The sequence below is a fragment of the Spermophilus citellus genome, assembly GCF_964194105.1.
Source record: "Spermophilus citellus genome assembly, chromosome: 3".
Taxonomy (NCBI): domain Eukaryota; kingdom Metazoa; phylum Chordata; class Mammalia; order Rodentia; family Sciuridae; genus Spermophilus; species Spermophilus citellus.
The window spans coordinates 93,096,698-93,240,876 of record NC_138184.1 but is presented as its reverse complement, the minus strand read 5'-3'; the positions used below and the strand labels follow the sequence as shown (position 1 = coordinate 93,240,876).

The 144,179-nt window shown below is 48.1% G+C and overlaps 1 pseudogene across 1 annotated transcript; it reads right to left on the bottom strand.

The window, feature by feature from the left end:
• Positions 1-51,431: 51,431 nt before the first annotated feature.
• Positions 51,432-124,786, bottom strand: LOC308645766 (transmembrane protein 132B-like; annotated as a pseudogene). Its single transcript has 5 exons — positions 124,734-124,786; positions 59,134-59,339; positions 55,432-55,702; positions 53,453-53,644; positions 51,432-52,576 (listed from the first exon to the last, which is right to left on the bottom strand). The product of its transcript is annotated as a transmembrane protein 132B-like (transcript).
• Between the last annotated feature and the right edge of the window lie 19,393 nt (positions 124,787-144,179).

The window sequence follows — 144,179 nt, the reverse complement described above, 5'->3', positions numbered from 1 at the left end:
CTTGCCCATGATGTGGTGAGCACCCGTGATGGGGCCCACTCAGCTTCCCACACTTGCTCACTCCTTTTCTCCATCTTGATCATCCTGCCCACCTTGGAGGCCACGTGGTGAACCTGTGAAAGCCACAGGCAGAAGGGCCTGAACCCCTGTACTCACTGCTCAGAAGAGAGCCATCCCACGCCCTGAACCAGCACGTGAGACCTGTTGAAGCCAGGACCCGTCTTTAGTCATGGTGTCACCTGCGTGTGCTCAGGAGTTTGTTGCAACAGCCGTCATTGTGCTAAGTGATGTGTGCATGCATCTGTGCACACGCAGACACACACACCACATCCCTGTATTCTACACAACAGTTAAGTCTACTAGTGCACATACTGGCATCCACCCCTTCCCCCAACAAACGCTTCTGTTCTTCCATCTGAGTGTGGGCAAGGCACTTGCTAGGAGCTGTGGATGAACTAGAGCATGGGACAGGCTCTGACCTAGAACTTGCAGTGTGAAAGACACATCGATACGCTCCCTTGTATCTCTGGGGAACGTGCACCAAGTCGTTGGACCCCCAGGATGTGCCTGGAATCCGTGTGGGCCCCTCCATCCATTTCCAGGCACAAGGCCAAGGGCCAGCAGGTTAGTGCACGTGGTCCGCAAAGTGCTAAGAGGACACTGCGGTGGGGCTGAGGCCGCCACTGCCCTCACTGCCCACCCGCAGGTCTCATGGCACAGGAGGCACTGCGCATCCAAGAGTCCGGAACCTCCCACCCTCAGAGAAGGAGTTGGGAAGGACGGGTCGCCGTCACCCTGGACCTTAGCTCTGTATCTCATCTATTCTGTTTCACAGCTGCTCCTCGTTCTCACTTCTGCAGAGTCATTTTATGTTCACTATCTGCCGAGACCCTGTAGATGTGAAATATATTTATTAAGCTATTATTTTCTTTTCCAAAGACTTTCTTCACCATGAATAGGGTTTCTAGCTGACGCCCCGAGCATCCGGCTGAATTTGAATTTCAGATAAAGCAGGAATGTTTCTATAAGTTCACCCCAGGTATCCCGGAGGAGAGCGCTGCACTAGCCCTTTTCATATCTACCCGAGTTCCAGATTTAACCGGGGTCCTGCATTTCTATTTGGCAAATCTGATGGCCCTACCACAGCACCCCTCCCCTCTTTCTTCTGTGAAGTGCATGTACAGTGTGTGCAGAGCCGTCCCCGTCTCACTTTGTTCCCACTTTGTCACCTCGGGGAGTCTCAACTGACAATGAGCATGTCGCAGGGCAATATGTTAAATAATTCACTTTTCCGTTGATCACAGCTCCTCACGTCACAAAGAAAAACCCTCAAACAATAAAGTCAGTGCACAGTCCAAATGCCATGGCCAAACCACACGCCTGGCCCTTAATAAAGGCCAGGTTTGAAAATTAGAATTTATGAGGTGGTAAGACATTTTTAAAGACTCTAATAATCATATGCAGGGTTTTATATTTCCAGTCTCAAGAAATGAAATGCTGATAGAGAAAGACAAAAGGGAGACTCCTTTTGTGGAGATGTAGACTTGGAAGCATTTGAGGAGGAGGCAGGTGCCGTACTCGCTAGGCTGTTGGAAAGAACAAAGGTTGTGGAAGGCAAGGGAACCTCTGAGGAACAGTCAGGCTCTGGTTAGTCTTAAAAGGTTTCTAGAACAGCAACGTTCCCATTCAACCAGAGAAATAATTAGACATATTAAGCAAAAATATTTTCTAAATGGCCTCATTAGCAATGGAAATGAAGTAGTTTGTATCATTAAAGTCAAGGTGTGGATTATAGGAAAAATTCCATCATAATATTAAGAATATAACACGTGGGTTGGTTTGTTTTCTTTTTTTTTTAACAAAATGGGCAGAATTAAAAATTTTACCCAACAAATTCCTCCTCAAAATATGAAAGAGAAAGCAGCGCTACATGGGTTCTTCAAGCGAATCCCCCACGTGAGAACATCCTCATCTGCCAACTGCCCGAGAGACGCAAGTGGGCTGTAGATTTGGAGAGATTTGCATGATGCCACCACGTGTCAGGACGGTGCTCACAGAATTCCAAGACAGGAGAAGTAAGAAGGTCAAAGAAACAGAAGCCCAGAGAGAAGCGGCTATGGCTTGCTCCAGAGCCTGTGGCCCTGGCCTGGCATACAACAGAACTCAGGGAAGGACCCAACTTGGGATGTCTCAGGAGGAGGCCTCCTGCAACCCCCAGAACTCAGGGTTGTTGGGGGAGGAAGCAGTGTTCCTCAGAAGATCCAGCCATGAACACACCATGGGAACCCCACCATTCTTCACATCCCCAAAAACAAGCTCCTGATTAGAAGACGACACATTCCATGCTTGTGAATTCTACCAACATGGATTCTCCTGTCATATATGACTAAAGAATGGAGGAGGAGGAAGAGGACGAAGAAGAGAAGAAGAGGAAGAGGGGGAGGATGGAGGAGGAAGAAAATGAGGAGGAAGAGGTGGGAGAATGAGGAGGAGGAAAAGGGAGGAGGAGAAGGAGGACATTCAGTGAGAAGAGATGGACCACTCTATGCAATAGAATGACTAAAAGCTGTTTTTTCAAAACCTAGAAGCCAGAACAGACTTACCAGGCCTGAGGATTCACTCTCACACACTTTGGATAAAACAAAACAAGCAGTCCTTTAAGCCTTAGAACCAATTTTTACTTCTGTGGACACACTGACAAGTGCAAATTGCTTGATTATTCGCCAGCTTGACAGTGGATGCCAGTCACAGAGCCAGGTGAGCAGAGCCTTCTCCCCTGGCGGAGCTTCTGGCCCCTCCAGGAATCAGGGCTCCTCACCTGTGCCACTCAGTACTGCGGGGGGGGGGGGGCACTGGTGCAAATGAGGGACAGATTTTTAATTTTCATTAATTTGTATTTAAAGGCCACAGGTGGCTGTGACTACTCGGGCACACAGCTTACATAGTTTCTCAGGCAGAGGTTTGCTTCTACCTTCCCCAGGAAGCTACCTGAGGCACTGTCCCAGCAGAAGCCCCTCCATGAGCATAGAGAGTAGAAACCGTGAAGGGGGAGATCTGTAACAATGGAAAAAGGAGCTTTCAAAAGACTTGCTCACAGGAGGCCAGATACTTAGAAAGGCAGCCATGGATGTGTCCAGTACTTTCACAGTAAAATCACCAGTGACCACTGAACGCCCCCCACACACACACACACGAGTACGCACGGTGTTCTGCTCAGATGAGGCAGGTTTATAAAAGATTCCTGTTAAACATGACTTAAGTTTCGATACTTAAATATGGGAGCTCTATGTCGGCCAGAGGAACTAGGTTTCAATAAACCTGCATGAACCCTCTGCTACCACCCACCTTTCTTCTCAGTCCCTGAGCTGTGCATGCCCTCAGAGGCAGCACAGGGAGGTTTACACCGCATTTTGCCCCGACAAATGGTGCCGAAGCCCTGCTGGCTGGGCAAACTAACCGGAGGGTGACGAGGAACTTGTGTAGATTGATACAGCAGGAGTGGGAGCCATATATTGAAGGACAGGATGGGTATATATACATTACACACAGCTTATCTTAATTAACAAACTATATACAGCAGTCAACCAATAAGGAATCTCCACACTTAATGGCTCGCTGGCGTTATTTCACAAACTACGCCCTCTGGCAAAATGCCAGGCGCCATCTTGACTTGTTTACAGACCCTAACATCATGGAATCCACCATTCCCACCCACACATCACCCTTCCTCTGAGGTCAGAGGAAGATGCATTTGGAAGCATCCTCTCCCTAAAATTGTACCGAAGCTCTCATGACCTTTGCAGCCAAGGGATCTGTTTGGAAACTAAGATCACTATATTTCTAAGAATGAATCATTGCTTTACAGCATGAAATCTTTATTTATAAAAGAAAAACTATCAGCCTAGAGTTAAATGTCAACATTTAAAGTCCATGAATGAGTTCTGGGCCTAAGACCCACGGACAGTGATGGAGCAGGACAAGACCCACCACCACGATTTACACCACACCATCACCACGGAGCTTCCTCAACATCTCCTGCTCCTAAAAATCATGGAGTGAGAGGGAATGAGGTCTCCTCCAAGCACATTTCAGCGAGAGGCCCACGGGGTGGGTCTGCACCTCACCACCCGAAACAGCGAGGGTGCTGACCAACACCCTGGAGACAGGGGCCAGTGGGGCTGTTTCTGGCCCCTACATTCTGGAGGCTGAGAGGGTCTCACAGGCCACCCAAGCTCTGCAGCCTGGCAGTCACTCTCTGTTCTCAATCTCATTACCTAAATCCTTCATCTTTTCTTAGAAATCTGGTGATCTCCTTCATCCCTTTGTCTTTATGGACAATCACTGTAAAAGGAGGAAAAAGTTTGACTTTCCAGTAAAACACAAAATGTGAATTTTTAAAAAATGGAGTTTAGGTTATTAACAGTAGGAAGAGGTTCAAGTGGAGACTTCAACGCTCTGCACAACCCAAAAGGGTTAAAATACAGGAGGTGGAGGTAGCCCAGGGGTGCCTGCAACTCAAGGGTGAGGGACCCACACTCAGAGCTTCAGTTTCTCTGTTCTCTTCCTCCTCCTTCCTCCTCTCTCTCATTACCAAAGAGCACAAATTTGGAAGTGTATGCTAAACCAGGCAAGTGAGAACTACTTTATGAAAATAGTTTCATCTCAATTTTGTAAATAGAAAGGATATAATCCTTTAGAATGAATTGATTTAGTCTTTGAATTGCAAATTGCACCCCAAATCCCACCTAGTTGCAGAGAATCTATCATTTTCTAGGCAGTGACTGTCAGCTAATCTGATCATCATTGTAATAAAGATCAAATGCAAAGAGAATTTAGGCACAGAGTAATCATTTGAGTTGTCAATGTAAAAAGATCCTTGTATTCACTGGTCAGGCTAAACAGGAGGCTTCTTCTATTATTTCCCTCCTGGGTTGACTTTATAGGAAAATAAAAATGCAAGTAATGCCTATTGCTCATCGGGGTCATTAACTATGGTGTCATGAATCTAAAACCTGGAATGGTCATCAATATTTGTGGCTCAGAAATCCATTGGTTCAATACAGGTCGCTTTAAAAGGGAAACAAACTTACAAATATGTTGGCACCTTTGCCTGCTCCCCAGGGTACCAGGGTGTGCACCAGCCTTGAGCTTCTATTTGTTTTGCTCTGTTAATTTGAAATATTGAATGGCCAAAAGCAGCAAATGAAGAAGCACCAGACAGTTCCTTGCTGTCTTGCTTGCTTTCTCCACCCTTCTGATTCCACAAGGTACTTAGCTTTCCCTCAAACTAGAATAACATGGGGGGAGGGGGACGTCTGTCTTTACAATTCACATTTCTTTGCCTGAAGTAATGAGAGGCATCAAAAGACAGAGAATAACTGAAGGAGTGAAGCAAAACTCTAAATTTAATCCATTAGCGCCCAAGTTTAGATTTCATCCAAGATTCTGATATTATCTATATAAAATGGAAGTTTTCAAAGGAACATTTGAAAATTTAGTGAATCTTTATCTGTTAATTTCACAGGTTGCTCAGAAGCAGGGACTTTGACTCCTTCCTAAGACAGAGTTAACAAAGCACAAATCCATCCAGCACTCAGGAGACCCACCGAGGACAGGAACTTCTGGACGCAGAGTTGCAGTAGACCAAGAGGGGTGACCACCAGCCACCCAGCTGCAAAATCAGGAACCGTCAAAGGCCCAGGAAAGCTCTGCACTCCGTCCCTCCCAGAATGAGAATGGCAGAAGTATGGCACATTATATCACAGGAGCCTAAGGAGACTCGGCTCCTACTAGAACGTAAAGGCACACAGTGGGAAAAGCAATTCCAAATAAATCTGTCATTCAGTCACTATTAGCGCACCTCGATGAATTTCTTCGACTATTGTTCTCTGGTTTTATAAGATGCTAACATAGCAAGCTGTGTGTGGGATGTATGGGAACATGGCAACTCTTCCAGAATTCTAAAGTCATCTCAATTTTATTTTTAAACGCAAGTTGGTACTGATATTTTTGCCACTTTTTCTCCACAATATACAGATTCCTCATTTCCAAAATATAAAATGCCCTCCTAACACTGAAACAGTAGCTCCTCCCCACCACACTGTCTCCTTGTAGCTCAGTTTATCTTTATGCAACAACTACCATGCTCCTGGTGTAAAGCTGGCCTGAGATGTTTACAGAAGTATGAAGGCGTGGTCTGTGCCCTTGCAGAACTCACAGGCTAGCTACACAGCCAACGACACAATGACCAGGGAATTCCATTCTCCATTCTAGTAAGTTACCTAGCGAGAATTCCTTCACTTTCCAATGTTACTGATAATGGGATTCGTCGTGCATTTGATGGGGTCTCAAAATTGCAATTGGCATCATTCTTTCTCAGTGGTGCAAGGTAACAGTGGTGCATTGTTCATTGAGGGGCTTTTAGCTTCCATGGAGAGGGGAATGGAAGGCTGAATTAGTCCATCCCTATCCCTGGGAGCACAAAGGGAGAGGCTCCTTGAGGGGTGGGACTTGGGCCAGTGCCTCCTTGGTTCTGGGACAGAGGAGCACATTCATCCCCCCCCCCCCCCTCACTCCACAGCCATGGCGCCTAATCTGTTCTCTGCCACCTCTTCCTTCCTAGATACCCTGCGCTGTCTGGCTGAGCTCATCCAGCCCTTTCTGCCCAGTCTATTCTCCACCCTGTGACCCTCATATTCTGCATTTTTGTCCATATTGAGTATGAAGGACAAATAGAAACCACATCCTAGAAGTTTCCACTGTGGAATGATTTCTGTGATCAAACTAATTAGCATACCCAACACTTCCTCTTTTCTGAGGGGTGGTGAGAGTACTTGGGAACTACTCAGTTTATTTCAGACAAACAGGGACAATATCAATGCTACAGCCACATTGCTGGACATGAGGTCCCCAGTACGTGTTTATCTTATACCTGGTCAGTATATTTCTTAATTATGAAGCTAATGACATCACTCACAGGTTAAAACACTCCAGTGTCACCTTATCACCCTGAGGTTAAATTGGAAACTCCATGGAAACAAGACACCATGATCTGGAATCTGGCCAATTCTCCAGTCCTACCAGGTGCCGTGTCAATCCTGCCCAAACCCATGTCCCATCCCCTCACTGCACCCACAATGCACCAGGATCTCCCCCTTTGAAGATTTCCAGGAGCCTGCCTAGATTTGTCTAACCCCTTCCCTGTGCTCTCCTCTGAGTAAAAGCTCAGCCAGCCCCTTGGACTTTTAACCCACAATATGTGGCAGAAAGGACTTCCCACAGGCCCATTCCCCACCCTGGGGCACATGGCTCCCCACCGCCAGGCTCCACCATGCACTGGTTCTCTCATGCGTGCAAGTGAGTGAAGGAGTGGACAGTTGTCCGTGCCCTGGCCTGGGTGACTGGGGATCCAGGCGCCTTCCTGTGCTTCCTGCTCTTTTGGTTGGATGCCAAGGGCTCCCAGGGACCAGGAAAGAGCCAGACCCTGGCACCACAAAAAAATAAGTCTGCTGACACTAATTACCTTGTGCTACTCTTGAGATCTGGGATTTCTTCATGACAATAGCTACCATTACCTTAACAGCGAGATAATGTATAATCTTATGATATCTTCAAGATAATTAGTCTCAATTTGGAATTCAAAATTACATTGACTAGACATGATAAATCAATGTAAGGCAGTCTCCTGGATGGGATCCCAGAACAGAAAAAGGGCATTAGGTAAAACCTAAGGAAACCTGAATAGATTATGTACTTTAGCTAACAATAATATGTCAATATTGGTCCGTTACTTGTATCAAATGCACCACAGCCAAGCAAAATGTTAATAACGGGGGAAATTGCAGGGGAAGTGACTCTTTTGGAATGGTGGAGTCGGCTCCCTTTTTCCATAAATCCAAAACTGCTATAAAAATAAAGCCTACTAATGTACAAAGTTTCAGCTAACTTAGATGGCCAAGTTCTAGAGATCCACCCCACAGGATCATGCCTGCAGTTAACAACAGGGGATCATTCACTTAGAAACTGTCAGGAGCATTCCTCTCCTGTCGAGTACCCTTCAACACCCACACCTGCGTAGGTGCGCTGCCCGCACAAGTGCTGGAGATGCGTCTGTTGCTTGGAGGTAGGGATGGCATCAACAGGTGCTTGGCACACCCAAACTCCCCAAACTGTGTGTATTCAACATGTGCAACTCTTTATATATAAATTTTACCTCAGTAAAGCTACTTTTAAAAACAAGTTTAAACAACTGCCAACATCCTAAATATTCACATTGATTTGATGCGCAGTCCGCCTTTCGCACCTGAGGACCTGATGGGGCTGGCCATCCTCATGGGCTCTGAAAGGGGTCAGACTCTAAATCCTCTGTCCCCCACCTTGAGCAGTTTTCCCCCATTCCTAGTGTCCTGACCCCAGGGCAGTCAGGGAAGCAGTGGGTCTCACCTGATCGGCACTGATGTTCGATGGCTCATGGCTCGCTCTTGGAGGGCCTGACAGGTATGCAAAGGTGGCTCTCTAGTGGACATTTCAGTGACCATCCAAACAGCACAGCCTTGCTCAGAGAAGGCCACCTCTCCTGCTTCCTGCTCCAATTCCCTTGGCATCTGTCCCTGCAGAAGAGCAGGACCTCACACTACTCAGGTCTTCTTGCTCGGTCAGCTCCCCATCCAGGCCAACAAGTCCCCTGTGGGTGCAGTGGTGGGATGCCTCATTCCACTACCCTTCCAGCACAGCTGCCCACTGTGCGGCCACCAAGGCCTCCCTGTCTGCAGGGTGAATCCAGGCCAGCAGCCCTGTGGCCACGCCCACCTAATGGGCAGATTCACCTGGAGCTCTGCGGGTGGCCCTGGCAGGTCACATCCTCTTCCCTACACTTGCCCTTTGTGTGGAGGGGGATGGAGCTCACAACACAGCTCTGCAGAAACACCCCCTGGGCTGTCCCCACCATCCCCAAAGTACCTAAGGCTCTGATCCATGCCTATGCCCAGTGGGGGTGTCTTGGAGAAAACAGTTTGTGGTAAAAAGAGAGATCTCCATAGCGAAGATACAAATGAAAAGGAAACCCACCACAATCAACTTTCTAGCCCTCTTCATGAGAAAGAGAGTCATGCTATAGTCACAGAGACTCAGGAGGCTGAGGCAGGATCACAATTTCAAAGTGAGCCTCAGCAATTTAGGGAGGCCCTAAGCAACTTAGCAAGACCCTGTCTCAAAATAAAAAAAAGTAAAAAGGTCCAGGGATGTGGCTCAGGGGTTAAGCACCCCTGGGCTCAATCCCCAGTACCGCCCCCCCAAAAAAAAAAACCCAGGGGATTTGTTACTAATCTACTTATCATAAAAACAAGTTGAGCAGAGCAAAGAGGAGAGCCACCAGCCCTCCTTGCACCTTATATTGGGCCTGAGGGGCAGGGCAGGTGGGACCTTGTTCCCAGCTCTCACCATGTGGCCAGAGGTCTCTGTGCCCATGCACAGCACATCTCCCACAGCTGCAGGCCGTGTAGGACCCGGGCAGGTGGAAAGGCTCTGGCCTGAGCAGCTGAGTCCACTTAAGAGCTCAGGCCCAAGCCATGCCTCCTGGCCCTCGGAAAAGCCACCTGCACTGCCACTTCATGACCCCTGCCTTCATGGCTGGACTCCCTCCCAGGTGCAGTAGTCTCTGGAACACAGCCTTTCCCCCTAGCTGCGAGGCACAATTGAAGCAAATAATTGCTTTTATCTAAAGTGGGCTGGCCACTGCACACACCTGGAACACCCTGGCCCCCCTCACTGCCTCCTACCAGTCACTTGGGCTCCCCTGTGTGCTTTGCTTTGTTTTACAAAAATACTTAACCAGAGAAAGCTGTCCTCTTAACATGATTTAAAGGGCAAAATACCACATTCCTCACTACAGGCAGTTAGGGTACAGATCTCCAGGTCTCACTCACCTGGCATACACGTGCCCATGTAGCTTTGACCAACACCTATTCCTCGCCCCTCACCCCTGGTGACCACTGTTTATTCTCAGCCTCTGTAAATTCATGCTTTTAGATTGCCCATGTAAGTGAGGTCGTGCCGGATTTTTCTGTGCCTGGCTTATGGAATTCAGCACAACGTCCTCTAGGTTCATCCAAGTTGTTGCAAGTGCCGGGATATCCTTCCTTTTCAGGGTTAATAATATTCCACAGTACACCTGCCAATTTGCTTAGGCATACATCCATCCATCCATCCATCCATCCACAGGACATTAAGACGGATTCCGTCCATCCCTTGGCTGTTGTGAAGGGTGCTGCAGCAAACCCATGAGTCCAGATGTCTCTTCCACATGCTGATTTCATTTCTTTTGAATATACACAGAAGAGGGCTTGCTGGGCCATATGGTTGCTCTATTTTTATTCTTCCAAGGAACCTCCACACTGCTCTCCATGGTGTCTGCACACATTTGCACATTTGCAAATCCTCAGTGAGTAATGCTTCATGGGAATCCAGGAGGGGGAAGGCTTCTGAGTCAGCCACACCCTTCCAACTAGAGGAGTTGTTAGGGGAATGGGCGTGCGACCTTGGAGCCCACAGAAAATAAGCTCAGTGGCCTGGGAGAGTGACACTGCCATGTCCAAGTCCTATGGAAGGTGAGGCTCACGGCAGGAGCACACAGCACATGTGCTTCGGGAGACAAGACGTGAGGCTGGGGGTCTGGTGCTGGCTCTGCCCGTCGCCCGAGGGTCTGTGAATGAGGCTTCACCCTGTTCCTGTTCTCCCCAGTGCTGTCAGTCTAAAGCCCTGAAATGGTTTCCTGTGACATTTGAAAAACCTGCCGTCAGCTGGACACAGCGCCTCCTCCCCCCACCCGCTGCTTCCCAGGCTGGCAGGGACAGCCTGCCCGTGTCCACGAGTACTGCACTGGACCTGCTGGCCGCCTGCAGCTGTGTGCACTGCCGTTTCTGCAGATCAAGGCCTAAGAGGGACTGAGTCCAGAAGATCCAGGCCCCTCCACTTCTACCCAGGTTGTGATTAGAACACATCCAGGGCTTGAGGACTCCCTGAGGACAGTTCTGTTCTTCTGGCTCTAAACCCAGAGTGATCTGAGGCTGGAGCCACTTCCGTGAGGGAAGAGCCTGTCTAACCATGGGACACACATGGCAGAAGGCAAAAATGAAATAAGATGGACTGTACCTGATGAACCCCTGGATGCTACTGCACCTGCAGTCCACTCTTCCCCTGAATACTTCAGCTTGTTTGTTTAAACCTGTTTTAATTGGATACTCTGTGATTTGCAAAAGGAAGATAACAAACTGATACATTTCTTAAACTCAGGACCATTTTCATTGCAATGTTTGGTTTTTCTACTATGTAGAATAGCATCTCTCTCCCTGAAGAAAAGAAGGAAGGAAGGGAGGAAGAAGAAGGGAGAGTGAGTATCGGATGGAAGGTTCTAGCTGAGCACTCAGCCTGAGAGGGGAAGGACAGACATCGATGGTCTCACCGTGCCACAAAGAATGGCCGCCTGCTCTCCAGGTGGGATCACTCATGAAATACAGTGGGCTATTAGGCTCATCTGTCTCTCCACGGCCCTCTAATTAAATAACCACCTTTAAAAATCTTACTATTTTGAAAGACAGTAATTTAAATCATTTAGTTAGAGGGGAAATTACACGGACCAGTGGTCTTTGATAAACCAGGCTGTTCCAAACTGCTTCGCTGGAAACCCCTTTCTAGAACACCTAACACGCCACCTGTGGTCCAGGACGGAGGGCTGCCACCCAGCATGGGGACTCTCCAGCCATGAGGAGACCAAGTCTGAAGGCAAGGGGCGTGGCCACGACTTACCCCTGAGAACTGGGCTTTTCGAGGGTTTGGACACACAGAAAAGCCACTGTAGGGCCTTTGTCAGATCCTGCTTCTCCCGGGAAATGTATAGCAGCTGCAGGTGCAGAGACAAACCCAAAGCTCTGGCCCCTCAGGTCCACAGAGGATGCCCTGGTGGCCCTGGAGGACCGCGACCTTCTGACCACAGAGGAGAGAGCAGAGAGCGCACAGAACGGGAGGGCGGAACTCTTTAAAAAAAAAATCTTAAATGTTTGAGCATCCTTTGCCTTTGAAAAGGCCAATATTCAGAAATACAGATGTGGGAAGGAGATGAAGAAAGCGATTTCTAAATATGAGCATGTGCCGCTTCCTATTAAAGGTTGAAACAAAGTATAAATAAACAGACAGAAGAGAAGCAAGGAGGGGCGGGGTGGGAGGAGGGAGGAGGGGGAGGCTGGGGGCCTGAGGTGGAGCAATTTATCTTCCTTGCTTGTGGGATTATTGCAAAACGAAGCCCACTATAGTGTTTAACTCTGATTCACTAATAAAGAAAAAATTTAAAAAGCAAAATTCAAACTTCAAAGTAAAACCCAAAGCAGAGCATCTCTTCCTTGATTTCCACCTGCATCGCTCACGGGGATCTGCAGACCTGGAAGTGCCACAGCCACTGTGGTGGGCACCAGGGGATTCCTCAATAGCCAACCTGTGCGGCCGAGGTGTGCAGGCAAAGGAACCCCGAGAACATGGCTGTGGATTGCCCTTGAAACTGCTGAGCTAAACACTCAGCCAGGCAGAGGTCCTGCATGCCAAAGGGACAGGCAGGGAAGACAAAGGACAAGGCCACAGTGCTTAGCGCCTGGGGACCTCAGTATGACCCTCCACTCCTGCCTCCATATCCAGGCTCTTCTCAGTCACCGCTGCGCCACTCAGTGGGGCTGGCTGGGGGCGGTTTTCATGAAAGCCTCAGGTCATCGGTTCAGAATCCTAGCAGCTCCCATGTTCCCATAGGTGATTTTCTTGCAGGGAATCCTTGGGATCCAACCCCGGGTGGCCATACCTCCACCTTTGGCCAGCCTGGGCACTGCAAATGGCCACGCTGGCAGCCTCTGCTTCCTGTGGCTGCTGGAGCAAAGCTGGACACCCTGGGTGACTTAAAAACCCATCCTTTGTGACCTAGAGGCCAAAAGACTAAGCCAAGTGCCCAGGCCATGCTCTGGGACCCCTCCAGGCACCTTCCTGTGCCCTCCCAGCTCCAATGGCGCCCACAGACCCGGAAACCTTTCCCTCCCAGCCGCCTGGCTCCAGCCTCCTCCTCTATCCTCAGAGGGCCCCGTGTGTCCTTCCTCACCCACCAGCCCCTCGTAAGGACATGGTCACCCTGCATCAGGGCACTCCCTGCTGTACTGTGACCTCACCTTGACTAACGAACTCTGCAAAAACCCGATTCCAAATCAGCTCATGTCCTGTCCTCGGGGGCAGGATGTCAACTTACCTTTGGGCAAAGACACGGCCATCGCAGAGCTCCACCCAGGCCCCAGAATGCATGTCCCTTCCAGCCCCACATCCGGGCCCACCCCCCTCAGAGTGTCCATTCGCTCCAGCTCTGGGAGCTTCATCTGAGCCAGCACTGAGTGGGACATGGGTGAATCTCCTCCCTTCTGTGACTTATGCACCTGGTCAGCACACCACCTGGCAAGCTGCAGGCCCTGTTATGGCAGCCTGAGCTCTGGACGCCTTCCAGCTCTGCCACCTCAGAGCCCTCACACTCCCCTGCGGACCCCCTCGCAAGGAGCAAGGGAAGGGCCACCTCATCAGAAGGGGACATGCATCTCTTCTGCCCTCACCTCAGGTGCAAGAGGCAATCCCTGGTCCTAGTGGGCGGCTGCGAAGGGGCCAAGCAGGTTCCCTAGGAAGAGGAGGGAATGGATAATGGCTGAGCATTAGAAAACCCCACTGCAGGGTCAAAGGTGACCCATCAGCACTGACCTCTGGCCCTGCAAGCCCAGCTGAGGGCTCCGGGTCCCTGGGAAAGGGCAGGGCCTTAAAATGGAAGGAACTTGGTCCCTGTGAAGCTGCCTGCTGCCCAGCCTCTCCCAGACAGCTGACTGCCCCAGTCCCCAAGGAGCTGCCTCCTGCCCAGCCTGTCCCAGCTGACTGGCTGCCCCTGGTTTAAGTGAGAAACTGCACTATGACTCACTTCCATTGGCCACGGCCACCGAGACTGGACATCATCCTTGGCTCCAGCCAGGGGGTTTTACCTGAGACTCCCAGGCACCTGGCCTCCAGAAGCAACATGCTCTATACAAAATGCTGCTTTTGGCTACAAAAAGAAAAGGAAAAATATTTAAGAGAAAAACCCTGGAATCATGAAAAGGCTCACCATCCCCACCTCAGGTCATTAGGTATCTACAGTTATGGTGTCTCATCTCAGCCACAACATCCTCTAATATCTGTAAGAATGTTGGTGCTAATTCATGAGAGTCCTCAGGGAAACAGGCCCCAGAGGCAAGAGAAGAAACTACTAAACACCAGCACTAACCCAAATTCTTACAAAAGTCTCGTGAACACTCAGTCAAGATATGCATCAAATCCATTTCTTCACCTTCCCTATTAACTATCAAAATGTTTGCATATTTAAACACTTTCTTGTTGAAGAAAACCTTTCCTTCTTCTTTATGGGCCATTTACTTTATTTTGTATTAAGCCAACAAGAGGAAAATTGATCTGACATTGATTCTAATATGTGATTGAATGTGCATGTGTGTGAGTCTAGAGAGTTCCTCTACCCCTGCAGCAGAGTGCTTTCCTCCCACGGCTGCAGGAAAGGTAGTTAAAATGGCTTTATAATGGATCCTTCCTGTGGATAAAATTCCTAATTTAATTCTCATTTTAATCCAGAGTTTAATCTCCTACCACTTCCTCCAATGGCATTAACTGAAAGAAATATATTGAAAGATTGAAATATTGGCCACAAAAAAAATTTAAAGAAAAATTGGTCACACCACTGATGGAGTTAATATTGTCACTTATAAGAATGGGTCCCAGCTAACCCGGAAGCCACTACATCTGACTTTCTTGAACTCTGCTCACTGACCCTCCCTATCAAGGGTTTCTGTACACCGCTGTTGAGGTGCTGCATAAGTGGACTGCGTACTGTGGTGTCACCATCCTGAAATCCCACCTTCCAGCTGAAGAGAGGCTGCCCCTCTGGGGCTGACCAGTTCTCAGAGGAAGCGCTTCAGCCTGTGAAATGCAGACTGACCCCCAGAGCTGGGCCTGCTGCCTCTGACGGCCAAAAGGCCAGTCCTCGCCACAGTGATGTGACCTCCCCTGAGCACCCTTGAGCCTGGAGGAGACAGTGCAAGGACAGCACTTGGCTCTGCGTCTGGCCTGTGGCATGATGGGTATGCGAATTAGATGGGAAAACACTCTCAGGTGCCCACCGTTATTGTCATTCTGTCATTATCTTGGGAACCTGTGTGTGAGCCCCTGTCTGTAATTCAGAGCCAAAAGTGGGGTGAAATTCCTCTTCCCGATAAGAAACCAGGTACAAAACTGGAGACCCGGATAAGAAACTCTATTATGTGAAAAGCTCTGAACACACAAAGGAGCTTCCTGTTTCCCACAGCTGCTGACCAGCCCTGTGGGGTCTGGTCCCTTGTGTGTGGAGGGAGCACACAAAGCATTCGACTCCGAGGCCTCAGGGACTCTGGAGGGAAAAGAACATCCATCCCCTCGTTCAGCTCTCAAAGGAGGAGAAGGCAATAAAGAGGTTATGAACGTCCAGAGCTATTGGCAGAAACAGATTTGAAAATATTTTGATTGATCAGCTTTGATCTGCAACCTTCATTGCAGTGGATGGCGGCTATTGGATAAAGACGCTGAGCACGGCGGCCGAGCGGTGGCCCTGGTGCTCTTAACCAGTTTGGCTGGTTAAGCTTTCATGGATTAAAAGCCTTTTAATAATGTCTGCTGAGAAGTTTCCCTCTCCCAGAGAAATGCAGGAACAGAAATCATTGTACAGCCATTATCCGAAGGCTACTACAGAAAGATAATGGCCTCAGCTTTCTAAAGTTGGATGCAAGTGATAGATCACGCCCCAAATAGATGACGGTACAGTGTTGTTCAGTGACCAGCAGAAGTCCCTGAGTCCACCTGGGTGCCAGGACCCACAGGCACATACTGTGGCCCACCAGCTCACGCAGGAGCAGGTTTATCTCTGTGACATTCAGCAAGTCTCCAAGGAACACAGCCAGGGGACTGAACAGAAGGCAGCCAAGGCAGAGGAGGTGAGAGGGTTTCCCTGGTCCCGTGGGAAGCAGAGGTGTCAGCCTCCAGGTAAACGAGAACCACTGCCCCCACGCAGGTGCTGCTTTGCATTCTCCCAGGATCTGAACCTGTGCTGGGAACCTGCCAGAAATACCCAGCCCTCTCTGCAGACGGACCCCTCAGCATGGCCACAGCGTACCTCAGCCGCACTCGCCTCCCTCCCACCGTCCCTTCTCAGCCTCCCAGGCTGAGTTTGTCCCTCTCTCCTGTGCTCAGCCTCGGTTCCCTTTCTGTCTCACTGTTAGGTATCAAACTCTGAATCAGAGGTCTATTGAAAGTCGCAAAGATGGTGCAAGTGTGTGCCCAGGCCTGGGACCATCTGCACTTTGCTCCCCACCCCAGAAGCTACCCGCTGCGTCTGGAGTGCACACGACCAGCCAAGCCAGGGACCTCTTCTCTATCACATTGGTGCCTATAAGGGGGTGCTTGTGGGTCCCCCACAGGAGAAGAACCTGACATCATGGCAGAGACACAGGACAGTCTTCTGTCCCCCACACTCTTTCACAGGTGGGGACAGTGTGATGACATGAGGAATGCCATGCCATTGTGGAGGGTGGCATGGGAGTGGCAGAAAAGAAAAGAGCATCACATGACTAATGTGCAGGTGCAGGGACAGTGACTAAAAGGTGTCATTTGACCCTGACTCTTCTGAGGTTTGAGATAGGACCCATGATCCTGGGAGGCCCTGGGCACAGTCAGGATGTCTAAATCTTGGACAGCTCCTGTCCCCACTCTGATGACAGCTGTTGACTTCAAGACTGGAAGCAACATTTCATGCATGGTGTCATCTTCACACAACCAGCAAAACACCGCCATGGCTCAGCTTTCCAGCCCGGGCCTGCTCCAGGCAAGGTCGTCAGTGCAAAGGTGGACATTGCAGGAAATCGCCTTCCATCTGCCGTGCAGAGGTGGCCCGAGGTGGTATGGCCATGACCACTGGAGGGGGGATGAGAGGCACAGAGAAAGACACCTCCTGGCCCCATGTCTGCCGAGGGCCTCGCTTCTCACACAGGCACAGCTCCCCCCTGCAGCCCAGCAGACAAGCCTGCTCCTTTGATAGACATGCAGCTCAGTTAAGCTGACTCAGGGTCACTTCTGTGACTTTAAACCAGAGACCCCTACTTCATATAAATTTCCCATGGTCCTGAAACCAGATTCATCCAGTCAACGAGGCTGAGACCAACGAAGCTGAAATGGTCCTGATCCTGTCACAGGCAGGAGCTTGGGGGTTACCTGTCCCCTAGGGTCCCTGTGTTGAAAGCTCAGCTCTCAGGACGTCCCTGGGGAACTGCGACACAGAGGCATGTCCTCACGGGGGCTCTGCAGGTGATGGAGGCCCAGGTTTGTCCCTAACTGAACACGGCCCATACAAAGAAACTGCCCTGTATACAGAAAACACCTTTATAAAGAAAACCCACTGAATAAAACCCTGGACCGTAATTCCACTGTCTCACACACACAGCCACATGGAGGTTTTGGAGGGTAATAAGCAGAGGGAAGGGAGGGGTCACAATTCAGCCCACAGCAGTGACTTGTCATCACTGTGTCCCAGAATCCAGCACAAAACCAGGTGGTGTAGGCAGGTAGCCAACATGCTTGAGTGCCTCATCACTCATCCATGCTCTGTGGACAAAAATAATGACAGTCACTAACTCTTAGAATTATCAAGGGAATTTAAAAAATGTTTGTGTTTGAAAAGCCCTTAGAAAGGTGCCTTTGCCCGGTGAGGACCGGTGGCCCTTAGTAATTCCTGCCTGTCTCAGCCTCTGGCATTGCCTCTCCAGGGCCAGGGCCGTGTCTGGCTCAGTGACCCAGGTGGCTAAGCAGCAGCATGGCGCCAGCTCATGGAGAAGCTCAATTTATACCTGTCGGGTAAAGGAAGGGCAGCCCGGGCGAGTCGAGCAGAGCGTCTACAAGACTAAAATGCAAAGATGTCCACGGGAAACGGAAAGAACTGCAGATCTTCTCCCTCAGCACAAATTTTCTAAGACCAAATTTTGCCTTCTTCTGTCCATTTTCCTAGAGCAGTGGCAACCATTTCTGGTTTGTTTTGCTCCCTCCCCCCCTTTTTTTTAACCTTGTTACTAACTTATTTAAAAAAAAAAATCTGCCTACTGGGTAAATGCACAACCAGGAAGAGGCAGATGTCTCTCATTAGTACCCGATGGCTTCAATCTTTCACACAACTTTAATTTCATTTTCCTGTTTAATGCTCATCGATACATCCCATGGAATAAAGGCTTCAGGCAAATAATGTCAGCTTATGAGTTTGCACTTGAGAGACTCCACGGGGTGTGGGCGGGGGACACCCTGGGGTGGTTTCCAGCTTGTTCTGGTGGCGGAGAAGCAAGTGGTCTCTGGGCACAGCTGGGGCTCACGGGGGTGCTTGCCTATTTTTCTTGACTCTACATGTCATGTCATTGTGTCCACTCCTCTCTCACTTTAGACCACCACGTGGTGGCTCTTCATGTCTTTATCTGCTAAAATTCCCATTTAGCCAAGTTCTGCAATCCCTCTGCAGGCTGCGGGCCCATCCTGCTGCAGCGGCCAATGCCAGATCTCAAGTGCTGTGGAGAGATCTGGAGGCTCGGAAAACAGCCTCAAAATGCACCCCAGGCAGCCACCTGCACTCCTCTAATGAGGATTTAAAAAGGATTTAAGAAGCTGGGGTTCATGTAAGTTGGGGGACCGTACCGGGCAGACCAAGGAGCTGCTGATCCTCAAGACGAGCTCAACATCCAGGGCTCATGACAGCGAGGCGTCTCAGAGGGCACGCTTTATGTGGCTCCATTACATAACATATTTACCCACTGACATAGCTTGGAGGGGTGGGGACAGATCGGGCTACCAGGGATCCAGGTAGGTGGAGAGGGGCTGAGACTCTAGGGGGTGACTCAAAGGAACGTCAGACAGGTCAGACACCTTGGTGTGGCCGCCACAGCAAGATCCACAGGGACATCCAAATGGACTGTGAAGCTAAGTTAAGCACACGCAGCATGCACACCCAACTGGTGACAGGGAACGAGCTGCCAGATGACATTGACGTTGACCGCCTGGTTGGTGTTCTGCACGGTCATTCCAGATGCCAGCTCTGGGAGGCTGAGCCAAGTGTCCACAGGACCATGATTCCTTGCAACTTCCAGGGAATTGAGGACTATTTCAAATCAAGTGTGTAGGAAGAACTGTGGATGGTGTGGCTGGCACTGAGGCCTGAGTGGCACTGGCTTCAGTCACGGATTCCCGTGGTATCTCTGGAACACTCCCTGTCCCTCAGCCAGAAACACACCCACCTCAGTCCATCAAGGGCCACCTATGTCTGTGACCTCTGCAGATGAACCAGGAAGTTGTAGCTCCTTTCTCTCTTTCTCTTCCCAGCCCCCCCCCATGCCTGCCTCCATGGTGCGCTGGAGCCGTGAACTAACATCTAATTCCACTGGTAGGGTCGCTCTCCATCCTGGGGTCACTCTCTGTCCCAGGGTCGCTCTCCATCCTGAGCTCGCCCTGTTTCCCTTGCAACACTGGAAGTCGGGGCTCCTGTGGGGCTGATGTGCAGTTAGGCCTGCAGAACCCCATCCCCTCCAGCAGGATAAGAGGAGCCCTCCCTGCACAGAGCCTCCCCACACGCCTGAGCACAGAGCCAGCATCACAGGTTTGCACTGGGCTCTGTTGAGAGCCCAGTAAGTGACCCAGCCACGAATTCTGGGCAGTTTTTATTCAGGACATATTTGTCTTCAGTATGTTTCCCTCTCTAATTCTGTGTATCATTAATCTTTTAAAATGAGAGATTTTAAGAGGCCAACCCCATGATGTTAAAATCTCTACAGTGTGTGTGCTGCATTCAAACACAAGTCTCTGCAGCAAAGTCAGTAAACTGAGCAGGATAACCATCCTAGAAAACATGGAGATCCTGGCATGGTGCTCACCTCCTCCATGAGCATGTGGAGAAGAGCTGGGCACATGCAGCTCTTCACTCTCATCCTCTAAACCAGAATGGAAACCCTAATCAACAAGGCATTTGCTCCTGGAAAATAACCAAGTACTGTACCAAAATATGTGAGGCAGCTACTTTATTTTTAAAAACAGAGTTTTTTATTTAGCTTGCAGTTTGGAGGCTGGAAGTCCCACCAGCATGGCTCAAGCACTTCCAAGGGCCCTGTGGCTGCACATGGTCATGGCAGGAGCTTGCTTGCATCCCTGGGTCTGTGGCCTACCCCCTACTTATACAGCCACTAGCATCCAATCATGGGGACTCCACCCTGATGACCTATCTAATGCAGTCATTTTTCAAAGGTCCCACCTCTAGACACCACAGCTAGATCCAGTCTCTACCTCTCCTTACCACTGATATAAGAATTTTGAGGTTAAACTGTATGATTTGGGGCAACACATCATATTTAAGCCATAGCAACTTGTTTGCTGGGTCACTTTGCTAATTAGCAGTGGGAAGTGACACCCAAATAGAAAAGAAAAATTCTCAGAAGAGGCTATCCCTTCCCCTGCACAAGACCACCCATCATAACAGGTCCATAACCACCTGATCCTGGTACCATCTTAAGGAGGCATCATTGACGCAAGAGGACTTGGTGCCACTGAGGTCTAATTTCCAGGAAAGGGGCAGCAGGCTGGGCTGAGCTAACAGAGATGAGGAGAGAGGGGACATCCATTTCCTTCCTTTCTGTCATTTCATTCTGTCCAAGACTCCACTTGGCGCCGACGGTATTTCCCATACGAAGAGCGTGAAGCACCAACCAGAGAGCCCAGGCTTCATGTTCCAGAGAGCAAGTGACCTTAGGCAGCAAAGCATCACTGAGCAGAATTAAACACCACTGAAAGATGAAAACAAGGGAGCCGTCCCTCCAGATTGGGATTGCAAAGTGCCTGGTACTTAGCAGGTGATCATTAAATATTTAACAGACGAATAAAGAAAAAAGGAAGGAAAAGTCACCTAAAATTTATTTTGTTTTCCCTCTTTTTGGTCCATCCCCCTCCTCCATGTTGTGATGGCTCTGGCACCTGCTTCGCTTACTCTATATCTCCCTCAAGAAGATTGCAGCCCTCAAGAGCCCCTGACAGCAGCATCTTGGAGCTAAGTTGTAATGAGGCCAATCGTGGGTTAAACCAATTGTGATCCATGCCCCGGACTGATGGTTGGGCAAAATTCGGCTGCTTAATATCTGAGCAAATCCAGAATTGGCCACTGAACACAGATCCAATGTCAGCCACAAATTGTGCAGCACATCACCCGGTGACAAAAGATAGAATTTTAGGTGACAGTCCAGATGGTTTCGGTGTCATTTAACTAGGTTGTAAATACCATTGCATGGTGCAGGGAGGGGAGTTTCCCTGAGCACATCTCTTGCAGACTTTCTGATACTTTAAGGGGAGTCTCAGCTCGAAAGGACCTTCAGCCCCTTCCCCACCCACACCAACATCCCTCAGGATGGACCTGGTGGCATCAGGCCTTCCCTGGTGTGATGCTCCCTGGTAGCAGTTATCTTCTACTGAAAGGAAATTATACTGTTTTGCATTCCTAGTGTCCAAGTGGTTCCCATTGTAAACATGGATTTAAGCAGTGTATTTTAAAGAAAAACATTAAATAATCAACAAATGCTGTGGCCACAGAGGGGTGTTGCACCAAAGACTGAGAACTTGGAAATTCAAGGGGAGTGTTAAGAGAGAAGATTTGGGACTTTTAAAAGCCTCCAGGACAACCCAGATCCTAGCAGTGAAGCCTGAGAATGGCGACACCAGCGTAAGGCAAAGTCACACAAAAACATCCTGTTTCCCAAGAAACACCCTCAGCTTATTTCATATTTGGAAATCAGGCCTATTTCCCTCTGCATCCTGCCTACACCCCCAGACAATCCCTGCACGTTCCCAGGCATGTGCACTGACATGTGGACAGTGAGTGATGAGATGACCCCACGTCTGCCCGTGCTCCAGTGCCACGTCAGCATGTCACATTTATCGCTGCCACCGTCCCTGCTGGTTCTGAAAGCCAGCTGAAGTATGCAAGGTCATGATTCAAGGCACATCAATTTTTGTCTTGAAATATAGAATTATAATGACAGAGAAAGCCATAAGCTAATACATTTATGTCTGTGACGTGATTCATCTTGAGATGTTTGTTAAGGAAAAGCGGTAAATTGAGTAAAAGACAAATGCTAACTTATAAAAAGTCAGTGTAAGATGCTGTATATTTAGAAAACTGTGGGCCCTGGGTGATTGGCCCCCGGGCCCAGTTCTGGTGCACGTCAGGCCTCGCCGCAGGGCCATGCATCTGTCTGCACAGCTCCAGGGACAAGGAGACCTATGTGAGTGGCCCTCTGCGTTCCTCCACTATGGAGGAGAACTTCCTTGGTGTTTGAAGGCCACAGAGATCTGAATGTTCGTGCCCGTAATATTAAGATTTTGAAATCTTCATTCCTCTGATGGTGTCATCAGGAGGAGGAACTCTGGGAGGTGACCCAAATCAGGAGGGTAGAGCCCTCACAAACGGGAGTCGTGCCTTATGAAAGAGGCTCCAGAGCACTTGTCCAGCCTCCCACTGAGTGAGGATACAGGGAGCGGGCACCATCCATGAGCTGTCCGTGGCTCTCACCTGACACCAAATCTGCCATGGCCTTGACCTCGGACTTCCAGCCTCCAAAGCTCTGAGAAACACACTTCTGTTGTTTCTGAATCCTGAAGGATTATGGCAGCCCGAAGGACAAAGACAGAGGCCCCAGGTACGGCCATGGGTATCCAGGGAGAAATGGACTCACGATGTGCATCCGAAGCTGAGCCCAGGACCAGCAAGAGCACAGGACAGGCAACAGCACAAGTCTGCCCCTCAGGCTGGGCATGCCTCCTGGTCCTCTCCATCTCAAACCCAAGGCTCCGAGCCAAAGGAGGAGGATAGAGTCTTCCAGAAGAGTCGGCAGGTCTCGAGAGAGCCACATGAGACAGGCGCCCACTGAAGAGACAACCTCCAGTTTCCTTTTTTGGTGGTGATTTCCCTTCTGCCCACCTCCATGGTTGTTAAGCAGACTGAGGTGCTGGAGGTGGTAAAATCCATACAGAGCATTGCTGCCGGACTCACACAGAGGCCATCTAAGCACAGGACAAACACCAAGCCTCAGCTGTGAACTCAGCGACTGTCTCTCTCTGTCAGGCCGAGTCACTCTTCCTCCTGAAGGGCTGGCAGCAGCTGCCCACTGGTCCCGTTTGTGACGTTCACTTGGGCACTCCTTCTTGGGTCACAAATATTTTCTTAATCAACTCTCATCTTGCCCCATCTCAACCATAATGACTTTCAAAATCAGGACAAGTGAACTGCTGGGGTTTGTGGGATTCTGTGTTGACAGGAAATTGTGGGAAAAGAATGTCCCTTGTTGTTAGAGAGATGTTGAGCCAGCAGGCTATCATGACCACGCTGTGCTGGGACCTTCTGGACACTGGCTTGTGGTCACTACAGGTGGCACCACCAGGCCCCTCCACAATGGCCACCCCTGGCCAGGAGATACTGGATGCCCCTCACTCTCCAGCCACATGCCGACCCCTAGCCTTGGCCCTCCAGAGCAGACCTGCCGGGGGCACCCGGATTCCCACCCGGTGGCAAGAGGCAGAGTAGTCTTCTCCTCTGTCCCATCACCAGGCTTCCCAGCAGGGACTCTGAAAGGAGTCACACAGACACTTAATGAAGACCCAACTGCACTTCCGTGTTGCCCACAGAGGCCTTCAGACTGCACCCCTGCATCCCCTCTGACCCCAGCTGGACAATCTGTGAGAAGCAGTTGGCTGCCCTCTGCTGGGGGACACCCAAGCCTGCAGTCCTGCTGCCATGAGGAACTTGTCCCCAGCCCCTCCTCTACCCTCAGGGCCCTACCATCCCCCACCTTGCTCCAGCCACCTGGACCTGCTCACTGGGCCCAGCCTATTAGTTGGGAGAGGCCATGCCTAAGGCCCACAAAAACTCAGATCCAGTTGCCCTACATGGCTTTGAAAAATAGCTGAAGTCCCCACAGCTCAGTCCCCTCATCTATGTTATGGGGATACTGGCAGATGCAGCCGGTCACTGTCCCTATAGCAGCTCTTCCCTTCTTCCTAATGACAACACCTGAGTTCTGCTCAAGCTGGTGGCACAGACCCCTCCAGTCTTTCTTGCAGTTAAGAATAGTTAAGAACAGACATGTCCTGCAGTCCCCAGGGATGAGAAGTGGACAGAGGCCACTGGGCATGGTGTCCTAGCATGGTCACAGAAACAGAGAAGTTATCTGGCATCTCCTCTTCACCTCTGCCCTCACCTCTAAAATAGGTGGCAGTAGAGATGGCATTAAAGCACCACCCCGGGACGGACTGAGGTCAAGTCATCCGGGAGGTTAAACAGACCAGGTTTTAGCAGCTCTCGTGTCACAGCAGTGAGTCACCATGGACAGGAAGAGCTGAAGGCCACTCGGCCATTCTTCACCGGAGTAGCCAACAACTACGCAGTGTTCCTGTTACAGTGTCCCATACAATAATGGGAGCTAAAAATAACATTCTTGCTGCCCCTTCCCCCACAGACCCTGCTGCCACCCTGCAGGAGGAGCCATGTGCTCATGGCCGAGCAGCTCGAGGATAAAATAAATAGCAAGTACTCGCCATTCAAGTGGAATTGGGATTAATTCAGAACTCGTTCCCAAACCTCCCAAGAAGCCTCATGGTATCATGTTCTGGGGCCCTTCTTCCTCCAGCTTGTGGTGTCCTGCTAAGGGGACTGTCTAAGGGCACTGCTGGGGGACATCTGTGTGTGCTGGACCCTGCCCTGCCTGGGAGTCTGCTGGTCTCCACTCCCGCTCCAGCCCTCCAGCCCTGGGGCCTCTCCTCCTCCCCCTGTGGCTGGGGGTGAAGCCGAGGGTGCTGGTGGCTTTTACAAGAACTTTCAGTATGAGGCCCTGGTGTCACACAGGGGAGGCTCTGGGCTTCTTTAATTTACATACACGAACCCTCCCCCAGCTAAAGCACCTCAGAATGACACAGAAGGAGCAGCTGAATCCCCCCTCCTTGCCCCGAGCCTCCAGCCTGGCGCTCCTGCACCCAGGGCAGAGGGGTCCCTGTCCTCCTGAGCCCTAAAGGAGCAGCATGTCCCTGGGGTGCAAGCTCATGCTGCTGCACAGCCGTCACCTTCTGGGACCCCCACCTGGGAAACACAGGCAAGGGCATCTCCCCAGCTGCTGCCCAGCTGCTGCCCAGGGCCCTGCAAAGAGTGACAGCAGGGAGGGAGAAAGTGCTCTCAGAGACACCCGCGCCTGAGGCCACCCGACCCTCCTACCCACCCCCGTGGCCACCACAGTGGAAGGGTACAGAGAAGACAGCCCAGCTCAGCACAGCCGCAGCCTCACGGGCACTAGGCACTGAGGCAGATGTGATCGAGGACAAAACCCTGGCCTCAACTCTGCGACTGTGCCTCAGTCACAGCAGAGCACCTCGTCTTCCCCATTTCCACAGGTGTGTGACACGCAGCACATACGACTCTCCTGTCCCTCTGGCCTTCAATAATTGGACATCTCCCTCCTGTTTGCCTGAAATCTCCAGTGGATCCTCTGGCCTTCCCATGCACTGTTAAGTAATGCACTTCCCCAAGGTCACCTGCCCACCTCCTCATCAGTGACATTCCACCGCCAGGCGTCCCAGCCACCCGAGATCAAAGTCCACACACCTGTGGCCCTTCTTTGTCCTGTGTTGGGCGTCCTGGCAGCCTGAGCATTTGAAATCATCTGCTGGGCTTCGTGCACAGGGCAGGAGCCCCTTCCGCAGGGACACTGTGCCAAGGACAGGAATGGGAGCTTCCTTAAGGGGAAAGCCCTGAGGCCTGTCCACTCTGCTCTGCTCTGCTGTTGGGTCTGGGGTGGTGTCCGGGCTCAGAGAATTTAAAAAGACAACATAAAGTGGAAATAAGGATTGGAAAGGTGGTGATGCAGGTATTTAAACAATATATGGTGAAGTTTCTTTTTTTGAGGAGGCGGGTGCTGGGGAATTGAACCCAGGGCCTTGTCATGCAAGGCAGGCACCCTTCCAAGGGAACTAATCCCCAGACCAGGGTGAATTCTTTACCATTTAGGAAAAGGTAAAATATTCTCTATCAGACTCCACAGGCAGTAAGACGAAAAGACTGACAACTACACAAAATTTAAGGATAATTAAAATTTCCTCTGAAACTAAGATAATCAGAAATGCAAACTGAGAGAAGACACAACTTTCACCAGAGAAGAGGGTTCATCCCAGCACATAAAGAATTTCTAAAAGAAGAGGAGAAAGATACCAAGGCCCACGTGGGAAAATGGGCAAGAGTTATGCACAAGAACTGACCAAAAAATAAATGGATGTTACATGTGCAAGATGCTCCCTCCCGGCAGCTGACACTACACCCAGGGGCTTCCCTAGCAGGGTGCTCCAGGGCCAGGCTGTGGGGAAACACGGGGCTCCCTGGTGTCCCTGATGGGAGGAAGAGCTGGGAAAGGGGATTCTTGAGATGCCTTTGGGAAAATTGCAGTGCCGACTGCTTGTTGAGAGTACAGGTACATCTGAGCAGTTAAATGATCTTTGACAATATGTAGAAAATTTCCAAGGCTTACGTAAGTATTTACAAACAAAGCCATACAATGTCTATACTTTCCTTCACACAATCGAGCAAGAGGTGGGGAGAGGGCAGAACGAGTAGAAAGGAAACGGGCTGCGGGGTCATGGTTGCAGAACCCAGGCTGTGTGACATGGATTTCACTGGGCCAGTCTCTCTGCCCTAAAGAAGAAAGCAGAAATGGAGAATTGCAAAAGATATTCAGCTCATGATCACGATTCACCTCTTGTTTGGACTGACTGCTCCTTTCAGAGGTTATGAAACCAAAGCACAGAGAGGTCCTTGACCTGCCCAATGTCACAGAGCAAGCAGCAGTAGCGCTCAAGGGGGAGGGGGGTCATTCTGCTTCCTGTACCCTGTGGAGATGGAAGATGGTCATTAGGAAACCCGAAGAAACACTCGGCACATCTTCAGGGTCATGGCTGGCCCTGGGACCCCTGAATAAAATGCTCCTTATTATTATTCTGGCTATTTACTGGCAGACACCGCAGTCGGAGCCAAACACTGGGATTGCTACTGTGCTCATCATTAAATGCCTCATTACAGGAGAGCATTCCCGAATGGTGCAGAGAGGTGAATGCCAGTCCACACAGCGTCGGGCCGCACCAGCTAAAATCGGGACAGGCAGACTGGAATACGTGCTCCTCACACCAAGCCCACAGTTTTCAAGAGCAACTGGAGGAAAACAAAATGTCCCCAGATGCAAACACTGAAGAAGACCCTGGGCTCCCAGACATGCTGGCCATGCAATCTGCTGCGGGACCCAGCTCAGCAGCTCAATGTGGCGAAGGAGCTGTCACTTAATCAACTGTCCCTGCCATCGCCGTGGGCTTCCTGGGCTCACTCCCTGCTATGGGTCCCCAGGAGCCCTGGGTTACTGTCCCCTGTTTAGAGTGCTGCCCTCTGCTTGCCCATCTGCAGTGCCAGCTGCCCCCGGTTGGAAGACTCAGCCTCTCGGCTCACTCAGGGGCGTGAGAAAATGGGGGCAGGGGCCGATGTCTCCCCACAGTGCTACAGAGCTCCCCGGGGCCAGTCAGGGCTGCCCTGAGCAGGTAGACGGAGCCACCTGCAGGGGCCCACACTCTTTAGTCTCACGGGACGGGAGGAGGGCAAAGGCAGCACCATCAGCAAAAGGCGATGGTGTGGCCTATGGCAAAGAGGTCTTTGTGGTGGTGGCCTCTCCTTGGGTCGCTCTCCTTCTTTCCTTCCTTCCCTCCATCAGTCTCTCTCTGTCCAACCACAAGCACCAAAACAAACAACAGACCCTGGATGGAGAAGTTGGGGAGAATTTACTAAAGGGGCTGCTTCTCCCCGGTACCCCGTCCTACTTGCTCATGGCTCCCACACCCTCAGATGGGTGAATCCAGAGGCAAGCTGGCCCTGCCTGGGGTCCCCAGGAGTGACCTTCAGCTCAGCGTCCTGTGGCTCCAGGGTGGGCTCTGCGTAGGACAGAGGTCTCTGCATGGCTTTGGCGCTGCCGTGAGTGCCAGTGTCTATCCTTAGACGAAGCTGGAAGGTTGCCCTTTCTCTTGCTTCTCAGGGGTCCCCAAGTGGCTGCCGGTGTGCACTGAGGCAGGGGTGGGTGCCACCTAGGGTCTGAGTGCCTCTGCAGCTCAGGCTCCATCCTGGGGACACTGCTCCCATCTTTCAAAGGATGCTGCCAGGCCACCTCACCTATGACTTGGGGCATGCAAGAGAACCCCACTGGTGAGGGACAGCGCCAAAAGCATGGTCACTGGTCACTGTGTCACACCTTCCACCTGTGCAGGGCTCATCGACCTGCCTGAAGCATTCCTTCAGAGACATGTGACTCCCCGCTGGAGCAGCATGGCTCTAGCTGTGGCAGTTCCTCTTGGCGGGGGTGTGAGGGTTCACAGAGGTGCTGAGCGTGATGCTCACGTCCAGACTCGGGGCAGAGGACAGTGGGTCAGGACACAGCATTTGGACAGCGAGCACCCACACACTGTTCTGGTGTGCCGTTGCTGCTCATGAAAAAAAAAGGTGCACTTTTCATTGAACCAAATAATGGCTTTGCACCGCTAATCAGCCTGAACTTGATTCTGCTATTTGGTGGCAATTAGATCTGGCTGTTGACCTAATTATCCAGGTCTAGAATTAGACTCTACCACTGAGCTAGGGAGAGCTGCTCCCAGCTGCTCCAACAACTTACCTGGTGGTAAAGGGACACCTTTACCTGTAGTCAAAGATTTGCCCCAATCAGCCTCAAGGATCCCATGAGCTAAAGCTACAGGTAGTGAAGAAAATCTCATTTTCCTTAAGTCCTCACTAATTACAGCATGTCATCACAGGCTGATGAGTGTTTACACAACAGAAGGAAACAATGTGCTGATTCCCAATCCAGCCACAAGCTTAACTGCCATTTAAACAGAACATGATATTTAAAATATTAATTTCATTATCTTCTAGAATCTTATAATTATAACTCCAACGTATTGCTCAGCATATATTTGCATGTGTAAAGAATCCATCACTGTTATTCTTCATGGCACAAATGGCTGTTGGTTTGACTTCTGACCTGAGCTGGCATCTAGCTACTGGGAAAGAGACGACATGTTTTCTGCACTGAAGCCTCCCAATGCGGAGGAAAGAATGGAAGGGCAGCCATGCAAGAGGAGCACCATGTCCCTCACCTGGGAGGCAGGCTCCACCTCAGAGGGGTTCAGTGATGCTCACCCTTTCTGCTGCCAAGCCAGCCAACAGACTGAAAGTCACTTCAACACTCCTCAAAGTCCCCCATCATTGGGGGGGGGAGCTCTGGAGGTCACTATATAGCTGCAAAGTGCTCAGACTTCAATGTCTACATTAGTTCTCTAGGATAATGTTCTCCAGGGAGTCTTGATGTACACTTTTATCAATAAGTACTCACACACACATCCATAAAGTAATTACTCCAGTAGCTGTCGGTCCTACCTGCCGAACACTCCAGTTTACATCTCACCAGAAATACCACAGGATTGTAACTAAAGAGCCGCTCAGCTTAATAAATCAGATGATTGACCCTGAGCAGAAGTGGCAGGTGCTATAAGGAAGGGACACCCATGGTGGGCAGATATACTCAGAATGGCCAGTGTCATCTGCAGCCCTCCCAAGCCACCATGGCTGCCATGGCTGACCAAGAGCCCCTGCCTGGAGTTCCTGGCCTCCTCACTCATGACTGTCCCCCTTGGTCAGCTTGCTATGTCCCTCAGGGCCCTTGCCATTCCTCTTCTCCCTCTCTAGAACCTTCCCTTCCCCACTTACCCCATGGACTGCCCACTCACTCCTCCTGGGTCCTGCTTGGACCAGCTGCTCAATAGTCTGGTGGTTTCCCCCTCCCAGCCCTGGCTCCACCGGGCACTCCTGTGACCACACATTGCCCTTTACCCCTCTTGGCCTACCCTATATTTACTTACTCCCCCCTCAAAATTACAAGCTCCATGTACATTCTATGCCCAATGCCTAGAACAGAGATTCTCAATAAATGCTTGTTGGGACAAATCCTGAATCAACATCTAGCACAGGAACTCAGCACACGTCATCCAGTGACACAGACCCTCCCTCCACTCAAACCTGTTTCTGGAGAGCTGAGATGCGAGGGTATGTTTCCAACAGAAACCACGGGTATAAGTGGAGTCCCCTCATGCCTCCCAAAGAATCCTCTGTCTGTCCACTCTCCTCCCACTGGTGAAACAGGTCACATGACCAAGGCTGAGGGCCACAGAATCGAGGCTGGACTCTGCCCAATGAGAGAGAGCAAATGACCTCCCCCGTCTCAGCTGCTGACACTCATCATCACCACATGGTCATCATCATCATCATCATGCCATCATCCTAATCGCCATCATGTCATTATCATTGTACAAACCACACCATCACTGCATTCTTACCATGGAAATTTCTTGTGCCACCTTTGCTTTTGAGCTTGATGGAAGGCACTGACCTGTACCTCCAGGAAAGACGGAGAGAAGCTCCTGGGTGGGGGCACGTGAGGGCCTCGTGAGCTCCTCATGATAAAGCCTGAGCGTGACCTGCTGCGCCTGCTGTGGCAGGTATCTTCCTCACACAGAAACCAACCAGCCTGAGGCAGATCAAAGCACATTACAGATAAAACACAAACGTGTGATTGTTAAGAGCAGCGCAGTAACAAATCTAGTGTGAGGCAGTGAACGTCACTCTGTTATTCACTCCAGTTTGAAGAAAAACATAACATATAATTAACAAGGTTGCATGTTTCCTAAGAATGTTTTTAACCTGATATTCTGGAATAATGACCGTGTTTTCTATTTCAAAACTTACCAGGTAATCCATATGGACTGCCCTTGTTTCAAGGGGAAAGAAATTCATCAGTTTGCTAAAGTCAATAAGGGCCATCTGTTTTATTTATACTTGTAGTTTCTTCACTAATTTATTGCTTTGGTCTTTTTGGTGTCTCACATTTTCTCATGGGGATGAGTTATTGCCCACAAGTAGCTGGCTTGGAGGAGATGCCCAGTAGTGAGTCAGGGGGGTGGGTGGTCAGGAGAAGGGATAATGGGACATCAGATGTCTGTGGACCCAAAGCAGAATTGGACTCACTGTACAAAACAGAGGTGCTCCTCAAAGGTGAAGCCCAGAGAATCCCCCAAATGGGCCATAGTCTGAGGAGAGATCATTCATGACTTTCAAGTTGCTGCCCTTCATCTCTCCTTGGCCTCCAGTGGGAAGAGGCCCCTACCAAGTCAGCATGAAGTGCATCCTCTCCCTGTTGTCAGGAAGTTGGCTTTGCACCCCTGAATCTGCAGAAAGGGACATCATGTGAAATGCTTTGTGAGACCACCACACGTCACTCCACCCTCTGATACACTCTGCAATAAGTAGACATTCCGGAAACCAAGGGGAACATGGTGACATAGTGACACGGGGCAAGGAGAGTGGCTGCATGTTGTTTATGGGCTCAAATCCTGACTATCTTGCCACCTGGCCTTTACGTTTTGTTCTAGTGTCCAGGCCTCACTCTCCTCAGGTCAAAATGAGGAGAAGAGGACCCGACAGCCAGGATGGTGCCTTCGAGGCTGGCAGCGCAGCTTTTCCAGGACAATTTATCTTGCGTGTTCAGATGTTCAAAGCTAAAAATGCCTGCCGAGGTGTGGCAGTGCGAGACACAGGTCCTCAGGTGAAGTTGAAGGCATAAAGTTGGTCCATGGCTCTGCAGCATTGAGGCCCTGGGTCTCAAGCATGTGGTCAGCCAGGATGCCACCGGTGGCAGGTGGACTTAACTTGACCTGCCTAAGGACCCTGCTTCAAGTCCCTGTCTTGGCTGACACTGAGCCCAGGACCAAGAAGGACCAGCTCATCTCGCCACCGCCTGGTCCCGCCTCATTCCGCTCTCAGCTGCAGCTGCACAGTCTGACCTGCTCTCTCCAGATACAGATGGAAACAGGAGTCCAAGAGGTAAGTCCCCTCCCCCCAAAGGCAGCACCAAGTAAGGACCAAGTCTGGATTGAGAATCCTGCTTCTACCCACAGTCCACGGAATGTCAAAGATGCCTCCCTCGCCTTTTCCAGGAGGGTGCAGATGAGCACTGGTTTGGTGACCCTCCCAACAGGTCTCTGCCCCCTGAGTCCCCACACAGCCTCCCTCCAGTCCTGTGAACTGTGTCCATGAAATCCCAGCAGCCTTCCGTCCTCTGACTCTGGGAAGATAGTGCCAGCCTCACAGGTACCCGAGATCCCGTGCCCAGAGGGTCCCCCAGTTGTTCCGCTGCGCTGCGCTCACCATCTTGAAATCCTTGGACCTGTGCTCTGGAAGCGCAGTCTGGGGGCAGAGGGCAGTGCAGGAGCACAGAGTGCCACAGCAGGTGTGGCCGCCCTCCTGGCTTCCTGTCACCTGCAGGGCCTGCAGCACACCCAGTAGGCTGGCAGGGTGCCTCGGGGGCCAGCAGGATGGGTAGTGAGTACTGCAGGTGCATCCCAGGAGGGGATGCTTCAGCTGCCCCAATAGGCGCTGACACCTAATCGCAGCTGCTTTGAATGCAAAAAGAAGGCAGCAGCATCCTAGGAGCCATGACAGCCAAAGAGCTGCCTGGCCCGTTCCTGCCTCGGGCTCTCCTGGAGCATCAGCCACCGATCAGGCTGCCATGAGGCCATGGAGGAGACGGGGAGGATGATGCCCAGGTGCTTCTCTGGACAGCCCCCCTTGCTCACTGGCAGGCTGGGGCCGAGCTGGCCAGCAGGTGGCGTCACACCAGGAAGTGAAAGAAATGGGGAAGTCCATTTGTGCAGTGCTGACACCATTCCAGTGAGAACAGAGGACACGGGCCTTCCCAGCTAGGAATCGGGGACTTTCAGACATGGGGGTTCTGCACCCAGGCTCCTGTGTGGGCGCTGCGTTTAAAACTGGCATCAACTGCTTCAAGACGACTGCAAGATTCATGCCAATAACTTGGAGATTTTGAGTTTTCTTGACTCAGAAAAATACTAAACAGCAAGCTAAAAAAAACACCATGAAAAATTGAGAGGCCACAGGAGAAAGGCACTGCTTCTCCTTCCACACCTAAGGTCTTCTCATCCCTTTGAACAGGGGCTGCACAAGCTTTGCTGTGCCCTGCTATGGGGGGGTCTCAACCATGCTCATGATTTCCACCCTGTTTTAATGACATCCTCCTTGGATGTAAAGCTGGTACCTTACAGATTGCTGCACCCCCTGGTCACCACAAGGATCAAGCCCCCCCCGGGGGGGGGCATTCCAGGGGGAGGAGTAGGAGTTCCCACCAGTGTGATGAAAGACATTAAGAAGGAAGTTAATCAAGCTGCTGATGAAAATAACAATAAAAATTTGTTTGCACTTCTCATATTTTTCTTCCTTACAAATTAATGTACTCTTTAAAATCCTCTCAGCTGTACATAAAAACAGGCTCATTAGTCTCAGTTTGAAATTTTTCAATGTCTAATAATAGAAAACTGGAATCAAAATGGCTTTAAAAACTAAAGGCAATTTATTGCTTCACTTAAAGAATCAACATTTTGTCCCAGTTTGACAGAACTTCCACAGACCTTGTGTGTTTGTTTCTTTTCTTCTTCTCCTTTGCAGTGACTATATCCCAAGCATGCCTCATGATCACAAGATGGCTGCCAGAAACTCCCAGGCACACAAGCTTCCTCATTCATCTCTTTTTCCAGGTATGTGTGCTTATGAGCTAACAGACTGTAAGTCTAAATCAACTTGTATCTTTTATGTGCTACCATGTGCACAAAGGTTATCTGAAAAATGAAGTCAATGCAGAGGATAACATATCTCAGGCACAGAGAAAGTGCAAGAGAATGGCTAAAAGTATTGTCTAAACAGCTGGATCAAACTATAACTGAAATTACAACCCTTACTTTTTTTGGGGGGGTGGGTACCAAGGATTGAACTCAGGGGCACTTGACCACCGAGCAATCTCCTCAGCTATATTTTGTATTTTATTTAGAGAAAGGGAATCACTGAGGTGCTTTGTACCCCACTAAGCTGCTGAGGCTGGTTTAAACTTGGGATCCTCCTGCCTCAGCCTCTTGAGCCGCTCAAAGTATAGGCGTGCACCATCGTCCCCTGCACAATCCTGACTTTTCTATTACAAGTTATCCATAAATGCTGGTTTTTTGCTTGTTGATGGATTTCAGTTATTGTCAATAAAAATAAAGGACAATAAAAAGAGCTCTTCAGCACCAGACACTCACTGCCTTGGTTTCTTGAAGCTCCCAACCCAGAGAGAGAGGAGAGGACACTAAGCAACCACCTGGAAGTACTAACCTCATGCTCCTGAGAGTCTAGACACGATATGAACTCCTTGGACAGTAGCCATGCCACCCTCCTGTGAGTGTCAATTTCTGGAAACCTGGTTTTAGAGAGAGGGCAGCAGTATACTTCAACACAGATGGTCGCCATGTTCTTAAAGTGTTAGTTTCCCTACTGCCAAACCCAACCTTGAATTTTTACAAAAGAAAGAAGATCATATATCTACAGATTATTTTCCTGAAAGATAACATCTTTCCACTGAATGTGAGCAATGGAAGAACAGACCCAGCAGTCAACATGCTGAGTTTTCCTCGTTGTCTCTCCCTCCTCTTTCATTGTGTGTGAATATACGAGGGATGCCCTGGTCCCCTGCCTGGCCTCTGCTGAGCCCTGTACTGGCAACAGCAGGGGCATAAGTGGCTTTGATGAAAGCTCAGATTTAAGCCACTCACTCACCTCCAGTGTGTGTGTTTGCTCACCCATGTCACACAGCTCCTGACCGCATGGAGCCGCGGGCCCGCCCCAACCGCCTCTTTCCTCTTAGAGGACCTGGCTTTGCGAAGAGGGACTCCTCCATTCCTAAGACCTCTGCACCTGCTGGAGGTGGGGATGCAATGCCAGGTTCGTGGGACCCCAATAGACCTCCAGGAGCTGAATCCGATACAATCACACAAGAGTCTTTATTGCAAGCTCGAGCCTGGACTCACAACTGTTCCTGACACAGTGGTCCCAGGGAGTGAGCCCCGGTCCTTTGTTCAGTGAGATTTTATAGGTTTGGGGGGGATACTCTATGAGTCACAACATCACACAGCAAATCATCACAGACCATGGGAAAGTCAAACAACAACTCTGAACATTGATTAGCACATTCACTGGCGGGAACTAGTTGGGTAGGGGTGATTGGTTAGTACAAGAGGGGGATTCGTTTGAACTGATTGGTTTAGGCCACGAGGAGTGTACATGCTGAACTACATGGTTTCCCAACACGTTATCAACCACCATAAACTACTGGGGGGTCATCTGGCATCCCAGGTATTTTCCCTGTCTCATGCTAATTGGTGGTTGCTAGGGGGTTGCTATGGGTCCTCTCCTAGCTTGACTGAGTCAGGGACACCTGGCATGGCAGATCTCTCCTGTTATTTGCAGAAAAACAACTCAGCAGGGTGGGTATGTGCCTAGGAGTGCTCTGTGGGTTTTTCCAAGGACAAGGGTCACACCCACTTCCTTGGACAGGCTTTGCTCTGAGGTAGAGGCTGGTTTCTCAAAAATGGAGTCACATCAGTTTCTCAGGAACTGATGTTTTCATGTACATGCAAGGTTCATCTGTATCCCCAAATGGTGCACCTCCCCGTGCACTCTCCCAGGGAGCTTCACCAAGTGCTGTCCCTGCACTTCCTGCTCCTTTTCCTCAGCTGGTTTCAATGCTCATCTTGCCCTGCATCTTCTGACTACAGAGAGGCAAGCCCAGCTGGGAGAGTTTGGGTCACTGAGTGCTTCCTTCATCGGATTTTCTACAGGAAACCCCTCAGCCTGGCTGTCACTTCCATTCCTATGAAGAAGCTTTTCCATGTGGCCCAGGTGGTCTCCATTTCTGGACTCATTTCTGTCCAACTCCCAGTTGTCACCCTCTGGGGACCTTCCCCAAGGAGGGCAGGTGACGTCTTCAGCAGAGTCCCTAGTAGAAGCTGGGCAGACCCATCTTCTATTCACCCAGATCCTCTCCTTCTCCCCCTCGGCTCCTGTGAAAGCAGGCCAGTGTCCCCTAACACCCTCCAGGGCTCTGAGGCCCCTTTGGGCTTGAACACCTTAGGGTTGGGGGCTTTTGTTTCTTGGGATGACAGCCATCCTCAAATGAGCCATCAACAGTTAAAATGAAAGGTGCGGCATTCTCTTATTTGGAGAAGGTCTGCTTTATTCTCAGAGATGGACTTTTTCAGATTTGTATTACTTTCCATCAAACACAGAGTCTCTGGCTAGCTGAGAGTGGTGACTTCGGTGGAGGGAGACTTAGTCTCTACAAGCTCTGCAAGCAGGTGACGCTGGTCTTGAATTTCATGAAATCTTTTAACTCATGCACAAATCACTGGGCTACCATTTTTGCCACCTTAAAATGAATGTTTACTGTAGAGACCATGACAGCAGGCCCTGCCACCCTCTGCAGAGCAACACTGGCCTGGTCACAAGCTTCAGGCACCACCAGGAGCACCTGCCCAACTCTCCAGGAGCTGGAAGTGATGGGGTAGCAGCCAGCACTGAGGGGCCCTGTGGATCTGCCTCTGCTTGTCAGTACCCTGCTGGGGCCACATGGAACCCTGTGGATTGTGCTGCTTGGAATCTGACCAAGGGGACCAGGGGAGCATTGTCAGCGGACTGAGAGAAGGAGGCAGGTTCAATAAGGAGGTGTCACCTATTGTCCAACCTCTTCTATGTGAAGAGCATGAGGTACAAATGGGTAAGGATGCTTAAGGGCAGAGGTGAAAAGCTGGAACTGGCAATTTGGACCCCAGAGGATGGAAGCTAAGCCAGTCACCCACATTCTGCACCCATGGTCCAGGGCAAGAAGGTCGGGGTGTCTGGAGGGGGGCGTGTGTGTCTTGTCACTGCCTGTGGCTCCTCTGCTTCTCCACGTAGACTCTTCCTGCAGTAGCCCAGCAGCAGACCTCTGGCCTAAGGTCACAGGAACCTCCCCTCAGAGTCTTCCTGTTGATTGCTTAGTGTCCTTGGGGGCAGGCAGGGGGAGCTGATCCTCCAGGACTCCGCCCCAAGTGCAGGGAGAGAAACCGGATGGGTCTTCCAGGGTATCTTCCAGGTACCTTCCAGGATTGTTTTCCTTGTGACATAACTTATGCTGAGTGCAATTTTCAGTGGATGGACACATCTTAAGGGCACAGCTCTGGGGACTTTTAAAAAGCCTTCACCATCACAGTGAGTCCCAGGTCTAGATGAAGGCACCTTTCCTGGTCAGCATAGGCCCTGGTGGAGGCAGGCATGCTCGCTGTCCATTCTTGGAGACTGGTTTGCCCACAGCTGCCTGTCAAGCCATGAAAACTACCAGGGCCACCCACCCTCCTGCAGTTCACGAAGCTGCATGGGCCAGCTTCCTTCTGAAGAGCACCCACCTCTCACCACTTGAGGATGGCTCCTGTCTGTCATTCTCCTAATGCCATCTGGGTGGCTCCTTCCTTTTCTGTCCACTATGAATAAAGCTTCTGGGAACACGTTGCTCACGTCTCCATCGTGGTTTTATTGCCCTGACTGAAAGCCAAAGAGTGTTGTCCTAGGTAACATGGTATCTGTTTAACTGAGCCAGGAAGTGACAGCACCTTTCCCAGATGGCGACAATACTGTGCAGCCTCCCACAGTGCCTCAGTGCTGGTCCCCCAGGCCCTGGCCAGTGTTGGGTGTTATGCACAATAGAGGTGTGTGGCGAGACTTTGCCAGGGCTTTAATTTCCATACCCTGATGACAAAGACAGTGGGACACTTTTTCTTTCTTTATTCGTTTGGGAACTTTCTATTCAACTCTTCTGTCACTTTTCAAAGTGCTGCTTGCCTTTTTATTGAAATGCAGTAGTTCTTTCATTCCAGGTAACAGTATTGAATTAATAATAGTTTCTCCCCTTCTATGGATTGCCCATGTGTTTTCTTAAGGATGTTTTAAATCATAGATTTTTAATTTGTGAAGTCTAATTTATTAATTTTTATTTATGCTAATTGACTTTGTCTTAAGAAACTTTTTCTTGCCCCATGATTAAAAAATATGCATTCTCCTATGTTGTCTTCAAAAGGTTATAAATCTCATTTGACATTTAAGTCTGTGATTCATTATGACATGATGTATGGTGGGACTTAAGGGTGAAATTTCATTTTTCTCCACATGCATATCAACTTTTTCAGTATCATTTCATAAAAAAGCTTCCTTAACACCCATGGAATTCCCAAGACTCCTGTATTCCAAAATCAAACAATCATAAAAGAGTGGATCTATTTCAAGACACTGTCCTGTTCTAATGACTGGCAGATATTTACTTTCTTATATTTATTCTAGAGTATTTTTTTGGTTTTGAATGATATAGTAAATGATATTCATTAAATTTCTTTTCCAATTTTTATTTCTAGAATATGGAAATTGCTTCATTATGCATTAGTCTTGTATCTCATTGCTTATATTATATGGTCTGGTTCAGATATTAGCATTAAGACTGGCTTCCTAACTGTAGCGGACTGTTTTCTCCTCCTCTGCATTTTCACAGCATGTCTTTAAGGATAATAGTTTTCCATTTTGTTTTGTTTTTTTAAGTGCTGGGAATGAATGCCAGGTCCTCCTGCGTGCTAGGCAAGTGTTTTACTAGTTAGCAACACTCCCAACCCTAAGAAGACTATTACTTCCTTACATATTTGACAGAATTCATGAGTGAAGCTATCAAGCCCTTAAGTTTCTTTGTGAGCAATATGTTATTTAATTGACTGGGTCCATGCAGACCTTAATTTTTCTTGTCTCAGTTTTGACAAGTTTGACGCTAAGTTGCATCTTTCAATGAATCTGTCCATTTTATCTGAATTGCACATTTTATTGCATAAAGCTACTCATAAAATTTTCTTATTAATGCTTATAGAGCTGTAGTAATTTCTTCTTGTAATGCAATTCATAATGTGCATTTTATTTCATTGGTCTTACGAGGTATTTGTTGATTTTATGACTTCTTTTGGGGAAATAAACTTTGGCCATGTGTACCCACTCATTATCTATGCCTTATCTTCACCCAATTCAGTATTAATTTGCTCTTCTACACACTCCTTAGGTGATGGCTTAGATCAAGATCAAACCCTGTTTCTAAAAAAGGCCCAATAATAAATATTTTAGATTTTGTGGACAACACAATCTCTAAGGCAATGACTCACCTCTGCCATTGTATGCAAAAACAGACATGAACATTATATAATGTGTGACAATGGTTCTGTGTCAATAAAACATTATTGGCAAAAACAGGCATCTGGCAGGTTTGTCTTGTGAGCTATAGTTTACTGTTTCCTATATAGATTATCAGCTTTAATAAGCTTTTCATTTATAATTAATGAAAATATGTCATGAATATTTAGCCATCTTACAAAGTTTGATATACTCTGATTTTTCACTTTGATTCAGTACAAAAAGTTTTCTAAAGATTCTTTTGATTCTCCTTTTTGACCCATGGGTTCCATAGAATTGTGCAGATTAATTTCTAATATTTGGAAATTTGCTAAATAGCTTTCTTATTCAGTTTTTGTTGTTGTTGAATCAGGGATTGAACCCAGAGTCACTTAACAACTGAGCCACATCCCCAGTCCTTTTTACTTTTTGAGACTGTGTCTCATTAAGTTGCTTAGGGCCTCACTAAATTGCTGAGGCTGGCTTTGAACTGGTGATCCTCCTACCTCAGCCTCCCAAGCCACTGGATCAGTCATGTGCCACCGCACCCGTCTTATTCAGTTGATTTCTAATCTACTTTTATTGGGATCAGAGAACAGATGCCAGGGGAATTTAACCCTCTGATGTTATATTGAGACTGATTTCATGCCCCAATGTATTTTCTATCTTGGAGAATTTTGTTCTATGGGTGCTTCTGTGTTCAGTTATTGAATACAGTCTTATATATTTTAATTTAAATGATTGGCACAGTTCCACTTAACTATATTTTTATTTTTTCATATTCTTATCAGTTCTGAGATAAGAGTGTTGAAATCTCCAAACAGATAAATAGATAGATTTCTCAAATTTCCCTTCAGTTCTGCTATTTTTGCTTCATTTAATTTGAAGTTCTATTTTTAGTGCATGTCCACTTAGGATTTTCATATCAATAAGCTGACCATGTTGTTGTGGTGGTGATAGTGAAGAAGGAGGAGGAGGACGATGACGAGGAGGAGGGGAGGAAGGAAAAGATTATGATGATGATGGTATCCATCTGAGGTAATGACCCTTCTTTTTTAAAGTCTATTTTATCTGATATATGCCTAGTCACACTGGAAAACTTATTTTTGTTGAATATTATATCTTCTTTCAAACAAACTTTGTTTCTTCACATTTAAAGTATGTCTCTTCAAACCCACATATACACAGCTATCTCATGCTAGACAAAGGTGCCAGAAACATACATTGGAGAAAAGATAGACTCTTCAACAAATGGTGCTGGGAAAACTGGAAATCCATATGTAGCAAAATGAAATTAAACCCCTCTCTCTTACCCTGCACAAAACTCAACTCAAAGTGGATAAAGGACCTAGGCATTGGACCAGAGACCCTGCACCTAGTAGAAGAGAATGCAGGCCCAACGCTCCATCATGTCAGCATGGGAACTGACTTCCTCAACAAGACTCCTAAAGCACAAGAAGTAAAATCAAAAATCAATAAATGGGATGGTATCAAACTAAAAAGCTTCTTCACAGCAAAGGAAATAATCAATAATGTGAAAAGAGAGTCTAAAGAATGGGAAAAAAATCTTTGCCACCTAATTCTCAGCTAGAACATTAATCTCCAAATATACAAAGAACTCAAAAACTTAACACCAAAAACCAAATAAATGGGCAAAGGAACTGAACAGGCATTTTACAAAAGAAGAAATATGAAAGGTCAACAAATATATAAAAAAATGTTCAACATCACTAGCAAGTAAAGAAATTCAAATTAAAACTACACTGAGATTCTATCTTACTCCAGGCAGAATGGCAATTATCAAGAAAACGGGCAACAATAAATGTTGGTGAGAAAGCGGGGGGAAAAGGTACTCTCATCCATAGCTGGTGGGGCTGCAAATTGGTGCAACCAGTTGGGAAAGCAGTATGAAGATTTCTCAGAAAACTTGGAATGGAACCACCATTGTGCCCAGTCATCTCACTCCTCAGTATATACCCAAAGGATTTAAAATCAGCATACTACAGTGATGCAGCCACACCGATGCTTTAGCAGTTCAATTCACAATAGCTGAGCTATGGAACCATCCTAGGTACCCTTCAACAGATGAGTGGATAAATAAAATTGGTATATACACACAATGGAATATTATTCAGCCTTTAAGAAGAAATTATGACATTTGCTGGTACATAAATGGAACTAGAGATTATCATGCTAAGTGAAATAAACCAATCCAAAAAAGCCAAAGGCCAAATTTTCTCTCTGCTATGTAAATGTAAATGCTAACACAATAAGGGCAGGGGAAATAGAAGTTCATTGGATTAGACAAAGGGGAATGAAGGGAAGGGAGGGGGAATGGGATTAGGAAAGACAGTAGAATGAATCAGACATGACTTTCCTATGTTCATATATGAATACACGACCAGTGAAATTCTACATCATGTACAACACACAAGAATGAGATCCTAATTAGGGTTATATTCATAAATGTATAATATGTCAAAATACACTTGATTGTCATGTATACCTAAAAAGAACAAATGTTAAAAATAAAGTATGTCTCTTATGAACTTCAGATGGCTCTCTTCCTATTAATCCTGACTTGCTGATAGAGTGGGCCTCAGTCATTTGATTTCTAGTTGTCACCTCTTCTTTTTTTCCCTTTCTGTCAAATAACTCTTCATATTAATCAAGTATTATTTGGCGTTCCAATTTTTCTCTTCTATGACCTTATTCAATATACCTTGCTGCATTTTCAGTCTTATCCTAGATCACTATTTATCACCTTATAGCACAGATATAGAGCACTTCATGTATAATGCAGAACTGTTAGAAGTGTCCCTTCATTTAACCCTCCTTGTGCTGCTATTCATATCACTCATTCTACATGGAGATATATATATGAAACAGGCCCAACCACAGGATGAAATTGGCAGAAGACAGACTCAGTGAAAAAGATATATTGATAGAGATTATGTAATCAAAAAAAAAAAAAAACAAGGAACACAGAGGAAAAAAGAATAGAGAAAAAGAAAGCCTCTGAGGCTTGTATGAAACCATTAAATACACCAATATACAAAGAGTATAGGCAGAAAAGGGAAAAGTTTTAAGAGAACAACAGTTGAAAACTTCCCAAATTTAATAGAAAACATTCATTTATACCCCTGATAAGCTCAAAACACTTCAGATAGGGTAAATGCAAAGAGATCCACACTCTGACATAATAATAAAAATGTTATCAAGAGAAGAATGACTCCTCATATACCAGGGAACAACAACAAGGTCACGCTCTATTGCATCAGAAACTGTGGAGGCCAAGAGGGAGTGGAATGGTGTGTAAACTAATGAGAAAAACTATCACCTCAAAATGCCACATCTAGAAAAAATATCAAGAAGGAAAACTAAATAAAGCCAGCCCAGGAAACTAACGCTGAGAGCATTTGTTGCTGGAGATTTTCCTTATTAGAAATACTAAGGAAGGTCCTTCAGGATGAAAGCAGATGGTGACAGGTGACAGGTGGCATTGGGAAAGGTGATCAGGTGCTTGTAAACATAGTATAAATGCATAACTCTTCTCCATTTTTAACTGCTTTAAAAATCAATTGTATAAAGCCACATGAGTGTTCTGCACCTGGGCCAGTTACATATTTAAATGAAGCAGACCTGACAAAGATGCCACATTGTCAGCAGCAGGGACCTGTGTGACCCTGATGCCAAGCAGAGTGCTCACGGGCAGTTCAGGACCCCAGGGACACTCACCTGCACATTACCCTTGCTCCAAAGTGGCACCAAACTTCTTGAAGATGTTGCCTTCTTAAGTTTTTTCACCTCTACGAAGGAGAGCTGGGCCCAGAGCATGCGTACGCTGGCCAGCCCTTCTCGGTGCTGGAAGTTACTGTCCTTGGCACGACGACACAGGTGTTCGGTAAATTCCTCTCTAACAGTAGAGTACTGCTCATCACGCTGCTGTTGACAAGTGCTATAGAACCTGCGAGCATCACAGTGAGCCGGGGAACATGCGCAGAGCTCATGTTCATGCCACAGCTGCCTGACATCAACCTTACCCTGCTGTGGAGGGTATTTCTAAAACTGAATGAATTCTCACACGGTTGGTCCTCTTTATAGACTCCAGCTCAGGCAACAGACATTGGAACCAACTGTCAATACAGGGCAGGAGTGTGGCACAGCAGGGTGCCTTCCCTGGCTACATGTGTAGAGCCCTGGAGGCAGGATGTACAGAAGTATTTTAGTTGTTCCCGAGTTAAATGCAATTGGTGCCTGCGTGAGTTTTCCTGTGTCTCCAGTTTTATACATAGAACTAACAGCCCCTGTCTGGCAGGGACACATTTGAATAAAGTTTTTTCTCTCATTAAAATTCAACTTTGTAAACTTTATGGAAATAGGGACTTTTCTTGGCCTTCTCCTGGAACTGAATTTGCCTGTCTTAGCTATAGACACTCAGGGCCACTTGGGAATGTCAGTAATGAGCAAGACTTGGACTCAACAAGTTCCTGAGACTTTCCCTGGAGCTCAAGGGCAGCCTGTTTCTCCTGGAATCTTTCTCTCAGACTTAAATAAGTCATTATTTTCTCTAACTCTTAGGGTCTCAGACAATAGATGTCCATGACAATGACAGCTATGACAATGTAGTTATGGCCACCTCTATGTACAACTTGAGGATTTCTCAGTATCTTCCTTGGAATGTCTTTTTGAAGAGATCCTTTCCTGGAACCTACCAATTAATTGTCTTACTATAACAAGAAATCATCCAACATGTTTTATTTCTTCTTTTTAAAATGTTTGGAAGTGCCTTTACAGGTATGGTGAGGTACACTGTGGAACATACACAACAGGTTGTACTGAAAGCCATGGGCATTGAAATGGATAAATACATTACACAACCAAGAGTCAGAGAAGCACAGGGTGATGACAGCGTGCTCTGTTCATAATATCTGGCATGAAGAATCCAATTTCAGAAAAGTGAAAAGTAAGGGATAACACCCTTTTCTTCCAAATACCAGATAAAAATTATTTCTTCTATTTGCTGCCTGGAAACCACCCAGAATGTACAGTTGCCTGGGCCCAGTGTGTCTGGCCACTATGATCTACAGCCAAGGGTCCATCTGTACAAGAGGCATCTGAGGCTGGGCCTGACAAGGGGGACACAGGTTTAAATCTCTAGGTAACATCATGCTCTCTAGACATCCATCACAGAGAAGCAGCACTGTAAAAATGATTGGCCACAGAAGACATGTGGCTGTCCCCTGCGAGCGTGGCCCTGCAGGGTGGTGCTCAGCATGTGGGTGTGCTGCTTCTCACTGGGTCTCACTTCTTTTCCTCAGAGCTCAAGTATTTCTTTCCTTAGTTCTCCACTCTCAGATCCTGCCTTTCAGTTTTGATGTTTGCTTAAACCAACAACGATGTGTGGAGAAGGCCTAGAATATCTCTTAATGGAGCCCTGGACAATGGGTTTGTTCTCAGAATCCACTCTGAATTCTGAATTGTCGCCCTTGCTGTAGGTCCAAAGCAAGGCTCCAGAGAAGGACAACTAAGGAAGGAAGCCACTGGATCTGTGCTAAGAGGAGGGACATCTGCCAGTCCTGGCATCTTCTGGTGTCTGAACTGGTGGCTGATGAACACTTCACTGCACAGGAGAACTGGGATGGTGGAAGGTCTACTGCACGTTTCCAGATGTGTCCCGTGGAGATTGGCAATATGGATGCTGAGTGCAGGAGTGGTGTGCTTCCTATCAGCCCACGATGTTCATGGAATGGAAATGCTTGTACCATTTAGGAATATACACGGGAAAAATGGAGACCCCAAGTGATTGTGATCAGGAGAAAAGACACATTCTCTAAGGAAGCATCTTGGAGTGAAGTGAATACAACATAAGCTATTTCATTCAGTGAGTCAGATTCCTACAGGAGAGGTAACAGTAAAGTAGTAGGTCTTTCAGCTCCAACCTTAGAATGGAAAGCAGAAAACCCCATGTGCTCTTTTGGTAGAAGGAAGTGAAAAAGAAGTGCCAAGACAAAAGTGAGTTCTGCCATCCTGAAGAAGTGCAATGGCCCTCCATATCCACAACTTCTACATCCACTGATTCAACCCAGATCAACCTATTCAGAAAAAAATACATCTGTACTAAACATGAATACTTATTCGTGGTAATTATTCCCTAAACAGTACAGTATAACAACTATTTACATAGCATTGACATTGTGTTAGGAATCATAAGTAATCTAGAAATCATTTCAACTCTACAGGACAGTTGTATAGGTTCTAGGCAAATCCTACTATACCTTTTTTACATAAAGAACTTGAGCATCCTCAGATTTTTGTAACTTCGAGGGGACCTGGAATCAAGTACTACAGATATGAAGAAGGGACCATAATATTTTCAAACAGGTAAAAAAATTCAGCATCACACAGACCCCAATTCCAAAGCAGCATTCAACTCTAAAGTGTATCACTGCAGAGGGTGGTGGAGATGTATGAAAAAGCCATTGTCTTCTCAGTTTCTGCAGCATCTTAATGAGATTCAGTCTTTAACATACAATGACAATGTTTCATCTGAACAACTGACCAAGAGGAGCAATTAAAGCCAAAGAAATTTTGAAGACGTTTCATAGAACATGAAGATTGTTCAGCGTTGACAACATTATTGCTTCCTTAAACTGGGAAGATAATGTCCCTGAATGAACTTGAATTTCCACCTGGAAAGCATTGGTGTCCTACTTGTTTGAACCATGGAACAGTCTGTAAACACTGTAACCCAGGTTAGATGTCTCTACTTTTATACTTTTAGAAATTTCTAAAAGCAAACAACAAAAACACTCCATTACCTATCCAAATTGTATAAAGACATAATGAAACTAACAAGTATTAAGGACTTTAATATTTTAAAAAACTGAAATACAGTTTTTGCATTTTGTGCTCATATGCACAAAAAATTAAATATAAAGTGATCCCTGTATTACATATCTCATTTCAAACTTTCTTTTTTGTTCCTTCTCTTTTTGAAATATAAACTGTGAACAGACACACTGAGATCTAGGACAAGATATCTGGGTTCTGTGGCTCAGTCTTCCCATGTTTCAAGGAGAAAGAGGCTTTGAAAGCTGTTAGTGGGTAACAATTACCCAAGTGCTGAAAAGTAATCCTGATGGGGGTAGGTTTGCACACCTAGCAAAGTTTTTTGGCTCATTTGCTGCCAAATGAGCCAAACATTTTATAAATAAGCAAGAAAGCCTGCTACCTCACAGCATAGATTTCACAAGCCAGCTACCTCACAGCCTACATTTCACAAGCCTGCATTTACAGGGGTCTGAAGGGTCTGATGAGAGACCAGGTGTGGCATGAAACATTTACGACATGCCAAGTTATTGCCTGAGACACTCAAATGCACCCTGAGAACAATGGGTAGTATTTGCCAAAGTGCCAAAGATAACACTGGCAGTTTCAAGAAATGAACTTGCAGCCTTAGGTACTTGGCCAACACACCCGCCAGTCCCTCAAATGAACCAGCTACCTCATCTTGGAAGCAGAGGCCCCCCGCTGTCCTATGTCTCATTTGCATCTCTAGAGCTTCTGTCTGGATCCTCAGCACCCAGGCTCAGCCCCATGCAAAGCTACTGCCCAAATGCATCCATAAAACCAAGTCACTGACCAGGGAAAGCCAGAGGGTGGCCAGTTATCACACTACCAAACACCCACTGCACCTTGCACTTTAGCCCGGATTTCAAGGTGGTCTGACCCTCAACAGAGACATGAGAAATGAGTCCTTTTTGTAAGACATCTGGAAAGTTTCCCCAGCCTGTCAGGAAAACAAATGGGAAAATTTTTAAATCTCAAAGTCATCTTTGACTTTTAGGGAATATTTCCTTTTGGTGTCCATTTATTATGTCACCAAGGATGTTACAATCTCTGGCTGAAAAGAAAAATATATGTATCTATAAATATAGCCAATCATATAGAAGTTGAAATTAGAAAAGGAACATGTAGGTAAAATAATGAAACAATTGAAGAATGTTTAAATGTTTATTTTCATGTTAAAAACGATGAATTACCCTGTGGTTAGAACATACCATTATGCTGGAAAAGTGAAGTCACTTTATTTCTGAAATATTTCCAGGAAAAAAGGAAAGATCCAAAAGTAATGAAGAGTAAAATCAAAATATTCCAGCAAGTTTCATCAACATTGCCAACATGAGCCACATCCTTTCCAGGCCAGAATTCCTAACTCAATGCATTTCACGATGTCAGGTCCTAATGTTTTTCCCATCATCAGTTGAGATATTTTTGAGTTGGAGGTCTGTACATTTAAATGCTACAGTTTTGCGTGCTTTTATTTTAAAATGTGTTTATTCTGATACATCTCTCAGAGTTTCAGTGTAATGTCTATATTACATACAAAAATATCTGATATCCACATTTCAGCATAGCTTTTCCACCATCCAACCTGTCCCTTTACATACAGGTGATGTACATCACAGAACACATATGTAATTTTAATTGAGAGGAAGGTTACAAAGTTTATAAACCATCTGAGGTGTCATTTACAGAGACCAGAATGGAGAATTAAGATAGTTTTTAAGATGATTAGAGTAGAAAGCCCAATGGTGCCAGTAGCATGAAGGATTCAGATGAAGCCACCCTCAGTGGACTGAATGGATCTTTGCTGACAAAACTTTTACTATGGTCTCAATTTGCCAATATTAGAAAGATCCCTTTCTAAAAAGCTGATCAATTTACACAAAGGTGGAATTCTTAAAACTTAAAAATCAGCAAGTACATATCTCCAGATATGGCGATGGAACAGAATCACCAATCCATGTTTTCACTGCATTCATGTGCATAAATCGAAACTTTCTGTGTAGATATGGAGGATTATTGTAGGCTGGGAATTTACCCTGGCCAGTGTGTGCACCAGCTAGGAAGGTGATGTTCCTTCTCTTGGTACACAGAGTATTCTGGGGTTTGCTGGATCTTTTTCTTTCTCTTCTTGCTCTCTCAAATGCAGCACACCTATGTTTAAAAGCAGGCTTTTTGGTCTGGCAGCTGCTTCTTGTTCCCTGTACTCTGGACTTGAAAGAGGAACACCGGGACCTGGAGACAGTGGCTGCACATCTTCAACTGCTCCAAGCCACGTAGTCCTCAGCTCACATCTCAAGCTCCCTGCCTGTGACCAATGTCCACAGCCTGCAGGTTTCTCCCTCAGGAGGAGTCTGAGCATGCCACTCTATGGGGAAAAAGGGAACATGGCAGCCCTTGACAACCTGGGGCTAGGTTATTCCTTGAGCCCCAGGATCTGAATACCTCAACCATGAAAACCCAGAGAATGAAGACAGGTGAAACATGGTGACTGGAAACTGGAGTTCAAGGCTTAATAGTTTATGTTGTTCCCCTTTGGGTTTAGGTATCTTGAGGTGTAGTGCTTAATAGCTGTGGCCGACTAACTGGAAAACAAGGTGATCTAACCCATGGTTTATACTCTGCAGTAAATAGGAGCATAAAATACTTCAGTGAAAGATGTTCATGCCACATCTGAAAACAACTGTCACTCTTGAGTCCCACTAAATGGTCTACATTTGACTCTTCAGCTTCAAGCACACACACATGTACATATGTTTTTGTGAGTGGATATTATATGGTAAAAGGGACCCTTTCCCATGACCTTCCATTTGACTTCCTCCATGTTGAACTAACTGAACTCTAATGTGAAGGAGCACAGGTGACTATATGGGCGCTGATTCATGCTGGGTGAGTCTGTGTTGTCCACCAGAAGATTCTTCAGGATCATGGTCAGCTTCCAGCTCCATTTAGGCTGATCTGGCACAACCCAATACTCCCTGTTTGCTCTCTGTCCCTGCCCCATGTTCCCACCTCAGGAAAGGTTCCGATTTGTATGTTCCTTAGTGATGCTCCCCACGACAATGGCAATTCCTCCCAAACTATGCCCCCACCAAAGTCTCGATGTGCCAGTGGTTGGGAGGCAGCCTGCTGAGTAAACTCCTCCCCTTCAATTCACACTCCTCACTTTCAGAAAGGACCTCCATTATTCTTTGATATTGAAGCTCCAAAAGAAGATGGAACTGAAAACATCTCCTAGAAGGAGCCAGACTTCCTGGATAGCTTGGCTGTGCATCCATCCGGCATGAACTCTCTTCTGTCCTCACAGTTGTTCTGTGCTACTTTCCCACTAAGCCCTCGGAAAGGCCACTGGCTAACCAGGGAGCTCTTCCTAAAAGGCGCCAGCTGTCCTGCAAACTCCTTTTGCAGTTAAGGCCTAGGTATTCTGCTTCATTCTCCAGTTAAGTTGAAGCTCTCTGCAGTCCCTGGCTTCAGCTCCTAAGCGCCATTTTAAATACTTATAAAACCAATCCAATACCAGCCTCTGAGGTCACCGCTATACCACCTGCAATTTCAGCCCTGTCTGTGGCATGCAAGAGATATAGGAGAAATTTCTGGCTGCTGCTTCATGGCTAGAAGAGGCTGAGTTGTCAAGTTGCCATCCATGAGAATCTAAAATAAGAGAGCAATTGAATGAAAACAATTCTCTTTTGAATAGCTCAGTTGTCAGCCACTGGGAGTAAGGGTGACTTGCTGCAGGTGCCTCCTACTTTGGGCCTTTCAAATTCCATTTCTTAGGGATGCAAATGGCTCAGATAACTCATAATGAGACAGATTAGTCCAGTGTCTGCTTTTCCACCTATAGCATCTTAATAAATAAAAGTGTCACATTTTGCTAATCTGAAATTCTTGCTTTGAGATAATGACTCATGATGATTCTAAATATTTTTATTTAAAAATTATACAAGAATCACTTTTTTCCTCTTAGCACTTTGATTTTTCAATAGTTTGTTCATAATAGCTTCTTCTTGGGCCCTGGAATAATCATTTATTTTTGTGAATTCTGGGGGGAACCCATTGCTTTTCCCACAAATGCACACCTATGAAGATAGTTATTGTATGGATAATTTATATGTATTGCTAACTTGAAACATCATTTAATTTTCTTTTTTTCTGGTAAAATGGAAAGTTTAATTGGAAGCTATTTCCTGGGCAATTTCCCTTCAGCGCAGATGTAGATGGATTCTGCCTTTAGATTCAGTTTGGATGGTACATTGTGTTGACTACAAAGAACCTGCATAATCACTGCTCCCTGGGGGCTTTCTGCCCTCAGCAGTGTACTCCAGGAGCTCCCCAGGATTCTTAGCAAACAGAGGACAAAAATAAATGTGTGTGTTCACAACTTTCCTCCAAGTTGTTTTAAACTTCACATAGAAAAATGTAAAGAGATGACCCTCCCTCACTGGATATCAACATTTTAAGCAAAACCCCTGCCCCAGTCATACACAAGAAAGTTCAACAGAAAAAGGTAGGAAAAAGAAAGTGAGAATAAGCTTCTTAGATGCTGTCACTAAAGAAAGAAGTGCTCAAAACTTGAAAAACCTGACATCCTGTATGGAGACCCAGGAAATGACATGACGCAGCAAATCCCAGGGAATAAAACACATTTGTAAATCACACAGATCTCAAAGGCTGAAATTTCTTCTCTTCATGTTTCAAAAAAAATTCCAGAGGTCAAAGGAACAGGTGCAGGTGGAAATGTATATAAAAATACTGAGCAGCGCTCCTAACAAATAAGGATAGCTACATTCAGTCACCTCTCATGTGTGTCCAAACCCAGGCCACGGGCTGTACCTGCCCACTGTGCTTTAAAAGGTCTAGGAACAGGAAAATCACCATCCAAATCTCTCCTCGCTACACAGCCATTCGCCATGAGATGACTAACAATGTCTGTGGGGTTGGGTTTACTCTACCTGCACTGAGCTGGTACCAGGCTGTAGGCAAAACTGTTGTCTTAGAATTCCTCCAGTCCCTACATGTAGCTGTTTTAGAGGCATTTCCCAGCTTAAAACCCAGCTGATGTAACTCTCCAGGCCTCTGAAACATGCTTAGAAAGGGCTCCCTCCATACCTCCAGGAACTCAGCTTTGTGAAGTCACCCTATTGCTGATCAGACTCACTGCTCCACCATTCAGAAAACAGAAGGCATAAAGGTGAATACAACATAAGAAAGGAGTTTACATCTGGTCCTGCAGTCTTTCCATATAGTCTCTGAAGTCCTGTGAGTCCCCCAGCCCCATGTCCTGGCAGACCCACTTGATGTTGTCATCACTGTCAAACAGGATGGAGTTGGTGTACGGGCCCCCATCCTCAGGGAGGATGGTGGTGTAGGAAGTAAATTTGACCCTCTTCCTCTTCGGGCCAGAAGAGTTTACAGGTTCATTTTTCATCTCTTTCTCATAGACATAGTCAGAAGGTCTGAGCAGCTGACTGGAAAAGCTTCTGGGAACCTCCGTTCAGCAGGAAGTTCCTCTCCTCGAACTGCAGCCCCCTGTCTATCATGGTTGTGCACTCCTCGGAGGGGAGCGTGATGTCCACTGGGTTCTCCAAAAGCTCCACCTCATTCCCAAGCCAGACCCAGTCGTGGGAGTGGGGGATGTTGCCCTGCTCGCTCACCGCAAGCCTTTTGTGTCTGTACTTCCAGGCAAACGCCACGCAGTTGATCAGGAAGACCAGGATGGCCAGGCAGAAGACGCAGAGCAGGGCGTACATGCCGATCTCCAAGTCCATCAAGCCCCTCGAGGCCACTGTAAGGTCACTAGGGTTACTGGATTCTGGAAACTTCCCCTGGGTGGGGAAGCTGGTGAAGGCGTCTGCACCACCACTCTTGAGCAGCTCCTTGTCCTTCCCCTCCCCAGGCAGCGGCAGGGTTGTGCTCCTGTTGGTCCTGTCCTCTGGGCCAGCAGGGCCCCCACGCTGGAGCCACTCCTGGACTGCTCGCTCCTGGCTCCCTTCCCGCTCCATGGAGTTGCTCAGGTGATCTTTGTATTCCCGGTTCACGCCCTCAATGTCATTGCTGCCTGTGCTCCTCCTCGATGCCTGGTGCAAACCTGACCTTGACGCTTCCTTTACCCACAGCAAGAACACTCTTCCTCTTGGTCTTCTGGCAAGGCTCGCTGATCATCATCTCCAACTTTATCAGGGGCCCTTGTCCTTCGCCCTCTGCAACCACAACCGGCCACTGGGACTGCAAGTTTGGCTGGACAGATACCACCATTTCATCCAATGATAAGACAGTTATGGAAAAATCCTTGGGATCATAAATGTCTAAAGGTGTCACGGAGCCATCACTGAACAAAATCCAAGAACTGACTATGGCTTCCTGAGGGAAACGAAATCAAAGCATGATCAGCTCCCTTCAAATTTACAACATAAGCAAGATTTCGTATATAAACGCTTTTAAGTATATGTAGAAAAAAATCTTCCGTTTTATAATCTTTACCAGTTCTTGTCATGCCTTGAACTGGCATCAATAATCTGCAGGAGCTCCACTGGTATGAGAAATAAATAATAAGCTTTCATGAATGCACTAAAGTGTAAATTAATTTACTGCATGCCATATCAAAGAATTTGACTTTGACCTTTCTAAAAACACTTTGAAAGATCAGGCAATTTATCTGAATCAATTTTAGGCGCAACTAATCAGGCTACTGCTAAAGATAATATCACTTTGAACCTTCTTTATTAGGAAGCCAATGCTGATGAAGCAAAACGCACTCTGGTAAATTTCTTGGTAAACGATGGATTATGAAGTTGGACTGCTTGAGCGGCCCAGTGCCTCGGTTATCTTTATAAATGATTTGCAACAGCCAGGCACAGTGATGCACACCTGTAATCCTATCCAACCAGGAGGTTGATGCAGGAGGATCATGAGTTCAGGGCCAGTCTCAGCAACTTAGCAAGATGCAGTATCAAAAATTACCCATTTGGTTTGGCCAAGGTAAAAAAAACATGGCCCTCAGCTCACAGTCCAACAGCAGACTGTGCCTATCACAGGTTATCCTGCTGGAGAACAAATGGCAGAGGAAATGAGCCTCCGTCTCTACACGCTTTCCTAGACCCAATGTGCTGGGGGAGATGCATGGAGCAGCTCCAAGAACAGCAAGGGGCTGCAAGACCCAGCTGACCCTCTGTGTAGGACAAAACGACCTGGAGAGGAGCTGACCATGGACCAGGGCACAGGCCTCCAGGCTCTCACCTCCTGTGGGGCCTGGAGGACATCCTGGGCAGCCACTGTAGAGACGATGACCCTTCGGTCCACCCTGTGAGGCTGCAGGGAGAGGAACAAGCCAGCTACCAGCTGCATGCCCAGCTCCACGATGGTGATGCGGTCATCCAGGACAATCACTGTCTTCTCAGCCAGGATGGAGTCAGAGAGAGGTGAGAGGACCTGGGGAGTAAGTGAGAAAGCGCGGTCTCTGCCCACGTGACATTTCAAGTCCTGGAGCTGGTGGGGCCTCGGGAGACTCTGCAGTGCTCTACAGAGCGCACACAGGAAGACTGCTTACGTAGGTATCCTGCCATTGTCCAATTAAACTTAGCACTTGAAGGAGTTTTATAAAGGTCACCTTAATCTACTTCCTTTCTTGGGATTCATGCCATGATAACAACAGTGTATTTTCTGAGATAAGCTTGTTTTAAGTTAGAAGCAATGACTCAAATTTCCTGCCTTGGTACTCAGCACTCAAAGAGTAGCACTTTCCCAACAACCAACATTCAGGCTTTGAAAGCACTGGCCTGTGGTCAACTCTTTTGAAGGAAATGGTGCTCAGTCCTCTTCTCCTGCTCACATCCCTTCCAATGGGCAGGTTAGATGCCTATCATGGGACAATATGATCACTGTGTGGACCACTGTGGGATAACTGGATGAACAGTTAAAGTGGGGCAGGGAATAGTCATGTCCTAGGAGCCGTTCCTACCACTTTACTATCTAATGTGCAACCATGGGAGACTGAAACCCGGACAGGAATATGTCAAAGGCACAATTTCTAGAACAGTCCCCCTAAATGTTGACCTTAACCTTCAAACACAATGAGAAAGCACTCTACAATCACACTGTTATATGGCATAGCTGGCTCTAAAACAAGGGTCTCCCGAATTATACAGGAACCCTTAACAGCAGAGTGCATTCCCCAGATGGTAGCAGGAGAATTCAGACTCTAAGTGTGAGAAGGACTAAATCCAGCCATTACTGATGAGAGAGGGACCATGTGAGAAGGAATGGAGGGGTCCTCTTAGAGGACAGGGCAACACCTGGCCTACAGTAAGGAAACTGTGACCTCAGTGCTGTAACTATAAGAGAGCTAAGTTCTTCCAAGAAACTGAATGAGATTAAAAGCCAATGAGTTCCCAAAACTCCAAGATTAAGGGCCAAACCCAGCCAGCACCGGGATCTCAGCCTTAGGAACCCTGAGCATAGAACCAGCCCACCCACCAGGACTGTGTACCCACAGAATATAACTTAATAAATTACTGTTGTCTTGAAATGTTAAATTGGTGGTAATATATTACACAGAAATAGACACAAATATAGAATGTTACACATTTAATTCAACTTTGTTGAAAATTAACTTTGGCAACACCTAAAATAAGACATAATTAACTATGAGCAGTAACATTTTAAATTTGCAAAAATAAAACAAGCTGTGAGTTTTTCTTTTTTAATCTTGCCAAAATCAGTTAGAAATTATTTTACTATTAGTATGATGAAAATAGAGAGCTTTGAACTATGGATTCTTTGTGATTTATAGCCAAATACATGCTTTAAAAAATCTTTGCCTACTGTTAAAGGTATAATATAGCTAAATGGTTAAATGTTAAGGTTGAGGAGAAATTTGCTTTCAGAGATTCTACCACCTCCTAGTACAGATTAAAAAAAAAAAAAAACAGTGTCATATCAGGAAAAGGGTGACTTACACTCTGTGTTTCATTTAGCTTTCTCTGGTAAAAACAGATCAGGCATTTTTCTCAACCCTCTCAGAAAATACAAAATGTGTTTAGGTTATTAAAATTGGTGAATACTCTATTGCTTCTCATGATTCTGTTACAGGCAGACTCGGTATCTGCACATTTGCACAATCACCCTCACACATGTGCACACCCCTCCATGGCAGCATTTGCCTGCATCATCAGCAGGTAGTGGTGTTGTAGAGGTGGCAAAACATGAACCCCCTGTACATGAACAGTGGTGATTCCCGGCTCCCGACCAACCAGGGTCCTGCCATCCTGTAACTGGGGGACTCTGGGCTCCTCCACCTTCATGAACTCTGTCACAAGGTCAGTCATGTCAAACTGCCAGTCTGGGCCCAACATGTAGGTCAGCTGACCCAAGTCAGATGACTTGGTCACAAACTGGGTGAGGACGTGCACCAGGGCATGCTGGTACTGTAGGGAGCAGCCTCGCCCCTTCTTCTCCTCATCCTCCTCTTCTTCGCTTTCCCGGGTGGGCCTGAACACAAACAGACCACAACAGAGTAAGGGTCCTTGTTGGGAATGAGTGTCATGTGCCCCTGTGGTGACGGTGCAGAGTGAAATAAAGTGACTTTTCTCAGGCCAAATCTGTTCATCCATTGATTCACTCAACTTTCAGCAGTTAATTCATTCAATACCTTTTCAGCAGTCACCATGAGCCACACAGGCTGCTTCACACTTAGAAGGTGGACAGCAAGTGCACCCTGGCTTCCCTGGTCCACTGCCACAGGAGACTCCAGACCAGACAGGCAGAAATGGAGCCTCTGCTCTTTGCCTTCTGGAAACTGGGCATCAAAATACAATTCCCCATGTGGGAATGAAGCAAGATGGTGGCTTCTGAAGCAGAAATGCGAGGTCCTGAGACAGAGGAGCTGTCTGGATTCCTGCTTGCACTCCCTGTTGGGCCTTGAGCCAGGTGCTCTGCTCTCCCATGGGCTCAGGTACCTCATGCTGGAAATGAAAATAAGAATGGATGCCTGTTCCTCCCCTTTGGGAGTATAAAGATCAAGGACCAAGGACATCAAGGTGTGAAGACACTGGGAAAGCCCCTTAGGAACTGCAAAGATAAACCAGGAGCCAGTGGGCTTGGCCTGCTCTCATATCCCACTCCTCATTGGCCTGGGCCAGTGGACTCCACAGAAGCAGCTTCCTCCTGCTTAGGCCCTTGGGGTGCCAGAGCGCTCTCCCCTGGCACATCCTGCCCTCACCCAAAAGTACTAGTCTGGGAGCAAAGCTGCTCATGTTACTGGTAAAACTTGTGAGTGGATCTCTCCTTTCGCCCATCCTGGCTTCTGCTTTCCTTCGCTAAGGCTCTGGCCCTTCCTCCAATCCTGGCACATGCTCTCCATCTGTCCACAGCCCACCCTGAGAAATCCTCTGGTTCTGCAATTCCAGAACCTTCCCCTAAAGAAGAACCTCTCCTGTGGCCTCATAGGAGAAGACTTTGATTCATGGCTGTTGCCTAGTCTGTGACCACCAGTGAGGAGGAATACATCAGGGGATGAAATGACAGCAATTCCTATGTACTACTGTTGCACCTACTATGGGCCTAGTCTTCCCATGATGACAGCTGACTTTACAACAGCCACACGTTTAACTCATTCATTCCTCACAAAATCTGAAGACTGAAGTTGGACTGCTATCCTGATCATGTGGATAAGAAAGGGGCCACGTAACTGATCATGTGCAGAGGCAGGGCCAAGCCCAATCTGGTTGTCCCTGTGTGCATCCTCACCGGCTCTACAACTAACCTCATCTTTACTGTGGCTGTGACAAAAGGCTCACAGTGGTTAACATGTGTGTTACAGTTTAGATCTGCCAAAAGTTCATGTACGGAACGATGAAAGAATGTTCAGAGGTTAAAAAATCAGATTATGAGACCTGTGACCTATTAATCCACTGATATGTATTAACTGGTGGTAACTGTAGGCAGTGGGGTATAGTTGTAGGAGGCAGGTCACTGGGAGTAGGCTTTAGGGGTTTATATTTTGTCCCTGCTGAGTGTGGTGCTCTCTCTCTGCTTCCTGGTTAGCATGTCCTGAGCTGCTTTCTTCCTCCCTGCCCTTCTGACATGATGGTCTGCCTCACCTCTGGCCCAGAGCTATGGAGTCAGCTGACCATGGACTGAATCTCTGATACCATGAGCTGAAATACACTTGTCATTCTCTATGTTGTTCTTGTCAGGTCTTCTGATCTCAGTGATGCAAACTGACTAAAACATGTGACAACTGCTAACTAGCAGGTTTGCATCCAGTTCCATTTGATTTCTGAAATATGTGTTATTCACAATAGGTCAATCTGCCTCCTTGAACCAGCACTGTGACCAGCAATTCCAGTTTCCTGAAGCGAGAAGTAAAGATCTTTATGGGTAAGAGAGATGCCTTCAGAAGGAAAGGGACACAGCATTAAAAACATTGTGAAATACTGAAAAGTCATTTCAATTCTATTTTTGAGTCCATCAGAATATATCACCAGCACTGTTTCTGTTCAGTGCTACAAAGTCTTTAAACGCTGTCCTGATACTTAACAAAGACACACAGAGAGACAGCATCTACTCAGAAATTTAGAACATTGTTTTTTTTGTATTAATTTTTGATACTATTTATTTTATAATAAATGATACCAGCTGTCTTTTTTGTGCTAGTGATGAGAAGTTCCCCTTAATTAAGTGGATAAAATTGAAAGAAGTGCATTATAAAGTATATTTTACACTTCATTAAAAGGTGGCAGTGTGATAAAAGTTGTCAGTAAATACGTGAACTTTTAGAAGTTCTGAATTATTGAAACAAAACAGTTCTGTTAGGTGAAGATAAACTGTATTCTATTAATTCTTTTAACTTTTAAGTAATATTTTAAAATAATCACAAATTCACTGAAAGAAAAAAAAGTATGGAGAGATCCCATACACTCATTACCCAGTACTGCAAAATGACTATCTTTGTAATGAGAAGACAATACCAAAACCAAGCAATTGGCCTTGGCACACACAGAGATCATTTAGATATCACCAACTTTAGAGTCACTTGTGCCTATATGCATGCATGGGTGAGCAATAACCTCCATGCATAACTTATTTTGGCCTGGTAACAAAGTTTGACCACTTGGAAGGCAGGCACCTTAATTCCATTTAGGTTCCTTGGCCTCCCTGCTTTCACAAACAATTGTTTTAAAGACTTCCTCTATGTGCTTTAAGCACCACATTGATGAGGTCCTAAGTTTTTGTTTCAACCAAATATGATTGTCAAATATAACTTAAGAAATTCATGAATCCCTCCCACTTCCCCTATGTATTGGCAATGGAGAATGTTCCGCTCTCAAATGGCTTATCTGATGGGTCTGGCCCACCAGGGTACTCTCCATTGATCAGTTGTTTGTAGCTATTTCTGTGAAGTCCCCTCACCACCCTATCAGATCAGTGTTTGGTGATGGGAATCTTGGAGAGCAAGCAGTTCATCTTTAGAATTCTCTCTACTGGAGTACGCATCACATCACTGAATTCTTGGGACAACTTTTCAGTAATATTATTCTCAACTCAGATAAAGAAACTGAGGAATGGACAAGTGAAGCCACAAGTTCACAGAGCTTTAAGTGGGAAAACCAGGGTTTAAAACTCAGACAGCCTCACTCCAGAGCTCACAGTCTTAATCCCTGCATTGTGTCCATAAGAAATGACCAACATCCACGAGCAGGGAGACTAAGGAAGAGGAACACAAGAATGAACAGGAGTGAGATGGGGATGGAAAACAGCTGAGCCAATGCCAGGGCCCATGCTAGGCACACCTATCATCTCACTGAATCCTCACAACTACTCTAAAAGGTTATTAATACTAAAATGTGAGTGAGTCCCAAGTCAGACTCATCTGAACCCCAAGCACAGACCACTGTAACCCACTGTGGTATGGTTCTCACCTTCTGTTGGAGGCCACTGGGATCCTCCAACCCTTGATCTGGCTTAGCTCTGTGTCTGAGATCTCAATCTGCAAGGGGAGTCAGGGCGCCCAGACAGTGACTTCCACCTGGGAGGTGAAGTGCTGGTGGGTGAAGTTCACTATCGTGTCCACTTTACTTTTCATTTCCTTCCCATTCACGAAAATGGAGTCACAGTTGTTGGGAACCTTTGGGGAAGAGAGAGAACCATGAGATGCACCAGAAAGAAAAGCACAAGCAAAACCTAACAACAGCAAAGCACGTGAGCAGTGACAGCTGTGATTTATTAAGACACCAGGATGACCGCAAGAACATGACTCCCATAAAAGGGTAATTTGTAGGCACTAATTAGTGACAAATACTGATAAACAGACTCCAGAAAAACCATTTTGTTACAAAACTCTGACAAGTAAACCCGTAAACATAATTTAATGGAGTTACACAACCTCTGTTGCTTTTGCGATGTGCTTTTTCTTTATCTTACCTTTTTTCATGAACTCAAACCACCACCAATAAAACACCAGGTGCAATTTGTTTCACTCTGGCACCATATTAGAAGATGCACAAAAGGTTTTTGTTACATAAAAACATACTTAACTCAAGCCATAAAGAGGATCTTCTGAACAACCAAGAGAGCTTTGTACTAGATTTAAAATCCTGGTAAATCCATGAGGCAAAGCACTCATGAAATGTGCTAGAAACATAGATGCAATTATTTTTGCCCCATTAAACTATAATTTTGCAGAATAGTGGTAAGGATGTAGCATTTTAGCATGGTCTTTTGACTCAGCATTCGGAGGCTCCCCCTTTAATTGATCCACTCACAGATTCAGAATTAGACAATTTAAGGCTCCATTTCAATTCACATCTTCAGGATAAGCAAATAAAATGTTGCTGCCTTGTTCTCCTGGCCCATAAGGAAAAACATATAGATGAGGGAAGGGGAAGGAGTAGGCATCACGTCATGAAGAGGAGACAGAAAATAAACCATCATTTCACAACAGAATAACAAAACTGCAAAGGGGCCAGAATCTCATTTTATAGATGAAGAAACTGAGACTACAACATAAGTGGCCAGAGGTCTGACAACTTTTTTTAACTTAACAAAATAAGCTTATTATCTTGAAGTTCCAGAAGTCAAAAGTCCAAAAATCAATCTTGGTTAAAATTAGCAGAGCTGGGTCTGGGGATGTGGCTCAATGGTAGCGCACTTGCCTAGCATGCATGAGCCACTGGTTTTGATTCTCAGTACCACATAAAAAAAGTAAATAAATATATTTTGTCCACCTAAAAAAAAAAAAAACTAAAAAAAAAATTTAGCAGAGCTGTTTTCTTAAAAGTCTTTATCCGACTGGGCACTGGTAAGGCTCACAACTCAACCAGTGATGGCACCACACAGCCAGTCTGACAAGCCATCAACTAGAATCTGACAACTTCCCTTCCTCCTCTCTTCACCTCGATCTGGAGCTGCAGCTCAGACCTCTGCTCCAGGCCTCAGAACCAGGAGCCCAACTGCCTGCTAAGCATCATCAGGTGATTGGCTCAAGAGTGACATCAGAAATACCAACTTCCACACCCAGGGAAAACCTCCAAGTTATTTGAGACAAATTACCACCCTCCCCTGCAAAATGGTACTAATATAAATGTGCTCCCTGAGGAGGAAGAGGAGGCCTCCAACCACCCACCAATCACGTTTCTGGATGTGATAGTTCACCGTAGATTCAAACCAAATCCTCACCCTTCATCCCAGTCACAGAGAAAGAACCTTGTCATTTCCACTTCACAACATCAGCATCATCTTAGGGAATATATAAGTATGTTTCACTTAGGCCACTAACTAGAAGATCAGCTGAAGTCACAGTGACCCTGAGTAACCCTGGTCCACAAAGCAATGCAGAGGTAGCCAGAGAGCAACTGGGTCATTTTGGAGTCCTCTTCTGCCCTGTCAGAATGGTGTAGTCCAAAGTCCCCTTCTCTCCAGAATCTGCTCTTCTGAGCAACAAATCTGCCCTGGCATCACAGTGGGTTATTTGTGGAGTACTTTGTGTTGATGTTGTTATTGTTCATGTGGCTATTCTTATTGAGTATTTTAAGTTCCTGTATATTTCACATAGTAACTTTCTGTCACATTAATAGTTTGCAAAAATTTTCCCCCATTCTGCAGGCTGTCTCTTCCCTCTATAGCATGTTTGTTGCATAGAAGCTTCTCAGTTTGACTAATCCTATTTGTCTATTTTTACTTTTATTCCCTGTATTTTGGGGTCTTATGAAAAATGTCATTGCCTATACCAATGTCACAAGATGTTTACTCTGGTTCCTTCTAGTGGTTTCATAGTTTCAGATCTTACATTTGAGTTTCTTACCCATTCTGTTCTCATTGTCATTTTTTTGTGGTTGTTTGTGTTATGGGGGATGAAACCAGGGCCTCCCACATGCCAGGCAAGTGCTTTACCACTGAGCTACAACCCCAGTCCTCAAGTTTATTTTCATACCAAGAAATAGAGGTCAAATTTAAATCTCCTCCTAGTGAATATCCAGTTTTTCCAGCACTATTTATTGAAGACATTCTCCTTTCTCCAACATATGTTTTTGGCACCTTTGTTGAGAATCATTTGCCTGTAAGTACATAGGGTTATTTCTGAATCTATTCTGTTCCACTGGTCTGCATGTCTATTTTTAAAGGGATAAATTCAAATGGCCAACAAATTCATGGGAAAAAATCCCTCAACTTAATTAGCCATCAGGTCCATAAGACTCAAAAAATACTATCTCACCAAAGTTAGAGTGGTCATCACCAAAAAGAAAACAAAAAACAAATGATGGCAAGGATGTGAGTGAGAGGAAATTCTCATACATTATTGATGGGAACGCAAACTAATACAGTCATATGGAGAACAGATGGAGGCACTAAAAGTAGATCTACTGCATAATCCACTTCTGGGTATATCTCCAAAGGAAATGCTAACAGCATATAAAAGAGATACCTGCCACCCACATTCATGGATGCACTGTTCACAGCAGCTGATATGGAATCAACCCAGATGCCATCAGTGGATGAAAGGATAAAGAAGCTGTGCAATATACACACAGTTGTATATAATGGAATATTATTCAGCCACAAACGAATGATATTTCATCATTTACAGCAAAGAGGGTGGAATTAGAGGGTATTACATTAAAAGAAATAATTCAAGCTCCATGTTTTTATACATGTATGTTTTTAAAAGTTAATCTAAATGTTTAACAGTGATTACTAGAGGCTGAGAAGTGTTGAGGGGTGGGTAGTGGGAGATGGGATAATATGTACCAAAAGAGTTAGATAGCAGTAATAAGTTCTGGTGCTCTACAAAAGAGTTGGGGGACAAGTCTTTGCAATGACCTATTGCGTTTTATGTCTAACCAAAGAGAAAAGCTCAAAGGCCCCAATTATAAGGTAGTGAGAAGAAAATGGAAATATTAATTGTCCTGATTTGATCAGTACCCACTGTATACATGTATTGAAATATCACACTGTGGCCCATAAACATGTACAATTATTTTGTTCATTTAAAGTTTGAAATGTTTGAGATGAAAATGTTAACTACCCTGATTTGAACATTATGTTCTCTATGTAAGCATAAATTATCACACAGTACCCATGAATTTATAGAATTAAAATAATACTGTTTTTAAAAGATGATTCAGGCAATAACCAAAAATACAAGCAACAATAAATGTTGGCAAGAATGTGGGGAAAAAGGCACACTCATACATTCCTGATGGGTCTGCAAATTGGTGCAACCACTACAGAAAGCAGTATGGAGATTCCTCAGAAAACTTAGAATAGAACCACCATTTGACCCAGCTATCCCACTCTTTGGTTTATACCCAAAGGACTTAAAATCAGCATACTACAGTGATGCAGTCACATCAATGTTTATGACAGCACAATTCATAATAGCTAAACTATGGAACCAACCTAGGTACCCTTCAACAGATTAACATATAAAGAAAGCAGGGCATGGAAACATAACGGAATATGTAATGTTTTGAACAACCAACAATAAAATAAAAAAATAATAATAAAAAAAATAAAATAAAAGAATAATAAAAGTATGGCTTTTGCTGGTAAATGGATGGAACTGGAGACTATCATGCTAAGAAAAATAAGCCAATCCCAAAAAACCAAAGGTTGAATGTTTTCTCTGATATTCGGATGCTAATTCACAATAAGGGGATGGGGGGGGGGCTAGGGAAGAATGGAGGTACTTGGATTAGTACAGAGGGGAGTGAAGAGGGTGGAGGGTGTAGGGGCAAGAAGGATAGTAGAATGAATCAAACATTATAACCCTATGTGCATATATGATTACATGACTATATAACTCTACATCATGTTCAACCAGAAGAATGAGAAGATATAAACCATTTATGTATGATGTGTTCTACTATCATGTATAACTAATTAGAACAAATTTTAAAGATTTCTTTAAAAGATGATAGTAGACAGTGGAGCTAACAAGTCTCTTGGCCCCATAATTACAGTTTGAGCTGAAAAGGGCATTTCTTTGATTCTTCAAATTTTAGGAAAAAAGAATACTTCCCCATTTTCTCTGCTTTACTTTTTTAAAGGGGAGAAAATGAAGAGCAAAAAAAAATCAGCTATTTTGGGGGGCATGAATGAAGAACTTAAATCTGCATTATTGTGCTCAGGAAAGGGAACAATCAGAATATGATTTCTGTTTAGAGCAGAAAAATGGAATGGTGGGTCATGCTCTTACTTTAAAATCCCACAATGCTGACTCAAAATTAAACCTGGCGCCATCCATTTAGATACTTAGGAATGGTAACAGAAGTCCTATTACAAAGCAAACCCTCTTCCCATGGGAGCACTACACTGGGGCAAGTGGAGGTTCAAGAAGAACAGTTCCTCTGGAGCAAAAGAATGTAGTCTGCCCATGCCTTGCAGACCAATCCATTGGTTACCTGCCAATCAGAAGGCTGAAGTGCACATATTAGGAGGTTCCCTTCTGCCCTCACCTTCTCCCTGATGCAAGTAGTTGTCACCGATTGCTGGGACTTTCCCAATCCTACCTTTTAGAGTACAGACCTCAACTCTCCTACATTTATGAAAAATTCTGGTTCTTGACAACTGCTTCCCACCCACAACTAATTCCACTTTGGATCACTCTGAACCACATCTACTGCCAGGAACACTTCATCTTTGGAAACCATGAAAGTTTTTTTCTGTCATTAGAATTGAAATCATAATGCAGTGACTCTGCACCCTTTCAGAGCATGTGCAGATTTAACCCTGCCTTGTATTTCAGGAATCGATGTACAACTGAAATGGACAAAATAATTAATTATTTAAAAATGTAAAAGAGTAAAAGAATTTAGCAGTTCTGTATGTTATTATCATTTTTCTCTCCAAGGATATAAATACCCTTTAAAAATGTATGTTCTCCATCCTTGTGTGATTCAACTAAAACAGCTCATTTAATATGGCTTATCATATTGGGTGCTAACATCTGAATACATGAAAACATACAGGAGCCATATCAGATATACAAAAAACAGAGTTCCCCACTCCAGGGATTCACCAATTTACAGCTGGCCCTGTTACTTACGGGTTCTGTATCTGTAAATTCACGCTTTCTAAAAATTATTTGTAACCCCAAAAGCAACATTCAGAGGACTTTTGTGGTGACTGGTGGAAACATAGACTGCACTGAAAACTCTTGAGTCACCTGTCGCACGCACACACCACCAGCTGAGTGCTCCCTGTCACTTTGCCACCACTTCCAAAAGGACCACCGCCTGCGGGGCAGCTCGCCTTTGCCCAGGGCATCACTGTGGGCCCTTCCTGCTGCTCCACACAACAAGCCCCACCGTTACTCCCTGAGGGGTCGGATGCTCACTTCACCTGTCCAGAATCCAGGCATGAAAAGGCTGCCATATGCTCAGTTTCGTGACGGGGTTGGGGCGGACCACGCCCAGGGCTGCCCAGGGCCGAGGCTGCACAGAGGCAGCTGATCCCCTGAGGCGTAGGGCCGCTTCCCCACTCACAGGCAGCGATCTCCCCCGGCCCTTCCACCGCTTTTCCCCATGTGGACCGTGTCCTCAGAACTGGGGGTCACACAGGCAGGGCCCCACAGGCCACTCACCACACAGCAGCCCTCGGCCTGTACCTCCTGGGTTCTAACACCACTATGGCTTCCTTTCTCTTCAGGAGACCACGGCGCTCCGCCCACCTCGGCCTCGCTGCCCCTCCACTGATTGGCTAGGAAGAGGCACGTGGTACGACCCTGGCCAATGCCGAGTGAGAAGCCCGCTAGGGATTCTGGGAAAGGGTTCCTTCACCAGAAGCTCCAGAAGTGTCGCATCCTTCCACCGGATGTTGTCTCATGGAAATGCAGGAGGATTGCCCCAGGCCCCAAGAACCTCCAGGGAGCTGGCCAGGGCCTGGCGCTGTGAGCTGGGAAGGATGGAAGGAACCCAGGTGCTGCCTGGGCCCTGACCCGGAGAGGCTGCTGGACCGGCTCTGCCAGAAGGGCAGACTTGGAGACCTTCACCGTTGTGAAGACCATGTTCATGGTCACCACTAAGATCATGCCAAAGACCCCAGCTCAAGGACCACTGCTCAGAGGGCCTCCCTTTAGGCTTGTCCACTCCAAACTTCCTGTACCCTTCTGGTGTCCCTCTCCATCTATGTTACTCCACATTCCTCTAATTTGCTGTGCGTGCCCCTGAGTACACACTACTGGATTTCTTTAAGCTTGGTATTGTTGCATGATTTACATTATGTAGATTGCACCAGATTGCTCTGTTATGCTACATCATTTCCTTCTCAGTAGGTATTCTTGGAATGCTCCTGGTTGATTCTTATCCCTGGACTCCACCTGAAGGTAATCTGCCTGTGGATGTGGACCTGTCTCCTCTTCACTCCTCTGGCACAGTGCAGGGCGCTTAGAAAGCATTCAATAAGTAGATGCTGAATGTGTGACCAGGTCACAACCGGTTCTTCTGGGACCTGTTCCTCCCAGGCATCACCAAAAGCAGTGAGTGTCTTGGTGAAAGGGAAACAGGGGCACTTAAATGAGGTCTCATGCTGATGGCATAAAGAAAAATGAAAGTAATTTCAAAGGTCATTAGAGAAAACACAGTGGGAAGATACAAAGTAGGTAAGAAAACACAAAGCTGTTATGTGTATGACCTTGGAGTCCCAGGGGTCAATTTGGCCTTTTTACTAGGAACTGAGATCCCTATATATGAAATTACACAGAGTACATGTGTATTGGGGCAGACGAATTTTAGGAGATAAATGATGAGATATTTATGATGAGATAAAAATCAGAGTCAGATTTCCATCATTTTTCTAAATGATACCTTCAAGGCTGTCTGAGCCCCAAGAGGAACATTGAAAACCAAATGCTATCAACCCTAATATAAGAAGAACTGAGGACAGGATTGGAAACCGACAACTTGTGTCACATTAATCTATAAGCATGTGTAAAATGGCTTGTAAATGTCATCTTAGGAAACTTGCCTTTAGAGGTTAATATTTTTACTGTCAAATTACACTTTTGCAACTACATTAGTCATGAATAAAAGAGACCAAAGGGGACTCTCCAGATGTAAACATATCTCCTTGGGGATCTTGTAAGACATAATTTCCTTCATTTTCTGTTTAGGAAAGCAGCAGGAATTTCATCTGCATTACCAGTCCTTTGTGTTTGTCAAATTGTAGACCCATTGGTTTGAGATGGGAGACTGTGCATTAAACCTCTTCCTTAGGACACCTCCCCCAACCCAAGAACTGTGCCACTAAGTTAGAAGAAAAGAATACTACAGAATCAGGTAGTATGTTGCTCACAAAATTCACAGAATATATTGAAATTTCATACCAAAACAGACAAAAAGAAAAACCTAGTCAATTGAAATCTGAACCAAACACTTTGTATATACTACTGTTTAGCAAAGTATACTCTAAGGTACAATAGATCCCAAACTATTTAATTTACCTTGAATTTTTGCCAAAAAATAAAAAGGAATAATAGTAGCTATCATGTATTTTTATTACATAACAATTATTTTCAAAGATTTACTTAGAATCATACCAATTAGACTCTCCAAGTATTCTGTATATGAGGTGTTTTGTCCCTATGTTACAGATGGGAAAACTGAGGCCCAGGTTAGGCTGCTTCTCCAGTGATCACAACGCGCAGATGCAGAGTGTGGGTTCACACTGGGGTCTGTGTCAGAGGCCTCCTAGGTACAGTGTGTTGCTGCCTTGCTGCACCCCACACAAGGAAAACATGGCCTTTCCTCCAGAGAACCATAGGCTGATGGGAAAAGGCAAGACCTAAATGCACACATGGGGACCTTTAACCAACCTTGCTGAGATATAATTTATAATTAATATGGTGCATATGTTTAAAGGGTACAGTCCTATGAATTTGATGCTGTATATACCTATGAACCCATCCTCCACTCAGAATATTCCTGTCACCCTGAATGCCTCTTTTCCATCCATCACTCCCTGAGTTCCTGGCTCTGTGTAACTGCTGATGAGCTTTCTGCACCGTAGAATCACATGTGCACTCTGTGCTTACGAGATGCCCAGGTCTTGCTGGCTGCATTCGGTCCATCCAAACAACAAGAAGGGGCTGCTGCTCACCTTAATTTGAGGTGCCCATGACATCTCCTGCCCAAAGAGACTCTCTGTCCCTCATCCCCCACCACTGGACCACCTCTATAGAGGAAAAAAAAAAAAGGAAGACACAAAAAAGCTACCCAAATTGCATTCAGCAAAGCTTAATTCTACCTTTTTAAACAAGCACTACCAAAATGGTGCCCCTTATCAAGACTATGCCAACAACCAAGGCCCAAGGTTAGGATTTGGTCCAAAGCTTAGCATGTACTTGTCTATGGGATGTCTTCATTTAAGCACTTTATCCCTTCACAGGGAATATTTAAAAAGCACTGCCAATATAGGTTTATATGAGAGCCCCCTACTTCACATGCATCCCACCATGCCTGGAAAGACAGTGTCCACCTGCAGAGCCCAGCAGCACATGGTGCTGCTAGCATCCTGCACAGTTGTGACCAGGGCCCTGGGCTTCTGGGGAGCATCTCTGCAGCATAAATGCCACGTGCCACATGCACAGGTGCAGGGGACACGAGCTTAAGTCTTCAGGGTGGATATATAGATCAGCCACATAAAAGACAAATATTTTGCAGGATTCTGAATCATAGTCTCAGAAAGAGAGGAATATTGAAGGATAGAATTATTTGTGTTTTTCAAACTTGTTTTGAAACTACTTTTGTGGGGGAGGGATTGAAGATTTAACCCAGGAGTGCTCAACCACTGAGCCACCTCCCTAGCTTGTTTTTTTTTTTTTTTTTTTTTTTTTGAAATGGGTCTACCCTTGAACTTGTGGTCCTCCTGCTTCTGCCTCCCAAGCCACTGGGATTACAGGTGTGTGCCACGACAACTAACTGAAAGTTGTTTTGTGTTTTTTTTTTTTTAAGAAAAGAAACTTTTGCAAAAAGAATAGTGTGAACTGTTAACTTATAAAAATCAGAAGCTAAGAATTTTTATCTCTGAGATATTAGGAAAAGGGGAAAAGTAGCCTCATATCCCCTACTCCAGGTCATAGGAAGGCCCATGCTAGACACCTGGAAGGGCCAAGAGAAGTCTGAACACCCACGTTCACACTCACATTGAAGATTTCTGGGGAGGTCCAGGAAAACAGACCCCAACCAGGGTCAGAGAGGAAAGCCTGGTGCTTGGGCAGGCCGGATGGCTCAGTCAGTCATCAGAATCCATCCCTTAATTGACTCTGAGCCCTTTCTGGCATGGGAAGTGCTGGTTGAATCCTGGCTATAATTCTGGTTCTGGCTTGTCTGAGAAGGAGCCCCTGGGGTGAAACTACAAGGATTCTTACTGTAAATGACTTTCACGCCTCCTACAAATCCCTGGAGACACAGCTCCAACACCACCTGCTCCCAGAAGTCAGCCCTCATTCTCCTGTCCCCATTTCACTTTGCACACACGTTTAAAGGAACATTTCTAAATCATGACCATTGAGGCTAAGGGTCAGGCCCAAACCATCTATGCAGCTGTAGCACCTGGCAGCACAGTGTGTGTTTGTAAAGTAACAAGATTAACGAAGACTTAAGTTTCTGTGAGGTTTGAGCCAATGGCTTCTCAGGCCAAGTCTCCCAAAGTTCGGTTGTCTGTGTGGTGTGGTCACCCGCTCTGCCACGTCTCCACATCATAAACAACTTGATTCCCACTGGGAAAGACAGCCAGCGAGGCTTTGAAGTGAGAGCAGGAGGAAGTCTGGTGGTGACCCATACCCTCAACCTCCCCGTCCCTCCAAGGATCCCAGAAGGAAGTCACTTGCTGTAGGTTCATAACTTTCACAGACACAGCTTGGTCCTGTCTCCCCAGCTCACTCAGTTTGGGAACGACCAGTAATAGTTCAGTTCTGCCCACCCAGTTTGGCCCCCAGCAGGGAGGTGTCTGTGAGGGGTGGGCTCCTTGCACTAAATGCATCATTTCCTGAGGTACTTTAGAAACAATCCGATAGCTATTTGTTTTACGTCCTACCAAGTCTCATGTTCCGTACCAGAAGTGGCACATGTGCCAGGCTTGAAGAAATGCTGAAGCAACATCTATAGATAGATTTGCAAGGCCACAATTTGAATTTCAGACAGCTTAGCAGAGACTTCAAGTACTAGACAGCAAAGAGCACACTGAGCCCACTGTCCTACCAAAAGGCTCAGAGCATGACCAGGGCTGTGCCCTCTGAGGAGCAGCAGGAGCCCCACAAGGGAGGGAAGAGAGGCCCTAATTACAGGTCCTAAATAAACAAACAAGCAAACAACAACAAAGCCTGAATTAGGGCTAGGTCAAGTGTATCACCCCAAACAGAAGGTTTTCAGTAACAACAAGAAAAACCACAAGACATGAAAAGAAGCATGTCTTAGCTGAGACTGTCACAAGGAAATATGACCCACTGGGAAACTTCAGCCTCATTGTTTTCTAACCATTCTGGAGGGTGAGAAGCTTGAGACCACAGTGCTGGCACACATGGGGACTGCAGGGGTGGAATGAGTGTTCCCAGCCTGAGGAGCCCTGCCTCCCACTGTGCGCACACCTTCCTCCCAAGGCTGGGCCTTGGGGCATGCAGAGAGGAGAGAAGGGTCTGTCCTCCTCTGCTGGAGGGAATGAGCCCCATCATGAAGGTCCCACCTGTATGACTTCATCTAAACCTAATTATGCCCCAGAGCGCACCTAGAAATATCATCACATTGGAGGTTAGGGCGTCAAGGACTCAAACATACAGTCCACAGTAAACAGAAAACCGTTACCCACCCACAGAGGGAAAGGCAGGTGCCAGAAACTTCCTATGAGAGCTCAGATGTCGATCTTAGCTAAGATTTAAAAATACGGAAAATATATATCATACAATATATAAACATATATATTGCATATTATAAATAATACATATGAAATATCATATATTTTTAAATAATAAAAGGATAGTAATATGACAATGTCATAACAAGTAGAAAATATCAGAAAGCAAAATTATTTTTTGTAAAAAAAAATTCCAGAGATTAAAAAAAGCACAAAAATTGAAACAAAAAATCTTTTAGAGAAGATCAAAATTAGGATGAGGTGGACAGAAAGAAGCGGCCAAGCTGAGAGATTGATAGAGATTATACCCCAAAGAACAAAGGAAAAGACGATGAGGAAAGTGAACACAGCATAAGAGAAACACTGAGCTCACCCACAGACGTGGACCAAGATGCTAGACGAGGGGAAGGGGAGGAGCAGGAAGTGTTGAGGAAATAATGATTAAAACCATCCGAACCTGATGAAAACACCACACATCCAAGAACTCCAATAAGCAGGGTAAACACTGAGACAGTCACATTCAGACACATTTCAGTAAAAATTTTGATAGACAAAGAGAAAATAATACAAACATCAAAAGAAAAGTTATTCATTATGCACAAAGGAAACTCAAATTAACACCTGACTTATCAGACATAATGGAACCGGAGGCTGAGGAACACCATCCAAAAGGTTCAAAAGGGACTGTCAATCAAGAATCCTATAGGCAGCAAGATTATTTCAAAATGAATCAAAATAAATACATTCCTGAAAGTTCTTCAAACTGAGAGCAAGTTAGCTATATGGTACTTTGAATCCACATTAAAAATACTTTTGAAAGTAATTGCCTAATTATAAAAGACAGTAAAAATGCGTATTTGTTTTCCTACTTTAAACTGATTTTAAAAGCAGTTATCTCAAGCAGTATGTATATAATTGTTCTGTTGGGCCCAAACCATGTAGAAATGTAATATGGTGAACAATAACAGGAAAAAGGAGGTAGGCAGGAGCAAAGTTGCACGGAGTGGGAGTCTGACACCAAAGGCTGGAGCCACAGAAACAAACCAAAGGAGCAAGCCAAGATGGTAAATAAGGAGGTTAATTTTAAAATTATCTAACTATGGACCTGTGGCGAGCCGCTTCTGCGGACTGTGGTCGCCATTACAAGATGGCGCTGGCCTTGTGGTGGTCTGTGATAAACAACTCCTTCTTTGGGAGAGTTGGCACATGGTTCTTTGACACCCTACGAGAAAGCTCCACGTGGCAGCTTCGCATTGGGTGTTTGGATACTTTATTAAGGCTGGGAGGGGCTTCTGGGAATTAGAAGAACTCTCGAGAGCTTGAATAAACAGCTGTAAGAAGATTCCCGGTGTTGCGTCTTCCTTGCGGGCAAGGGGGTCGCGACAAGTGGTGCCGAAACCCGGGAAAATCAAAACTTGCAAGTCGTCAGAGGTGGTGCACTGAACAGTCCCGGTAAGTGGGACCCCATAGTCCCCGTGGGTGGGACCCGACAGTCCCGGTGAGTGGGACCCGATAGTCCCGGTGGGCGGGACCTGATAGTCCCGGTTAGTGGGACCCGCAATCAAAGCGGAGTCAGCTCCTCTACAAAGACAGAGAGAGCCTCATATTTTATTGCAGCTGCACTGTGTACTTTTCTTTTGTTTCTGTGTACTTTCGTTTTGTCCTCTGTATCTGTTCTGTTGCTGTGTCATGGGTGTCACATCTTCAAGCCCGCTTCTTCTGGCACTAGACGGCCTGTTACGTTCCAAAGGCCTGAAAGTGAAACATAGTATCTTACAGAGATTTTTGCAGAAAGTAGATGTTGCTGCACCGTGGTTTGCATATTCGGGCAGCCTTACTATGCCTTGTTGGGATAAATTGGGCAAGGATCTTGACTTTGCTTGTGAGCAGGGCATATTGGAGGGTGGGGTGATTCCCCTTTGGAAGATAGTCCGTAGTTGCCTCACAGATGGCAGATGTCATGACGCACTTGCTAAAGGACAGGAGGTTTTAGAAAAGTTACATGAGGAGAAATCGGAGACAGCAGGCAGTGCGATATCTCAGGAGGATGGGAGTGTGCGGAGCGTGAAACAGGGGAGGAGACGATTATCTCTGACAAAAGGTGAGGTATCTCGGGAGGATGGGAGCGTGCGGAGCGAGAAGCAGGGGAGGAAACGCTTGTATCCAGATCTCAGTGCGCTGCGCACACCCCCATGTGGAAGCGGGTCAGAAGAAGAGGAGGATGAGGAGGAGGAGCTTGGGAGGCTGTCTCGCCAGCTAGGGAGTTTAGCTGCTGGAGAAGGGAACGAAGATAGACCGGGGCTCAAGAAATGTGATCCTCCGGACCCACCGCCGTATGGTGGGGGTGTTTCGGGGAGAGCTTTCCATGCTCAAACATGGAAGGCTGTTAACGCTGAGATGGGTCTTGCTTATCCAGTTTTTCAGGATGAGAATAGGGGAAGATTTTCGGAGCCTTTAGATTTCAAAATTGTGAAGACCCTGGCAGAGTCTGTACGCACTTATGGGGTGGATGCCGCCTTCACATTAACTCAGGTGGAGAGTCTGTCTAGATTCTGTATGACTCCCTCTGATTGGGCTAGCCTTGTTCGGGCTTGTGTTTCTCCGGGCAAGTATTTGGACTGGAGAGCATTTATGCTAGAGGGCGCAATAGAGCAGGCCGCCCAAAACCATGCAGCAGGACATCCTCATTGGGATAAGGACATGCTTTTGGGGCAAGGTAGATTTGCTAATCAACAGACAGGATTCCCTCCTGAGGTATATGATCAAATTAATAACATTTGCATTCGGGCATGGAAGTCACTTCCAAATAGAGGAGAAGTGTCTGGTAATTTGACCAAGATTTTACAAGGCCCTACAGAACCCTTTTCAGATTTCGTAGCAAGGATGGTGGATGCTGCTGGAAAGATTTTTGGGGATCCTGATAGAGCCATGCCCCTTGTTAAGCAATTGGTCTTTGAGCAATGCACCAAGGAATGTAAAGCAGCAATCGCTCCTTATAAGAACAAAGGCATAGAAGTATGGATGAAAGTGTGTAGAGAGATTGGAGGGCCTTTAACTAATGCAGGTCTTGCAGCTGCTGTCCTTCGGATTGCAAAAGGGGGCAATCCTGCCGCCAGAACATGCTTCCATTGTGGTCAACCCGGTCATATCAGACGTGAGTGTCCCAAAAATGTCAATTTTACTGGACCTCCTCACGGTGGCCCTTCCACTGGCCTTCGATCACCGGGATTGTGTCCAAGGTGCAAAAGGGGGAAGCATTGGGCAAAAGAGTGTACATCAGTGAGGGACATCCATGGACAGCTTATTTCAGCTGGGCCAAAAAACGGCCGACGGGGCCCCCGACCCCAGGGCCCGCAAATATATGGGGCAGTGGAGAATGTCACACCCGAACCCGAGACATGGCCATCTCTACGCCATCCCATGAAACGCGGAGAGCCACTACAGGTGCCGCGGGATTGGACCTCTGTTCCACCTCCAGACTCGTGTTAACACCTAAGATGGGAGTCCAATTGGTGGAAACTGAGTTCAAAGGGCCTCTACCACCTGGCACTGTAGGTTTGCTAATTGGACGTGCATCTTCCATTTTGCAAGGTCTTCATGTTTTCCCTGGAGTCATAAGTCCTGATACTGTAGGGATAGTAAAGGTTATGGTGGAAGCTCCAAAAGGCATTGTGTCCATCTCCCCAGGAGATCGGATTGCTCAATTACTGGTTTTGCCTAGTTTACATGATCATTTCCCTGCAGACTCAAAGTCACGGACAGGGAATGAGATTGGTACCACCGGAGGGAATTGTGCTTATTTGTCACTAGATATGAGTAATCGCCCTACTTTGGAATTAAGCATAGAAGGTAAATCAATTGTGGGCTTACTTGATACAGGTGCAGATCGTAGCATCATTGCACTTAAGGACTGGTCTAAGGGATGGCCAGTGCAGACTTCTAATCAATCTCTGAGAGGACTTGGATATGCCCAGGCTCCTCAGGTTAGCTGTAGACATCTTTCCTGGAAGGACCCGGAAGGACATCATGGTACTTTTCAGCCTTATGTACTTAATTTACCTATCTCTTTATGGGGCCGTGACCTGATGAAAGACATGGGGTTCACTCTTAGTAATGACTATTCCCCACTGTCCCAACAAATTATGCACAATATGGGGTATAGGCCAGGTTTAGGACTAGGAAAACATTTACAGGGACGTAAGCATCCTGTACAAGGTCATCAAAAGCTTGACAGATTTGGTCTGGGTTTTTCCTAGGGGCCGCTGAGGCTCAAATACCCATAACATGGCTCACCGAGGAGCCTGTTTGGGTGCCTCAGTGGCCTCTTCCCTCGGTTAAACTGGCAGCAGCCCATGCTCTAGTTAAAGAACAACTTGACTTGGGTCACATCCAACCCTCTACTTCTCCATGGAATACTCCCATATTTGTCATTAGGAAAAAATCAGGGAAGTGGCGCCTACTGCATGATCTACGAGCGGTTAATGCTCAAATGCAACCTATGGGGCCCATTCAGAGAGGGCTGCCTCTGCTCTCTTCTGTTCCTCAAGGCTGGCACATTATTGTTATTGACATTAAAGACTGTTTCTTTTCTATTCCTTTACATCCTAAAGACTCGCAGCGTTTTGCCTTTACCCTTCCCTCGTGTAACCACGAGGAACCAGATCAAAGGTTTGAGTGGATAGTGTTGCCGCAGGGAATGGCTAATAGTCCCACAATGTGTCAGATGTATGTAGGGAAGACACTTGTGCCCCTCAGACAAAAGTACTCCTCCATCAAGATCATTCATTATATGGATGATGTATTATTGGCTGCTAAATCAGAACAAACAGTTCATGAGGCCTATGACGACCTCGTGAAGTTGTTAGCACAATGTGGGCTGCATATAGCACCTGAAAAGGTTCAAACAGGAGATTCTATTAAGTATTTGGGAGCAACAATTGGGTATGACAAATTACAACCACAAAAAATCACCATACGAACTCAGGATCTTCAAACTCTAAATGATTTTCAGAAACTGCTGGGAGATATTAATTGGATACGAGGATATTTACATATTTCTAATGTTGTACTACAGCCTTTGTATGCTACTCTTAAAGGTGATCCAGATCTTACTTCCCCTCGTAGCCTCACCAAAGAGGCTAGAGCGGCCCTTATGACAGTAGAAGAAGCTATACAACATGCCACTTTATGCAGGCTCCAGAGTGATAAACCTTTTCAATTATGTGTGCTTGCCACTATGCGGCAGCCTACTGGAGTACTATGGCAAGATGGACCTTTGCTATGGATACACCCACATGTATCCCCAGGAAAATCCTTAGAATATTATCCTGATGCTGTTGCAGCATTAGCACTTAAAGGGATTCAACAAAGCATTCAATTTTTCGGACAATCACCTTCTTCTCTTATTATACCCTATACTAAAGCTCAACTTAATGTTTTGTGTGCTACTCTAGATAACTGGGCTATTCTATGTTGTTCGTTTCAAGGGGATATTGATAATCATTACCCTTCTCATCCGTTACTCCATTTTGTTAAGGAACATCCTATTATTTTCCCTAAAGTAACTTCATCCAGTCCAATTCCGGGGGCTGTTAATATTTTTACTGATGGTTCCAAGTCTGGAATGGGAGCTTATGTCATTAATGATTCTCCCCCTGTCCAGCATCAATTTGCTCCTGGAAATCCACAATGGGTAGAACTGCAAATTGTTATTGAGGTGTTTAAACAGTGTTCTTTTCCTTTTAATCTCATTTCGGACTCCATCTATGTGGTGCAAGCACTAAAAATCCTAGAGGCTGTGGGAGCTATTAGTGATGCCCGTAATGTATCTGCTTACTTTAATCAGCTTCGACGGCTTATCTGTAGCCGCACTGCTCCCTTTTATCCAATGCACATCCGGGCTCACACCTCTCTCCCTGGTCCATTATCACAGGGTAATGCCTGTGCGGACTCAGCCACTCGAGGTCAGTTGATCTGTTTGGCTTCCTCCTTAGAAGAGGCTAAATTGTTTCACCAAAATTTCCATGTCAATGCTTTAACACTGCGCAGGCATTTTTCCATTTCTAGAGCAGATGCTCGGCAGATAGTATTGCACTGTCCCCATTGTGTCACATTTCTTCATCCCCCTACTTATGGAGTGAACCCACGGGGGTTGAAGCCACTGGTTGTCTGGCAAATGGATGTGACACATATACCTGACTTTGGTAACCTCAAGTATGTCCATGTTTCTGTTGATACGTGCTCTGGAGTTATTCATGCTTCTGCGTTATCAGGAGAAAAGGCACGTAATGTCATCACTCATTGCCTGGAAGCCTGGGCGGCGTGGGGTGCGCCCACGTCCCTTAAGACTGACAATGGACCTGCTTATACTGGCAGACAATTCACGTCCTTTTGTTCTACTATGGGAGTGCAACTTACTCATGGTCTGCCTTACAATCCTCAAGGACAAGGCATTGTTGAGCGTGCTCATCGCACCTTAAAGGAAACTTTACAAAAACAAAAAGGGGGAATAGGAGCTGGACATACTCCTAAAGAATGCTTGTCCTTAGCTCTCTTTACTATTAATTTTTTGAATTTGGATATTCATGGTCGCTCTGCGGCCGATAGACATGTGTTCCCTCAGCCCTCTGTGATTGGCTATGTTAAGTGGAAAGATGTTCTTACGGGCCAATGGAACGGCCCCGACCCCGTGCTGACATGGGCACGAGGATCCGTATGTGTTTTTCCCCAGGATCGCACGGAACCATTGTGGGTCCCTGAACGCCTGACAAGAAGAGTCCTGACGCCAGCTACTCAGCAACAAGAATTACCACAGCAATCCCGTGATGAGGATCTTCATTCTGCTGAGTGCTCTGGCTCTGGTGCTGATGCCGATGACACAGACGACACCAATGCAATGGTGGGCGGTGGCACGGGCTTGGCCAATGCCGATGCCGGTTCACGGTAATTCCAGTGTCCTTCCCACTCTTTTCTCTACCTCGTGTGAGATGTCTGCGCCCTGTGCCTCTCCTAGAGGGGACGTGGAACGCATTTACAATCAATCTCAAGTTAATCTCACAGGAGTGTTTTGTTTTAGCCTTGGGAACGCTCATTGTATCCGTCTTAAGACCAAGAATTTGACTAACTGGGACAATCCATTGCAGTCCAGTCAAGTCTCAGGGAGCATTCTCAGTACTGTATTGGGCCAAGTAGTCTCAGGGGAACAATCAGGCTCAGGAACCTCCGTAAATAGCTCTGCTTTAACCATAACTACCTTGGCTAGTATCTCCGAGGTACTAATTCCAATGCCCCCATATTCTAGTGGACTTCCTTATGCCACTCATTTTAAGGCTTCTCCTTACTGTACCCCTAATCTTGGTTTCCCCCCAACATTCACGCCTTGTCAGGATTATTCTTGGGAGAAACGTCAAGTTGCTAAAGGTTTCTCCCTTTCCCCCTCTCTTAAGAGGTATGTTTATGACTTTAGCAACAGTGCCAACTCCTCTACAGGAGTGGGTTGGTCCTGGTTTCAATGGCTGATTTCCAACACAAAGGGGGCTTCAGCTGATATTTCTGCACTGGCTCAATTGCTGGGAGCCAAAAGTTGGTTGGCTAATGTTTCTGGCACTGTTTACGAGAGTGAGCGAGGTAGTAGACTCACATCTGTTTCGTTCAACTCTCTGTTGGATAATGCCACATTGCCCCCTGCAGCGGTTTGTGTTCAATCTCCGTTCTTACTCCTTTTGGCTAATGACACCTCGTCAGAAATGCTGGATTGTTTTAATGTTAATTGTTTCTTATCTGAATGTTGGGATGGTTCTTCGGCTGTAGCAGTGGTTATGAAAATTCCAACCTTTGTTCCAATCCCAGTTATTGCGGACCCTGATAAATTCCCCATTGTTGAGCTACTTAGAGTCCGCAGGGATTTTGGAATCACAGCTGCTATAGTGACAGCCGTGGCGGTATCTGCTGCTGCAGCGGTCGCGGCCGGAGTGGCCATGGCCAATCAAGTGCAGACTGCTGCCTCCGTTAATCAAGTTGTTCAACAAACTTCTATGATACTTGAGTCCCAAAATGCAATTAATCAACATATTTTGTCAGGGATCTTAGCTGCCAACCAAAGAATAGATTTACTCCAAGCTCAGGTAGAAGAATTGGCTGATTTGGTGCTTTTGGGCTGTGTTGATCAACGTGCACATTTATGCATAACCTCTGTCAGATTTAATGATTCCAGGAATGCCCCCCGTATCATCGGAGAATACTTGGCCGGAAATTGGTCCATGGCAGCGGAAGACATGATCCAGTCTCAACTAACCCAGATAGCTGTCTTGAATAGTACCCACGTTGATCCCATAACGTTGGGTCAATTTACTGATTGGATATCTTCTGCCTTTTCCTTTTTTAAAGAGTGGGTGGGGGTAGGCATTTTGGGCGCAATGTGTTGCTTCGGTATGGTTCTCTGCTTGTGGTTTCTCTGCCGCCTTAAGGCCCGCAATGCTCGCGATAAAGCTATGATTATACAAGCACTTGCAGCTTTGGAAACTGGCAACTCACCTCAAGTTTGGCTTGCACAAATTAAACAGTAAACCTTTGACATGGTCGTTGCACCCCAAGTTTTACGGACATTGCACTGGGAACGACATGTCCTTCCTTGTTATTCTCCTAGTGTTGGAAAGCCTTTGCACTCTGCCGGCTTTACTGCCATTGCACACAGATGGGTTTCCACGCTAGTACTTTTCTATCGCTCTATGACCCGTGCCTTTCTTTTAGGGTGTTGCCAACTTGTTTGTCGTTGTATTTCTATACAGCCACAGTTCAGCCTCAGAGACCTAATCATGACTGGCTGAGTAGATACCATTAAACGCCTTGGCAACAACGAGCTGATCTTGTAGTACCCAGAGACGGGCAACTTTCACGCTTGCACTGCAACCTAAGACAGGGGAATGGGGCCTCCCCAAAGACGGGTAAGCAATGTAAGGGCAGTGAACGACCTAAGACAGGGGCTACTTGATTCCCTTTGACGTGCTATAAACAGAAGGAAAAAACTGCTGGCAGTGGATTCCCCCCGGCCCCCAGGGCTTGGATCCAGCCCTGATTTGTATGCACGTCAAGGAGGCCAGCTCACAGGGCCTTAACAGCTTTGTGGTGTCTGTTTTCATATTCAGCCAATAACGGTCATGTGGGAACGTCCTGACCTGCTTGGGTCTGATGAGGTTCCTGGTTGAAGGCTTCGTATGAGTAATGGCGATTCACCTCTACTCTTGCCTGTTTTGTTTTTAGTAAACGAAAGGGGGAACTGTGGCGAGCCGCTTCTGCGGACTGTGGTCGCCATTACAAGATGGCGCTGGCCTTGTGGTGGTCTGTGATAAACAACTCCTTCTTTGGGAGAGTTGGCACATGGTTCTTTGACACCCTACGAGAAAGCTCCACGTGGCAGCTTCGCATTGGGTGTTTGGATACTTTATTAAGGCTGGGAGGGGCTTCTGGGAGATGAGAAGAACTCTCGAGAGCTTGAATAAACAGCTGTAAGAAGATTCCCGGTGTTGCGTCTTCCTTGCGGGCAAGGGGGTCGCGACATGGACCTGCTCTCCTGCTCTAAGCTTCTATATGAGTCATAAACTACATGGTAATAACAATGCACTGGTATGCTTATGACATATTTAATATGCACAATAATAATATCACAAAGAGGGATAAGAGTTATACCGAAGTAATCCTTCTGTATCTCAAAGGAATTATTACTACAAAATTCTCAAGTTGATCTGGAAAGATGTGTACGGAAATCCTGTAGCAACTACTAAGAAATTAACCCTAAAGTAGTTTAAAAAATCATTAAAAGAATTAAAATATCACACTAGAAAGTGTTCAGCTAGTGCAAAAGAAATTGGTAAAAGTGGAAGAGAGAAAAACAATAGGAAAATAATATGCAAAAAGTATACAGAAGAGGTGATCAAATATATCAATAGAATGTTCCTGTGAGTTGGTTTGAAAGCCCAACAGAGAGAGATCATCAGACATGATGGAAACAGGAGGTCCCACTATGTGATGCCTGCAGCAGAGGCTCCTATGTCCAGAGATGAACCAGGTGGAGGGGGAAAGGGCAAAGGAAGGAGCTCTGTACACACCACTCTATGAAGCCTACAGCAGCTATCAACCGGAGACAAGTCGATTCTAACAAGAAAGGACATTGTTATTAGTAAAACTGTCAATATATTAGGAATAAATAGCAATTATAAACATTAGATCTGAATTAGTGAAACTGATCATAGAAAAACATAGAGAAAATACACACAGAAAAGAATTGGTACATTAAAAATAACAAAATAGACATTAGGTGGGCTGGGGTGGTGGCTCAGTGGTAGAATGCTTGCCTAGCATGTGTGAGGCCCTGTTCAATTCTCAGCACCACATATAAATAAATAAAAATAAAGGTCCATTGACAATTAAAAATAAAAAAATAGACATTTAGTTAGACTGACAAAGTAAAAGGGAAAGAAGACCTAAATAACTAAAACCAGGAGTGAAAGAGAGAACATTATTACGACATTTAAAGAAAGATAAAGGGCTACAGATGGACACTATGAATGGTTGTGTGTTAATAAATCAGAAAACCTAGGGAAAATGGACAAGTTCCTCCAGCTGACTCGGGAGGAACCTAAAACCCGAACAGTCCTTCGACAAGCACAGGTGGTACTGGTGATCACAGGAAGAAAAGCCCACGCCCAGGTGGCATCCCAGCGAATTCACCAAATGTTTACACAACCGACACCAACCTTTGACAAACTCTTTCAAATAATACAAGAGAAAATCTTTCCCGATTCATTTCATGGGGCCACTTTTAGCCGGATACCAAACCCAAAGAAAACTAAAAGTATTCAAGAAAATAGTCAACCGGATCCAGGAATATATAGCAACCTATATGAAGACTGTGCACCATGGCCAGGTCAGATTTGTCAGAAACGCAGGACTGGAGTGACATCAGAAAACTGACTGAGGGAGTGCCCCATACCAATAAGGAACAGAAGCGCACCAGCATCTCAGTCAAAAAAAAAAAAAAGGCACTTGACAACACCTAAAAGCAACTGTGTCAGGGATGACAAGCTAGGGACAGAAGGGGCTTCCTGGCCCAGATGAGGACACCTGCAAAACCCACAGCTAACATCAAACTTTGTGGTGACCTTGGCCATAGTAACACACAACACAGGATGCTGGTTTCCTGGGGGCACCCTCCTGCCTCGTGATTGGTTCAGTGCTAGCCAATGGCATGCGAAGGCGTTTGCTGAGGGCTTCTGGGAAATGAGCTCCCCCTGCCCTCCTGTGAACTCCAATAGTTCCTGCTGCTCTGTCTGTGGTCCTGGGACCTGGGGCAGGACCAGCTGCAGTGGGCTTTTGACCAAGTGGTGGGAAGCCGCCTGGGCAGGGGAGAGAGCCACGGAGAAGCCTCTTCCTGAGGGCGGAGGTAGAGGGGTGTGAGGCCAGCAAGTCCTCTGCCTTTGTCCCCAGTTTGCACACCTTGAAGGGAATCAGCACTGACCTCGAAGCTTGTCTTGCCTGGAAAGTGCTTGGGCAGTGGAGGGCTCAGTGACCACTAGGCATTCTGACCACGTGAGTGAGGACACACAAGTTACAAGGCACAGACTCCACTGAGAAGAGAAGGGCGGGGGTGGGTCATACTAAGGCGGGAAAGTGGCAGAGCCTCAGCTGCAACCAGGAACCGTCCTGGCCCCTCTCTCTGCCTCTCAGCTTCTTAGCTGACCCTTCTCACTCTGTGGCAGGACTGGCCCTGTCCTTCCAGGCACTGGCAGACACTTTATGGGGACCTCACCTGTTAGAGCGAAGCCCAGGGTGACTACTTCAAGTCCTGGGAGGGAGAGTGCGCTGGGTCCTGCTCAGGGGGCGAGCGGCCCTTAGGTTGGCTCCTCAGGGACAGGTCACACAGGGTAGGCATGGCGAGCAGCCGGCCCACAAGTGCAAGGAGAAGTGAGGGAAGCAATTACCAGAAAGAAAGAGGGAAAGATAATATCACCCTGGGCAGATGCCCACAGGTGTCTCCTGTGTTGGTCTAATTAAGTGAACGTGGTTAGCACAGTGGCCACTTCCTCATCACGGGTGATGGACACCATGTTCATGGGAGCCAAGGACCCCCCAAGCAGCGTTTCCCACTGTGTGGTCTGTAGGCCAAACTGTGCTCTCCCTCACGTGGCTGACCACCTCTCCCCGCCCCTCAAACAGATCTGCACACGTGCCTTTGTCCTTTTGATCCAAGGGGGTCAGAAGGCATGACCGGCTCAGGAGCATCTGTCACAGAGCCTCTCTCCTGTGACCTGGTTATGAGCTCATGAGACCACAGTCATGATTCAGGGAGCAAGCTTGCCCTCCAAGGGCCAGGCATGACATTCCACAGTGCTCTGTCCTGTTCACCACACCCACTTCAGGGAGGGGACCTTGCCTCCTCTGAGGGAGGGTGCTCCTGGGAGATGTCCCCTCACATCACCGGTTCCTGGCAAGATGAAAACCCTGCCCCATAAGCACCTGATCAGATGTTTGATACTTTGTCCTTTCACAGAATGATGTGCGACATGGGACAGTAAATACACAAACACCAACAATAAATAAGTCAGCACATAAACATCACAATGTCAACCAGAGCTAAAGGTATGGGTGACAATAAGGAGATGGCAGAGAGGGACTGGGCAGGACTGGGCAGGGGTGAAGGGAAGTGTGGACCACGAGGATGGAAAGGTCCTCTTCACCCTGAATCCGCTCAGCCTCATTGCCCTGTCTCTTGCTGGTCTGAACCATTCCAGGGTTCTTATTGGAGAAATGAAGGGGATTCTTCAAGGACCCTTCCTCCCTTTCACTCATCCCTCTCTCTGTTGCCAAAATCACCTCATTTTCAGTTAATTTCTAAAATTCTCACTTAATAAAATAACGTCCTCCAGCGAAGACAGGATAGAGCCCCCAGCTCCTTGCCGTGGCTGGAGTGGCCACCCCGACCCAGCCCCCACCTGCCTCCCAGGCTCACGGCCATCTGGTCTCCTACTCCCCTGCATCTCTGCCTTTGCTGCCTTCCCCTGCCAAGAGGACCTGGCTGTTCTCAGTCTACCTGGTAAAGCCCTCCATCACCATCGAGAACAAAGGTAAGCTTCCCCCTGCTCACAAGGAGGCTCAAGCCCCTGTCTGAGCTTGCTTGTCCCCCACACGTGAGTGCTGAGGGCAGCCATTGGTAACAGAATATTGCCTGTATTTCCAGATTTTCCAGACCCAACAGATAGGTCTGGAAACACATTTGAATTTCTAATTTCTAAAACAAAAATGTTTGCAGAGGGGCTCTTGTCTTGTTGATGTACCCAGCAACCCTAGCCCCTTCCTTTGTCCTAAGATCCTGCCTGCAAGATGAGCAGGTGACCCAGGCATGCCCATCCGGCTCCCTGAGGATGCCCGCGCCACTTGGCCTCCAATCCCACCCCAGCCCGCTTCCCACCACTGGCCCCAGCACAAAGCTGAGGAGTTGGACCATTCTCAACTGGCCAGGACACTGCCTCAAAAGTTTTGAACAAGGAGGGTGAAAGATTCTTCTCCTCCCTCCTTACAAAGCTATACAGATGTGACCTGAGGCTACAACGGCTGTGGACAAGCTGCTCTGGGGGGAGAAAGTCTGTGCATGGTAACAGGGACAGAAAGCATAGTGAGCAGCTCCGTTCTCTGGCTGCTGCCATCACCAAGACCCAGGCCTCCCACTGTCTGCTGGGACACCAACACACCCCTCTACTTGGGGAACTAAGTTGGTTCTAGCCACTCGGAGCCACAGTCCTGATCAACACAACTTTGCCTCCACCTCCCGAGATGCAGAGCTCAGCTCCTTCTCAGGGGACAGTGGACCAGGCCACCCCAGGACATGCCTACCAAGGCAGAGCATGCATCTCAAGGAAGCTTTTCATGGACGCTTCTCCTGCACTGTTTTGTTTCTATTCTTATAGATGTGACTCTTGGCGAGCTCCGCGCCCATCTGCCCTTACTCACTCAGAAGATTCCGTACAGAATCCCACTCAGGCAAGCTGTGGGTGGCACCTCTTGGCAGCCTCGGAAGGGCCTCCTCCTGCCAGGACACCACAGCCATGCTCTGCTGTCAATGGGCCTGGGCCCTGAACTGTCATGGGTTGGGGACGGTCATTGATTTATTAATGATCCATGTTCTGGATTTCAATGACCAGGTGTCACCTCCGAGTCCAGCCTTGGGGAATTCCACCTCAATAGCAGTGGCCCTCCCGATGCCACCCAGCTGTGCAGCTGCATGCTCTCTCCACCTTCAGCAGACCAGTGGTCCGGGCTCCATGCAGGACTGCAGTCTGCTCACTCCGTGTTGCTGACGTCTCTCTCTAGGGCTCTGACTCACTCAGTACCCTTCACTACCCTTCACCATGACGTCCTCCAGCCTCACCTGTGCCCTCCCACGCCCTGCACTCCAGACACCCCTCTCCCAATTCAGCATCCTCCGGATTCACTAAATCTTCCCTAAATTCTACAGATCACGTCTGTGTGGGCAGCACACAGGTGAAGTACGGATTCTGGAGTGACGAAAACCTGGGCTCCAGCTTCCCGTGCCTTCCTTCAACCTGCAGGGCCTGGACACTTGACCTCTGTGAGCACTGGTCTCCTCATCTCTGCAGTGGAGGTAGAAACAGAGAGTCCTGCGGTCCATTATCAGAACGCAGGATTTAGCCTTCAACACAAAATTACTGAGGATATAAGAAAACTAGCCAAAGAGGAAACAGAGCAAATGATTAAACTAGCGGTTGACGCCTGAGTGAGGGGACAAGACAAATTGACTCTCAGGAGGTGGGGGGAGGCCCAGCTGACCAACAGGGTTAAACCCCACACAGGACAGATCAATCCCGGAAAGGCCTTCCTACCCAGGAAAGCAAAGGGACGTGTGGAAACTCCAGGTACATCCCTTAAAATAACCAATAGGGGACAGTAAAACCTAGGTGACATTCAGGAAGACTGTGCACCCCATAGTTCTCAGACATTGAGGAGCCGGGGAGGGCTCTTGCACCTCGAGGAGACAAAATGCTGGTTGGAACAGTCGGGGTGTGCCTGCGCCCCCAGACACCCAGGCTTGCAGGACTGTCAGTAAAGCCTCACTGTTTGTGATACTTTGTGTCTCTTGGTCCGTTCTTTGGGTTTGGACAGGAGAGCACGTTTCTCGTAGAGGCACAATTCCTGTTAGCCAAAGGGGTTACTGTGACCTCTACTTGAAATAGCAAGTTTTCTATGTGTGCTTTTTGTCTCTGGCCACATGACCTCAGAACTCTGCTGAAAAGAAGATCATCACCAGATACAGCCCCTTGACCTTGGACCTCCAGAACCATGAGGCAAAATTAAACCTCTTCTCTTTATAAAGTTACCTGGCCTCAGGTCTTTCATTATTGTAACTAGAAGACAAACCAAGAGCAGGGGAGAGACAATATAATCAGAGAATGGTGAGAAGGTTGTGTGTGTGAGAAGTGGTCTCTTACTATGAAAGCCCATTCCTCTCAACAATGGGATGTAGGCAAGAAGCCTGGGTCTGTGAACAGGAGATCACATAATCCACTCCACCTGCTCCTGGAGGAAGCACATACCCTTGATTCCCACTGAGATAGAAGTCATATTTCACCAGCTGAATGGGCAGCGATCACTTCCAAGAGTCTGTAACAGTCTAGTGATAAACATCAATAAAGCACTAATAAATTGCTCGAGCTAAACTTCATGAGTATTTAGTTAAAGCATGTGAGAGTCTCAGAATCTCTCATCTATGTTCCTTGCATCTCCTTGGTGCCAGGACCTTGGCTGAAAAAGGAGCTCCAGTCTTTCATTCTTTTTAGGTTTGTTAGTTCCTCACATGAGTGAATTTCTCTGTAGACCTTTGAGATATTTAAGAGAAAAAGAGGACACATCTTTATCTGCAGAAGGTAAGAATCATACACTCTCATTGGTATGTTTAAAATGGCCAATGTGCAGTCTAAGAGTGGGGAGAGAAGAGCCCACCCCAGAGATCAGCAGGGCGCACTCAGGGTGAAGTCGAGGAGCACCAAAGGAAGTAGCTGGAGAGCCCTGCTCAGAGGCAAGATGGCGCCCTGTGCTCACTTCAGGTGGGGTGACTGACTGTGGGGTTCAGGTACTGTGAGCACGGTATCGCATGAACTCATGCACAAGAAATGTGTGGGTACCCAGTACCTACGAGGCTTTACAGAGTCTGGCTCCGAAGCTCACTTAAAATGTTCAACATCTCTAGCAAGTAGAGAAACACAAATTAAAGCCATACTGAGATTTCATCTCACTCCAGTCAGAATGGAGATTATCAAGAACACAAGCAATAAATTTTGGCAAGGATGTGGGGGAAAAGGTACTCTCATACACAGCTGGTGGAACTGCAAACTGGTGCAACCACTCTGGAAAGCAGTATGGAGATTCCTTAGAAAACTTGGAAAGGAACCACCATTTGACCCACTCCTCGGTCTATACCCAAAGGACCTAAAATCAGCATACTACAGTGATGCAGTCACATCAATGTTTAGAGCGGCTCAATTCACAATAGCTAAGCTATGGAACCAACCTAGGTGTCCATCAATGGATGAATGGATAAACAAAGTGTGGTACATATACACAATGGAGTATTACTTAGCCATAAAGAAGAATGAAATGATGGCATTCGCTGGTAAATAGATGGAGCTGGAGAATATCATGCTAAGTGAAATAAGCCAATCCCCAAAAAAACAGGTTGAAAGTTTTTTTCTGATATGTGGAAGGTAAACCACAATAAAGGGCAGGGAAAATAGAAGATTGTAGATTAGACAAAGGGGAGTGGAGGTAAGGGAAGGGCGCTGGAAAAGGAAAGGCAGTGGGATGGGTGTGACATGATTCTCCTGTGTTCGTGTATGAAATCACCACTGTGGACTCCACTGTCACACACATCCACAAGAAGGGGGTTCCTTACTAGAATAAGATACATTCCGTGCTTGTATAATTATGCAGAATGGATTCTGCTGTTGTGTTTAACTAAAAAGAACCATTTTTTTTTAAAGAGCAGCCTTCCCACAATCCCCTGAGAGTGAAGGCTGAGTAGGTCTAGACCCGCATCCCTGACTGTACAGCCCCCCTCTTCCACAGCAGTGCTGTCCTCTTCGGGCCCCAGGGAGTGGCCAGAGGCTGTATTCAGCATCTGTTTGCGGAGCAGCTGCCTGGTGCCAGGCTCAGTGGCAGGTGACCAGGATGCACTGAGGAGCCAGACAGATAGCGTCCTGCCCCATTGGAGGGCTGAGGGGAGGAGGGCACAGCCAGTCCACCAGCAGGGCCACTAGACGCGGACCACGGGAGAGAGCCGAGCAGGGAACCCTGCATCTCAGGAGAGGGCCACACCAAGCTCCTGCTGCGCCTTCCCTCTGGCACATCCATGGTGCCATCCGCGCACTCCCCCAGCCGCGCTTGCTCCCCAGGTGACAGGGAGGACCTGGAGCTGGGGGTGACCACTGGACAAGTCTGCTGCCCTGGGAACTCGGAGCTCATCAGCTCACCAAAGAACCGGCTCCCAGAGCGTTTCCTTCTCAGTGTTGTTAAATAACCAAAAACAGTACTGGTGCAACTTCCCTACCCTCCTATGGAATTAGGGAACAAACAAGCAAGAATTTAACTTAGATATAAAAATTAAAACACAACCCAAAAAGAGCTGGCCCATGGTGCTGTCATCTCCCACTTTATCAAGAAAAAAGAATTTTGAAATACTTCAAAGCTCTTTTTCTCTAAGAAATAGCCTTATACCCCCACATAGAACAAAGGACAAAACCCATGCAGTCATCTCAACAGACACAGAAACAAACAAACAGGATTGGAAGGAAAATTCCTCACACTCGATGAAAGTTGTGTGCAGAGCAACAGAAACTGCTAGAGTTAAACTTACTGGAGCCAGGAGAGCATCCTCTCCCCAGGATCAGGGCTGAGGGAGGACACCCACTCATGCCACTTGGTCAAGGCTTTGTGAGGGATTCTTTACAGGCAGGCCTAGCAGGGTGATTAAGCAAGACAATAAGCCACCCAGACAAGAAAGGCAGAAATAAAGCTCTCTTTACAGAGAACAAGGACTCCAGGATAATTCAACACAGAAAGAATGTCTTCAATGACAGAGAACAAATGGTGCTGAGACGACCGGAAAATCCATGCTAAACAGAAGAATTCAGACACTTACCTCACATTCACGAAAATTAACTCAAAAAATGGATCACAGACCTAAATGTACCAGCTGAACTATTTAGAAAATTTAGAAAAATATGTGAGAAAAATCTTGTGAACGTGGATGAGGCAATTATTTCTTAGGTTTTACAGCAAAAGCTTAATTCATAAAAGAAAAAAAATATACATTGGATCTCACCAAGTGAAAATTTTATGCTCTTCAAAAGATGAAAAATCATGAAAGACAGGTCAACGTCTGGGATGAAGTCTCTCAAATCATACCTGATAACGTCAATCACAAGCATTTTTAAAAATTTGTAATGGGCAAAAAATTTGAGCAGCACTCTACCAAATATCTGTAGGTGTCAAATAGCATGTGGGAAGACATTCCACAGCACTAATCATTCCGGAAATACAAACTAAAACCAATATGGCCCACCTCTCTGAACCCATCAGAATAGCAAAAATTAACAGGATGATGACACCAAGTGCTGGCACCAACTGTGGAGGTAACAGGACTCTCAGACACCCATGGCAGGAAAGCAAATGCCACGCCCACTTCAGGAAACAATTTGACAGCTTCCTAAGGAGTTCAACATGTGCTTCTGTGTATTGTGCGACTCTTCTATTCCTAGAGAAATGACTGCTTGAAGTGACAGAAATGACAAACAAAAGCTTGCATGAATGCTCCCAGCAGCATTAGCCCAACCATGAGCAACCCAAATGTCCATCCACGGGGACAAACTGTGATATATTCACACAGTGGAATACAGCTCAGCAGTTAAAGAAGAATTATGGAGACACATACCAGCAAGGATACATCTCAAGTAAATACACTGAGGGAAAGAAGAGAGAGAGAGAGAAGAGGGGCAATGAAGACGGAGATAACAAACATACTTTACTGTTTCATTTATATGAAACTCCAGAAAATAAAAATTAACTGTCAGGGAGTGATTACACGGGACAAATGGAGAAGAGCGAGAGAGAAGGGATCATAAAGAAGCAAGAAGAAAGATCAAAGGCTAAAGATATCACTGCCCCAATTTGGGTGGTGATTTTGCACCCACAAAACCATCAAAATGTACCAAACTCTCCATTTAAACATGGGCAGCTCATTGAGTGTCAGCTGTGTGGTCATGAAGCTGTTAGACAGGAAAATGGCAGAGGGAGGCTGCAGCCTCAACACATGGCCTCTGTGCCTGGACCCATGCCTGTCTGTGTCTGGGTCTCACGGCTCTGTGATCCAGTTAATTTACGAACTTTGTTTAGATCCTCTGAATTTCTTCTGGAAGCTCAGTGAAGCCAACACACCCTCCCTATCACCAAAGCTGCATGATGGGGGTTTAGATTGTGAATCAAGAACCAAAGCACAATGGAGGGCTCCCTTCCCTCCTACTGAACACAGAATAAATATGTCCCCAGGAGACACCAGACACTAGGGATTGTACCTGACCAGGCCTGAAATCTGTAGCACAGTCACAGCCCCATGTCTCCAGCAAACCCCAACCCTGTAGCAAGCAGGGCCTGGCCAGGGAAGAGCAGATGAGGGTCCCCAGGAGGAAGAGGGGGCACGGGCATGCGTCCTGGCAAGTGAAGGCAGAGGTGTGCAGGTTCATGCAGGATTGTCCAAGATCTCCTTGAATTATGCAGAAACAATTCCACGATGTTAGTTCTTAATTAGAGATGCCAAAGACAGAGAAGAACAAATGATCTAATTAATATTGAAATCATAATGAAGCTGACAGGAACAAAAGGTTGAGAAGGCAGCAGTGCCCATCCCTGGCCAACAGGAAATATATGACACATCCCCAATTAGAATGGAACAATGAAAGTCCAAATTACCAGCATAAAGAAGGACAAAATTAGGCAATAACATCCAAACCACCTGACAACTTTTTCTGAGCTGCATGGCTCCTGGCAGCGCGTGAAGGAGGGAAATTCATGCCAGAAATAGAGTAACCGCGGATCTGGGAGGAATTTTTGTGAAGCATTGCTAAAGGAGAAAGGATGGCCTGCAACATCTTTTGGAATTTTTCTCTGTGTTCTTCCAAGTAGAATTAGCATTAGCCAGGGGCCGTTGGATCGGGCTTTCTTTTATCTGCAACAACAACAGAAACAATCCACACCAACCCAGGCGTACAGCTTAGCTCTGCCTGAGCCCAAGACCTGCCTCCCTGACCAGCACCCCTCACATCTGAACCCGAAGGGTGAGGGGCCTGTAAGTGATGTCATCTGTGTAAGGGCCCCCATGAGAACACACCATCATCCAGCCCGTCCTGTCTGAAAGTCCAGCCTCTTGGAGAAACTCCTCGCAGCCCTCATAGGGATACAGTGATCCCAAGAGTGAGGCTGCTCTCCAAGGTGCTGACCTTGGGTCCTCCAGGCTGTCTGGTGACCAGCAGCCCACAGTCTGCTCAGCAGCAGACTTTGTTTCTTCTGACACCCGCTGCCTGACCTGACCCCTCCCAGGTCACCTGTGGGGACGAGATCCTTCCTGGGCAGGTAAGGCTCTCACGTGTTAGTCCTCTATTATTGGCCCTTTAACATCTCCTTATTATGAGTCCAGCTGATACCTGAAGGCCAGACACTTACTCATAGCAGCCACAGGCTGGAGGCACAATTTCGAGATCCGCATGAACTTATATTTATTTCTCTGGGAGTATGTACAAGTTCATCTCCTGCTGAGAAACTCCACTGGCCTCGGTGGCTCTGGAAGCCACAATCCACTGACCCAAGACAACCGCAAGTGCAGAAAAACACAACCTTGTTTGGAACAAGGGGTTGACAGAGGTAAACTTTAAGGATCCCAAGAAGAAATCATCCTGAATTAAGGTAACCCCAAATTCAATGACAAGCACCAGTATGAGAAAGGAAGGTCATTCAGAGACATAGGTAAGAGGTGACAAGGGAAGCAGAGATTAAAGTGAGGAGGCCATAATCCCAGGAATGCCCAGAGCCCCCAGAAGCTGTGCAAGGCAAGGATGGACCCTCTCTAGAGTCTCTGGGGGGAGTGGGGCTGTCAATGCCCTCATTTTAGACTTCCAGCCTCCAAGAGAACAATTTCTATGTGTTAAGTCACCGCATTTGTATAACCTGTGACACCAGCCCTAGGAACGCAACACGTGTAGCAAAGGAATGTCACAGATGCCTTTAAGGACCTAGACTGGGGCGGTTGTTGGGCAGGTATTCGTGAGGGGCAGAGGAGGGCTGCAGTCAGAGAAGAGGACATGGTGATGGGATCAGGGGCCACGGGGAGAGGTGAAGGCGTCACACTGCTGACTTTGAAATAGAGGAGGACACAAGCTGGGAAGGCAGCCTGCCTCTGAAGCTGGAGGAGGAGTTGGCTCTACCAGCCTCTCACAGGCTTCCCACCTCCAGAACCATGGGTAGCCACCAAGTTCATGGTGACCTGCTACAGCAACCACAGGGACTAACACACACACCTTCCAGGTGCTGTGGGCAGAAACAGGTCCTTAGTAGATCCAGAGTAAGCCATCATCAAGTGACTCCCTGACTGTCCCTGCCACCTCACCCACACAGTGTGGTACATGACATTAGAGTGACTCTCAGGATGCGTGGGTCTGAGGGTCCTGGAAGGGATCTACCCCCATATCCACTAGAGCACAAGGAGTGGCATTGCCCTTCTACTTGCTGTTTCCTCGTGTGCAAACTCCAGGCCCTGATAGTTCCTAGCTTAAAGGCCCATGTGACAATGAAGTGAGTCAACAGTACTAATGTCCTTATTGTGGTAGTACCTGGCACTTAATAAATGCTCAACTAGTGGTGCCCCTTTAATACTCCTGTGCTGTTGAAAACTGCTAAGGGAACACATCACATGCACTCCACCTTGGTAGCTCCTGGGGCTCTATACGCACTGCCCTCCAAAAGCAGATGATCAAGACGTGTTACAGAATGGAATATCCTCAAGAGGGCAGAAGAAGGTGGACCGCAGGCCAGGCCCACATGTCCACTATCACCAAGTCCTATGGCTTTAGAGCTCTCTCCACCTCTCTTTGAAGATTTCCAGTAACAGGAAATTCAGTGGAGATTTCCCACAAAGACAAGAAAGCCACTCATGCATGGTATCTCCTCCCACCTCCAGGAATCCCTAGCATTCATTTGTTTGAATATTCAACCAACATTTACTTGTTCCAGACACTGTGCTCAGGGCTGGGAACAGCATAGACGCAGCCATAGATACTGTGGCCCTACAACCCAGTAGAGGTTAAGATTTGTAGATGTGATCATGGACATGTGTATGCGCATGGATCTAAATTTGTACATCTATCAGTGCAACATTGACATATGATGGCTCAAACACTTTGTGACTTCCTTTAGATGTACATTCTCATTCAATTATTCCCCAAATTCACGCTGGGACTTCATCACACAGATCTAACAAACAGAAATCCAATTACACATGCTCAGAATAGCTGGGCTGCCACCGGATAAAACCTCCACCAGGAGACACAGAGAGTAAAAGGCGGCTGCCCAAGGCCAGCTTACCTGGGCACACCCCTCCCACACACACACCATTTCCTTTAAACTAACCCTTGTCCTATGCCTGTGGCTTAAAGCAAGGAAAACATTTTTTTAATCAACTGTCTTTTGAACTTCCAAAAGCCCAGGTCTCCTCTAATGGGCTTTCCAGGACTATTTTGATTGTGGTTCATTCTACCTTACACAATGACATTAGAACAAATCTCTATAGAAGGTAACTTTCCACCATATCTTTATCATCCCCATTTGTAGATAAGGATCTGAGTTCACAGGAGTTAAGTGATTTGCCCAAGGTCCGGTGGTAAGGAAGGTGGAGTTAAGATCTGAACCTCATCATCTGTCTGAATGCTTAACCAAAGAACTCACCACCTCTGCAGTCCTTCCTTTACTTTGAACTGAAAATGGTCCTTTTTAACTGCCACTTTAGGAATACAAAAAGCCCAAATCTCCCTCTTCCACATGATGGCTCTTGAAAGACATAAAATCGCTGTCACCACCTCACCCTGGGGCCTCTTCTTCTCATCACCAGGCTAAACACTCGCCCTTGCTGTAGTCTTTCCTCCTGTGATTTGATTTCAAGAACCCTTGGCCACCCAGACATTCTTTGGCAGAACACAATCCAATTTTCTGGTACCCTCTTAGGGCCTGAAGGATGACAGAATGAAGTAGATCATTTGTTGCTCCTTTCTTTTTTGAGACCACAGTATGAGAAAAAACTCCCTTTCATCTAAAATCTAAGATCGGAAAGCCAGCCTCCTGAGTATGACTTGAGGTGGCAAATGTCCCTCCACTCCTTGGGGGAGACAAGAGGGAGTATTGGGGACTGTGGTAAGCTGAGGGGTGCAAGCCTTACACAAAGGGTCTCCTCTACTCAACTCCAGGTGCAGCCCACGTGGGCCCAAGGCCCAGGACCACATTATCTCATGATTTTTTCATCAGAAACTGGAAATACAAATTTCTGTGCCAATTTGTCCACTTTTACATGACCACAACGATTAAAGAATAAAAGCCAGCCAACCACGTGTACATATACAATGCACGTACACACAGGTGTGCACGCACACACACACTCTCAAGCCGTATCCCCTACTTTTTTTTATTTTTAACTTCAGAGTAATTGTTGACTTAAAACTTGACATTTATCCCCTCCAATCTTGCCCAGTTAGGGTCAGGTTCCAGGTTTTTAAAATATTTATGCCTTTAGATTCTGTCCTTCGAAAGTCATTCCATCCCAGGTTGAAGAAGCTAATTTGTGCATTGCCATAATTTGCATCTTCCTGGATTCCCACTTCCTTGCCATCTCAATCCCAGACTCAGGCCACTGAACCCCCAGTGCATGCAGATCTTAAGGGACCCAGTAAACTCATCCTTAGGGCCCCATGGTGTTCCCTGTGCTGTGAAGGAGTGGCTGAGCAGCAGCCTCACAGCTGGAGGGGCTCTCCTGAGGGTACTAACAACTGTGCCAACGTCCAGGGCTGTCCCTGGTTTGAGGCTGAGGCCAGCACAGGGCTCTGTGGACACCTCCATCCATCTTAGAGTCACGGCAAAATTGACTACAAACATTAAGAGTGAAGCCACAGCCTGTGCATCACAGCTGTCTAATTAAGTCTGGCCCACTGACACGGGCAGCAGGGACGGCCAGAGGACCTGTCCTACTGCAGGGCTGAGCTTGGTGATCTGTGGGCTCCATTTCACACCTAGAAGAGTAAACAATCATTTGCTAAAGAACTTGCTTTTTCATGAGGCTGCAATAGGCAAAATCTGTCCTCTTCCAAAACTGTATCTATCAGGAGGGACAGAGGATATTTTTGGTGGGATCCATGAACTTGAACTTGAACTGGCCTTCCTTGAGTGGAGCTCTCCAGGCAGGAGAACAAGGATCCTGTGTGGGGCTCCACAGGAGGCTCTCAGGAGGGGACTGAGGGCTTAAGGAATCCACTGAGGGGAGTCACTTGTCTGGGTCCATGATGGCATAAGCACACGGAGCCATCTCCATTTGCCAGCGTCTGCTCCTGCTTTCTGGAAGGCGGGGGAGGGTGAGGAGTGTGTGTGGCCAAAGGCACATTGACCATGTTTTCATCCATGCACATGATCTCCTGAGAGCACTCGGTCCCCTGAGCTGAGAAGGTAAGGCCTGAGCTTGTTCCACCTCCAGGCGCCTGGGCAGGGCCATGTGTCCAGGTCTTAAGCTGGTCCAGCCTTCTTCTCATGGAGAATTAATGTTCCAAGCCCAGGAAACCACCAACAGCAAGCCTGAGTTTCCTACAGACTCCTTGTTTTTCACTAGATCTCACAAATACACCATTTCTTCTTTACTAAACTGTCTCTAGACCAAGACACAGCCTCACGCAGTCGCAGTAAGGAGAAATCACGTCCAATATTACATCTAAACAATGATCTGGTTGTGGAAACTGCTAAACATCCACCATCAACCACAGAACAAGTCTTTTCTGCTCCGTCTGCAGAAGCCCCAGGTCCGATGCCTAGAGAGCATCTCCACACTCCTCTGTGGAAGGCCCTTCTGTCCCTTGAGGGCGACACCAAGGGCAAAGTCACAATGAGGCCATCAGAAAACTCTCTTCTCCATAAAAGTCACAAGGAAACTGGCAAACACTGTCAAAATAACCTGGGCTCTGGAGATGCTCCAAACACTTTTACAACTGGGAGAGCATTTATATAAGAAATAGAGGGCCAGGTCCTGGTGAAACACAGAGACCTTGGTGGCATTTTAACTTGAGGCCACTCCCCCACTCTCCAGCTCTGCGATGGCTTTGAAGCATGACGCCACCTTCCCAGTAAAAACCAGCAGTGTGGGCACCACAGAGAGAGAACCCCACTGTAGACCTTTCCCACCCGCATTCCCAAACCACCCATGGTACACACCTTGTCTGTGGGTTCCCTGGAGCACTCCACTGGCAAGGCTGTATGTGGCCTGGCTCTGAGCTCATCTTCTCCCTGGAGATGTTTGTCAAAAGCAATTACAGGTGACTGTTCACCTGCACAGCTCTCTGAGGCATGGAGAGCACCTCATCAAATATCTTAAAGGGGAGAGATGGGCAAGGAGATGACCACAGGGCTTTGGAAGACTGTGGCATGTTCCAGGGAATGCATAAGTATGGCCATGCTCGTCCAAGAGCTGTGAATGTGCCCAAAATGAAGGCAAGTGCCAGGTGCCTAAGGAGATCCCATCACGGGCTGCCCCGCAAGCTGGCCTGTCCAATGGAACGCCACTGAGCCATGAGAAGGATGAACTGACAGACCACAATAGGGACAGGCCTTAAAACATTATGTTTAGAGAAATAAGCCCGGACACGCATCTGCCAATTCCATGTGTGTGAAATGTCCGGAACAGACGGGACGTGGATCAGTGGCTGTGAAGGGAGCAGAGGATGAAGGGCATGGGGGTCGTTGGGCGGTAGGGTCTGTGTGGTGGGAGTGACGTGAACATTTGAGAATTAGCACTGATGGTTGCAGAACCTTGTACACACACTGGAACCCACTGCATGTTCTGAACACTGAGGCAATACTGTTCTGGGAACAGGCTCATGCTTTGCCCAGGGTTAGGAGGAGTGCAGGGCTATGTACCAAGTAGATGTGGCCACTGTGACAGTCGTGCCAGTGGGAAAGGACCTGGCAGGATCGGGAACGTGGTCAGTACAGCGAGCCCAGGAGGCCTCAATGCCTTGTGAGCAGCGCAGGCTCTCTCAGGATGAGGTGGTTCCACATGTTGTGGCCACAGAGGAATCCTCAGGCCTAGGCCCCAGCGGCCCTGAGTGCTCCAGATGGTCCTTCTTCCCCCTTCTTGTCACTCAGATGGCCAGGGTCTCTCAATGGCAGCTCTGTTAGCTCCGGTCTCAAGGGCCCAGTGAACGCTGGAGAGGACTCAGAGGTAGGGAGGGGAGGAGGACGCAATGGCCCCAGGCACCTCCTTTCAGAAGGGAAGGTGGCAGCTGCAGCTCCCATGCTGGGAACCCAAAGCCCCATTGGATCAGGAGAAGGGCCCACAGAGTGCACAAAGGGACAGAGAGAGCCAGAGCCTATACTTCAGCCCTGGTGCCACAGACCACTAACAGCTCCACTGCATCCCCAGCTCCACTAACAACAATAATAACACTAACAGTAGCCGCTACACTGGAAAGTTTGGCTATGTTCCCGGCATCCGGAGAAGGGCTTCTTGTGGTACCCGATACAATTCTTGTAGTAAATTAATGAGGTTAGTTCTATATTTACTTTATTAAGAAGAAAAAAGGCAATAAGGAGTCTCTGACTGAGGCCACACTGCTCAACAATTCCACCCAGGCCACTGCTCAAGGGTACTCATTGGAGCACTGTGTCCCATGGAGAAGGTGGAAACCTTCTGAACGTCCATATGCAGGGCACAGCTCAGTGGGCATGGTACATACCCACAGTGTGAAATAGTACGCAGCAGAGAACGTGATGAACTGCCTCCATGTGTTAGTTAAGACTAGCCCAAGTGCTTCAGCTTCATCCTCTGTAAAACAGATTTTTCTCCCGGGGTTTATAAGGAAGACACTGATAACTGACTTGTCCACCAGCTGTAGAGAGTGGTTGGCCTTCTCTGTCCACTTTGTAGGTGTGGCCAGGTGAGGGGCCTAGCCACAGAAAGTGAGTGGGCGGATGCATTCACTTTGAACCAGAGGATCCAAGAATGCAAGTCCCTGTGCCCTCTGTTCTCTGCCATGCTGGTGATAGTCACCCTGTCACCCTGGGTCCCAGAGTAAGGACAATGCAGAGCAAAGCCCCAGGCTGATCTGTGTTGGACGTGGGGTGTGGGCAAAATCAACCTCCATCGTTTTGAACCATTAGAATCTAGTGGTTGCAAGTAACTTTGGGGCAGGTTATTTGGACTGTCAGAGCAAAGACAAAAATAACTGTAAACATTTCTTGAGTTCTGGCTGGGTCGTTCTCCACTGCAGTGCGGGTCAGCAGCTCCGAAGCTCCTTTAGTATCTAGGATTGAGCAAATGACATGCTGGATACCGAGCTCCAGGGTTCTTGCTGCTGGAAGAAGGGGTTTCAAGGTGGAGAGGAGAGAGAGTCAGGGTAAGCTCTGCAAACAGGACCTGGCACAGGTGGCCAGCAGGAGCTTGGGGTGGGATGCCCGTGTGTGCATGTGTGGAGTGTGGCCATGGGTGTGTGCACGCGTGCGGCTTTTCCTCAGTTCTGTCCAGGGTAGGGGGCACAGACCCAAAGGACAATACCCATTTAGCAGCCAGGACACCTAGAGCCCAAACTGCAGTTCTGAACACCACGCCCCAGGAAAGAGAAACGGCCAATTCACAGACTGAGGCGAGGACTGTCAAGGTCATGAGCCAAAACACCCAGAAGCTAACAGTGTGCTCAGAAAATGTCAAATGGACACAGGAGACAGGTGAAGATGCTGCTGCAGAACCAGAACAGTTCAGCATCACCGCAAGTGGTCCCAGAAGGGGACAATGAACTTAGGATGAGTCCACACCAACACCACTGGGAAGCAGAAGCTGCGTCCTTAGGGTCGAACTCCAACCAGTAAATGAGGAAGGAACGGCAGAAGGAGACCACCACCTCCGAGGCCACCATTTGTTACCATAGCTGTTCAGGCAGAATCATGCGTGGATTCGAGTAGTGATCGAAAGTACAAGGAACGGGATATCTGCACAGCGCAAAGGACCTCTGTGCTCACTTCAAAGAGGAGAAACGGCAGCTGTGTGGTGCAGATGCTGTACACCAGCCGCTCCAGGCCATCAGTGACATCACTAGTGACGTGTGAACAGACCCCGTGTCCCGCAGAGGAGGAGAGGTGAAGCTGGTGAGGAACAAGGGCCAGGCCAGCCCGGACTGCACAGTGACTGCTCGGTACCCTCCAGTGCATCCTGGTCTAAGGACAGAGACCAGGGAACCCTTCCAGATCAAGGGGCGCAGACACAACTCACGATTCCGGAGTTGGTTGGTTGGTTGGTTGGTACAATGGACACTAGTGGGCCAAGAATAAGAATAAAGCCCAGGGATGGGAAAATTCTTTGTGTTGACATTCATTTCCAGATTTTAAGATTTCACTCTTCCTTTTTAAGGATTCTGGGGAAATTCACACCAAAGTATTTACAAAGTTACCTCACATGTATAACTTACTCTTGAACACTTCATTAAAATAATATTAGGTGTTTATGTTGAGAGAGAGAATATTGATATTGGGGGATTTTAACAAAGGTATTTGGGAAATCCATTTTCAGGCCCACAGATACAATCAAAAGAACCAAAAGAAAATACAACAAAGATGAACTGATGGGGCTGGGCTGTGGCTCAGGTGGTAGAGAGCTGTCCTCGCATGCACAGGGCCCCAGGTTCGATCCCCAGCACCATCAAAACAAAACAAAAAATTAATTAAAGATGAACTGATGAACAAATGCATAACAATTCAGAATATAAGTCACCTAAAAAACATGACTAATGACAATTAATTTCTCTTAAACCCTTACATAAGAGATAGGCATGGGCCGAATGATTTATATGCACTTGCTATTCATAATAATGTGTGTTTATAATACAGAGAATGATACGTATCAATACCTGATAAAGCACCAAAAACTGCCTGGGACCTTGTAAGTGCCTGATACATTTTAACAGTTCTTATTAACATCTTACTTCATCCTCAAACATCGATATTGCAACATCGCTATTGCAACACCACTATTGAAGGGTTACTATTTGTATCCCCATTTTACCAGAATCACACTGCTGCTAAGTAATGAGCTAGGATGGGAGCGCATGTGATCTGCCATAGAAGCCACCACCTGGCCAGCCACCCTGCAAGCCTGCTCAGCTCCTTGCCTGTGCAACGGACCTTGCCATCCACTCCTTTGCCTAACTCAAAAGAAAGCTTGAAGGATCAAAGGTAGATTTATAGAGATTTTAAATTTTAAAACCTCTACAAAGATGTTACATGCATGTGAACCTTAATTTTTAGTTGCAGTCAAGTGTCCCCAGAGACCCCTACCATGGCCTTGTGTGGCTTTCATGTGCTTCCCCCAGTTCCTCCCCCAGCCTGTGGTTCTGGACCACAGCCCTGAGTTCTGGGCACCTGCACACCCAGGTCCCTGGCCCAAGACCACTGGCCTTTAGGCAGGAATCTAATCTGACCACACTCAGGTGGCAGACACCCAGACTCATTCTAACAGCTGCAAGGCGATGTGAACTTCACCCAGAGAGGAGCAAAGACACTGGCTTCAATTTAAATAAAGGATTTCAGTCCCACTGTTGTGCATTATGTAACTCTGAAACCAGCCCTTCTCCCTTCCCCAACGCAACCAAGGGATATTTTTAGATTTGGATAATTTATTATACACAATGCAGTAAGAGATTACAAAATTCAGGTCTTTATGAGTTCTTGAATAACACAAAGAAAGGTATTCCTAATAGGCTGGCGCACAGAGGGTCAGGAGGGGCTCTTATGTGCTGTCCTAGGCCCCAGCTGGCAGCTGTAGGGGGAGGGCCCAGCCCTTGAAAGGGGCTCCCAGCTGCTCACCAGAGTCCAAGGTGGGCATTTCCACCCCAGTAGCTACGGGTGGAGGGTGTGAGTCTCCCTAGCTGGTGTGAGAAGAGGTCACCAGCAGGGCGGCTGCTAGTCCAGCGTAAATAGCCCAGTCCCTTTAGCCCCTGCACTGGCAGGGGGTGGGCAGGGGGCAGGCCCTGGACCCTTAAAGCCACAGCTCTGAACTACGGCAGCAGGGACCACACTTCTTTCTTCCCACTGTCTCCCACACTGCCCCCCACACTGCCAGAGGTAGAACAAGACACCAAATACTGAACCCTGAATACTGAACCCTGGTAAAACTGCCCAAAATGACAGGGGGGCCATCCATTGGAAACCTCCCTCCTCCTCACTCCCATCACCTTGGGAATGGTGATGAGGTGCCAGGTCACCATTTTATACAAAATGGACTTGTCCCCCACCAGTCACCATCGATTGGTCCAGATAAAGCATGTGGAATGGGGATGAAGAGATCTCAGCCTCTCTGACTCCTTTCCAGAAAGAAAGACATTAACTAAAGGGCAGTTGCTGGGCATTTCCTCCCCGCAGAGTGGCCAAGGCGGGAGGTGGAGAGGTGGGTGAAACACTGGCAGGGAGCAGGCTTCCTGCAGAGCTCCGGCAGGTGGCCTTTCACAGCCTTCGGATTCCAGGACATGTCATGTCTTTGTCAAGAATTCACCTGCAGAGCAGCTTCCATGGGTCCTACCTGGTTTCTGCTCTCACCAGAGTCATCCTTCCCCAAGGGCTCAACCATGCCAGTGTCCTTTGCTCCCTGAGTCCTGGTGGGGGAGACAGAGGAGCTGCACCCCAAGGCTCCAACTTTCCAAAATGACACCAAAGTCACGATGTCCTCAGTTTCTCAAATGCTTCACTTGACCAGCTGGAGATGGCCATGGGATCCTGCACCCTTCCCTGGAGGCCCCACACCCGTGGCAGGAGAGCAGGCCGGGTCGATACGGATGGCCCTCGATTTACAGCCAAGAGATCTGTCTGCGCCACAGACTTCCTAGTGGCCCCGGGCCAGCAATCATCTCTTCTGTAAAGTGGGCAGTAACATCCAACCTGGGCCAGAGCAGAAGAGCAGAGGCTCCCACAGGCACCATTAGCCAAGCTGGACAGAGACAGGGAGGGTGAGAGGGAACCGTGAGTCCCAGAGACCAAGACCGCCACAGAGATGGGGCACAGGAGCCAGAGAGGCGCAGGACCACGGAGGCTGGCTCTGCCCTGCTTCCAGCCTGCTTCCTCCTCCACTCCACCTCTGTGGGTCCTGTGCAGCCCACACCAGCTCCAACACTGACAGCAGCCTCCTGTGCCTTCTCTCCTTCCCCTCGATGGGCAGGCCGCTAACGACAGCGTAACCTGTCGACTATTTCTCTCTTGTCTGAAAAAACTCTCATCCAGTTTGAGCTGAATTCAAATTTAAAACAACTCCCAGTTGCCACCAGGCTAACAAGCAAATGGCATCTGCTCCATTGAAACCTAAAACGTGGGCTGAGGGCACCAGTGAGGAGACACTTAGTGCTGCTGAGTCCTGGGCTTGCAGGGATAGCTTTACTTGAATATGAATGAACTCCCTGATAGTGCTGTGAACTGGCCGGGGCTTGGTGACTGCAGGGAGCAGGGGGAGCCCTGGAAGGAGGCTCCACTCATTGTCCATCCTTCAGTCAGGCCACTGGGTGGGTGGGTAGGTGGATGAATGGGTGGATGGATCCATGGTTTGGAAAGGAAGAGAGGGGAGGTGAGAGAGGTGGAAGAGTAGATCAAGAAGGAATGAGGAAGGAGGGAGGGAAGATGGAGGGAGAGGGAGATGATGGGAAAGCAAGTGCGGTCCTAAAGAGGGAGAGGAAAAGACAGAGAGAGAGATGGAGTGAAACAAAATGGGAAAGGACAAAGGGACCTGGACAAACTGGATGGGACAAATCCAGAGAGCTAGCAGAGCCACCAGGGGAGGCAGACCAACCGGGCTTGCAGGCAGAAAGACAGAAAGAGGCACCGAGGAGGAGCCCACCAGGAGACTGGGACCTCGCAAGCCAGAGGCCTTCTGCTCTAGAGAAGCCGAGAGGCGGGTGTGTGGACCAGCTGTCCCAGGTCAGCCCGCTGACCGCTGTGTCCTGCGGAGGTTAGGCTGACATGGCTGAGTGGGGCCCAGCATGGAGCAGCACCTGACAGCATGGGGACACTGGGCAGAGTGCCCCTCAGCTGGGGAGGTCCAGTAAGGACCCAACACTCTGTGTCCCGAGGTCTTGAAGCATCTGATCTAAAAAAGCCAGCTGTTGAGCAAACACTCAGGGGCTACCGGGTGTGCTAGTGGAAAGGATCAGGACAGAGCACTCGGATGCATACGGAGGACCGTGGGCACTGCTTATGTCTCCCAGGCTTTATGCACATAATCGACAAACAAGTATGTGGGGAGGAGCCAGAGCTCTGATTTTACAGATAAGAACACAGAGGATCAAGGATCTCAGCCAAGGAAGGAAGACTGAGTGCTTCACCTGCTACCAGCACCCAGAGCCCGGGGCTGCCTCACCCCTGGGCAGTTCTGCTCCTTAAGAAAACCCACAGCAGCACCTGGAGCAACCAGAGACACGGAGCCAGGTGTGAGGTGAGTCTCTGCATCTCGTTAGTCTTCAGAGAGGGTCTTTCTCAGCCCACCCAGCTCTCCGTTAGTTCTCCGTGTCACCTGCTTTAGTCATCAGACTTGCCACAATCTGGAAGTTATCTGACCTGTTTGCCTGTCTCTTTAATCTGCCCATCTCACTGAAAGTGATTCACAACTTCCGCTTCCATCGATGGACCGATGCCAGAATTGGTCCAATGGCCATAAGGCACAGGGAACCAGAGAAGTGACGGATCTTACTGTGTGATGAAAAACTCCACCTCCCTGCCTTCTGGTTCCTCACTGGACCCCAGCATCTGCTCCCAGCGAACACTTGTTCTGAAGGCAGGAAAGAACCAGAAGCAAGGGAAACACAAGAGGGAGGGGAGGGAAGAGGACCCACCGGGTTCACTGGCCAGCGGCAGGTCCACCTCTCACCCCACCTGGAGGGGCCACTGCGGTCCTGGGGGCCAGCTCTTCTCTCATGGTGGAGCACCAGCGTCCCATACTGACCCTGGGAGGATCAACCCTGGCTGGCCTCTCCTGAGCACACCTGGGCTCTCCTTCCCCACAGTGCTCCTCCTCCTGTAGGAGCCAGCAGGTGGCACAGTGGCTCAGGGTGGCCCTGGTCCATGTCCTGCTCTGCCACTTAGGACCGACACCCAGACTTACTCTGACTCAATTTCCTTATCCATAAGAGGTGGTCGGTCACTGGGCCTCTAAAGTGGACTGAGTGTTGATGTGGGTGATGCAGGTAGGACCCAGGACCTGCCGGGCCCTGGGTAGCTGCTCCGAAGGGTCGCTGGCTTCACGACTCCCATTACGACTTTTCTCCACACATCCTTCCAGACTCTCGAAGGCCCAGCCTCCACATGTGGCCTTCCTGACTGACAATTTCTCCCAGGCAGACAAGCTGCTTCCTCCACCGACTATGACTCCAAAGTGCCTTATAAATGCCTCCTCCTGGGACACGCATCACTGGGCTGTCTTGGGTGTGGTTTTGTGTATACTTTTGGTTTCCTGGAGCTAGCACAAGCCTGGAAATCTTAGCGTGTTTGAACAAATTAATGAACACCACAATGTGAGAGCGTGGAGTCTGAGTGGGAGAGGGAGGGGAAGGCAGGCCACAGAAAACTCCCCAGCCCTCCCTCCTGGGCCTCGCCAACTCCCTTCAAAACCAAGCGCCACCTCAGAAGAGCCCGGCTAATTAAGAACTGTCGTGAACAATCTATCTGTCAACAGAGAAGCCTGCAGATCCTAATGGGCGAACCTGACAGAAGACTGTCCCACTTTTTCCACTCACAGCATTTTAGAATTTCTATCTTGAGAGGAGCTGAGAGAAGGTAGCAAGAAGCAGAACTCGATGAAAATTACATGCTCGTCTCCATGTTTTTTTTTCCACATTGAACCTGGCAAGACTAAATGTGCAGTGTCAGTATTGAAGCCATCCTTCCAATCCGTTTGATAAATCATGCAGCACCTTTTCCTTACTAGACCTAAGTATTAATACCTAAAATAAGCAGTTTGCCACATTATTATAATTCAAACTAAGTCGTCTACCATGTGCCCCGGCATTGAGAAAAGGGTTTCAGGACTCAAGTTCATGAAACACAGGCACAGACCTACTTTTGTCTCCACAGCTGAATTATATCAAATCCAACCGTATCCTTTCTTCATCCGAGTCTTGAAGCACATGAATGGGCTTATATTATCAGTGTCCCTGGGAGGCATAGCAAGTGGCCACAATCTTGGTGACTTAAAATGACAGGAACTATCTTGAAAGGCTGGGGTACCAGCTGGGCCACAATCACCCAGAAAGAAGGCTCAGTCTCTCCGTGTTGGTAGTTCCCGGAGCGCCTTGGCCTGGGGGGCACATGGCCAATCCCCACCTCATCTCCACGTGGCCTTTGGCCTGGGCTTCTCCTCTGGGTATCCCAGCTGTCCCTTTGCTCTTAACGAAAGTGGCTGCTGGAGAAGTCCAGGATGGGATCTTCTCAGATTCCCTGAGAGCCTCCGTTTCCAAGTATGTTCCCATTCGCAAGTACCAGGGGGACATACCTTTGGACATACCTTTTTGGGGGAGCCATTGTGGGGGCTTGGTTTTCTGGAGTATTTAAAGCAAGGCACAAAATGATAAACCTTGACCTTCACCTTGTTAGGAAGACAAAAAGAGTAACAATCACGTGGCTCTTCCTGAATTGAAAGTCCAATCTTTCTCTTTCTTTAAAAAAAAAAGTTGTTCCACACTTTGGGGAAATTAGTGTGGCATTTGCATATTTTCCTATCAAATTCAAAATTCGGTTTGCAAAATAAGCAACTGCCTATTGACTGGACCTCCTCATGTGAGGATGAAATCACAAGCTTCAGTCATCAGTACACCCTGAAAGCTTGCACTGGTCTCACTTTTTGTTTTCAAAGAATCAACCCAGGAAACAGTGGTTGGCTATCTCTGGGAAACAGGAGTGTTAACGTAGCTGTCCCCAGGAAGTTACTCTGTCCAACTTCATCAATAGCACACGTGTCTCTAAAACATGCCCCTGTTGGACCCTGGGGTCTGAGACAGCTGTTTGATGACACCCTTCTCAGACCACCCATGGGCCAGGTAGCAGTATGCTGGGTGGCTGGTGGCTCTGCCTACCTCCCCCTGAAGACGACGGTGAGAGGGTTTGTGGCTCCGTGAGAGGGAAGCCAAGTGTGGTTCAATGATTCCTTCTGGGTTGCTGCTCCCCAAATAAGCTCCTTTTGAAGGCAAGGGGACAGATGAGCTATTTTGGATATTTGATTTGAGCTAATCCTGTTACTAGACAAAGAAAAAAATCTATGCCCTGAATACTGCAAATTAAGGAGCTGTGTTTGCTGTTGGGAACGCAGGTGAAGCGGAACAGCAGCAAAGAGACATCACTGAACCCAGTAATTTAGTGCACTGTTCACGGGTGCCCAGTGTTTATCCAATTTGTACATTGATTTGTCATCGCAGACTTTGGAAATCATTTCTAAATGATAAAAAAAAAACTGACAGAGAAGACAGAGTGGCCTATTATTTCAAGAAGATGGGCACTGGCTATATCTAAGGACAAGAAAAGTCTGGTCCCTCATCTGTTTGGGGCACTGGGGAACTTGACCCCTGACCCCTCTCAGGCCATGTTTTCCTGATTGGTCCTGAGCCCACCCCTCCGGCAGAAGTGCTTCCAGGGCACCAGCTGACAACCAACCATTATCCAGCATTCCTCTGGCCTCAGTGATTGGTTCAAGGACTAGCACATGACCCCACCTGGTACAATAAGATGGGGCTTTCTGCAGCTCCTACTGACAACCTGGTCCCTGACCCAAAGCCCTGAGGGGTGCCAGCATGACCCTCTCAGCTGGTCTAACTTAGGATGAAACCTAGAAACCTGGCGGGGCTGCCATCTAAAGTTAGGACGGTGGCCCAACGGCTCCCCCAAGAAAAACTGACCATCTGTTCCCTGTCTCTTCTCAAATGTCCAGGTAGACTTGGAAGCCCTCTGCATAAGGGCTGAGCCAAACTCAATCACTGCCTAATTCAGGTGGAATTCCCCATCAGTGTGGATATTTGCACCCCGCATTCCAATGTTGAAGTTCTAACCCTCAACTGTGGAGACTTTGGAGATGAGGCCTTTGAGGAAGAAAATAGGTTGATTAAGGTCACAAAGGTGGGGCCAATATTAGTGTCCTTAGAATAAGAGACCATGGAGAAGCCACAAGAGCACACAGCCAGACGGCAGCTGTCCTGGAGCCTGGAGAAGGGCTCTTGACCAAACCTCCCTCACCAGCACCTTGACCTTGGACTGCAGCCATGGTAATAGAGAGGAATAAGTTCCTGCTGTGCAGATATTCTTGGTGATACTTTGCTGAGGTAGCTCCAGACGACCAACACAGGATGTCAGTCTCAATCAGAGACCGCCAGCCCTCCTGTGGGTAAGGACACCTGCAGGCCACCACACCCATTTGCATGGCCAGCTTGGCCAGCACCTGCACACCTCCCCCTCCTGAGGGCAGCTGTGACTCACATCCCCCACACACCCTTCCTCACATCAGCTGCAACAGCAGAGTCACGGCACCCCGAGGGCCAGCAGGAAGGAGCGGCCATCCCCCCCACACAGAGGAAGAGGCTGAGACTCAGAGAGGACAGAGTGGTGATGAAGCCACCCAGTCAAGAGCCCCTCTTCTCTCTTCTGGGTGCTTATTTCTCCTGGGACATTTTTCTTATTACTTATTTAAATTAGAGCTTGGAAAGATTGTGTGCACGATCATAGCACCCGCACCATGCCGTGTGGCGGGGAGACTCCGGGCGGCCCTCTTCACGTTTTCATTAGTGCGTGGCAGCCACGCACAGTGGTGGGTCCTGACGTCCTTGCTCGGCTTCGGTCCCCAGTGGCTCCTGCCCCTCGTCCCTCCTGTCCCCTTCCTCCACTGGCCTTCATGTGTTTTCCTTAATCTCTGCTGTATAGATAAAGTGAGATCCAGGGGGGACACTCGTATGTGTCTAGCATCATTTGGCATGTGTCATTCATCAGTCCTCCCTTTCCCATCCCTCCTTCCCCTCCTCAGCCCCCTTCCTCTGCTCCACTGATCCTCCCCCCTCTTTTCTGAGAACCCTCCACTTTCCAACCTGGAATCCTGGGCCCTCCACTAACCTGTACACTTGGGTAAGGGACTGTTTTCTCAAACACTCGATTTGATCACATAAAAGTCCACAGCACCCTCTCCTAGAACCCGACACTCCACCATCTTTTATTCCCCCAATCATGTGTCCTCGTCCGAGATTAATACAGGTGTATTTGTCCTGATAACCTCTCCCTCGGCAGGCTGAGGGGCAGGGACCATCAGTGTGGTCGACTGGCCCTCTGCCTTGGAACAAGGGCAGGGTCCGTGGGTGCTGGGGGCAGCCGGGCGGGTGTGTGGGTGTATCCACCGACAGCTTGATTAATAGATCAATTGATGAGACTCGTCTTCTTGATCTAAAATGCTTCAGAACGAACACCCTTTGCCTCGAACGCTGACACCCTGTAGTACAGAGGAAGAGGCTCGTCTAATACCATCCCTGTAAGTGCAGCCATTTGCAGAGCCCTTTGTCAGATGGATGGATAAAGTCTGCATGAGGAGATGGCACAAAGGCTTTCTCTGTCACCTGGACCTTGTGCCTCCATTTTCCCTGCTACAAAAGTCTACGTTAGGAGGTTCGCTGTACCCTGAGTTCATGTCAGCCCTGCAGTGAGAGAGAAGCTCCGGACTCTGATGCCCCGTCCTCCCGCCCGGGTGCTCCCAGGCCAGCCTCCCTTGACTGGTTTCTGACTCTGGAAAACTAACGTGGTCCTCATGGGTGTCACTTATGCCTCGGGGCAGATTTTCTAGTTTTGTCCTTTGACTTTACAGACTTCCGGTGAGAAATCTGAGTTCTCAGCGCAGAATTCTCTAGCCCCTCCCTACGTGGGGGAAGAAAACTGCACCGGCCACGGAGTTTCAGGTGGCAGAGCCCGAGTCACCTAGTACACACACGTCCTGTGATGGACTCTGATGCCCGCTCTGAGGCCTGTGGAAAGGACAGGGACACTGTCTCCATATGTCACCTCCAGTGGCAAGTGGGAAGGGACGGCTCCTAGAACAGGCGAGGGGCTGGCCAAAGGGTCCTGCCCGTGAACAGCCTGCTTACCCCAGAGACCAGAGCCCACAGAAGATACCACCTGAAGACACTCCCTTAGGGTCTTCTCAGGGTGAGCCTGCCCCTCTCCACATCTCCTTACCTGCCAGCTCTTCCCAGAGCCAGGTCCTTCTCAGGATCTGCTCAAACACCACCCCAGGTTCTGTTCTCTGACCAAAACTCCTGAATTAGTGAACCAAACAGTCCATCACTGTCCCGACCACCACCCTGGTTTCTTCCTGTCCACATCACTCATAGGAAGTTCTGAGGTTACTTATTTAGCAATTCAATCACTGTCTGCAGCATCCTCAGTTTCAGTCATGTAGTAAGTACTCAGCTAACACTCACAGAATGAATGAATGAATTCAAGCTGAACCTCAAACAAAATGCTGCATTCTCAGCTAAATGCATCCTGTCCAAAAAAAGCATGGCTGCCCTGGTCTCTGATTTAAGGTAGGTAGGTAGACCGAGAACATGCAACGGATCCTCATGTTGCCTCCCAATATCCATCTCCCCCTTTTCATGCTACCAAGACCCATTTTGTTCAGATGTTAGAAAGACCTTGATCTCTAGGAGGGTTTTCCCTCCACCAACCCCAGGAGATAAGTTGGATTGGTCTAAATTGGTCTCAGAGACTTAAGTCTCCTGGATAAACCACTCATCCAGGGGCAGGCAGGGCTTCAAACCCAAGTACGTGTGCAAAGAGGACCACTAAGAAGGTCTTCTAAGGTACACGGATGGAAATACAGGACTGAAAATAAAGATGACATACGTCTTTGCATATGTATGCATGGGGAGATGAACGTCTGTGGGAGGCTGCACGTGTGTTTATGGCAACACAGTACTTCGTGCTGAGAATGTGGCATACGTAATGCATTTGAGTCAACTCCTGATAAAGAAAAGACCATTATTCCTTTATCTTTCTTATGGTTAGGAACAGAGATATCATGAGACTCTAGATACAGTGTGTCTACCTGTGCAGCAGCCATTTTGTGATCATGGTCTACACTTAGGAGGAAAAGGCCAAGAGAACCTTCCCTGAGGCCTAACGGCTGCTGGAACAAAGCCAGCCAACTTCAGATGCAGCTCAAGCTCCTATAGTCACATACCAACAGGACAAAAGATCAAGAGTGTCAAAAAGGAGTCAGTCTGTGAGGCGAGGGCCAGGTGGAGGTACAGGAAAACCCTGAGACAACGGTGACACTGGTGGGAATAAAACCCACGGGGCAGCTTAGATCAGGTTGCTGGGTCAGCAGCCTCTTGGTTCCTGGCTGAAACAGGTTCTTGGGTGAGCTAGAAATGAGTTAGACCTCACCTCCAAAATACAGGGGACACTTGTCAGCAGACGTCCAGGATGGCAGGTGGGCAGTGGCTGTTTTCAGGTATCCTGACTTTCCCAGTTTGCGGATGACTTGTCTCTTCTCCAGAGGCCTCAACAATTTATGGCCCCCTGCCCCACACCCACATTGTCACCAGTATTTCTTATCTTAAGGACACATCAGAGGAGAATCTGCCCCTTTCTGCCTCCCCACGGTACAGGGGAAGACTGAGTTACCACCCTCCCCGCCACCAAAGCCACGTCAGCCCCTGCTTTGATTTTGCCTTCCTCTCCCTAACATTGAAGGATGCCTTTCAGTGGAGACAGAGTGCTCTGTTTCAGCACGATTCTCAACAATCTTACTAGTGCAGGTAGCCTGGGGCACATTTTAACATCCACTTGCCTTCAACCAAAATGTCACATCGTTTATTTTTCTACCAACATTTGGGGAGTATAGTTTGCGCACAATGAAATGTACCTGTTTTAAGATTACATCCACTTAATGCTTTTTGACAAGTACACAGACACATGTAACCACCATGACAACTCAGTAGAGAACATGGTTGGCCCTTTGTGCCTGAGTGTTCCCAGCCCTGGGAACAATCAATCCCGGGTCAAAAAAAAATCCCACAAACACTGTATCTGCACTGAACATGACAGACCTTCTGCTTGTCATTAGTCCATAAATAGCACAGCCTAACAGGTGTTCAAATAGCATTTAGGTTGCAATGGGCATTGTAAGTGACCTAGGGATGATTGAAAGCAGGAGGGTCACAGAGGGTGGGGGCACACTCGGTGCCACTTCACATGAGGAACTGAGCATCTGGGGGGTCTTGGTATCTGCAGGGGCCGGGAACCAGGGCCCCATGAACACTGTGGGAAAGCTGGACTTGCATCCCGCAAGGCTCCTCCTGCCCCTGCCTAGCTAAATGGCCCTCACCCCTACTCCAGGCAAAAACGGTTTGCTTTCTGTCCATGAATTAGATGTGTGGGTCCTAGAATGTCCTCTCAATGTCTCAGAGTTGGGGCACGTATTGGCTCTGGGTCTCGTCATTGCTGGGGAGTAGCCCACTGCAGGGACCTGCTTCACCTCATTCATGCACCATCAGCTGACCACAGCTAGTCTCTCTCAAACTCCTGACGCTGATGATCACGGAGCATTTGTGTGGAGCCACCAGGTCACATAGGCAGGCTGTGTTTAGCATCATAAGCAATTGCAACACTGTGTCCCACGCCTGTGATGCCATGACCAGGAAGGACCCCAGGTCTGGTCATGTGCAGGCACCCCAGAGCTGGCTGTGGTCCACCTGCTGCCCCTAGTGGCAGGCAGTGGGACTGCAGCTGTCTTAAGGTGCATCGCTCAGATGGTGAGCACCAGGCTGATGTCCAACCTCATGTCTATTGGTCTCCCGCTCATCTTGAATTTTGTGAAGCTTTTATTTGACTCTTTACCCCCCTTCTACTGATGGTTTATTTCCCTTTTAATTAACCTGATAGCATCTTGGAACAGACAGCTCCTTTGTTAGACACGTCTGGTTAGCATTTCTTCTGGTCCACATCTTACGTGTTTTTTCCTTAACTGTAGGTAGATTCGGAGGAGTAAACATTGTTAGTGTGATCCATGTTCCAATGCTACTTAAAGTCAGATTTTTATTTAAGGTTTGTGTTTGGTTTTGGTTTTTCTGTTTTGTGATTTTTAAAAATTGTTTGTTTCTGTACAACAAATAAAAACCTTTGGCCACTCCAAGGTCAGAAAGATTTTCTATTGTTTTCTCTCACATTATTTAGGATATTAGGTTTTATACCTGGGCCTCTGAGCCATTTTGAATTAGTTTAATGTCTACGGTGAGAAATAAGAGTCAGGGCTCATTTTGTTCATACAAATGTCAATCTGGAATGATTTGTTAGAGACAACATCCTTTCTTCATTAATTAATCTTGGTGCTTTCAGAGTCAAACAAGTGACCATGGAGGAGAGGGGCTCTATTTCTCATCACTGATTTGATCCAGTGAGCTCTGCCTATCATACACCAATACCATGTAATCTTGATCACTGAAGCAAACTAGACATCCTCCATATTTGTTCTCATTTTTTAAAACTGTTTCATACCTTCCAGGTTGGTAGGCCTTGTACAAATTGCCAAATTATCTTGTCAGTTTCTACAAAAATCCCTACTGAGATTTATATCTGGTGTAATGATCCAGTAGGTCAATTCAAGAGGAAAAAAGTGTCTATGAACATGGTATATTTCTTTTTTTATGATGTCTCTAAAATCTCAATTATATTTTGAAATTTTATTATATATTTTAGAAGTATAAGTGCTGATAATTTTGACATGCTGCAGTTTTTATTTCCTTCAGAAAAAAGTATTTTGACTTTTTAATTTCTTCTTAATTCATGGGTAAATTAGAAATATGCTGGTTGATCACCAAATGTTGGGGGGATTTTACAGCTATCTTTCTGGGTTTAAATTCTGTGTAGGTCAAAAAACACACTCTGAATAGTTTTTAACCTATTTAAACTTATTAAGGCCTATTTTGTGGCCCAGTGTGCTGTCTTTGGTGAGATCCCAAGCACTCCTGACAGGAGAAGCTAGCCTGCTATCACTGTGTACACTAGTGTGTAGATGTGGATTCATCTCAGTTTCCTGGAGTGAGTTTGTTCTGTGGGTCCTTACTGAGTGGCTGGCTGTTTATTCTATCAGTGGAGGAGGAAGGAGTGCTTATACCTCCAGCTACAATTATAGATGTCTTTACTGCTATTTCAATTATTTTTCTTTGTGTGTTTTGAAGATTGTTATTGAGTGCATACAGATTAAGGATCATTATGCTTTCTTGATGAACTCAACCCCTTTGTGGTGATGAACTTTCCTTTATAATCTCTGGCAATATCCCATGATCTGACACTAACTTATCACTTCATTACTTATGATTCATGTTAGAAGTAGTTCTTCTTCCATTCTTTAGTTTTGACCCATCTATGTCTTACTACTGCTTAACATATTTTATGGTATCTTGTTAATAACGTAGTTGGGTGTTCCCTTGTTTTCCATCCTGAAGATCCTTGATTTTTAATTTTATTCAACCACTTAATTGTATTTAACTATTAACAGAGCTTAAGTGTATTGAACTTTGCAGGTTGGATACAATTACATTTAATGTAATTATTGATACATCTGGATGAAAACTGCCATTTTCCACTTATCTTTCCATTTCCCACCTGTGTCCCATTCTGTCACTCTTTTACATGATCTATTTAGTATCCACGCCTCTTTCCTGTGGCTTCTTGGCCACCCTCCTCTGTTCCACACTGATCCTCTGGGGCCTATTTTAACCTCTACACAGACCCTCTCAAACTCATCTTCAGGTAGCCCAGCGCCATGTGGCCTATGATGAGTAGGTGTGTCCCCACCACCTTCCCACTGCCCCTGTGGTCACGGGACTCTGTTTCCTCCACGCAAGCTGCAGGTCCCTTTCCAAGGCTTGGGGTTTTTTTGCCATGTATTTCACTTCCACTTGTTATAAACTCCAGGAAACTCTTCTGGGTCTTTACTTTCAGTGATTTGAAGACTCTTTTCACTGGACACAGATTCTTGGTTGGCAAGGATTTTTTGTGGTCATTGTCTGTGGTTTCAGTACTTTGAATAAGTCACCTATGGTGTTCTGACCTGCATTGTTTCAGGAGTGAAGGGAACTGACATTATTGTCTTTGTCACCACAACCAATTGTGACAAATTCCAGATGTCTCACAAAATGGCACTATAAAGCGTATCTTATGTGTAAGAGCTCATTCACAGCCAGGAGACAGGCATATAAAAATATCCAGATGGTGACAGGAAAACGATAATGGGATCAGTGGACTATTGTCTCCGAGGGTGGCGACGCCCGACTTCAGCAGGATGCCTTGGGAAGTGCTGGGAGGGCGCTGCAGAATCACGGTTCCCTCGGTCCCGCTCTGTGCTCTCAGGGATCAGCCCATCGCTCCTTCCACCCCCTCACCTGCTTCTGCACAGACACGTGGATGAGCATTTGAGAGCATCAGACAGTGACTACATAAGGAACCAAGGTCAGCTCCTTCTACACACCTTTTGGTGGCAGTGACCAGCCAACCCTATTTGCGGCAGGTCTGAGGTCCAGCTCCTCGCTCAATCAAGCTTCAAAAACTGGTGAGGATGAAGGGTGGACACTGTCACCTGCCCTCCAGGCCATGCCCTGTCCCCCAGCGGCCTCTCCTGGAGGATCCCAGACCACCGAAAATTCCTGCAGAGCGTCTGCCCAGGGCACCTGGAGTCCAGGAAGCTGTGCCCAGACCTGCCAGTCACAGCCAGGAGGCTTCACAGTGCCCCTCACGGTGCTCATTTTCTCTCTTGCTGGTGTCCTGACTCCGTGAGTGACGAGCAACTAGCATATTTGAAAGGGTTTGCTCAATGGTCACAAGGTTTATTTTGAGCAGAATGTGAATTTTCATAGGACAAAATGAAAATGTGACACAGGACAAAATGAAATGTGCTTAACCCCACATGGTCAGCTAGCGACTAATCAAAACATAAGATCCCCCCACCCCGGCCAAGTGGCCTCCATCAGACCCACATTTCTCGTGGATCCTTCAGACCAAGGCAACTGGGGGGGGGGGGAGATTCCTGGAGGGCCGAGGGAGGCTGTGCCTGTTCCTGTAGAGCACAGGCAGCCGAGGCTCTCCTGGGGAGGTGGCCCTGCTCTCCCCTGCTCTCGTCCTGTGGGCACAACTGCCTCCTAGTCACGAGGCCCTGGAGTAACAGCTTCTCAGGGAGCAGCTGGACCACAGGCAGGACCTGAGGGGGCTGGATCCCGGGACCACGGAGAGCAGGCAGCCGCTCCCTGAGAACCCTGAGCTTCCTCAACATCAGAGCTGGGCTGACGGCCACCCGCGGCTGTCCCCACACTCTGCCTGTTAGCACACAAGCATGATCCATCTCCACGGTGACAGACAACACATCACAACAGCCACAGAGTCAGCTCTGCAAAATGACACGTCCCAAAACTGTAGCTGAGGTCAAGTGATTGACGCTCAGAAACCTGCCTGGGGCCAAGCATTCCCTAGTCCTGAGGCCACTTTCCAGGGGCCTCTGATGGCAATAAACGCAGCTGAGTATCCAGACTTCTAATCCACGGTGCAGCCCAGAACCCCCAGGTGATTTCCTCACAGGGTGACCTGAGAGGCCAGCCCAGGGGCTCCGGGCTGAAAGTGACCCCTGGACCTCTCCAACTCAGCAGTGACCCCCCCTTCCAGGTGGGAGCCATTATATCCTGCCTGGACCTTCCCAATGGCCTCCAACCTACCAACCCTCTGCCACACAGTGGCTGGCCATCCACGCCCACTGCTCGGCGTAAACCAGGGCCTGCCACTCCAGTGCCAAAGCCCTCCAGCGACCCCCCACCATTCACAGAAGGAAACCCAGCTCCTTCTCTGGCTCTACAAGACCGCAGGCCCCTTGGACCCCATCCTTGCTGTCCCCGGACTCCTCCATGCTCCTGTCCACTCCCCAGCGCCCAGGCCCTCCCGGCCTCTCAGCTCTCACCCGTCTCGCCCCAGGAACCCCCTCCGCGTTGCTCAGCGCTTGGCTTGGAAGGCACCTCCTCAGGAGCAGGGTTTGAAACTGCAGACCGTGGCCTCTCAGTGGTCAGAAAACAACCTGAGCCATCTCCTGAGCGTCGTTTTAACATAGTGGATTTCTGGTGTCATCATGGTCGGCTTCCCTGGGGAGGGCTTCACTTCACAGTAGCAAAGACAAAAGCTGACGCACCATCCAGACTTCCAGCACATTCCGCGACCTGGTCATCACCACGCATCTGGCTCCAGGTGTTCCTCAGGACGGCACGGGGACCAAGACACCTCCTGTCGATGTCTCAGGACAGGTGCTTCCCAAAGGACAGCCAGGCCAAGGAAGAGAATCCCTGCTGAGCAGGCCACGCCCAAGGAGGGCCACCCTGGTGTGTTCCTGGTGGGATGCGGGCAAGCTGTCCCTCCTGACTCGCTGCCCTCTTCAAGCCCTGTTCACTGCAGGAGGCATCAGAGAGTCTGCACTGCAAACCACGGAGCTTCCCTCGAGTGTGTCCTGAGTGACATAGGCAGCGAGCTGCCCGACAGGCTCCCATCACTCTGGGCACTGCCCTTGCCCAGGGCGGGGACTCCAGGAGGGGAGCATGGAAAGAATGTAAGAGTGGGGCCGGCTGCTGGTAATACTGATGAAGACCTCAAAATAAAGCCATCACAGAGGACAGAGAAGCTGAGAGAGGAGAGGAACATCATCCAGTGACATTGCATGATTCCTGGATCCAACTATGCCTGAAGCCCACATAAATGTCTCAGTTACGCCATGCTAAAACATTTTGTTTTTCATTTTGGCTTTGATATGGTTTGCTTAAGGTAGGTTCTTTTGGCATTTTCAACTAAAGGACTCAGGACTAAAAGACTAAATTTGGTGTACCTTCCAAGAACATTTCTATCACGCAAGGAGGGGGTAAGCTGTTCCCAGTGCCTCAAACACAACCTCACTGTTTCCAATAGAAACAAATCCCCATTGGCAGTGCTGATCCCAGTTTACAGGGCATGAGACTTCTGGGTTTTGTTTCTTTGTTACACTGTGAGGTTTTTTGTTTTTGCTATTTTGTTTGTTTGTTCTTGAAATCATCCCTAAGCAGCAATTTCATGATAAAACCAGAAACTGTTAGCTTTGTGTATGGGCGTGTGTGCTCGTGCGCATGTCGTGAAGGGGGTAAAGTGTCCTTAAAGTCCCTTTATTTTGTGAATGCAAGAATCCCTGGTGCCTCAAACATTTGCTAGTGATTCTCCATGTGCCCAAGCAGGTGGGGTAGCATCCACATTTCTACAGTGTCTGGGATGGTGGGGGAGCAGCAGGAAACAAACCACAGTGAAGCCACAGTGACCAGCTGAGCAAGAAAGATGCAGAACTGGACAAAGAAAGCTACCCCGAGAGACTCAGAGCTGCCCTGTGTTGGGGTGGCTCTGGGAGCCCAGGGGATGGGCGTTGGGGACAGTGTCCAGAGCACTGCCCCGAGGCCAGGCCCAGCAGTGCCTGCTACTGCAGGAGAAGAGACATCCGGGCCGGGCCCTGCGTGGGCCTGCACTGACGGCCTTGCACCGACCCAACGTCCCACTGTTCTGGCCTAGCCCAGCGCGCTGTTCAGTTATTTGGTGATGTTGGTTAGCTGTAAACATCTGCGGCCTCACTGTGCTGATGGTGTGCTCTTCCTCCCCTGCCGAATCCTACTGTGTGCACTTGTTGGAAAGGGCCCTGACACATCCTCTCTGAACCTGTGGATGCATCTTACTGAGACAGCAGGTCCTGGCGGGTGTTATTAAGTTTGAGATCTCAGAAGGACCATCTGGAGGAGAGGGGGCCTCACATCCAATGGCAGGTGTCCTTATAAGACAGAGGGGAGGGACATGTGGAGAAGACTTGCTGGGGAGATGCAGCCAGATGCCAAAGGCCCCTGGAGCCCCGGAGCTGGAGGAGGCAGTGCGGATCCCTCTGGGAGACACACGGCCTGCCAAGTCTGGAGCCTGGGCCTCGCTGTTGCATGCAGCTGCCCTGCTGTGGTCCCTGCCAGGCGCCATAGCCCTGGAAGACACACACACTGCACCAGGAGCGCAAGCTCACCCGCTCACTGTGAGCTGCCTCACCTGACCGAAGGGCACCTGGGGCTCAGCAGAGCTGCCCCCCACCACGGTCCCCATTGTCCAGCAGGCCCGGGGCAGTGGGAAGGGCGTCCTGGGCTTTGCCTTCAGCAACCACTTTGCCTTCAGCAACCACCTCTTAGGTAAGAGCACTTCTCCTTTTTCCTTGGATAGGAAATGGGGGGGACTGTCCACCAAGCTGTCTCTTCTAGACAGAGAAGAACCTATGTGACCTGGTCACACCCGACTGTACCTAAAAAGCACTCGCAGATCTTTAAATGGATCAAAAGTGATCCACCCTCCCCTCGCCCACTCCCTGCTTTGCTACCAAGATCCCCCACTCAACCACATTGGGGCAGGTCTAAGGATTGGTGTTTTTAATTTTTATTTTTTTAATTCTCCAGATGCTTCTAAGGTTCAGCAATGTTGTGATCTTCCTTCTCTCTGGAATCTACAAACTGAGCATAAAAGTGAATAAAATGACTGAAGCCCCATATCAGTCAGGGTGCCCTGCAGACGGCAGGCATCAGCTACCCCCAGCAGGCAGGCTCTCCTCTCAGGAAACCTGGCCCTCCAGCCTGCAGTGTGATGGTGAGCTCCCCATCCCTGAGGACTTCCTTCCTAGGTGGCCCTCTGACGTTTTGGCTGCTAACAACCAAAGACTTCTGACCAACTCACTCAGGAACCGGCAGAACAGAGGCTCAAAATGAAGTCTCTGCTTCTCTGACACAGACTGTGGTCCCCCCACCCCATTCGTTCATGAGCAAACCCTCACCCCACTGCTGAGCGCACAAAGTTTGCTGAGAAAGAAAGAAGTGTTTTACAGAGAGAAGAGAGGATCTTCTACACAGAACCTTGGGGCAGCTCTAGGGAGCCAGCCATCTGCAAGTGTGACGGTCCGAACACACCTATACGAAGATCATTAATTAAAGAACGTGTGCAGACTGCAGAAGAGGAGAAATCACCCCATCAGAGAGTAGCTGGAACTCATTGTCTCAGAGACTTTGCTAACTCCCATGATAGCTGGGGTGGACATCACCTGTCTTCTCTCCTTGAAAGCAGCAACTTCTCAATCCTTAGGGTACATAAACGAAAGAACTCACTATGCAGGTAGGAGAGAGAATAAAATCCTGCAGGGAAAATGATTTCAAGGATATCAGAAGTGCCCACTCAGAAACAAGTGCAAGCCAAGTAACTGTGATTTTCATTTTTTATAATTATGCACAAATAATCTCTAATTGACAATTCTTGTAGCCACACCTATGGTGTAAGAGGGTGTGTGCTTGAAAAAGAATCACATGAACAGGAAAAAGCCCAGGGAATATATGCTTTCAAGGTTCCTGTATATAACATAACTCAAATATAAGCTTTGGTTAATTAAAGATGCACTTTGTAAACCTTAGGGCAATGACTAAAACTTAAAAAGAACTCTAAGTAATGAGCCAATCATGGAGATAAAATGGAATCACAAAAACACCTAGTCCAAAATCAGGCAGAAGAAGGAGGGGCAAAGAATACAGAACAGATGGGACATGAAGAAACCCATGAGCAAAATGTTGGCTCTTAATGTAAATCTATGGATAATCACATTAAATATAAATGGTTTAAACACAATGATTAAAAGACAAGGACCGTCAGACTGAAGGAAAAAGTGAATGGGTTTCCGTTGGGACTGTGTGCTTTCTGCAAAGGTTGATGCTAAACACTAAAATGAAAAAAATGGAACATAAATGCTACTTGAAAGAAAGCTGAGGCAGCCACCCTTAATATCTGAAATGGACTTCAGAGCAAGGAATATGTCCAAGAATTAAGAGAGGCATTATGATATACTAATTGATGTGATTCAACCAAAGGACATAATAATGCAGAGGGTACAGTGCTTTGAAATAATCAAAGCAAAAGTTGGCAGAATAAAATTTAAATAGACAAAGCCAAACTCAGAGATATAAGCATTCTCAGTAGCTAAGAGAACAAACATACCAATTGGAATATATAGAATCCTTTTGACCTTGAGTTAAGCAAAGACTGCTTAGATGTGACACCAAAAACACAATCATTAAGAGAAAAGATAAATCAACTAGATTCATTAAAATTTAAAATCTCTGCTCCTCCAAAGATGCAATGGGAGAAAATGTCTGTAAAACAAAATCTGATAAAGAGCTTGCAGCCATAATATACAAAATACCCTCAAAGGTCAATAATAAGAAAATAAACAACCAGTAAAATATGGGCACAATGTTTGAAAAACACATTTTGCCGATAATAAGAATGGCAATTAAACACAAGTAAGAATATTCACCACTGTCAGGAGTGAAGTTAAAAATCTCAACAAAATACCCACTGCCCATCTACCAAAATCAAACAAACAAAATGATAATATCAAGTGCTGATGAAGATACAAAACAGCTGTGACATTTATCCACAGCCTAGAAAGAATGAAAAAAACATTCAAACCACATTTTAAAATGAGTTTGCAGTGCAATCACCAAACTGCCTAGAAATTCCAAGAGAAATGAAAACACATTAATGTTAAAAACCTGTTTGTGAATGTTCACAGCATGTTTACTGCACCACCCCTTTTTTTGGCTTGAAGGAAAAGGCCAAAGTCCAGGGACAAAAAGAGAAGGGGGTTTGCTGGGGGCTGGGGTGGAGGAGGGAGGTGACTGACTACCCAGGAGCAGAGGAGCTTCTGAGGCTGATGGAAATGCGTTATACCTCCATTGTGCCACATTTACACTCTGTACAATGCACAAGGAAGGTACATTTGTCAAAACTCACTTGAAAGGATGAATTTCACCCTATGCAGTCACACCTTAATAAACCCAGCTTTTAAACAAAGTAGATGTTTGTAAAAATGTCTGTCAATCAGCCATTCCTTTATTCCATTAATTCAGTAATATTCCCCTTTACTCCAATTAATACAGCAAGGACTCATTTTTATTAACCTTGCTCTTCAGGCCTGCAGACTAATATCCAGAGGCTTTCTTTTCCACTTACGCTGTTGCCAGTGCTAACTAGAGAGTTTAGGCTCTTCCCTGCCTGACTCTTGCCCCTCTCGTGATCAAGTGTACAGTGGGTCATGAGGACCAGGCAGGTGAGTGGGGGAAGAGAAGTGTGCATAAGCACCTTCAGAGAGGGACATACTTGCTCACAGGGGTGCAAAGGAGCCACATGGGAACATTGCTGGGGATAGCAGGGTACGTGCACTTTAAGGGAAGCTGGAATTGCTGATTATTTTTTCAGGATCAAGAAGATCATTTGTGGGACCACCTTGGCAGAAGCCAAAAGAGTATCTGACAGCATTTTTGCACGCAACTTCTAGTGAACTAAGAATGCAATCTTTTCTATTGATACATAAAATTGCAAGTAGTTACGGAGCGCAACAAGATGCCTTGATAGATGTACATATCATGGAAATCCTGATTTGTATATGTGACTTCCCCTGTTTTCAAATGTCGGGAGCCTATTTTGGTGTTTGCAAATATTATGTGGGCAAATTGGAATTTGTCTGCAGGCTGTGGGACCTGGGAGCACTAGTCAAGGGATGTGGATTAGAGGAGAGATCTGGCCCCCCAGAGCTGGACAGTTAATCAGAATGGCTTCCAAGAAGACAAAATAAGCTCCAGGAAGCTGGAACGCCACAGGAGTTCCACCATGAGAGATGGGAAGGGATTGAAGGGTGAAAATGTGAGTCTCTGTGCTCAGTGTCCTGCGCACACATCAAGCATGGGCAGGGCAAGGTGAGCTCATTCCCTGGTGCCAGTGGGACCCTGAGCAAGCTGAGGAGGACCTCCCACCCCAGTGACCTCCTTGTCCTTCTCACACCTGCAACAGGCCCCAAATCCCTTTTCAGAAACCCCTAATTCCCAAAGTGCTGACGAAGCAAGGGTCTGGCTGGCAGTGGATGTTTAAGTCCCTGGATGGCCAGCTCCGAAGTGCAGCTCAGCTCTGTGGGGTCTTCGCCCCGATCTGTGACAGACTCGTGTTTCCTGCAGCTTACCCATGGGCACCACAGAAAGGCACCACTGTGAGCCAAGCACAGGAAGGCATCTGCTAGGAATGTGCAACCTGGTCTCTACTCTGTATCTTGCCATTCAAAGACTTCCATAATCCTAGCTCTTGAAACATTTTTAGTCCCCGGATTTCAGAAAACAGACTGTGGTCCTGTATAACCTTGACAGTGCCTCACAGGTGACCAACCACCTTCACAAGCTTCTGAGTTCCCCCCAGGCCACCTGCCCTTCCACCTGCTTTTTAGGGCCCCAGATATCAAACCCCCCAGCTCAAAGATACTTTGCCTCAACTCACTCATCTTAATCTTAAGAAGAGATTCCCTTCTTTCAAAACTGTCCTAATTATGGAAACTTCTAAGAACCACTATGTATTTTCTGAGCCCTGACAAAATGCAAAGCTTCTTAATCCATAGTTGAAAATAAACATATAGTTGGTATTAAACATTGACCAGTGGGTCTCAAGGATTCCAGAAATCAGCAAGTAGATCCTCACAAAGAAAGACTTAGAGTATGGTTGATGTTGTTGTTGTTGTTGTTATGATAGCACAAATTTAAAGAAGGCTCATTTGCTCTTATGGAGCAAGTGTGGAGGAATCAGAAGTGAGGATGGATTGAACGGCTGCTTTTGATCATGAGAAATGAGCTGCAAAAACATTTTGCAGAAGATGAACTACAGACCCTCGAAGACCTCAAACCACGCACACACACACTGTGAAACTGCAGCGAGGACAGAGAAGCCCACCAACCACATCAAGGCAGAAGCAGGTGGCTTTGCTATAGGGTGGACTTCCCTGGCTTGTGATGTTCATCACCCCACCCCCATCCACTGCTGGTCTGGCTCTGTATGCCCACTAAATAGCTGCTCCTAACCCCTCTACATGCATGTCGGTAGCAATCGCTACTCCAAATCAAAAGTGAAATCCTGTAGAAGACACAGATACACACACACACACACACACACACACACACACACACACACCAGGAATGCAGGCTTTGAATAGGAAAAGCCCACAACTTGTTTTAAAAACACAACTGATCCTCACCTGATTCAGACCTCTCAAGGACATAGGGCAGAAAAGGGAAAGAGGGCTCTGCTCTGGCTCAACCCAGCCAGACAGAGCCCTCCAGGAAGCACCTTCTGTGCATTAGGTCCTTTGATCCCAAAGACCCCGGTGAGAAATGCAGAGAAGGGCATTTCCAATGACCAATTTACATTTGGGGAAACTGAGTCCTAGAAACACAGGGACCTCCAGCTAATAGCAGAATTCAGGGCAGGCTTCTGGGTGTTGGTGCTTGCAAATAAAACAAAAAAGTCCCCCCCCCAACACACACACACACACACACACACACACACCCTCCAAGTGCACCACTGCATTCACCTGGGGCAGTCTGGAGAAAGGAACCACAAGTAAAACACAAACACACCCAGTTGGCGGGTCTGGGAAATTGTCTCCTCCAGGAAAGCAGCTTCCTCTGGAATTTCAGACAGTGTGGTGAGTAATGACTTTTGAAAAGCAAACTCTGCTTTTTAACATCCATTGGCAAGTTGTCTCTACCAATGCGTTTCCAGCCTGGCCCAAGAGAGCTGGGCGGGAGAGTTCTGTTCTGCTATGGGGTAGATTTGAGGTTGCACTTCTTCCCAGCCCCGGAGCCAGTGCCTGGGGCCAGCCCCGCCCCACTGCGCAAAGCCTCAGGACACACTTGTGCATGCACACCACAGCTACCCAAATGGACCCTAGACCCTCACCAGAGCGCGGGCGGCAGGAAGTCCACCGAATGCTCTCCCCACTCCCAGACCACACCTTGGGACCCCTGGGCTGCTGAGCTGCTCCTGCAGCTGGGCTTGGGACCATCTCTCATCGCCCTGCAAGGCCATGGTCCCCACATGCGTATAATAATATGGTCGTGATTACAGAAACAGCTACCTTTTCTGAGCCCTTCAGCAGCCCTACTTTGGCTCACTTGCACAAATCTCAAAGACCTGCGGCAGTAGTCATCCCTATAGCTCCGAGGAGTGGGGAGGCAGAGGCGAAAGCCCTCTGGGGAGAAAGCTACTGGGAGCCCGCCCCAGCGAAGCGCACTCATCCCCACACGCGCCCCCAAGACATACCAGGTCTAATTTGGGGTACCTGGAGAGAGTCCCAGGTTTCTGCCAAGTTGGTGTCTGGGTGAGCTGCGCGATTAGTAAGAGTCCTTTGGTGAGCCACCGTGGGTTCTAGGGACCCAGCGTTTGCAGAGAGGGGTTGCAGAGAGGGACTGGATCCCCAGTACCCCTGTCTGACCTGGGGATGGGGTTCGCACAGCTGGGAGGAAGGGGCTCAAAGGACTGGGCTCCCCTCTCAAGCAACCCGGCTCAACAATGTGACTGCTGTAGCCGAGGCTGGTCCCCGCGGAACTCAGGAATGGGGGTCGCTCTGAAAGTGCCCCCTCCTCACTCCGGAGGCAGCACTGGGTCTGGGGTGGTCTAGGGTACTGGGTTTGGAGCTTCTGCACCTATCCTGTCCCAGCCCAGGCGCCCAGTTGGATCCACCCTTCTAGGGAAGGGGCTGCTCGGCGCTCCGTGGAGAGCTCCTGATGGGACTGGCGCCCTTGTCGATGTCCCCACTGCACCCCATGTTTAGGCTCTCCTCGTCTGGCCTTCACCGGGGCTCCGTGAAACTTCGGGATAGCCGGTGCTGTCGACTCACGCCTGACCTGACCTTTGCCCAGCAGCGCGCTCAACACCAGGCTCAGCGCCCCGCACAGCGGCGCCACCAGCCCGGGGGCCTCTCCCTTGGAGCGCATCCTGCTCCCGGCCGCTCTCGCCGCCCGCTGCCAGCCCGGGGCGCTGCGCCCGCCTGCAGCCCCCGCCGGCTGCTCCATGCCCGGGGACACCCCGGCAGCCCCGGCAGCCCCGGCGTCCGTTCGGCTGCTTCTCGGCGTGCACGCCGCGGCGCTCCGGCTTCCGAGGCTGCTGGCATTCAGGCCAGGACAACTTTTCCCCAGCAGCCGCCACAGCCGCCGCCGCCGCCGCCACTGCCCGGCGGGCCCGCCCCCCGGCCCGCCCCCCGGCCCGCCCCCCGGCCCGCCCCCCGGCCCGCCCCCCGGCCCGCCCCCCGGCCCGCCCCCCGGCCCGCCCCCCGGCCCGCCCACCTCCGCCCCCGCCACCCCGCCTAGGCCCCGCCCCACACCCCACACCCCGCCCGCGACCAGTGATGAATGGAGGGGGCGGGGACCAGGAGCGCGCCTGCGGGAGGGAAGGACCCTGGAGGCGGGGAAAGTGAGAGGAGACTAGGGAAGGGGGCGAAGCAAGCACCGCGAAACACCGTGTTCGCAGCCGCTTGCCTTCGTGCAGTGTCCTACCCAGGCACCCTGCACGCAGGATGGAGTTTGTCCCTCCAGTCGCCGCCTCCTGTGCTCACTGCGGGCCGGTGGTTGTCATACCCCAACATCAACTTCAAGCCATTCCTCGCTTTAGCTCTGAGATCTGGAGCCATCTGGATTTAAAAGTCATGTGCGGCTGGATCTCCCAGAATCATTATTTAGTGGGAAAGGCAACGTGCAGGGCAGGAACTCAGATGGACACAGATGCACGTAGGTGTAGCACGGTGCATGGAGAACACAAGGCACCGGCAGTCTCAGGAAGGGGACTGGACTAAGGGTCGAAAGAAAGACTCATTTTTCACTGCATATCCTTTCATGCCGTTGGATTCGCACGTCGCGCTGCATGTGTTTTTTATTAACTGTTGGGGCGGGGGCAAAACAAAACCCAGCTCGCTGCCGCCACACACGCATGCCCCAAGCTTGTCCTGTAAGAGCAGTTTCTCTGCAGTTACGGATCTGGAAGGGCTGTCCTCGCCCCGCTTCCTGACCTGTTCTCCATCCTCTCAGGTTTTCCCAGCGCTCCCCTCGCCCGCGTTGCGGGACCCTGGAGCAGTCTCTGCCAAGTTATGGACTCTGGTGCTTCCCCCTCCACCAGGTGCAAGCAACTAGAGGGCGGGACCCCGGCTCCCTCTGGTGTCTGGGGGCGAAAGGCTATGGGTTCTGAGACTGGAAACCTGGCCCAGTCCTGCACCAGCTACAGCACCCCAGTCCCGGTGGTCCCCACCTTCCCTGGGCTCCTGGCTCTCACCCTAGGTGAGCTCAGACCAACCTCTGAAGGAAGGACGACTGGGTTATGTTTCGCCCGCCCTCGAGGAAAGAATTTTGAAATGAAAGAAGTCCTTGATTGATAAAGGAGAAAGGTCCCTCAACTCAGCTTCAAGGGAATATGAGTCTTGCACAAAGAGAAATCAGGGATGGAGCCAGGTCTTTGGAGCACCCCAAGTTCTGGAGCCTCTCCCTGCTGGGGGCTGGGGGGCTGGAGATTCTATGTCCCAGGCTGCAGCATATGATGCTTCATTGTTTCTCTTTTAGCTTGGGGAGCCAGCTGTGCCCAAAAGGTCGGTTCTCATAGGCCTGGGGAGTAGCGACTTAACTTTTTAAGTGGATTATGCTGGTAATTGCTCAAATGAGTGCCCAGCTAGTGGGGAGCAGTCGTGGAGTAGACGGGCTCCTAAAATGAAAGGCATATTTTCTTCTTCCTCTTCTTCTTTTTAAGCCTGGAAGTCATTGGAAAATAAATATTTTTCATTTAAATAGTCCTAGCCTCCCGCCATCAGGGAGAAATACAACATCTCCCATTATTTCTGACCATGGGATTGGAATCTGCTTCATCCTCTCTCCCTCCTATCCTATAATAGGAACAAAAAATAAAAGCCCTGGATTGGGGCCTCCCCTCCCCTGCTCTCCCTTGCAGACCAACAGCTGCCCCTCCCCTGCTCTCTGACTTTCCTTTTGGCACAGAACATTGCTCTTCTTGTGCAAAGCCAGATGTGGTCCCTGGATTAAGGACTCCACCCTGCAAATAAACAAAACAAGAGGAAATTGAACCCAACACAACACAATACGTAGCCACTCAAAATGAAGGGGAAATTTTAAAAAAAGGGAAGATGACTTCAATCTGGTAAGCCCACCTGACTGTGTGGCCATTCTGCTTTGTAACAAAGCCCTGCACACTGGGCCAAGGCCTCCCAGCATCCCAGAGGCTGTCTTTCTCATCCCTGCAGAAGTAGACCTAGGAAACAGGGAGCTCCCCCTCTGCAAGTCTAACTGTGGGACCTCATTTAATTTGTCTTCTAAAAATCAATCAAACAAAATACAGATCCAGCAAATCTGAGGGATGACAGGGTCATTTATCTTGGTTAGGTAAATACACAGGAATGGAGGTGCAAACCTAGAGGTTCATGGGCTTATAGAGTTTCCTGTGTTTATTTTTTTAAGTCATGTATTATTTAACCTCAAAATCATTAATTCCTTAATTTAAATTACTTCCAGATGCTTTTCTGAATTTCATAAGGAACATCAGAGATCACTAATCTCCTCAAAGGCTATTGTAAAGCTCCCCGAAGGCTGTGGGCACATGGAGGCAATTAGCATGATTTATAGGAGAGGAGAGTTATTGGAAAAAGGAAACCTGTTGCTTCCACATGTGTTGGGTTCCTTCCTAAGTCAAAGAGGCAATTTCAGATCTTTTTCTTTTTCTTTTTTTTTTAGTTTGTGCTTAAATTCCAAATTGGTAATATTGCATAAAATAAAAGACAGAACTTGCTAATTTGGCTCAGGATTTCCTTACACATAATAAGACCTATACATAATAAATTACTGAACACATGGAAATGAGGGCTATATGTTGGCCTCATAAAACAGCTTTGGTCATCCTACAAATTCAACAGCAAGGTCTGACTCTGCTGCTTCCTACTAGAGGTAAAAGCAAAGAATGGAACACAAAAGGAAGTTCTAAGTTCTTGGGCTGGCATTGCTCTGGACACTATATCATTTTTCCTGATAGCAGCTCTAGTGGGGAACATTAGTTTTGCCCTTTGACAGTTCATTCATTCATTCAACAAGCATTTGTCATTTTCTTACCTATTTGTCAGCCCAGATTCCAGCTTGAACAAAAACACAGGCCCTGCATTTATAGATCCTGCATTCTGGTCTAGGAGATAGACTCTCAAGAAATGTATAAGTCAATTCATCCCCAAAGACAATGATGTGTGTTCTGAATAACGTGGATCGGGCTAAGGGGAGAGTGTATTTGTGGTGCACCTTTAGGGATTGCAGGTGAAGGGAGGGTGAGTTTCTCACACTGAGAATCAGCCGGGCAAAGGCTGGGGGCCAGGAGCTGGAGGGCCTTCCTCTCCTCCCAGAAGGTCTGCTAAGGTTGCTTGAAGCACATCGCCTGTAGCAGGAGGCAGAGGAAGCCCAGAGGCCAAGGAAATGCTCCTAAGGGCATCCAGGAATCCTGGTGCTTGGACCTGGGTAGAGAGCAGAGTGGTGAAGGACGCAGGAACTGCAGGGTTTGCTGATGGTCAGTGGGATCCTGGGACAGGAAGTAGAGGACTGAACCATGCGTCTCTGAGGGTGCCCTTCATGGGCGGGGGAAGTCTGGGTTGGTAAGCAGCCTTGGGGAGCATGGGTACAGTTCAGAAACCAAGGTGATTTTATTGGTGGAAGGCAGCATCAATGGCATCTAAATTCAGCTCTCAGAAACAGCACAACCAGGTCATGGCCACCAACCCAACCCAGCACCCAACTGGGTTTTGCATTGGTGTGAACTGTAGCAATGTCTTTTCTCTCTTTGAGCAAACCCCAGGACCTTGGTCTGGTTGGGGAGGGGAGTGGAATACAGGACATACCCCTCTTCCCCCTGCACTGCACACAGTAGGTGTTCCAATGTTCACATCATCCAAAAATAGAAACCAGTGAGGGACTGTTTGTGGGGACTGTCACTGTCCACTCTTACTCCTTTACTTGCTCACTCTCCTATTTCATGTGGGCTGGGTGGAAAACAAAGTCTGACCTGCTTCATTCTGTATCCCCAGCCCCTTATCCAATGAATAATTACCACCAATCCTACATTATTAACCCATTTGCTAATGAGGAATCTGAGATTTATGCATTCTGTCTTTTATTCATTTTGTCTAATAGTGATGGTGAGGATGCCAGTAACAATTAGCATTTATTAGGTACTTACTAATTATGAAGTAACTCTGTTAACTGTCTCTGAACACGTGCTCTTCTTCTATCCAGTTTTCAGACAAGAAAACTGATGTGAAAGGGGGTGAAGTGACACATTCATGATCACCCAGAGAGGAAGGAGTAGAGCTGGGATTCCACCCAGGCTACTGGCCTCAAAGTCCATATTGATGATCACTCACTAACCTCACTGTGTTCCTGTGTGTGCTCAGTGTATCTGGTTCCTACACTAGATGTCTCGGTAACTTATTTAGACTTCATTTTTTAATAGCTGCTTAATGATTCAGAAAGGTCCCCAGCCCCTCATGCTGCTCTGGTACCCCTCCCTAAACTCAGCCTGCGTAGAATTTAATCTTCCCTGAAAGGACATGGGCACAGCTAACCAAGGACAGATACAGAATGTCAGTGACTGGCCTATGAGAACAACTTTAGGACAATTGCTCAAATGCCCACAGTTGGCCCTTATCCCACTTCCCGTTCAATACTGATGGATGCCCAACTCCTCTCTTCGTTATGGTTAAGACCCACAAAATAGATTTCATTCTTCCGTTAGGGTTCAAGGTTGGCAAAGGGCACCTTCCTATGCCTTGCGACTCACAGTGCCTTAACTGTATTTGCTGCATCAGCACCATCATCGCCACCACCATTGTCCTATCACCGCCATCATCATAATCACACCATCACCACCAACACCATCATCATCACCATCATCACCATAACCACAGCCATCACCATTGTCATATCATCGCCATGATCATAGTCACACCACCATCCTCTCCACCAACACCACTGCCACCATTGTCATAATCTCACCAACATCATCTTCCCCAGCTTCACCATCATCAACACCATCACCGTGATGGGCCTGGGTAGGGAGCAGAGGAGTGCTCTGCCCATCGCCCTCATCATCACCATCATTGTCATCAGCAGCAGCAGCAGTAGCGCCATCACTACCACCACCACCACCCCCCTCCTCACCACCACCATCTCACACTTGCAGAACCCTACCCTGTGACAGACACTGTTTAGAAGGCTAGGTGATGACTCATTTCACCCTCACCACAATCCTGTGGCACTACTGCTGTCATTAAGCCCATTTAAGATCATATAATTGATTCAGAATTTAGCTCAGTGGCCCAAGGTCACAGAGCTAGAAATCAGCAGAGCTGGGGTTCACGCTCATGTACTCTGGCTGCACAATCCTCAGATCTTACGGTGTGCACCCACTCCCTAGGGAGCTTGCTAAAACACTGATTCTGACTCATAGATGGGGTGGGGCCCTTGAGCACTTTGCTGCTGTGGTCAGTGATCATTCCTGGAGTAATGGCCCCCTAACCCACTGCCCTGTTCTGCTACTTATACATCATTATATTCTCCAAACTACCATTATCTGAACATCTTAACCAAGGCATTCCCTGCTTCTCAGGAGGAAGCAGTTGTGAGCACTCAGCTCCATCCTTTCAGAACATGAGACCAGGGTGTCTCATGCAGATAGTTAACACTGGCTATTTAAGATATGCCTCTCAGTGAACCCCATATTTGGAGAGGGTGGGTGGTGGCTGGCCTTAGTCAAGGTGGTGGCTCCTTTGTCACCTGGGGTTCTCGAGCGAGTCAATGAGCACACTTTTTAAGCCAATGGGATTTCAGACTTGCTTGTTACTGTACCAGGGTGTAACCCATCCTCACAGAAATGCCCAAGCATCCACATTTATTGCTCCCTACAAAATGCCCTGCATCCAGAAAAGCAAGGCTGGATAAATTCTCCGTGATCCCTTTGAAGAAGTGGTGTCTGACCACAGGCTTCTGGGGAGTGAGATCCACAGTGAAAACATGGGAGAGCTAAGAGAGATGGGTCTCTGTGGCAGAAAAGACAGATAGCCACAAGGCAGTGTCTAATGGGAGTAGTAACAGTTACTCCCAGTTGGTCCTCATGATCACCAACCAAAGAAACGGTCCTCTGAGACCAACTCCAACATCTTCGTCTTGAGCTGCAGGGGGTTCAGCCATCCTAAAAAGCTGGCCCTCTCCACCCCAAGACTTTGATTTCATTTTTTCTTAATTTTACAGTCATTGCTCATAAGACCTAAATTTTGAATATTTAATAGGAAATAATTCAATTCAAACTCACCCACCACTAAGACGCAACATAGCACTGTTACAATGTAACTTGTCCATGTTGCTCTGAACAGTGACCAGCATCCAAAACCAGTGGAGTCACTTAGGATTCATCAGAGATCCTGCAGATTCCCAGAGGAGGGGACACTTGCAACTTACCCAGGACTAGCAGTGGTCAACCACATTTCTCAGGTGCAGAGAAGCCAGGTGACTACAGGAGCTTCACAGTCAGGCCCACATTGCTTTTAACTCTCCTCAAAAACTCTTCCATAGTCTGCCCAGGGCTCCTGTCCTCACCTCAGGTGTCCTCAGTGTGCTGAGACATCTGCCCACGACTCCACCACGTCCCTGGCCGATGGAGCCTTGCAGATGGACTTAGGTTGCCAGTCGGTGGCTTCATGCTTATCCAGAAGCAGGGTACGGGGCGGTCCAGGGTGACCACATGAGCCCTTTGGAAGTGGAACCCTTCTCTGGCTGGCTGCATAGTTTTATTTTTATTTTTTTAAGTTTCTTTTTTTTAAGCATTGCCTGTTTGTTACTTTAAAAATCAAAGTCTCTGGAAACACACAGAGAAGGCCGTGAACACCCTTCCCTCCTGTCCTCCAGGTCTCTGTCTGCAGCCACCACCCTCCTCCCTCATGGCACCTAGCGAAGGGGCCTTGCCTGGAGGAGTGTGGTTCCTGGGGTGAGTGCAACCCCAGACTCCAGCTCCCAGAATGCATCTCCAGGAAGCCTGTGAGGGAGGAGGCATCCCCTCTCCTCCCGGAGCCACGGGTCAGCAGGTGACCTGGGTTGGACCCCAAACCCACAACCCTGGGGCTTGGAATTTGTTCTTAAGTTGAGATATAATTTGCATACCCACCAAACTCACCCTTTCTAAGTGCTTGATTCTGTGGTTATGGGTTGATTCTCAAAGCTGTGTGCACCCTCACCACCGTCTGATTTCAAAACATTCCTAATGTCCCCGAGGAAATCCAGGGACATCCACCCCCAGTCACTCCTCGATTCTCCCCAGTGCCCTGGGCCCTGGTGGGGACTAATTTACTTTGCATCTGTAAGGACTGTCCTCTTCTGGACTTTCACATGAAAAGAATCATCTGGCATGTGACCCTCCATGTCCCACTTCTTTCTCTTCATGGCTGAGCAACGCCCTGCTACAGGTGACCGTGTCTTGTTGATCCACCAGTTGATGGACAGTAGGGTATTTTTGGCTGCTATGAGGGACTTTGACTACTGAGTGAGTGACTTGCAGCCAGGAGGTCACTTGGTGGGCATTTTTTTGGCAAAGAGATAAATGGCAGAGGAGGTTGGGTGGTCTCCCGGGTGACAACCTGGAGGGAATCTTCCTCATTTCCTGTTTCCTCCTCCCTCACCTTAGGGAGCTTCCTTGGTCCCTTTATCCTCAGCCCTGGTCTCCCAGCATTGGGCCACCTGATGGAGTCCCCAACTCTGAGAAGCACACCTAGTGTACCCCTCGGGGTCCTGTGCATGCAGCAGGTTAGACCTCTGAGTTTTAAAGTGCATCTTATGAGTATTTCCTTTCCTGTGGGCTCTCAAAATTGTGTCCCCAGGGGAACATCTTCTAGTCAATTTCAAAGCGATGTAAAGGCTCAGAGAAGACATAGCCCAGAGTGTGAGAGAACATTCCCGAAGTCTGCTGGGAAGTGCCTTTGTGAGCCCAGAGAATGGACAAGAACCGAAAGGACAAGGGGAGTGCTGGGCAGGGCTCCAGGACACGTCCTCCAGCCAGCTGAGGGTGTGGAAAGACTCACTGAAGAATCTGGCTTGGGTGGCCTCTCTGTGCCAAGGCCTGGGCACCCGCAGATGTCTCCCACCCTGTGATCTCCGAACAGACAAGGGCCAGGAGGAGAAGAAAAGAGCTGGCACAGCTCTGGAGCTTCGGGATGAGAAGAGGAAACCACACCTCCTGGCCATGGTGGGGATTCTGCATGACACTGGACCAGGGGGGCCACGCCTCACTGTCACATCCAACTCCTGGGCAAGATGTTACCTGCCCAAAAGCTGTGGAGATGGCTATTTCCCACGATTGTCTTGAAGATCACACTGAAAAAGAGAGGAAAGTGCATTCACAGGTGATAAATGTCCAAGTCTAAGTCCTCCAGCTGAGGTACTCTTCAGAACTACGCCGTTCTAGTAATAGACATGGGACTTAACAGGGTGGTTCTGCGAACATCACCCTTCGCCAGGTGAACACAGGCTCTCCCCTAATTAAAAGGCTCTCTCAGTTCCTTTAAGACAATTTACCTCTTCAAATACATCAGACATTAATTACTTTAAAATCACAGGACTTTTCTTGCCTTCGGATGACTCAGGTCTTGGAGGCTTGCTGAAGGGTTTCAGCTGGGTGAGAATTTTAACTACACACATCAAGTCCAAAACTGAGGTCTGTTTCCAGTACAAACAACCTGAGCTAGTGCTTGGGAGGTCGGGAGGTCGGGAGGATGCTGGGAGCTCAGGAGGGTCATTTCACATTTAACACTAAGAACATCAAGCACAGCTAACGTGGGGCCAGGAACTTACAGCAGACTTGGACCTGATCCATGCCACGGAGAATAAAAGTGGACACACAGAAGGACACAAGTGCCCATCCTGGGTCTTCCAGATGGCATTCCAGAGGCTGAAGTTCCTTCCCCTGTCACATTATATGAGGACCCTGTTTCCTACACAGTGGAAAACCCTCGAGGGCAGAGGCGGGGGCCCTGCCTGCCTGGTTGACCACCCCATTCCCTGCACATGGCCTGGTTCACATACTCAGCATATATTTGCTGGATAAGGTGTTAGAGAAGCAGAGACTCCAATCTAGAGAGGCCCCTGGGCTCGGTGACTGTTTCCAGTAGGACAGGTGTCAGACAGTAGGGAGAGGAGGGGGCAGTGGCACATGGCATGCACCAGCCCAGTTAATAGGTCAACTTGGGCCAACTGTTCTCAGGGTGAAGGGCCAGGACAGATGAATTGACTCTTATGTAAAACAGACCATGCGTAGATATGGGCTACTAATTCCTGTAAGATATGAAACAAGCTTTAAAATCATCTGTGGGCCTGTGGGTTTCCTGGCTCCTACGTTGTGGTCTTTGTCCTAAACCCATGGAACCTAGGGGAGATATTCTTCCACAGAATTCCTCCTGGGAAACTTGCTACAAGTCTTCTTTCCTTGTTTCAGGTCCCTGCTAATGTGGAAAGACATACAGCCCTGAGAATCCCTGGCACCGTAAAGGGCCAGACTCAAGCACTCTCAGAAGCTCTTCCCTGCGGCTGAGCTCTGCTGACAAGAGTCCTGTGATGCGACTTGCCCTGGATTGGGCTCTAAATAGAAGCAAGGCCACCTGAGATGCAGCCATAAATGAAAAGCAAGCAAAAGGACACTTTGGAACCAGGAGAGAACAGGAGCAGGGGCAACTGGGGTCTTGGAGCAGATGCGAAGTTGCTGCTGTCAGCAGAGCTGTCCTCCCTGCAGGGCTGGGCTCGGCCGGGCAGGGGCTCAGCAGCTGCGGGATGATGGCGGGGCTGACGTGGGGACAGAAGTCTTTCCTAGGAGCACAACACTCAAGTATCCTGAAGAAAAGGGACCCTCTTCATCAGTGTCACCTATGAATAAGACACTGCCATCCTTAGGTGGGAAACCCAGACTCGGCCCAGAGATACCAGGTGACCCCAGTCGGCTGGGAGCTGTGCTATTTTGGGGATGCCTACAACAAGCTTCCACAAATCAGGTGGCTTGAAACACAATACACCCCCCCCCACAGCCCTGGAGCCAGGGGCTCGAAGGGCTGAGCTCCCTCCAAAGTCTCAAGAGGGGCCTGTCCTGCCCCTTCTAGCTCCTGGTGAACCCCATGTGCCTGGCCTGTGACTGCACGCTTCCACCTCGGTATCTGTCTTCACACAGCCTGTCTCTGGATCTGTGTGCCTTTTAGTTACTCACAGAGACACTCGCTGGCTGAAGGGCCTCTCCTAACCCAGGACACCTCATCTCCATTCCTCCCTGAATTGCACTTGCAAAAAAGATCCTCTTTCCATATAAAGCCACACTATGAAGTTCTGGTGGACACACCCTTTGGAGACCACCATTCAACCCACCACAGGATACAGAGGCAGGACTGGGGCAGGCATTAGAGAGGATGCTCTGTCCCCTTTCCCCTCTCGGCAGACAAGAAATGCACAGTGGCTGGGTACCCTGGAGGCAGTTATAAAGGGACACTTACACAGGTGGGGTCAGGTTTAAGGAAATAAAGCAACAGAGCAGAGGACAAGGGAAGCTCTTAGAACAGGGACAAGTGGTCACTAGGACAGAGCCATCAGGGAGGGGTTGTGTCCTTTGGTGGGCAAACGCTGGAACAAGGCAGAAAGCCCAGCCTACCCTCTTCTCACACCCTGTTCCCACTGGTGCCTCTGGTTAGCCAAACCCAGCTGGAGCAAGGAGAGCAGAAGCCCCCTGCCCTGCCTCCCACTTGGGCACCAAGTGAGAGATGGATACAGGAGCCCATCAGTGCGACAAAAGGCCATTTGCTTTCTTATGAGATAAGCTGGACCAGAAGGCATGGCCCTATCTGTGGGCAAATTAGGGGCTCTCATCCCCTCTGGAAGAAACCCCTGCTCAGATCTCAGCTCTCCTTACAGGGCTCAGAGGAGAGCAGAGGGGAGGCAGGAGGTGGGATGAGGGGGTGCTCTGAATGGCAGTTGCATCTACCGGATAGATTCCTCCTCCACAGGCAAGAGGCACAGAGGTCAGGAGGCAGCTGCCTGCCCTGTCCACTGGCTGTGTGGGCTGAGAGGGAAGCCCCCATCCCCATGCAGGAACAGGACCTGGGAAGAGTGAGCAGCCTCCCTGTTGAGGCAAAAGCAGAGGATCACGTGCAAGGATGGGCAAGCAGCTCTCCTGGGCAAAATGCGGCCCTTGGCCTGACTCTGTAAATAAAGTTTTATTGGCACACAGCCATGCCCATTTGTTTGTGCTTTGCCTCTATGATTTTCCTGTAATGGCAGAGTTCAGCAGTTATCACAGATGGTCATGACAGAGCAAAGCTGAACACACTCCCCGGCTCTTTACAACCCCTGGAGTGTAGCATTTGAAATGTCCTTTCAGTTGTCTCCCCAACGTCTATAATTTTTTTGGTCAAGTCTGGTTGGTGTAGGGGTGTGGGGTGGAGGACAGGGACTCAACTCTAGGCAGTTACTCAGGGACCCAGGCTGATGGAGCCTCTGTCATTTGCACATGTAGACCCAAGCTCACCTGGGCATTGGCACCAGATGCTCACTGAGTGGGGTGAGAGTCGGGGGTGAGCGGCCTGAAGAGCATCTCACTTCCACCTGTGCACTGCTGGGTACACTGCACCCCCGGATGCTCTCAGGGAGGGGAAAAGAGATTAATAAAAAAAAAAGAGGGGCTGGAGATGTGGCTCAAGCGGTAGCATGCTCGCCTGGCATGCGTGCGGCCTGGGTTCGATCCTCAGCACCACATACAAACAAAGATGTTGTGTCTGACAAAAACTAAAAAATAAATATTAAAAAATGCTCTCTCTCTCTCTCTCTTAAAAAAAAAAGAGAGGGGTTTGAGGGACAGCTGTCCAAGAGGACAGGATTTTGCAGGAGGCTTGGCTTTTACACAGAAGGCAAAAGGATGAGTTGTAGGTGCCACCATGGAGAAATGATGGCCTTAGCCACAACCTGCCCATGCCTGCTTAGCTGCTGGGCCTGTGGGAGCAGACTCTCAGTGAAGGATGCAAATCTCACCCATGGCTCACAGCCCAATGGCCTGGCAGCCGGGCAGCTGGAGGACAAAGGGCATCCTTTGAGTGTTTGATGCTGCTGAATCCATTTCCTGGCTGGGGCTGTGGGTCCTGGATCTTCTCCTTCCCTGGAGCTATGCTGGGTCAGCCTCCTGGCCCTTGTGGACTGACCATAGCAGAGGGGGTCGTCCTCAAGGAAAATGGCAGAGGGACAAAACCAGCAGGTGTCCGCCACGTCCTGAGAGGCAAGAGTCATCTCCAACAGCGCATTTCCCATCCCAGTGTCAGCTTCTCCGAAGTGGGATGGGGACCCTGAGAGACACCAGGCAACCCCTGGAGCAGGACAGCTGGGTTCACAGCCTCCGAGCCTCTGCTGAGAGCAGCTCTGTCCTCCCAGTACCTGCCGTTAAGCAGATATGAGGAGGGCGGGTGGTGTCCGCACTGACAGCCGGGAATAAATAGATTTTCTATGATTATTGTTAAACTTTTCTCTCACCATGTGCAATCTGGAGCTGCCTGTGTACAGAAGCACAGCTGCAGGACATCCAGAAGGACTGTAATCAGCTAACGAGGAGTGATTTTCACCTCCCTCCTCCTTATAGCTGCCTTTTCTTTCCCTAACCAATCCTCATCTCTCCTTATGATAAAACAAGAATATCCAGAATTGTTCAGAGTGTGGGAAAAGGGAGACCAGTGGGGGCTGAGGGCCACCGTGGCTACTGACTGACCTTGGAAGAGGTGGGCAGGTTCCATTGGACTCTCGTCCTCAGTGATCACCTCTGGAATGGAGGAGGTGAGAATTCTGCCCTCATCCCTGTGCAGAGGATTCGCAGACTCTGGGAGAGTCCCTGAGTGGTCATTAGACCAATGGCCACCACTGGGTGGAGGGAGGAGTGGAGAGGAAGGACAGGAGGAGGAGGAGTCCAGCAGGAAGGTGTCCTGGCCAGGTTCTTGGCCGCTGATCCTCTTCCCGGCTTCCCAGTGATTCGCATTTGGAAACATGAAGGTGTCTCATTCCTAGTCAGCGAGCAAGAAATGTGACTTTTGTTAGGTCCCCTCAATCCCACTGGGAAGCACCTAAGTCTGGGGATCTAGGGGCCCACCTGCTGAGCCCTGAAGGTCTGTGCCCCCTGAAGTCCACCTGTGGAGGCCCAGCTCCCAGCGTGAGGACATGTGGAGGTGAGACCTTCATGGGGTGACGGGGTCATAAGGGCAGAGCAGTCATGGTGGAATTAGTGTCCTTATAAAAGGGGCCCTGGAGCTCCCTGGCCCTCCACCAATGAGGACACAGCGAGAGGGCGGGCCTGTGAACTGGGAATGGGGCCTCTCTGGTCCCTGAATCTGCAGGTGCCACTGCTTTGGACTTCCAGCCCCCAGAACCCGAAGCACTGACTTTCTGTGGTTCATGCACTGCCCAGTCCATGGAACTTTGTCGAAGCAGCTCAGATGGAGACACCACCCTGTCCCTGGCATCCGGCCTGCATTCCAGAGAGTCCAGGGAGTGGCCAGGAGGGTGTTGCACCACCCAGAGACCCAGACTATGGGCTCCTCGGCCACCCTGCCTGGGAACAAGGCCTCAAGGCCTGGTCTGCTGCCTGGACTTTGCAAGCGACTGGGTTTCCCTGTGTCGCCCGCAGTGAAGTGGAGAGGATGAGAGCTTCTGAGGCCTGATGGGGTCCCCTAGAGTCTGATGCACACTGCAGGGAGCACTGCGGACAGACATCTGGTGCCTCAGAAGGCAGGGCGGGGCAAAGTCATGAGCTCCCACACACACGCACCCAGAGAGCGCTGCTGGATTCTGCTCCCTCTCAAGGCCTGCAACTGGGGAATGGCTGACCCACAAGCCAGTTCCGACTGCCACTTCTTGACACCTGGACCTACATCAACCCAGGACAAGGAGCCCTTCTTTCCATAGTTGCTGGTGCCACCAATGAATGACTCTTGTTTGGGGACATCTGCACTCCCCTCCCAGCCTCCCCTTTACTGGGTGTTACTGAGCCTCAAGTTCCCTGGAGGAGACTCACTCGTTGGGGTTAAGTGCATTATCCAAAGGGGCTCAAGCAGACAGACCTCGTTCAGAGGGAAAGAGGGAACATCTCTGGACAGGACTCCCCTGATCAGCCGTTCTCCAGCTCCATTCCATATCACCCCGCCACCCTGGCCTTCTCCCTACTTCTGGACCTGAAGTCCTTTCTTCTTGGGGCTCCAGGGAGAATTCAGCTCCCCACCTGCAGCTTCCCCAGGCTGGGGCAGTGGCTGGGAGGGGCCATATGCCTGTGTCTCCAGGAGGACCATCACTCTCCTTCTGCCCTAAAGCCTCGCTGTCCACCTCACATTACCTCTTGCACCTGGTTTTATGGTCATTCCAACACTCGCTCTCTGAAGTCTCCATTTCTGTGGCCACTAGACATGGTGTCTCTCCTCTGCTGGGGTGTGAAGGACTCCCCAACAGAGACCTGCCCTGCTCTGTACCCCAGACGTCTCTAACTGGCTGGCCTGTAACAGGTGCACAGTGAGGGACCCAGGATGGGAGAAAGACCTATCGTCTGAGTCAAAAGAGGCTGCCACTCTGTTAAGAACCTGAGGTTTCTTGGGTTTATTTTGATTGTGGTAAAATACACATGATGTAAAATTTCCTGATTTAACCATTTTAAAGTGAGCAACTCAAAGGCATAAAGGACAGGGTCAGTGTGGTGTGACCATGACCACTGCCTGGTTCCAGAGCTTCCTCTTTATTCAAGGTGGAACGCAGGACGCACCCCCCGACATGGCTGCAGACAGGACATGCTGCCACATAAGAACGTCTTTGCTTATTTTGAGATAATTCTTTTGAGAAACTAAAGACATAGGAGTAACTCTGAGAATTTTGCCTTTTGGTAAAGAAAAAAATTATGTCTAGGAAGGAAATCTACATTAGCCCAAGTATCTGTGTCAGGCAGGGGCTTCCCTGAGAAAGCTTGTCACCTGAGAGGTCTTATCTGTACATCAGTGCAAACTGTATTCACCATACACTTCTCTCACCCTGGAGAACTTGTCTCTACCCCCTCCAGAAGCCGTGATCCCTATTCCTTTCTGTAGCTCAGGATATCATAAAGCTTCAACCCTGCCTTATGTCAATTTAATTCATTGCCCACCAAAAACATAGGTGGGTGATGGGAAGCCCCTTCATCCTCCCCTACTCACCCCAAAGAAACCCAGAACGTGCAAGCTGTCATGAAGTTTTGCCATGACATTGTTCAATAAATGTCTGTAGATGTGTGTCTGCAGGCATTTATTGAACAATGTATGTCAAGCCCTGCTGTGATCTGTCCATCCTGAGAGGGCCACTCCCTTACCCCTCGACCACCAGAGCTCCTTCAAGGCCACTGTAAATTTAACCAGTCCCACATGTTTGAACAACTGCATCAGGAACTCGGCTAATGTCCTACTTGGATGTTAGAGACGCCGTGCTTTAGACTTAAAATGAAGCTACGAGGCCCTTCATGTTGACCACTATCAGCTTAAAATGTCAAACTTGGAGTGGGAAAATCTCTGGGTGTTTGACACAGCTGCAGCCTGGTGATCGAGATTCCCCCCTAAGCAGAGGCGAAGCAAGCGCTGAAGGTTTCAGCAGCGTTGGGGCAGCTGGTGGGCTTGGGAAGGTCAGGTGCACATCTGGAAAGTGTAGGTGGTCCTATTGGGGAGTGCAAAGGCAGGGTAGGTGGATGCCAGCCAGCCAGGGGCTCCTTATACCGGGTGCTTGGCTCTAGCACTGGAAGTCTGCAGGTAGCAAGTGGGAGCAGAGAGGGTGGGGTGCAGAGGGAGGCCTCTGGAGCAGGGCTTTCCACCCGGTCCTGGGGTTGCTCCGTGGAGTGGCTTTAGGCAAGTCATTGAGGTGCTGTGCGGCTCAACTCCTGTTATTATTTGTAGCAGACTGCCACGCTCCTGGTGTCTTAAACCAACACAACTTAATTATCTTTTGGTTCTGGAGGTCAGGAGTCCTTTCATGTAAGGACAAAAGCCGTACAAGCTGAGGCTCTCACAAGCTTCCTTTGAAGGGGAGAGGCTGGACCTACAAAGGCAATGTCACCAAACCAAAATGGGTCCTGAGGCAGGAGGATCTCAAGTTCAAAGCTAGCCTCAGAAATTTACTGAGGCCCTAGGCAACTTAGTGACACCCTGTCTCAAAGTAAAAAATAAAAGGTGCTACCGATGGGGCTCCGTGGTGAAGTCGTCCTGGGTTCAATCCCAGGTACAAAAAAAATTTTTTCTTTATAGTCCCAGAATCAGCTTTTCCACCATCCACAGACAGAGCCATGGACCCTGTGTCAAAGCTGACACAGTCTGCTAGCTGGGCCCAGAGTGTCCTGCTCACAGTCCACGAGGTTCTGAGAAGGGAGAGAAGGGAAAGAGGCTGACTGGGGGGAGGACAAGAAGTCCAGGAGGAGAACACTGCAGTCTCATCAAAGGCCTTCCCTTCCTCTTTTCCTTCCTTATTCTCCTCTTCCTCCTCTTCCTCCCTTTCTCTCCTATCACCTTCCCTTTCCTTACAATTCCTAAGACTTTGTGGCTTTTCCTTGGTGTATGAACTGAATTCTCTGAGCTCAGAAGTGCAAATCCGAAGGCCAGATCTGAAAGTCAACCTGCTCTCACCCCCACCCCAGGACCCACTGGGAAAATCCCAGTCTTTAGAATCTTCTGGAAAGTTACCATCAGCCTAAATGTCCCCCATCCCTGTTCACTGGGAGGGACCAGCAAGCATTCCAACTAGGAGAGTCGTGCCTGGGCTTCCAGAGGAAGGGAAAATGCTGATTCTTCCTGTGTGAGTCTCTGCAAAGTCAGAGTCAAGGTTTGATGGGGAGGCAGTCTTGGAAGCCCAGAAAGGGCCAGCAGGGAGGGTGGGGCATGGAGTTCTGGCCCGGATGCAGTGTCCCTCAAGCATCCCTCGCAGATCCTACAGAGTTCCTGCAGGCAGGAAGAGTGCATGGATATTCTGAGGTTCTCGCATCCCAGAACCTTCCATGCCTCTCTGTCGGTTCCTGGAGTAGGATCAGCCTCCCCCTTCATCCCCTGGCAATGCCCCACACTCTGGCTCCTCAACTCCAGTGCCACAGAAGATTCCTGCAGCTGCTGGACCATGCCTGGTGGCCGATGCAGCGTGGACAACCGCTCAGAGAGATCCTAAGAGGGCAGATTCCTCGGGACAGTGTCTGCTCAGAGAAGGATGGGGCTGGGGATTTGTCAACTGATAGAATTCCTCCCTCTGCATTGACTCAGAAAGAGCTTAGCACTGGGGGACAAAGAAGGGCCTCTTGAGGTCACCCAGGAGTCTTTCTAATTAAAGAGAATGCAGAGCCTTACCAAATATCCTTCAAGTGGCAGATAACAGAAGAACCCACCCAAACAGCCCAATGAGAAGGAAACCTCAGCATCTCACATATCAGAATGTCTTCAGGTGTGGGGACCCCGGCAAAGGTTACTGTGCAGCTGTAAATAAGCTTCCCCTTCCCCTCTCTGCTTCTCCAGCCTCAGCCCATCAGCTGGGTCCCTGGCCCTGGGAGATGGCTGCTTTAGCTCCAGGGGGGGTCCCTAGGTCCAACAGCACAGCGGGTTTCCTTCCCGGCACCAGGGTCCCCTTTTCCAGGGACCACTGGGCTCATTTTCTCTCACATCTTATTGGTTGGCAGTGGGTCACATGCTTAGCCCTAAGCCAATCCTAGCAGAGAAAGGGACTGGTTGGGTTGAGCTAATCTGGATTTCCTGGGAGCTGGGGAAGGATGGGCTCTTTTGCTCCCAGGGCTGGGGTAGACTTTTTGGGTGGTCAGCATCCTCTGCCACATGTGGGAACCCAATGTTTGAAAGAGTGGGTGCAGGGTAGGAGTTTGGAGGTCATCCCCACGACCAGCCCCTCCTTTGCTCTTAGGATTTGGGGGCTCCCTAGGCTTGGGTTCAGGCACCAGGAGCATCTGCAGCTGGCGGATGGCTGGTAGCCTCCATGAGCGCCTGAGAATCGGATTCTTCACTTGTCCACCTCGTAGAATGAGGCTGGGGAGCAGCCACATGAGCTTCCGCGTTTTCAGCTCCATCTTTTACAAGAGGAGTGTTTTTCTGGAGCATTTGAAAGTATCCTTTGACAAATGCTCAGAAACACGTAAGGGCTTCCAAAACAGAGGTGTTTCCTCCCTGCTCTTACTGGTGCCCCATGAGCATAGAGGGTTTGATTTCTGGCGGAGTGAAGCCCGTCTTAGCTACAGCAGCCTCAGCCTCCACCTCAGCCTCGGCCTCCACCTGCTGTTTTTTTCCAGAGGAGCCACCTGGGGTTTTAGAAAACAGACACTAACTCAGGAGACTGTGACAAACCACTGCTTGGCCAGAAAAAACGTTTTTTATCTACAGATCTTTAAATGGGAAGGAGATTTAACAGGATCACTGAAAATTGGCTGTGTGTGTCCCTAGGGGACTGTGGTCTTTCAGCCACAATCAATGAGAGAGACACCTCTAATAATGGAACAGCAGGAGAGGGGAGAGCAGCATGGCTGGAAATCTTCAGACGTTTCTCATAAGTGCGAGACTCAGATTCCGTGTCACCACCAGTTTTATTTTATTATTATTATTTTTTCAGGAAACTCCTGTTGTCAACTCAGAAAGGCACTGTGTGAGCCTTCCCACATTGGATTCAGCACCTCATGGCAAGCCACTCAGCACCCAGTTTCCAACAGTAATTACCTGGGGCATTGGACACGGGTCCAGCTTGCGGCCAGTCTGTCTGCCAGGCGAAGAATCACATATCAGCCAAACCTGGGTGTCAGAAGATCACAAGGCCTGCACTTGGAAAATTAATACATTCTGTGCTGGCCGGTCACATTTGAACAAGATTCTTCCCTTTCTTTAAATGTCACCTCTTCTATTGCACAGCCGTATTGTTGCTTATAGGTCAGGAGCTCTGAAAGTCTGGCCCAAGGTTTATTCATTACATTTGGGTTGGGTGCAGTTAAAAGGCAGAGCTGGGCAGACATGAGAAAGGTAGAGTTACAAATTAGCCTTGGCAGTTAGAAGAGGAAAGAAAACTGTTCTGACAAATATATGTTAATGGAAGAAAGATTTACTGGTGACATAAAGTGGGCTTCGTTTTGGAAGGACGTCAGGTATAAACACAGGCCTGCCCCAGGGAAGACATGACAGGCCTCCAAGAGCTCTTGGACTGGGCCCACCTCTGCCCTGTAAGCTCAGCTCTTCCCACTCTGGCTCTGT